Source organism: Cornus florida, unplaced genomic scaffold (assembly GCF_030987335.1).
Source record: "Cornus florida cultivar Cherokee Brave unplaced genomic scaffold, ASM3098733v1 CherokeeBrave_3.0.0_Hap2_Chr10, whole genome shotgun sequence".
Lineage (NCBI taxonomy): Eukaryota > Viridiplantae > Streptophyta > Magnoliopsida > Cornales > Cornaceae > Cornus > Cornus florida.
In genome coordinates, this window is record NW_026775580.1 from 82,654,122 (window position 1) to 82,798,300 (window position 144,179).

Sequence of the window (144,179 nt, forward strand, 5' to 3'; positions counted from 1 at the left end):
TAATTTTTAAAAGGATATTTCTGGTATTTTATTTTTGATTTAATTATTTTTATTATTATTATTATTATTAATTGTTTTCCTTGTTTGTTGTATTAATTATTTAATTGCTAGTATTTTGTTAAATTGTTAATTATTTTGTAAATTGTTAATTATTTAAATTGTGTTAATTATTTAATTGGTTGTTAATGGTTGTTTTTATTTCTTTATTTAAGTCATTGTTATTATAAATTTACGTAAGTTCATGTAGCCGGCACTGTTAAACCTAGGTTGTTCAATGGGCCGAATTGTATAAGGATTAGGGTTTAGAATTTAAAAGTCTATATATATATATGCATATTCTACGTTGGTTTAGGGTTAGAAACATAATCCTAGTTCTCATAGTCACATTGTGAAACAAAGAGAACATACAGAGAGTAATAGTTGTGGTTTTGGGAGAAGTAGAGAGGAGAACTTAAGAGAGTTACAGAGAGGAAGGAAGTTGGGGTTGTGGGTTTCAACTGAGACTAAACCTAGGGTGACGAAGGTGGAACAACAGTAGGAAACCTTGTGGGAAAATTCAGGATACGGCAGTTTAGAGTTTCAAATCTGAAACTCAAAGGCAAGTCACTATTTTATTCTTTCCCTTTAATTCGTGTTCTGTGCATGCCTAGTGGACTCCAGGAATTAATTTAGCACTAAAACAGATTAAGTTGAAGTAATATTAATCTTGGAAGCATGTTGAATCGACTGTTAAATCATTGCATAATTCTGTTGTGTGTAAGATGTTGCTCTATTTAAAAATAAACTGTTTGCGTGAGTTTTAATTTTGCTTAACCTTATGTATTTGGGATTGAATGCATGATGTTAATGGATTCTAGAACTACAATTGAACTCCTAAATAAGCTATAAAAACTGTACAAAGTTTCTGCACTTCGTCGGAGGCGAAGAAGATGCACAGAATAGGGGATATGGCTCTCAATGGAGGAGAGGCGGCTCCACAAGGGGGTGGAGCCGGCTCCACAAGGGTAGAGCCGGCTCCAATAAAGGGTGGAGCCGGCTCCACCAAGGGGAGAGGCGGCTCCACTTTTGGTGGAGGCGGCTCCTCTTTTATTTTTTTTATTTTTCACATTTCTGACTTCCGGTTGGCCTGTAGGAGGGTTTCTGAGTTGTTCTAGGGGCTGTGGATGGTTTATAAAACTGTTCCAAAGATATTAAAAGAATTGGGAAGCATGTTAGTATTAATTTTGAAGCATGAAATAATCTACAGTTAATTAATACACTGCATGTGGAAGGTTGAATTATACTTTGACGTCGCTTACCGTTTCTATAAAGCACTTTGGTTTCTAGCAAAATTTTAAACTGTAGTTCATGGTTCAACTATTGTATAAGATATATGATATATTCTGGAAAAATATAGGTATGCTTAAATGGAAATTAATTGATGTTTAACTATACTATTTGTTGCATCAAGTTATGGTACTGTTTTAAAGGAGTTAGATGCTGTGTTTTCCTCTAACATTTTAAAGGACTAGAATGTGACTTCTAGATCATATACCGGATATATAATTTGATCTTACACTGATTAGATTTGCATGTGTGCTTATTTTGGAGTATAGTTGATTTGCACTTATCACTATTTAGTCAACCGTGTAAACAGGAGGATTGTATGTACCGGTATGGGACGGTGACATACTAGGTATGGACTGGATCAAACCCTAAGTCCTACCTAATTTGGATTAAGGTATGGATTAACCATATAGGTTAAGTTCATTACCTACTTGTGTCATGTCAACAAAATAGTTGGATGACTTAATATGGTTTCAGGATGGATGATTATACATATACTAGACCACTACTCAGATGGATGGTATTTTGTATTAGGAGAAGTACGGACTTTATATATTTATTATATGGTACCATGGTATGAGCTTGAGTCTCAGGACCATGGTTAGGGCGCGTATATCGCCCAGGATGGATAACTGGACATAGGTGTTGTTCCCTGGTAGGTCTAGGAACGCATGACCACGTTATTGTGCGATTTGCATGGTATCTCTACTCAGGCTGAGACAGACCTACTGGACTAGTGAGCGTCCTATAGTGTGTACTATATATATAGATATGGACTACTCTAGATATTGTTGAGTCTTCCTAGGATGTATCTGCATATCGGATTACTGTTTGGATCGTAGTAGAATAGGACTTGCATGTGGGCCTGACCCACTCTTTTATTTTTAAGGTGTTCATCAGTTCCAGGGTTAGAGCTTAGACGTGCAGAGCAGATACAGACATTCATTCCTCCGACTACGTAGGAATCTTTTCTATGTTTACTTTTAGTTTCTATTTCAGTTATTTTAGTTTCAATTGGGTTTTTAAATAATAAGGGGTCCACTAGATGGATTCCCAAGTTGTAACTTATGGAGTTTTGGAGTTGGATTGAACAGATTTCATTAATTATATTTTGAGGATTTCAATTAGTATTCTTCTAGCTTATTGTTATTATTTATTTCATCTTGTATTTTGTATTCGGTTACATATTAATTGTTTGATATTTCCCTCGGGTTTGGGCCTGGGCCTGATCAACTCGTGTCTCGGATCCGAGGGGTATCACAGATGAGCACTGAAAAGTGCGTATTTAAACCCCTTAAGCTTAGGCATTTTAGTACCTTTATCTATCTTACTTTACCGTTTTAGATTAATTTCGTATTATTTCCTTTTTCAGGCACTTATCCCGAAAATAAGCTAACTTAGCCAAATAAGAGTTTAATTGAAGTAATTTTGGGATTAAACAAAGAAATGAGCAAAGTGGAGAAAGAAGGAAGCAAATGAAGCCAAAGGTGGCAAGCAGCAAAAGTTCGATCGATTCAAGTTCAAAGTTCGATCGATCGAATAATGATCGATCTCAGCACTTCAAGATAGATCCAAGCCTTGACCCAAAAGCATAAAGTTCCAAAAGTTCGATCAATCCAACACCATCTTTCGATCGATCGAACACTTTTATCCTTATTCAAATGATTAATCATATCCACAGCTGTACCACCCACTAACCACTTTTGTCCTTTTCCCGTAAATATCTCCCATAAATATCTCAGATTTGTCTTTTTTCCAAAAAGCTCAGCCAGTTGGATCGATTCAGCCTAAATTCAATCGATCTTACTTACTTTCGATCGATCTAAGTTCAAGGTTCGATCGATTGAACTTCCTCCAGTGCGAAAAAGTTAAAATTCCATCTCATTGAAAGTTGTCCTTTATCCAATCATTAGGAAATATTTTGTGCATAACTCCAGCTCATTTTGGGTGTCATTTTGACCTACCTATATAAGGATAAGGATTGCTTTTACATAGGGAGCCAACATTTATTTTTCATATCATCTCTTGGCTAGAGACACCATTGGAGTTCTACATCAACAAGGAGCAAATTTCAACCATGAAATTAGCACTTGAGGGTTGGAGCATCATCACCATGAGTGGCTAGACATCCTCTTGGGGCTAGAGTTAGCCTCAAGCATGTTTTCTATATCTTAATCTTGTGTATTATTGAGGGATTAGTGTTTTAATTGATGTTTTGACACTTTGATATATATAGATCTTGTTCATTCAATGATTTATGTGGTTTAATGCTTTCAATTGGTCATTTCATTCTATCCATATGTCTATGTATGCTAGAGTAGATGTTCATGTGCTTGTCTCTAAATTTTGTGTTATTGATGCATGTCTATGTGTATTGATGCTATAGATTTGGAGATTGTCAAAACATAGTGCTTAAAGGAATGCTTTTGTGATTCTCTTGATGGTTCATGCTTATCTCTTGATGGATTGTGCCTCTCCCTTAGTTTATTTTCATGGTAGTAGTATAGATGTAGTGTAGTTGTAGTGTAGTGTTAAATGGGAGGACAATCTATGCTTATTGTTTGATGATCTAAGCTTTTGAATGCAATTAGCATGTCTCTAATCTTGTGTTGTATTTGGATTGTGAGCTTAATGAAAGGATTAATGACTTGTTTCAATTTATTGTATCTTTCACATGTTGTTTAGACAATATATGTTTCATTGCTTAGATATATTGTGTCTTTCACATGATATTTAGACAATACATACTTAACTAGTCATCCTTGCTTGTTGAATCAACCAAACACACACACACACACACTAATATTGCAACACACCATTTGCCCTCATTAATCACTTGTCAATGATATAGAAATGCATTGCTTGGTGGTGATCTCTAAACCCCAAGATCTCTCTCTCTTACTTATTCTTAAATGCATTCTTTTGCTATTACTTAGTTTAATTTAGTTGCTCTTTAATCAACCAACCAACCAATTGTTTGATCACTCGACCTACTAGCCCTAATTGTGATTCCACGACATTGCTCGATCCTCATAATCCCTTGGGACGATTCCTACTCACTCTTGCTACGTTAGTAGTAGTGTTGGTAGTGGTTTTTTGTGATGACCCTGGTTTTTAGGCCAGCGTGTCCTGTGATGAACCGTAAGGATGATCCGATAACGGATCCGAATGCGAAAGCGAAAACAGAAAACAAGACGCTAAGAAGTCAAAGTGACCTTCCATGAGGTCGTGGAACTCAACAAGAACTGATGCGGAAGCAAAAGATCGAAAAAATGACAAATAAGTCCCCAGGGGCAAAATAGTCATTTTTGAAAACTGTAGATTCGGGTGCCACTGAGCACACCACTGGAAGGACAACGAAAAACTAATCAAGATGGATTCAAGAATCGCATGATTCGGAGTCCGAACGAAGGAGAAATAGTATGACGAAGAAAAAGAGCACTTAAGGCAAAAAGGGTAAACTGGTAATTATCCAGGAAGAACCGGGTGAAACCGAGGACACAACTAGAAAGACAGCGAAAAATTAGTCAAGTTCAAAAAAAAATTCACTTGAATCGGAGTCTGGACGAAGGAGAAAAGCCCAAAAGAAGAGTTGACGTCGCGGCGGCCCGACGAGGGGCCACGACAGCCCCATGCGCACGCCCATTCGCGCGCCCATGCACGCCGTGCGCGCTGGGTGCACCATGGCTAGCAGCAGTAGCCCAAAAGTTGCTATGTGGTTATTTTTCAGAAAAATTCAGAACAGAGGCTGAATTTGGAGGCCTAGATGAATTTTTTTGCAAAAATACAGAGAAGAAACCCCCCTCAAAATTGAGTTTTCTATGTGACTTGAGAGAGAATTAAAAAAAAAATGCAATGTAGAATGCCCGAAATGCCCCTCCATGAAATCTGGTCATGGAGGTCCAAAAAGCTGCTATTTTGAAAACTGAGAACTGAACTTCGTAAGCGATTTCCGATATCAAAACGACATTTTATGGAAAAACACAGAAAAGAAACCCCCCCTAAAATCATGTTTTCTATTCAACCATGTTGAAAAAAGAAAAAAAACCACCGTGAAAAGTCTATAATGCTCCTAGATCAGAATATGCAAAAAAAATGCGAAATGAATTCATAAGAGGCTCAAAACACAACTGATAAGCTTTTGCCCGGAAACGACCATGCACGCAAACGTAACTTACCTATTTGAACGTGCTACAATGGTCCACGACTTAAATATACCACCGATACAAAATCCGACCCCCCAACGGGCAAAAAGGCAAAAATGAAACTTGGAATGAAAACTCGAAATCCAAAAATACAAAATGGGGTGAAATGACAGTTTTGCCCTTGGCCACACTTCATACAAGATTAATAAGACCCTATGAAAAAATGAGAATGGAATTCCCACACCCGATGCAACTATGGTGAAGCAATGACTTGCGATTTTTTAAGATTTTCACAACATTTCATGAAGTTAAAAAGTTGCATAGAATACAATATACATGTCATTGGCCTCCGGCCTCATCTCATACATATCAAATACATTGAAAGGAGTGTACTAAAGTACATATTATATACATGGAATAAAATATATATATTTTGACATATAAGTCTACAAAATGACATTTCATGCTAACATTTGCATGAAATGGAAACTTGAAAGCTACACGACATCCAAGGAATGCTAGGCGTCACGAACCAAGTCTTCGTACCTGAAATATGCCCCAGTATCGTAGGGGTGAGTAACATAAAGCTACTCGTAGGAGATGAGCATGCATCGACCTAGCATTTTACAAATTTATCACCTTAAGGTGAAACATGTTAAAGGGGCTCATGCCACCTAACATCTATGTCCAAGTGAGACTCGGGGAGCATCCAAAGCTACCTTAGAGTCTAAGCAACAAGAATCATGATATACATACGTGTATGAAACGAATCATGGTTGGGATAATCTAAGAACACGACAAGAAGAATGCTTGAGCATAGATTAACATGAATTGCATTTTTAATACAATTGAACTAGGTCTAGAGTAATCCATACAACATGATGAAAGCATATTTGAATACAAGTTAACAAGAATCACATTATCCATGCAATTCAACAATAAAAGAGCATGTTATACAGTGCAACAAGGTTTAAGTTCTCAAAGCCATCAACTTAGAATCTAAAGCACAAAATAACAGTAGTGGTTCATGCCACCTAACATCTATGTTATAAATGAATCAATAGGATCAATCCTAAGCTTTATTAGAACGTCAAAACATGATTTTCAATATCGGTGCAATTTAACCAACATTGGAACTTCCAATACAACGCATAAAGCACAATTTCGCAAAGTTAACATCCTCTAACTTAAAATGGAACGACAAATAAGAAACAACAAGTTACAACATCATCTAGTTATCAACTTGAAAATGAAATGCGAAATCAAACAAAGTGGATACTCGGACGTCACGCCGGATCAGACCGACAACATAGTTACTTTAGGGTTACTAGCCCATGGGTAACCTCCCTATGTGCACACTAGACTATATATAGAGGGACTATCCCCCGTACTAGAACTACGTCCTAGCCATAGTCAAACAACGACATCCCCAAGTTTCCAAAATCAACAAGTTGTGCAACAATACATATATCAACAGGAATATGCAAGATAATCAACTATCTACTAAGCACAACCAAATTTGGAAACCTATACAATACATGCTCTAAATCCACAACTAATATGATATGATGAATGTCAAGTCTTCAGTATGCGATTCGTTACACGTTATGCATGAAAGATGTTAAACACGAAGTGTGCAAATCATTACACAAGGCAACAATATATTCAATAAGGAAAACATATTCTCATGAATACAAACATAACAACTATGTTATCCAATGTTCAAAACATAACCAAATGAATATACAACAAGTCTAAGTTCATGATTTGAATATAGAAACCACTTCTAAAACACAACTAGATCATGGAGCAAATTGATAGAATTTAAATAGATAAACACAATTAAATTGTCTAGATTTCTGATTCAATTTCAATTAACCTCAATTTAATACATGCTAAAGGGCATGGCAAGGTCATCACCTATATCCATTCTAAAACTCAATTAGGTTGTTAGAACAACAAAGTAGAACTTTAATTAAATCATGCTAATTTAAATCCCAAGGTTCTAAAACAACTTCTAAATAGTCCCAAATTAATATATGCTAGTAACAAGTCATGATCAATACAATTATCAAGTTAAAAACTTAATTAAGTTAAGGGGACCATTAAATAGATTTTAATTAATTCTTTTAATTAAAATCCCTAGATTTTCAAACTTAACCAAATGCTCTCAATTTAACATATCTTAGAGAACATGCCAAGGACTAATGAAATATCACATTACAAGTTTATTTCATTCAATTTACGACCATGTGAATTAAACTTTCGCTAAAGTTAAATATAAAATAAAAGTTGCAATTCTCATGCAATTAATCCCAATTTTATATATGTAAACAACTATACCTAAGCTTAATTTTCTAGCATGCCACAATTCAATTCCAAGTTATATATCACAGTGAGAATTAAATCCTAAACATGGAATTTAATTAAATAAAAGGTTTCAAAACCTAACCGAATATTCTAAATCAAATATATGTGAAGCTATATGGCATGTAAATCAAGAATATCAAGTCGGAATTTAAATAGAGTGAATAGTGCACTCGGGGCAAATTAATTAATCAAATTAATTAATAATTACTAATTTTCAAAACACATCCAATTACTTTCAAATTCAACTATGTTGAAGAGCATGCTAAGACCTAATATAATATGCTAACACATATTAATTTCAAGCTAGTTAAGGCCATGTGAATTAATCTTTCACCTAAGATAAATATTAAATAAAATCTTTAATACTTATTCAAATGTTACAATTTTAATACACGACAGTTAGCATATCAAGGGGCAATATAAAATCATGCTACATGTTTAAACCAAGTCATGAGCAACCGGAAAAATTAGATCCCGTACAAGAAAAATAAATAATAAAATCTCTAGATTTTATATTTAACCATGCAAACAAGTAGTATAAGCATCACAAGCATGCTATATAACAAGAATTTAAATCTAGAACATCCCCTACCTCAATTTGAGATGAAAATCTCAAAAGCCATTAAAATGGAACGATTCCGAATCCGACGAAACTACTAGGTTTTGTCGGGGATAACGCCGTGAACATAACCCCCATGAAAGCCCCATCAAAATCATAACTTGACCTCAAAACCAAACTCAAGAAATGGTCAAAACTGAATTCTAATAAGGGGGAAAGGTAAAGCACGGCGAGGGGAACAACAAACGTTAAAGCCGAAGACTTTCCATCAAGGAAAAATGAACCAAAAGAGGAAAGAGAAGATGGCAGCACCCCTTGGGCTACCATGGGAGCTCCAGGTCGTGCATGAAGAGGGGAGAAGATGAAAAATGAAATATCTCACCCCCCTTTTATAGAAATCTCAAAAAGTGCCCCGAACGGGCCCCGCCGGGTCCGAAAAAGTAAAATTTGAGCAGATACGCTCAAATGGCAAAACTTTGTGAACAAAAAAGATTCAAAATGATAAAATATGAACAACGGAAGAAACAACATCAAAAATTAAGTCCCGATCAGAAAGTTATGCCCAAAACAAGTTTGGCAAAAACCGAGGCCAGAAACCCTGAAACTGGAAAACATCGACCAAGAGGAAATTCCAAGAGTACACAACTCGACGAAATGTGAAAATGAATCCCGTACGAGGATCCAGGCTCAAAACAAGACATTTTGCAATAACTTTCATTAATTGCACAATGGTCCCTCCAAAAAGTGAAAACTGCACTTATGGCCCGGAATGAAAATATCTTTCAAAAATATTTTCTTAAAAACCCCTGAAATAAAATATCTTCAAAAGATATTTATGAAAAACACCCCAAGAAAAGAAAATAATTTCAAAGAACTTTGCATCCATGCCCCTATGGACACCGGGAGCAACTAGAGTACTTTCTTGCAAAAGTAAAGATACGTATTTCGTGGAAACCACTCAAGATGAAGGCATATGAAATCAAAAACCAACTCCGAGCATGAGAAGTGAGGTTGTACCAAAAACTGACAAACGGAGATAAGACGAAATAGGGAAAATGACATAATAGGGAAAAGACGAAATAGCGCATAGTGTCCAAAAACGAAAAATGCGAAAATGATTCGGTCCTCAAAGGAAGTTGTCAATTCACATGAAAGAGTCTCAGAAACCAATTCTGAGCACTCGAGATGACACTAAGCGACACGAAACAGAGCTCAGAAAAAAAAATTAAACGAAAAAAATTCATTCGTAAAATTTCAGGAAAAAGGAAAGGAAAGCAAATGACCGGGTTGTTACAACCTACTCTCCTTGAAAGAATTTCGTCCCCGAAATTAGGAACATACCCGAGAGAACAGAATAATGACCGAACAAAAGGTCAAATCAAAGGACAGCTCACAATGCACTGAAGGACAAATCCTGAAGTCTAAAGATCAACTGAAGGAATGCGAAACCATGAACTGAGACAACACCTCATACGAACCGACACGTTAACTTAACGTCAACCACCGAGAGAATCCCAAGACAAAGGAACGTTGAATCACGATGAAAGGAGAGAGTGACAAGGCAGTACGAATAGCAACCAGAACCCGCCCACACTTACTCGTCAGAAAGGTAGCATGACGGTATAAGGCACTAGTCCGTAACATGCCCCAACCAGGTCAACTCTGAGAAACCTATTGATACGGATGACTTCAATGTCGAAAATGATCATTACCAAAAGCACCGCAGGAACCAGGCATCTGCGAGAGTTGGGGTAGCTAATCCCAAAACTCTTACAACAATGACACTGGCACTATTACGCTTAAGGCCTTAGATCTAGAAGCCACAAAGGAAAAGGAAATGAAACGGTGTCTCCCTGGCACACGTCTCACTCCACCAGACAAGGATTGCGATTCTACGCTCACATGAGCCTTACTTGCATCAACAAAACAGACAAGAAGGTTCCCGACATGGGTCCTTACAGAATGAATTTCTCCTATCCAAGGAAGAAACTCGTGAAACAAGAATGCATCCAAGGAATACGACAAATCCTCTGAGACAATGTCAAAACCTGACATAAAGGAAGTAGCTAGCATGCAACATAGCAATGGACTATCTACTAGAGGTGCCACATAAGCAAACAGACATGTTATCAAATCAAAACATGTTATCAAGAGCATATATACACATAAAGTATGCTTAACAAATAATAGATGTCTCAAAACACCTAAGCATGTGAACATGTTATTATACAAGGCATGTTATCAAACAAAGTATGTTATCAAGATATAAATGACACATCAAAGTAAAAAAAACGTGAGCATGATATGCACCCAAAACCCGTCGTCCAAGGTATTCGAACCCGGACGCTCTGATACCACCAGTGACGACCCTAGTTTTTAGGCCAGCGTGTCCTGTGATGAACCGTAAGGATGATCTGGTAACGGATCCGAATGCGGAAGTGAAAACAGAAAACAAGACTCTAAGAAGTCAAAGTGACCTTCCATGAGGTCGTGGAACTCAACAAGAACTGATACGGAAGCAAAAGATCGAAAAAATGACAAATAAGCCCCCAGGGGCAAAATAGTCATTTTTGAAAACTGTAGATTCGGGTGCCACCGAGCACACCGCTGGAAGGAAAACGAAAAACTAATCAAGATAGACTCAAGAATCACATGATTCGGAGTCTGGACGAAGGAGAAACGGCATGACGAAGAAAAACGAGCACTTAAGGTAAAAAGGGTAAACTGGTAATTATCCAGAAAGAATCGGGTGAAACCGAGCACACCGTTGGAAAGACAGCGAAAAATTAGTCAAGTTAAAAAAAAAAAATTCATTTGAATCGAAGTTCGGACGAAGGAGAAAAGCCCAAAAGAAGAGTTGACGTCGCGGTGGCCCGATAAGGGGCCACGACAGCCCCATGCGCACGCCCATGCGCGCGCCCATGCACGCCACGCGCGCTGGGTGCACCATGGCTGGCAGCAGCAACCCAAAAGCTGCTATGCGGTTATTTTTCAGAAAAATCCAGAACAGAGGCTGAATTTGGAGGCCTAGATAAATTCTTTTGCAAAAACACAGAGAAGAAACCCCCCTCAAAATTGAGTTTGCTATACGACATGTGAGAGAATTATAAAAAAACACAATGTAGAATGCCCAAAATGCCCCTCCATGAAATCTAGTCATGGAGGTCCAAAAAGCTGCTATTTTGAAAACTGAGAACTGAACTTCGTAAGCGATTTCCGATATCAAGACGACATTTTATGGAAAACACGGAAAAGAAACCCCCCATAAAATCATGTTTTCTATTCAACCATGTTGAAAAAAGAAAATAAAACCACCGTGAAAAGTCTATAATGCCCCTAGATCAGAATATGCAAAAAAAGTGTGAAATGAATTCACAAGAGGCTCAAAACACAAACGATAAGGTTTTGCCCGGAAACGACTATGCACGCAAACGTAACTTACCTATTTGGACGTGCTACAATGATCCATGACTTAAATATACCACCGATACAAAATCCGACCCCCCAACGGGCAAAAAGGCAAAAATGAAACTTGGAATGAAAACTCAGAATCCAAAAATACAAAACGGGGTCAAATGACCGTTTGGCCCTTGGCCACACTTCATACAAGATTAATAAGACCCTATGAAAGAATGAGAATGGAATTCCCACACCCGATGCAACTATGGTGAAGCAATGACTTGCGATTTTTCAAGATTTTCACAACATTTCATAAAGTTAAAAAGTTGCATAGAATACAATATACATGTCATTGGCCTCTGGCCTCATCTTATACATATCAAATACATTGAAAGGAGTGTACTTAAGTACACATTACATACATGGAATCAAATATATATTTTTTGACATATAAGTCTACAAAATGACATTTCATGCTAACATTTGCATGAAATGGAAACTTGAAAGTTACATGACATCCAAGGAATGCTAGGCATTACGAACCAAGTCTTCGTACCTGAAATATGCCCCAGTATCATAGGGGTGAGTAACATAAAGCTACTCGTAGGAGATGAGCATGCATCGACCTAGCATTTTACAAATTTATCACCTTAAGGTGAAACATGTTAAAGGGGTTCATGCCACCTAACGTCTATGTCCAAGTGAGACTCAGGGAGCATCCTAAGCTACCTTAGAGTCTAAGCAACAAGAATCATGATATACATACATGTATGAAATGAATCATGGTTGGGATAATCTAAGAACACGACAAGAAGAATGCTTGAGCATAGATTAACATGAATTGTATTTTCAATACAATTGAACTAGGTCTAGAGTAATCCATACAACATGACAAAAGCATATTTGAATACAAGTTAACAAGAATCACATTATCCATGTAGTTCAACAATAAAAGAGCATGTTATACAGTGCAACAAGGTTTAAGTTCTCAAAACCATCAACTTAGAATTTAAAGCACAAAATAACAGAAGTGGTTCATGCCACCTAACGTCTATGTTATAAATGAATCAATAGGATCAATCCTAAGCTTTATTAGAACGTCAAAACACGATTTTCAATATCGGTGCAATTTAACCAACATTGGAACTTCCAATACAACGCATAAAGCACAATTTCGCAAAGTTAACATCCTATAACTTAAAATGGAATGACAAATAAGAAACAACAAGTTACAACATCATCTAGTTATCAACTTGAAAATGAAATGCGAAATCAAACAAAGTGGATACTCGGACGTCACGCCGGATCAGACCGACAACATAGTTACTTTAGGGTTACTAGCCCATGGGTAACCTCCCTATGTGCGCACTAGACTATATATAGAGGGACTATCCCCCGTACTAGAACTATGTCCTAGCCATAGTCAAACAACGACATCCCCAAGTTTCCAAAATCAACAAGTTGTGCAACAACACATATATCAACAGGAATATGCAAGATAATCAACTATCTACTAAGCACAACCAAATTTGGAAACCTATACAATACATGCTCTAAATCCACAACTAATATGATATGATGAATGTCGAGTCTTCAGTATGCGATTCGTTACACGCTATGCATGAAAGATGTTAAACACGAAGTGTGCAAATCATTACACAAGGCAACAATATATTCAATAAGGAAAACATATTCTCATGAATACAAACATAGCAACTATATTATCCAATGTTCAAAACATAACCAAATGAATATACAACAAGTCTAAGTCCATGATTTGAATATAGAAACCACTTCTAAAACACAACTAGATCATGGAGCAAATTGATAGAATTTAAATAGATAAACACAATAAAATTGTCTAGATTTCCGATTCTATTTCAATTAACCTCAATTTAATACATAGAATTTCCTCCTGGTTGATGTTTTCTAGTTTCAGGGTTTCTGGCCCCGGTTTTCGCCAAACTTGTTTTTGGCATAACTTTCTGCTTGGGACTCGGTTTTTGACGCCGTTTCTTCCGTTGTTCATATTTTATCATTTTGAATCTTTTTCATTCACAAAGTTTTGCCATTTAAGCACGTCTGCTCAAATTTTACTTTTTCGGACCCGGCGAGGCCCGTTCGGGGCACTTTTTGAGATTTCTATAAAAGGGGGGTGAGATATTTCATTTTTCATTTTCTCCCCTCTTCATGCATGACCTGAAGCTCCCATGGTAGCCCAAGGGGTGCTGCCATCTTCTCTCTCCTCTTTTGGTTCACTTTTCCTTGATGGAAAGTCTTTGGCCTTAACGTTTGTTGTTCCCCTCGCCGTGCTCTACCTTTCCCCCTTATTAGAATTCAGTTTTGACCATTTCTTAAGTTTGGTTTTGAGGTCAAGTTATGATTTTGACGGGGCTTTGATGGGGGTTATGTTCACGGTGTTGTCCCCGACAAAACCTCTCGGTATCATCGAATTCGGAGCACTTTTATTTTGGTGGGCCTTTGGGATTTTCATCTCAAATTGAGGTAGGAGATGTTCTAGGTTTAAATTCTTGTTATATAGCATGGTTGTGATGCTTATACTACTTGTTTGCATGATTAAATATAAAATCTAGAGATTTTATTATTTATTTTTCTTATACGGGATCTAATTTTCCCGGTTGCTCATGACTTGGTTTAAACATGTAGCATGATTTTATATTACCCCTTGATATGCTCATTGTCGTGTATTAAAATTGGAACATTTGAATAAGTATTAAAGATTTTATTTAATATTTATCTTAGGTGAAATATTAATTCACATGGCCTTAACTAGCTTAAAATCAATATGTGTTAGCATACTAAATTAGGCCTTAGCATGCTCTCCAACATAGTTGAATTTGAAAGTGATTGGAGCTGTTTTGAAAATTAGTAATTATTAATTAATTTGATTAATTAATTTGCCGCGAGTGAACTATTCACTCTATTTGAATTCCGACTTGATATTCTTGATTTACATGCCATATAGCTTCACATATATTTGATTTATAATATTCGGTTAGGTTTTGAAACATTTTATTTAATTAAATTCCATGTTTAAGATTTAATCCTCATGGTGATATACAACTTGGAATTGTATTGTGGCATGCTAGAAAATTAAGCTTAGGTATAGTTGTTCACATATATTAAATTGGGATTAATTGCATGAGAATTGCAACTTTTAATTTATATTTAACTTTAGTGAAAGTTTAATTCACATGGTCTTAAATTGAATGAAATAACTTGTAATGTGATATTACATTAGTTCTTGGCAAGCTTTCCAACATAGGTTAATTTGAGAGCATTTGGTTAAGTTTGAAAATCAAGAGATTTTAATTAAAAGAATCAATTAAAATCTATTTTATGGTCCCATTAGCTTAATTAAGATTTTAACTTGATATTTGTATTGGCCATGATTTGTTTACTTGTATATATTAATTGTGGACCATTTGAAGTTGCTTTAGAACCTTGGTAATTAAATTAGCATGATTTAATTAGAGTTCTACTTTATTGTTCCAATAACCTAATTGAGTTTTAGAATGGATATAGGTGATGACCTTGCCATGCCCTTTAACATGTATTAAATTGAGATTAATTGAAATTGAATCGAAAATCTAGAGAATTTAATTGTGTTTATCTATTTAAATTCTATCAATTTGCTCCATGATCTAGTTGTGTTTTAGAAGTGGTTTCTATATTCAAATCATGGACTTAGACTTGTTGTATATTCATTTGGTTATGTTTTGAACATTGGATAACATAGTTGCTATGTTTGTACTCATGAGAATATGTTTTTCTTATTGAATATATTGTTGCCTTGTGTAATGATTTGTACACTTCGTATTTAACGTCATTCATGCATAGCGTGTAACGAATCGCACACTGAAGATTCGACATTCATCACATCATATTAGTTGTGGACTTAGAGCATGTATTGTATAGGTTTCCAAATTTGGTTGTGCTTGGTAGATAGTTGATTATCTTGAATATTCCTGTTGATATATGCGTTGTTGCACAACTTGTTGATTTTGGAAACTTGGGGATGTCGTTGTTTGGCTATGGCTAGGACGCGGTTCTAGTACGGGGGATAGTCCCTCTATATATAGTCTAGTGCGCACATAGGGAGGTTACCCATGGGCTAGTAACCCTAAAGTAACTATGTTGTCGGTCTGATCCGGCGTGACGTTCGAGTATCCACTTTGTTTGATTTCGCATTTCATTTTCAAGTTGATGACTAGGTGATGTTGTAACTTGTTGTTTCTTATTTGTCGTTCCATTTTAAGTTACAGGATGTTGACTTTGCGAAATTATGCTTTATGCGTTGTATTGGAAGTTCCAATGTTGGTTAAATTGCATCGATATTGAAAATCGTGTTTTAACATTCTAATAAAGCTTAGGATTGATCATATTGATTCATTTATAACATAGACGTTAGGTGGCATGAACCACTACTGTTATTTTGTGCTTTAGATTCTAAGTTGATGGCTTTCAGAACTTAAACCTTGTTGCATTGTATAACATGCTCTTTTGTTGTTGAATTGCATGGATAACGTGATTCTTGTTAACTTGTATTCAAATATGCTTTTGTCATGTTGTATGGATTACTCTAGACCTAGTTCAATTGTATTGAAAATGCAATTCATGTTAATCTATGCTCAAGCATTCTTCTTGTCGTGTTCTTTGGATTATCCCAACCATGATTCGTTTCATACACGTATGTATATCATGATTCTTGTTGCTTAGACTCTAAGGTAGCTTAGGATACTCCCCGAGTCTTACTTGGACATAGACGTTAGGTGGCATGAGCCCCTTTAACATGTTTCACCTTAAGGTGATAAATTTGTAAAATGTTAGGTCGATGCATGCTCATCTCCTACGAGTAGCTTTATGTTACTCACCCCTACGATACTGGAGCATATTTCAGGTACGAAGACTTGGTTCGTGAAGCCTAGCATTCCTTGGATGTCGAGTAGCTTTCAAGTTTCCATTTCATGCAAATGTTAGCATGAAATGTCATTTTGTAGACTTATATGTCAAAATATGTTTGTTTGATTCCATGTGTGTAATGTGTACTTAAGTACACTCCTTTCAATATATTTGATATGTATGAGATGAGGCCGGAGGCCAATAACTTGTATATTGTATTTTATGCAACTTTTTAACTTCATGAAATGTTATGAAAAACTTGAAAAATCGCAAGTCATTCCTTCACCACGATTGCATCGGGTGTGGGAATTCCATTTTCATTCTTTTATAGAGTCTTATTAATCTTGTATGAAGTGTGGCCAAGGGTCAAACGGTCATTTGATCCCATTTTGCATTTTTGGATTCCATGTTTTCCATTCCAAGTCCATTTTTGCCTTTTTGCCCGTTGGGGGGTCGGATTTTGCATCGGCTATATTTTTAAACCATGGACCATTGTAGCGCGTCTAAATAAGTAAGTTACATTTGCGTGCATAGTCGTTTCCGGGCAAGACCTCATTGTTTGTGTTTTGAACCTTTCACCTCAGTTTTATTTTCTTCTTTCAACATGGTCGCTTAGAAAACATGATTTTAGGGGGGGATTCTTTTTCGTGTTTTTCCAGAAAATATCGTCTTGGTACCGGAAATCCCTCGTGAAGTTTCAGCTTCCAGTTTTCATTTAGCAGCTTTATGACCCTCATGTTCAGTTCTGATCTAGGGGCATTTTGGGGATTTCACAGTGGGTTTTTTTCGATTCTGCCGGCGCAGCCGGGTAGAAAACTCGATTTTATGTGGGGTTTCTTCTTCGTGTTTTTCCAGAAAAACTCGTCTTGACCTCCGTTTCAAGCCTCAGTTCTGGGCAAATCAAAAAAAAATGTAGCAGCAGCCAAGGGCTGCCACCAGCCATGTCTTTGGGCCCCGGCATGCACGCCGGTGGGCTCACGCATGGTCGCCGTTGATCGGTTGATCAACTATACATCAACCTTCGCAATAGCACGAATCATTGTAAAATAGGGCTATTGGTCGGGTAAGTCGAACCACTGGGACTGCGCTAGTCTTAAGGCAACCTAAGTATCTAGAGTTATTTAAGAATGATAAGGTGTAATAAGGAGTTGTTGATTGGTTTGTCACTAAGCTAGTAATTGAAGTGTGCATAAAACAAGAATGCTAGTAAATGTAAAGGAAGGAGATCTAGGTAGAGAGGGCTAGGGAAGTGAATCCACTACCTATCCATAAGCATGTTAATACATGAGTTACTTGGGGAATAATATATACATAAAACCATGAAATGCAACAACATAAAATTGCTACATTACCTTCAAGAATTTTTATGAAATCAATAGGAAAGAATAACTTATCAAAGTATTGCATGTTTTGGTTACCTAAACTAGGTTGCAACCTTAGACATACTCACTAAGCATAGAGTTATCAAGCCCTTAATCACATAGTAGAAGCACATGACATTAGGAATCAAGAATAATCTATCAAAAGAGAACCCTAAGCTATAGACTATCAAATTTCCCAAGCATCATGCCAATAAAAACATTTCCATAAACTCATCTTCATTGTCACTATGAAAATGGAAGCAAAATAATCATAAGAGGAGACAATCTTAAGACAAGATCTTAAACTCAAAATGATCATTAATAGACATTGAAGCTCTTCACATCAAATAAAGCTCTAGTTCATGGAAAGGTCATATATATACATTACATCCCCAAATGTAAATCAAAAACAAGACATGCTTACAAGAAGGAGTTTCATCACCTCCCTAGAAGGGAGTTAGTTACCCATTGATGCACTAGAGGAAGGAGGAAGCAAAGCCTTGACCTCCATTTTCGAGCTCCCCTCTTCTAGCTCCAAGAACACACCTTTCTTGCTCTCTTCTCTCTCCTCTAATCTTGTAAAATGAAGCTCTCTCCTATTGTGTGGCTTCCCTCTCTTATCTTCTAGAGATAAGGCTCTAGAAACCCCCACCAACCAACATCTCCAACCAACCATTAAAGAGGGAAATTAGAATTGAGGAACCCAAGATGCAAGTGGCTGAAAATGGGCCATTTCCGGATGCAATTCTGCCCTAAGTTCGAGCACTCGAAATAAGGGCTCGAGCACTCGAAATTGGAGCAGAATGCTCCATTCTTGCCTTGCTCCGCCCAAACCTACTTTGGTTAAACAGCCATAACTTTGCGCTCCGAACTCCGAATGATGAACCGTTTGAAGATTTAGAAAGCTAATTCAGAGTTCTAAATATTTCATGTTTTGGTGGAGATCCAATTCTCAAGGATGGTTGGTCGAAAATGAAGATCAAGGCAGAATTTCATTGCTGCCAGGCAGTTCTGCGCACCTCTGGTAACAAGGCCATAACTCTCTGCTCCGAGCTCCGAATGACAAACCGTTTGAAGATTTGGAAAGCTGATTCAGATCCCTAAATCTTTCATGTTATGAGGGAAGTCCAGTTCTCGAGTTTGGAAGGTCAAAATGGCGAGCAAAGTCCAGGTTCTACTGCTGCCAGAATTCAGCATTGGCACCTTTTGTTGCTCAAGATTCCACAAAGCCTTGATTTTGCTCCTTTTTTGGCAAATGGACCTGAAAATATATACATACACACAAATGAAGATAATCTACTTAAATAATCAAACGATGGACTTAACTAATGCAATTTAGGGCGCTTGAATATACAATATTCGGCGCTTATCACACCCCCAAACTTACATTTTGCTAGTCCCTTAGCAAAACTACAATGAAAAACTTAATGAAAAGACAACCATGGGCATGCTACTACAAAAATATCATCCATGGTAAAATGAGATAGATACATAGCTCAAATACAACTTGAAACAGACAAAAACTGGAGATGGAGTCATTGGGAAAACTACCTTGCATATATGAAGCATTGATACAAAAATTGGCTAAATACATTTCCACATACATGCATCAACATCAAAGTCTATATAAATAACTCAATTATCATCTCTTGAATGGAAATCAACTCTAGCTTCAGTGAAAGTGAATTGGATTCTCAACATGCAGCTTTTACTTTCTTTTCCAATTCCAAAGCACAAGTTTTCAAATCATTGAATTCCCCTTTAAATGAGGTTCCTAAGGCATGATTTTATTTACAAGACAACTTTTATTGCTTGTTGACAATTTATTGTAACTCATAAGCGAAACATAGAATGGTTGTGCAATGCTGAAGTCCCTTAAGCTTTCTAACCAACTTATGTAGCAAGCGTTAGGCCAACAACTCCCAAACCAGATGGCTTTAGGGTGTTAAGTGTAGAGACACTCCAAAGAGCTTAATAGCTCAAGTTGGAAAGGCTACGAACTCTAGCAAACCATGTTTATTACCAGTTTATTTTTTGAATGACCGTGCAATGTTTAAGTCCCTTAAGCTTTCTAACCAACCCTTGTAGCAAGCGTTAGGCCAACAACTCCCAAACCAGACGGCTTTAGGGTGCTAAGTGTAGAGACACTCCTAGGGCTTAATAGCTCGAGTTGGAAAGGCTACGAACGTCAACTGGTCATTATTTTCTTTCCTTCTCAGTTTTTTTTTTTTTTTTTTTTTTTTTTTTTTTTGTTAGATTCATGCCAAAAGTATTCATCCATTAGGTTCATCAAATCAGATTAACTAGGCCAAGATCAAGGTCAATCAAGTTGCATGCCTCACAGTTAAGTTTCCAATGTGCATCTGTGCATTGTGAAGCTTAAAAGAGTGTCAAATCCGGCGAGAATCTAATTGAGACATTTATACAGACTAATTTGAATCTACATGATCATTTCAACTCAAATTTTTCTTTATTTTCAAAAATGTCACAATTGCTTCTATACACAAGGTATTAAACATATGCTTCATCTCCAACAGGTTTCAAATTACAATATCATTGCTTAGCAAAAATGCAAAACCAAAAATGCATAAATGCACCCCCAAACTTGAATGTCACATTGTCCTCAATGTGAGAAGACAAGTAAATGAAAATAAGAACAGAGAGGGTTAAAGAACAATAATACCAAGCGGAGTGAGGAAGGCAAAGGTTTCCATCTATGTGAATGTGCAAGTGCTTCCCCCAAACTTGGACATGAAGACCTAGCAAAACACAACTAATATACAAATGTAAAAGCATAGGCTCTTAAGGAAAATCAAAACAGAATTAAAAACACTAACCTGAATTGTAGTGCAAGATAAAAATCCAAACAAAACACAAATGCAGACATTAGCCACAAGTGTAAAATGGATAGCAAAAGAATGCCAAAAGTGTGCCATTTTTTTTTTGAATGGCATGCATGAGGGTGTTGTGGAGGAATTGAGGATGGGGTTGATTGAGTGCGAAGGGTGGTGGGTGGTTAGGGAGTGAAGGTGCCGATAGAGAAATGGTGGCATGTATGGTGGGGTGAGGTGAGGAAGTTTGGTGAGGTTGGTTGGATGGTTGGGAAAAAAAAAGGATGCCGAGAGGGGCATGCATGGGGGTTGCATGGTGTTGGTGTGTGTAGATGCCGAGAGAAAGAAGGCTTGTGTGAGGGTTGGTTGGTGAATGAGAGAGGGGTGAAGTTTGGGGTGGTGGTCGGTTTGGTTGGTGTGTGCATGGTGTTGATGTGAATGGTTGGGATTGTGTTGGGAGGGTGGCCGTGGAAGGCATGCATGGTTGAGGATGATGAGGGGTTGGTGTTGTGTGAGGTGGTTGGTTTCATAGTTGGATGCCTTGGGTGAGAAAGAGATTTCGAGCACTCCAAATGGGATTTCGAGTGCTCGATTTGAAGACAGAGAGTTCGGTATGTTGGGTTACAGTGGGATAGCAGCTGCGAGCACTCGAAGCTTGGCCTTCGAGTGCTCGAATTGGAGACAGTGGTTGCGGGATGTTGGGCTGAAAATTTAGAGCACTCTAAATGGAAGCTAGAGTGCTCTAAATGAAGGCAGTGAGCGTGGGATTGATGGTTCACATTTAGAGTGCTCCAAATAGGAGCTAGAGTGCTCTAAATGAAGGCAGTAGCTTGGGATGAGATTGGTTCACATTTAGAGCACTCTAAAATGGAATTAGAGTGCTCTAAATACAAGCAGCAGCCTCGGAATGATGGTGGAGAAGTTTGGAGCAATCCAAATGGAAGCTAGAGCGCTCCAAACTTGGGCAGTGAGCATGCAAAATTGGTGTGGTAATTTGGAGCAATCTGAATGGGATTTGGAGGGCACGAAATTGGCTCAGTAGGCTAGGGGGTGAGCTCGGCTGTGAGGACTGAAACAAGGAGTGAAAGGGAAAACATGCAAGACAGTGAGCACTATTGCATGCACTTTCATGCATTTTGATGCATTTGCAACATCATTCCAGGAATTTTGCAAGTTGGCGACTTGGAAACAAAAAAATTTTGCATGTCATTCCCATGGAATGGAAGAATTTCTGAAAATTTTCAAATTGTCTCATAATGCTTGAATGAACTGAAGAAAATTTTCAAATTGCATCATCTTTGGAAAATTTCCAGACTTTGAATGAATTTGAAAATTTTGGAATTTTTGAATATCTCTTCAATGCAACATCACACAATTCATGGAAAATTTTTAAAACTTAGCACTTTATCTCTAAAGCATGGAAAAAATTTTAAAATTTGCAAATTCAGTCCATTCCACTGCATGCATGGAAAATTTTTGGAAAAATTGTCGAATTGGTCAACATTTCTAAGGCCTAGATGAAAAATTTTCAAACTTTGCATTTCATCTCCAATGCATGGAAAATTTTGGGGAACCATGATCCAACAATGCGTTGAAAATGAGAGGTTGTGCACATGAGTTGCATGCCAAAGATCCTATGAACTTGCTCGAAAGCGATGGAAATTTCCGGGAATGAAAATTAGAGCTGAGAAGGTCTAAGAGGCCAGTCTAAAATTGCGGAACGCAACTGAAGATCATTTCAGAAAAATCAAATTTTTGGCTTTTCTAAACCATTTCCCAGAAAATTTCAAGGCACGAGCAATTTGAGAAGGTAGGGAAGCTTGGAACATCGAAAGAATTTCTTCCCTTGCTTTGCTAAATTTAATGTCGATAGCTAGACGAACCAGGATCAGGATCCATTGGAGAGATGGATCCTTAACGCTCTGTATGCAACTTGCCTCCTTCATATGGTCTCAAACTTAGATCAATCAATGGTGAGGGATATTGATCCTTCCGAAGAGAAACAAGTTTGGCCTTAGAGGATTTGAGCATCGCTTTTAATCTCACTTCTTTTATTTTCAGATTTAAGCAAAGGTGTTGCTTGTTCGAGATTATGGAGGCTCGTTGAATGTCATTGTTTTGACTAACAATGGTAGGATCATGACCTTCCATATTTGCAATCTCCAAGTCATATACCTCATTGTACTCAAATGGTTTGTTCACAGGTTGAGTATCATGGACAATGATTCTAGATTGGGCTGGAATGATTGGAAGAATTTTCAGCAACTTGTCAACATTCTCCTTACCTTTGTCCGGTGGTTCACCCTCAAAATGTTGAGGTAACTCCGGTGAAGAAATGGAAGGAGATGGACAATCCCACGATAGAGATGGATTTGGTGCTTCCCATAAAGGAGAGGAAAATGGTGATGGAATATCAAGCAAGGAGTTGACTTCCCGAATGGATTTGTCCACACCAAAATCCTCAAAATCAAAAGGGACCAAGCAAGCATGTAGGGGATCCTCCGTTGAAGGAGGTGGGATTGGATTTTGAATGTGTTCATCAGCAATAGTGATTTCAAAACACTCATTGTCATCTGAAGGAAGTTGCACAGCATTGAAGATATTGAGCTTAACATTCATATTCCCAAAAGAGATATCCATCAATCCGGATCTACAGTTAATGGAAGCATTAGCTGTAGCTAGAAAAGGACGTCCGAGAATTATGGGAATGTGTTTTCTTGGATCATGGACTGGTTCCGTATCAAGAACCACGAAGTCTACCGGGAAGTAGAATTTGTCCACTTTTATGATCACATCTTCAATAATTCCCCGTGGTTGCTTAATAGATCGATCAGCAAATTGCAACACTATCGGAGTTGGCTTTAGATCTCCCAAACCAAGTTGTAGGTAAACCGAATATGGAATCAAATTCACACTAGCTCCTAAGTCAAGGAGGGCCCTCTCGATTTTGTTGTCACCAATGACACAAGAGATTGTGGGGGCACCCGGATCCTTATACTTCGGAGGAGTGCTGTGCTGAATGATCGCACTAACATTTTCGGTTAACCTCACTTTCTTTGGTAAATGACTTCTGGAAGTGCGCTTTTGAGTGCACAAATCCTTAAGGAATTTTGCATAGGGAGGAATTTGCTTGATAGCATCCAAGAGAGGAAGATTGATCTTTACTTGCCTAAAGACCTCCCACATGTCTTGAATTTTGCAATTCTTATTCCCAAAATGTGTCGACTCTTGAAGACGTTGAGGGAACGGAGCTTTTGGCTCATAAGTAGTTTCCACATTTGGGGTGACATGCGTGGGACTTCCGTGAATGGTATTTGGACAAGAAGAACTTGGATTTGGACTTGAAGAGCTTGAATTTGGATTTTTCAACGGAGGGTTTTTCTCACTTGCGTCTCCATCAACCTTGTTGTCAACCACTCTACCACTCCGAAGGGTGGTGATAGCTTGAACTTGTTCATGAGTCAGCCCACTCGGAGGAGGGGTTTCATCAATCACATGCATTCCTCTAGGATTTTCAAATGGTTGAGCGGGAAGCTTACCCTTGTCTTTTTGAAGAAGTTGGTTCACTTGGTTAGCTATTTGTCCCATTTGATTTTCGAGCCTAGCTATGGATTGAGTATGGGAGTGAACCATTTGGAGAGTAGGTTGCAAGGATGTCAAGAGATGCTTGTTGGAATCTATGATTTGCTTGTTTAATGATTCCATCATTTGCACATTTAATGATTCCATCATTTGCTTGTTTGCAGCCACTATCTCATCAATTGGATTCACAGGAGGTTGAGTGGAGACATTTGGATTGTATGGAGGTTGGTAGCTTGAAGAGGCTTGGAAAGGCCTACCTTGATATTGAGAAGAGGGTTGATTTTGAGGCCCTTGATTTTGAAGTTGGGAATTTTGTGGGGCTTGTTGCCTCCACGAAAAATTCGGATGGTCTCGCCAACCCGGATTGTAGGTGTTGGAATATGGATTGTTCCCGGGCCGTGAGAACATGGCATTAGCTTGCTCTTGGTTGGGATTGGGAAATTGCTCCGGTGTGGGGCAATCCTCCGAGAGATGAAATGGACTATTACATGAGGCACAAACCGAACTTGCCGAATTTTGAGACAATGAAGGAGGAAGATGTGGTGCCATCAATTGGTAGAATTTATGAGCTATGGCATCCACTTGAGATGATTCCTCCCTTATTGATTTTTGTTGACAAGGATTGGTGTTCTTTGGAGTGGTTGAGGTCGGAGCCCTACGAGAATTGTGTTGAAGTGAATTTTCACTCAAATTCTCAAGTAAGGTCCAAGCCTCATCCGCATTCTTGGACATGAACATCCCACCACAAGAAGAGTCAACCATAAATCTATGGGTGTCGGTCAAACCGGCATAGAAAGCTTGCACTAATTGCCATTTTGGGATCAAATGATGAGGACATTTTCGAAGAAGATCTTGTAGCCTTTCCCAAGTCTCGTGGAGTTGTTCTCCATCAACTTGAGAAAAGCTTAGAATGGAACGCCTCATTTGGTTGGTTTTACTCACCGGATAGTACTTCTTAAGAAATTCTTGTTGCAATTGAGCCCAAGAAGTAATAGAGTTGGGAGCGAGGGAGTTCAACCAATATTTTGCCCTATCCTTTAGGGAGAATGGGAAAAGATGGAGATGAAGTGCATTGTCCGGAAAACCTCTCAACCGGATGGTCGAACAGATTTCAAGGAACTCATCAAGGTGCTTATATGGATCTTCATTATCAAAGCCATGAAATGATGGAAGCATTTGAATGGTACTAGACTTGATCTCATATTGAGCTGCATCGATGTTTGGCATCACTATACAAGAAGGAGAAGCATAGGTGGTAGGAATGAAATGATCTCTAAGAGTCATTGGTTCTACATTAGGAATTTCAGCCCTTTCATTCCCCGGATTTCCTACGTTATCCCCCATTATATTGAATTCAGTTTCAAGGTCCCTTGTAAGAGTGGGTTCCCTAAGGTTCCGTCTAAGAGTTCTTTCAAGAGAATTAATATCAATGGGAGAATCGATTGTGGGTAAGGAAAGTGACCTACGACCGAACATCAACAACAAAGCATATACTCAACAAAGCAATTCATCAACCACAACTCCACATACGATGTTCCCTTTCTCCTCAATTATCAAGACAGAAAATGTAAATGGCCACGACAAGGACCGATGCTTGAACACAAAATATAAACAAGTTAAGAGCCTCGACAAGGGCTTCACAACTAAATTAAACACATACACAATATTCACAATGCGAAACTAGAAGTCAAGAGACTTACCTGGGGTCCTCTAGACTTACAATTTGCTAGCAATCCCACGGCGAGCTCCGAGTCCCTAGAATCTTACAACACAAAGATGATCAAAACATGCAAGGAATATTCACAAGACACAATATTCACAATCAAACTAAAATTAACCCTAAACTTTGGTTGCTAAACCGTTTGCAGTCCCCGGCAACGGCGCCAAAAATTGATCGGTTGATCAACTATACATCAACATTCGCAATAGCACGAATCATTGTAAAATAGGGCTATTGGTCGGGTAAGTCGAACCACTGGGACTGCGCTAGTCTTAAGGCAACCTAAGTATCTAGAGTTATTTAAGAATGATAAGGTGTAATAAGGAGTTGTTGATTGGTTTGTCACTAAGCTAGTAATTGAAGTGTGCATAAAACAAGAATGCTAGTAAATGTAAAGGAAGGAGATCTAGGTAGAGAGGGCTAGGGAAGTGAATCCACTACCTATCCATAAGCATGTTAATACATGAGTTACTTGGGGAATAATATATACATAAAACCATGAAATGCAACAACATAAAATTGCTACATTACCTTCAAGAATTTTTATGAAATCAATAGGAAAGAATAACTTATCAAAGTATTGCATGTTTTGGTTACCTAAACTAGGTTGCAACCTTAGACATACTCACTAAGCATAGAGTTATCAAGCCCTTAATCACATAGTAGAAGCACATGACATTAGGAATCAAGAATAATCTATCAAAAGAGAACCCTAAGCTATAGACTATCAAATTTCCCAAGCATCATGCCAATAAAAACATTTCCATAAACTCATCTTCATTGTCACTATGAAAATGGAAGCAAAATAATCATAAGAGGAGACAATCTTAAGACAAGATCTTAAACTCAAAATGATCATTAATAGACATTGAAGCTCTTCACATCAAATAAAGCTCTAGTTCATGGAAAGGTCATATATATACATTACATCCCCAAATGTAAATCAAAAACAAGACATGCTTACAAGAAGGAGTTTCATCACCTCCCTAGAAGGGAGTTAGTTACCCATTGATGCACTAGAGGAAGGAGGAAGCAAAGCCTTGACCTCCATTTTCGAGCTCCCCTCTTCTAGCTCCAAGAACACACCTTTCTTGCTCTCTTCTCTCTCCTCTAATCTTGTAAAATGAAGCTCTCTCCTATTGTGTGGCTTCCCTCTCTTATCTTCTAGAGATAAGGCTCTAGAAACCCCCACCAACCAACATCTCCAACCAACCATTAAAGAGGGAAATTAGAATTGAGGAACCCAAGATGCAAGTGGCTGAAAATGGGCCATTTCCGGATGCAATTCTGCCCTAAGTTCGAGCACTCGAAATAAGGGCTCGAGCACTCGAAATTGGAGCAGAATGCTCCATTCTTGCCTTGCTCCGCCCAGACCTACTTTGGTTAAACAGCCATAACTTTGCGCTCCGAACTCCGAATGATGAACCATTTGAAGATTTAGAAAGCTAATTCAGAGCTCTAAATATTTTAAGTTTTAGTGGAGATCCAATTCTCAAGGATGGTTGGTCGAAAATGAAGATCAAGGCAGAATTTCATTGCTGCCAGGCAGTTCTGCGCACCTCTGGTAACAAGGCCATAACTCTCTGCTCCGAGCTCCGAATGACAAACCGTTTGAAGATTTGGAAAGCTGATTCAGATCCCTAAATCTTTCATGTTATGAGGGAAGTCCAATTCTCGAGTTTGGAAGGTCAAAATGGCGAGCAAAGTCCAGGTTCTACTGCTGCCAGAATTCAGCATTGGCACCTTTTGTTGCTCAAGATTCCACAAAGCCTTGATTTTGCTCCTTTTTTGGCAAATGGACCTGAAAATATATACATACACACAAATGAAGATAATCTACTTAAATAATCAAACGATGGACTTAACTAATGCAATTTAGGGCGCTTGAATATACAATATTCGGCGCTTATCAGCCGTGTGCGCCATGGCCCCTCGTCGGGCCGCCTCGATGTCAATTCTTCTTTTGGGTTTTTCTCCTTCGTTCGGACTCCGATTCAAGTGAATTTTTTTTTGAACTTGACTAATTTTTTGCTGTCTTTCCAACGGTGTGCTCGGTTGCACCCGGTCTTCTTGGATAATTACCAGTTTACCCTTTTTGATTTAAGTGCTCGTTTTTCTTCGTCATGCCGTTTCTCCTTCGTTTAGACTCCGAATCATGCGATTCTTGAGTCCATCTTGATTAGTTTTTCATTGTCCTTCCAGCGGTGTGCTCGGTGGCACCCGAATCTATAGTTTTTAGAAATGACTATTTTGCCCCTGGGGGCTTATTTGTCATATTTTTGATCTTTTGCTTCCGCATCAGTTCTTGTTGAGTTCCATGACCTCATGGAAGGTCATTTTGACTTCTTAGAGTCTTGTTTTCTGTTTTCGTTTTCGCATTCCGATCCGTTATCGGATCATCCTTACGGTTCATCACAGGACACGCTGGCCTAAAAACCAGGGTCGTCACATTCCAAGAGTACACAACTCGACGAAATGTGAAAATGAATCCCGTACGAGGATCCAAGCTCAAAACAAGACATTTTGCAATAACTTTCATTAATTGCACAATGGCCCCTCCAAAAAGTGAAAACTGCACTTATGGCCCGGAATGAAAATATCTTCCAAAATTTTTTTCTTAAAAACCCCTGAAATAAAATATCTTCAAAAGATATTTACGAAAAACACCCCAAGAAAAGAAAATAATTTCAAAGAACTTTGCATCCATGCCCCTATGGACACCGGGAGCAACCAGAGTACTTTCTTACAAAAGTAAAGATACGTATTTTGTGGAAACCACTCAAGATGAAGGCACGTGAAGTCAAAAACCAACTCCAAGCATGAGAAGTGAGGTTGTGCCAAAAACTGACAAACGGAGATAAGACGAAATAGAGAAAATGACATAATAGGGAAAAGACGAAATAGCGCATAGTGTCCAAAAATGAAAAATGCGAAAATGACTCGGTCCTCAAAGGAAGTTGTCAATTCACATGATCGGGAAAATGACTCGGTCCTCAAAGAAATCAATTCTGAGCACTCAAGATGACACTAAGCGATACGAAACAGAGCTCAGAAAAGAAAATTAAACGAAAAAAATTCATTCGTAAAATTTCAGGAAAAAAGAAAGGAAGGCAAATGATCGGGTTGCTACATTTTTATAAATTTAAACTTGACCTAAAAGGCTTTTCTTGAACCGCACATTCACTACATCCATTTTGGCGTGAGGGAACGGCTTACACACCGTCAGTAAGTGCAAAAAACACCCTTATATTGTAAAAAATGTGCAAATAATACCCCTGTTGTTCAAACTTGACCTCTCTAGTTTCAAAAAGTAGCAAATAAGGGCTTCTGACAAACAAATTTGGCATGTGCCGTGCATGTGACCAAAAGTTGGACTTCAATACCAAAACTACCATTTTGCACACCCAAAATGCCCACAGGGGTTTGTTTGCACCCTTTTAAAAATATAGGGGAGTTTTTGTAAACATGAAAATAATTTTAAAATTTGTTATTCTCTCCTATTTTGTATATATATTACTTATTATATTCATATTTCTCTCTCCTACTTATATTATATCCCTCATTTCTATATATATTACTCATATTTCTATATATATATATATATATATATATATATATTTTTCTTTCTCTACGTTTTTTTTCTTCTTATTTGTATTAATTAATTTTCTTTTTATAAATAATTTATATGTAATAGACATATTATATATATATATATATATATATATATATATATATATATAATACTTATTATATTCATATTTCTATTATTTATCTCCTTCGAGATTTATTTGACACTGGCATCACAATTTTAAAGAAAGGCCAACGGGAGGTGCAGGGCATATATTATAAAAGAAAGCCATGGAGTTGAAGAAGTTTATAGAATTATCATCTACTTCAATAATAGTAATGTTAACAGTCAGTCTCTTCATCTTTAACTTTCAATTTGAAGATGTTATCAAGGTTCCAACCCATCTGTAAAAGAAGCTTTAGTGATTCCATTAATATTCCTTAAGAAACATTGGAGCTCAATAATGCACAGAGCAACTTTAGAAGTTACTGAATTTGCAGTCAGTAAATCTGGCTACGTATTTACACACACAACCCTCTACTAGGAGAAACCTACAAAATCATATGAATTAATTTTATAAGACATATAACACCAATTTTATTCATTTATTTACTTTTTTTTGTGTGATGCTCTATAAATTCTCACTTAAGTGACTAAAATTGTGCAATATGAAATCAACAGAGGATTTGGATGGATTATGGTTACACAGAAGAGTTTGGAAAAAGGTAAATTGTGAGATTTTGAAAAGATTCCGAATTTGCCTTCTTCCACTACGCTTACCCAATTCCCTCACCTCCGCCAAAATTCCGTCGCCACCATCCTCCATTGCTGCTGCCCCACACCTTGTAACTTCTTATTTTTGTTTTGACCCACGAAACCCTCCTCTGAAATTCCTCAATCTCAATGGCCTCACAATTCGAGCTAATCCAAGAAAAACATATCAAAATCTATCTTCTCCAAATACTTTTTCTCAACTCAACACTCACAATCCGAGTAATCCAAGAACAACATATCAAAATCTCAAAATCCAAGGGAAGAATATATATATATATAGATTATTACAAGGGAAGAATTTTTTGAGGATGCGAAAGATCTTGCAGCCTTGTTTGTCTCTACCTTCGATCTTGATGATTTGACCGTGTCTCACTTGGCACTTCTTGAAGGGGGGTCGGCAGTGATGGTTAATGATGCGCCAGTCAATGACAAAGAGGACGATGAGGAGAACGGTGAGGCCAAGGGACAAAGGCAGCTTATGAAAACCCTCATTCGCCATGAACACCGGCGAGTTAAGAGAAAGAGAGAAATTCACCAAAAAAAATTAAAGCTGAGAGAAATAAGAATTCATTACCCACATTACCCAAAACGACGTAGTATTGGTTAATGTCTATTTAGGTAATTTCAACTTCTTCAATTTTTTTATTATTATTGAATAAAGAATATTAGGGGTATTTTCATATTTTTATCTACCCCTCTGACAAAAAGCCCTTATTTGCACTATTTTAAAACTACATGGGTGGTTTTTGAACACTAGGGGTGTTATTTACACATTTTTGAAACTATAGGGGTTTTTTTGCACTTAACCACCACATCTTTGATATCAATCCTCTTATCTGGCAATTCTTCAGAACGCTCCAAGCCCAATTTCATGATAAACAAAAGATGACTTTCTCTGGCTTCAACGTCTCCTCCTCCACTGTCAGCCCCTGATAAATTGACATCCACAACTTTCATTACTTCGCCGGGAAGTGATGCATTCACCCATTGCCCCAAACTCAGTTCTCCACTAAACATCTCATCAGTTGGTTTCTTTCTCGTAAATGTCTCTAACAACATTATTCCATAACTGTATACATCACCTTTTGTAGAAACTCTTCCTTCCGAACCATACTTTGCCAAATATTCATAATTTTAACAAGCAAAACTAAAATTAATAATAATCTTGAACTAGTATAATATCACATGACTAAGCACTGTAATCTGGTGTTGAACTGTTCATTTGAGCTAACGAGATATTGATATAATTAAAATGATATAGAACAATACACCAACCATTAAAAATAACTACCTACTGATTAATTGTGCCCCTGTTTTTGTATTATTTCATACTTGTTAATCTATAAGACTAATACAGAATAAACCCAAAAATTTGAAGGTGAGTTGCCCAATATTAGACATACAAATATACCATTTTTGTAATAGTAGCTAAGTGAAAAAAAAATATCATTACCTGGTGCGATGTAGACGAGGGTGCCTAAAGTCTTGGTATTTGTAGAAGTATAGTTTTCAACTAAAATCTTTGTAATGCCAAAGTCACCCACATGTGCCACCATTTCATCATCTAAGAGGACATTACTGGGCTTCAAATCATAGTGGACAACAGGCTCTGACTGACCATGGTACAGGTATTCCAAGGCTAACGCAACTTCTGAAAGAAATCCAAGTCGTAGTTGTGAGAATATAGCCACTTCTCAAGGCTTCCATTATACATGTACTGCAGAATTAGAGCTCTTAATTCAGGGTTGGAGTAAGTACTGATGACTTTGACAAGATTCCTATGCCGAACAGTTCGCAACACCTTACATTCTACATCAAAACTTTTGAAAGCTCCCACAATGTGTAAATTTAGAACTTTTACAGCAACAATTTCCCCGTCCGCTAGTATACCTTTGTAGACAGAAGAAAAACTTCATATTCCAAGCAATTTTCTTTCACAGAAGTTATCAGTAGCGCGACAAAGTTCCTGATAGGAAATCATTCTAGGCTCCATTGTAGGTGTTAGAGCAACTGAAATTGGATTCTGGTTTTTATTTGCTCGACATTTTCTTGCCACAAAAATAGATAAGAGCAGCAAAGATACAAACAACACTGTTGGAAGAATATACTTGAGCAGAGTTTTTTTCATCCTTGATTTGTTGGCTCTATTACTTGCGCAAAGAGGAACTTGAAAATTTGGCTACCCACAAAGTGCTTCATTTTCAATAAAAGATGTCGTTGTAAAGTTTGCAAAGGCCCTTCTGCTAGGAATCTCCCCTGATAACTTATTGAAAGAAAATTTCAAGTATTTTAGGTGTGAAAGTGCCTCGAGAGATTTTGGAATTGTACTAGACAAATTATTATGGGAGGGATCCATGCCTTCCAAACTTACTAAATCACCAAAGGATTGAGGAATGGGTCGTTGGAATGAAATCCCTGAGAGATTCAGTGAACTTAGACTTTTAAATGTGCCAATAATGCTTGGAATATCACCAGAGATCTGATTCCAAGATATATCCATGCTTTCCATGACATTTGACATTCTCACATCTAAAGGTAGTTGTCCACCTAATGAATTGAGAGACAAATTCATGAACAAGAGATTTTCAAGGTTCCATAAACTTACCGGTATAGGAGATGTCAAAGTGTTGGAGCTTAAATATAGCTTCTGCAGATGATTAAGATTTCCTATGCAGTTTGGGATTGATCCAGAGAGTATATTGCTTTGGAGTGAGATTTCTCTCAAGTTCTGCAAATGACAGAGCTCAATGGGAATGAATCCTTCAATTTCGTTGCCTTCAAGATATAATCTTTGCAGGTTCTCTAATCCTCCAATTGTTGATGGGATAGTTCCGGTGATATTGTTGTTGCTTAATGCCAATAGGTTTAGATTTCTCAAGGAACCTATTCCACTGGGAATGGAGCCCTTTATCTGGTATCCATTTGCAACGAACGTTTGAAGGGAACTTGAAAGGTTGCCAATGACATGTGGTAGGATACCATTCAATGGATTGAACTCCAGAATTAGTCTCTTCAAGAATCTGCAGTTTGTAAGTACGGCAAAAAAACTAAGTTGAAGACCTTCCTGATCGCCTGTTAGTAGATTACTATCAATATGCAAAAATTAGAGGAGTCTTAAGTTGCCTAAACTTATGGGTATTGGTCCAATTAACAGGTTATAGCCCAGATCTACCACACGGAGTTTAGAAGAATTTGACAGATACTGGGGAATGCTTGAGCCAAATTGGTTGTCATTCAAGTATAGTTTTTCAAGATTAGGCAGCTAAAATGCATCACTAGATGGAAGATTCCTTGAAAGAGGGTTGAATGAAAGATAAATTAATTGCAATAAGGAGATGTTGAAAATTTGAGGAGGTATGCCCCCAGTGAGCCTGTTTTCTTCCAACCACAATTCAAGTAAATTTGTAAGAAACCCCAACTCGACAGGAATGTTTCTTTCAATGTTGTTAGCTCCTAACCATAGTTTTTCCAAACCTGAAATGTTTCCCAGTGAAGCAGGAATGAAGCCAGTGAAGTAGTTACTGTGAGGACTTGCATTTTTGCATTTTTATCATTTTCCACACATGGTGGCATTCATGCATTTTATTTTTATTATTAGAAATTATGATTCAAGTTGCAAATGTGTTTAATTTAATTTAATGTTATTTGTTTGTTTCCTAAAGGGCATTATGGACTTTTTGTTTTACAAATGGTATATATGGTATTTGATTATTTTATAAAGGGCAAAGTTGACTTTTATTATTTCAATTGGCATATTTGGCATTTGGTATTTCGTGGAGGGTATTCTAGTCTTTTGTTGTAAGAATGGCCTAGATGAAAATTGGTAAATATGTGAATGGCCTTTTAGTCATTTCATGGGGGCATGCTTTGGCTAGATTTATGCTTGACATGTGGAGGGACACTTGGCTGTATTTTGGGTGTGTGTATGGTGACTATTGTAAGGTGATTAAAATGTTTTTTTTTTTTTTTTTACAAACTAAAACAATCTACAAAACACATTTTTCGTACCTTTGTTTTCCTCTTGAAAGTCATTTCCTTTGCATGCAAATTTGGAGCTATAGTGATGGGATTTTAAGAAGGGTTTGTGAATGAAAAGTGTAGTTGATGTCTTGGGCTTCATTTTGGTATCCACTTTGTGTTACTTTCTTCATTGTTGGGGTCTTACAATCTGCCTTGAAAGAAGTGGGTTTTGGTAGCAAACAAGGAAGAGATTGTTCTTCATTTTTCATCTTGGATAGATTTGATTCATCATTTGGGTTGCTTTAGATTGTTCTTGCAAGGGTTTTTAAGCTTATTTGAGATAGGATTACTTAACTCTCACACCCTTTACCTTTAAGGAATCAATTCTATGTGTGTTTTGTGCTTAAAACATAGGCTGCTCTTTGTTTTTTCACAATTTTGGAATCACAGCAACTTGAAATTCAAAGGATCATATCTTTCTCATTTTAAGTCCAAATTGAGTGGTTTTTGAGTCTAAATTGATTAGCTCAAAACAAGCTTTCCAATGATACCAATTTTAACCTTAGATTCCAACTGTGTAAAAAGTTATGACCCTGTAAACATAGGCTGTCAGGTTCGCGCATTAAATCTGCAGAATTTCCTGAGCATCGACCTGAACTTCAACTGGCCATAACTTTCTCATTTTAAATCCAAATTGAGCAATTTTTGAGTCTAAATTGATTAGCTCAAAACAAGCTTTCCAATTACACTAATTTTAGCTTTAGATTCAAACTAGAGAAAAAGTTATGACCTTGTAAACATAGGCTGCTACTTGAAATTTAGAACACTGGTTGTTATGATATTTCAGAAGTTGGGTACTTGTTTTCTAAATGTTATTAAGCACTATGAAAGTTGTTATATGGCAAATGTGAAATAGAAAGCATGTTTTATTGTGTTCTACAATTGTGCTTAGTTAGACTGTTAAATTAACATGCTTATGTGTGGATTAAAATGCATACCATGATATTGTATATGAACCAAGATTTCCTTATTTACTTCATTACTTGTATATAATATTCTATAAAGGTACATGCATCTCACATGAGCATGGGGATGATGTTGAAATGAAAAAGGAAGTGAAAATGTTTCATTAAATGGTTTTAAAAACCGGATAACAAGGAGGTGCCTTGTATCTGTGAATTTGGAAAAGGGATTTGAATCAATGATTTGAAAACTGGATAAGGAGTTGCCTTGTCTGTGTAGTTAATGGGAATCTAGAGGAGATGTTGGGAGTGGCTCTACGCATAGTTGTGTCACTAGAGCCCCAAATAATCACAAGGAGTGGCCTTGTATCAGGGATAGATGACCAACTCTCTTCTCGTGGTACTGAGGAGCAGCCCTGGGCGGATTACATTAACTTTTTTTGTAATGGAAATGGGATTTTTGGGAAGTGAGAAGTGTCAGTGGCATTAGCATTGGCATTGGCATTGCATGACATTTCATTTTATTATCTCATATTATATTCTATTTTCCCGAGCTTGTATGATCCCATTATCCTTTGTCTGTTCTTTGTCTGGATTCACGGAGGTATTAAGGAGTGTGTTTTAAGTAACTCCTGATGAGCTGTGGTTGTTCATTCCTATTTTATACACATCTTTTCAGGTCATAGCATGGATGGTGTAGAGGGTGTTCCTCATCAGCTGTAGACAGAGTCGGGGCTGGTGTTGTTGTGTTTTGTTCCACATGATAGACTATGTTTTGTTTTATATTTCTTTAGAGTATTCCTGGCATGTAATAAATGTTATTTCAGACTTTAAAACTTTAAAGTTGTAATATGTGCGTCTTACCTATTTACTTTCAGTCTTGGTTTTGTAAAAAGGAAATAGATAGGTGGATATGTGGTTAAGACAGGTTACAGGGATATTAGTGATTGTGAGACTATAATTATTTACGTGTTGTGTTCACAATCCTGACTATGGTCTCGGGGTGTGACAGTTGTGGTATCAGAGCATGGTTCCTATAACCTAGGGACGACGGATAGAGGTCTGTGTACAGCTGTGTGTGTAGGGGTTTGCATTGTTTTATGTGCTTACATGTTTATCTATTATTTGCCTTGCAAGCATGCTTATGTGTATATGTGATTACGTGTTTATCTGATTATGATAAAGCATGCTATATGTTTAAAGGCTTTTATCCATATGAGTCAGTTGGGACTGTAGATAGTGTCATTATTATTGACTTGCATTTCATTGTAGCATGCCGCCTTATAAAAAGAACAGGGCACCAAGAGGCCAAGAGATTGGGCCTGCAGTTGGACGGTCATGGGAAAGTTCTGCATCTCACCCTGTGGTATAGGGAGGTTTTCCACCGCCAGTGATGTCTGCAGGGGAAGATGAGACAAAAAGACGTCTCAAACTTATCTCCACATTTGTCAAACTTATGCCTGTACTGTTTGAGGGTGGGACTGACCCGTTGTTGGTAGATGATTGGTTTGACCAGGTGGAAAAGCATATTGATGCTTTGGCAGTTGAAAATAATTCTGTGAAGATTCTGTTAGCTACCTATAACTTTACTAAGGATGCCAAATTGTGGTGGAAGTCAGTGTCTAACAGAATGGACGTGAATACATTGTCGTGGGATGCTTACAAAGAGTTATTTTACAATAAGTTCTTTCCTCCAACTAAAAGATGGGAGCTGCACAAGGAGTTTATCTCTCTATTTCAGAACAGCTCTATGACAGTGACAGATTACGAGAATAGATTCACTTCTCTTTCTCGTTTTGCTCCAGAGATTGTAAGTAAAGAATCAGATAAAGTCCATAAGTTTGTGGAGGGACTCCATTTTCGGATTAGGAATTTTGTGGCAGCACAGTGCCTACAGACTTATCCTGAGGCTATAGAAAGGGCATTGATTGTTGAAGCTGAACTGAATGATAAAAATCAGACTCGGGATCAGTGGAAGCAAAGACGGGCCAGTAGTTCAGGGTCTGATGGTCAGTCTAGCAAGAGGCAGAGAGGGAGTTCATCTAGGTCTGGAGGACAGCAGTCAGGCCGACCTACTCCTTCGACTTCCGTACCATCAGGAGCAGGTAAGAGTGAGGTCATATGTTTCAGATGTCAACAACCTAGCCATTATGTGTCTGATTGTCTGCAGTCTTTTTTTACGGGAGCTTGCTTTAGATGTGGACAGCAGGGTCATAGGGTTAGAGACTGTCCGAGGAGGACTGGTGGCTCAGGCAGAGGTTCTGGTAGTGGTTGTGGTACACATCAGAGACCATCTCAGTCTGCCACAGTACAGTATGGGTTTAGACCACCATAACCAGCTGTATCTTCACAGGGATCGAGACCAGTTGGGAAGGGTACTCCTTCAGGGACTGGTCAGTAGTCTGGGGTTCAGGCTAGAGGTTCACAGGCTTAGGCATCCTAGGGCTGAGTGTATGCACTTCCTGAGTCCTCTTTGGGACTGCCAGTGGTGAGGGGTATGTTTCCAGTCTTTGGATCTTGGGCTCGCATTTTGTTTGATTCCGGTGCATCTCATTCATTCATTCCATACACATTTGCATTTGCATCGGGATTGGAAGTTAGTTGTTTGGACCGAGCATTGTGTGTTGATATGCCGGTCAGTGGTCCATTGGTTTTGAGTAGAGTGGTGCGGGATTGTGCTATTGTGATTGCTGGGCGGACTTTGGTTTTTGATCTCATCATTCTTGAGATGACAGGGTTTGACGTCATTCTCGGAATGGATTGGTTATCATCATTTCATGCCACGATTGATTACTTCAGTGGTAGAGTTTTGGTGTGTACGCCTGAAGGAGATTGTTTTGTGTTTGTGGGAGATCGTAGTGATTCCTTGTTTTCTGCTTGTTATGGTGTTCGTGGTCGGGACCGCTGTGATTTCTTCTTAGCTAGCATTTTAGCTGAAGAAGATGGTGATGTGGAGACAGTTTATCCGTCAGTCGTTTATGAGTTCTTAGATGTGTTTCCGGATGACTTACCAGATTTACCTCCTAGAAGAGAGGTTGAGTTTGTAATTGACTTGTTGCCTGGTACTACGCCGATTTTTATGGCTCCGTATCGTATGGCACCAGCAGAGATGGAGGAATTAAAGAAGCAGTTGGATGATTTGAGGCTAAAGGGTTTTATTCAGCCTAGTGTTTCACCATGGGGGGCGCCAGTGTTGTTTGCAAATAAAAAGGATGGTTCTATGAGGTTATGCATAGATTATCGAAAATTGAATCATGCAACCATCAAGAACAAGTATCCTTTACCGCGGATTGACGATTTATTTGATCAGTTGAGGGGAGCTATTTGCTTTTCCAAGATTGATCTGAGATCTGGGTACTACCAGTTACGAGTTCGAGATGAGGATATTTCGAAGACAGCTTTTCGTACGTAGTATGGTCATTATGAGTTCATTGTGATGCCTTTTGGGTTGACTAATGCACCAGCGGCATTCATGGATATGATGCATCGTGTCTTTCACATATATCTAGACCAGTTTGTGGTAGTGTTTGTGGATGACATTCTTGTGTATTCACGATCTCGGGAGGATCACGAGATTCATCTGAGGATAGTGTTACAGATGCTAAGGGAGCACCATTTGTATGCCAAATATTCAAAGTGTGAATTTTGGTTACAAGAGGTGAAGTTTTTGGGACATGTTGTTTCGGGCAATGGGGTGTCAGTTGATCTTTTGAAGATAGAAGCAGTTCTAAATTGGGTACGTCCCAAGAATGTGTATGAGATTCAGAGTTTTCTTGGCTTAGCGGGTTATTATCGTAGGTTTGTGAGAGACTTTTCTCACTTAGCCGCTCCTATGACTCGGATGACCCGAAAGGGGATAAGATTTGATTGGATTGAAGCTTGTGAGTCATCTTTTCAGGAGTTGAAGACTAGATTGACTACAGCTCCAGTCTTGGTGATACCTGAACGTGGCTTAGGTTATATTATCTTTTGTGATACTTCACGAGATGGTTTGGGTTGTGTGTTGATGCAGGGTGGCAAGGTAGTGGCTTATGGATCTAGACAGTTGAAGATTCACGAGCTTAACTATCCCACTCATGACTTGGAGTTAGCAGCAGTTGTCTTTGCCTTGAAAAGCTGGAGGCATTATTTGTATAGTGAGAAATTTGAGGTGTTCTCAGATCACAAAAGTCTCAAGTACCTTTTCTCTCAAAAGGACTTGAACAACAGACAGAGGCGATGGGTTGAGTATTTGGAAGACTATAATCTTGATTTGCAGTATCATCCAGGTAAGGCGAATGTGGTAGCAGATGCCTTAAGCCAAAAATCTCGTGGAGTTATGGCTGGGTTAGCCATTCAAAAATGGAAGATGTTAGAGGATTTGGTAGAGATGTGACTGCAGTGTTGTGATGACAGTGTTAGATATGAATCAGCTTTTCTGTTTAGTCTTGTGGTTCCACCTACTCTTGTTACACGGGTGATTGAGTCACAGAGACAGGATTCAGATTTAGCTACCATTCATCAGTTGATTTCAGGTGGGGACACAGTAAAGGACTGGACCTTATATACGGATGGTGGTTTACGGTTCAGAGGTTTGCTTGTGGTTCCTACAGTTTGTCGGGAGGATGTGTTACGGGAGTTTCACACTTCTTGTTTTACTGTGCATCCAGGTGGTACTAAAATGTATCATAATTTGAGACGCCAGTATTGGTGGAATGGGATGAAGGCAAATGTAGCATAGTTTGTTGCTAGATGTCTTACCTGTTAGCAGGTAAAGGCAGAGCATCAGAGACCTGCAGGTTTATTGCAGCCATTGCCAGTAACACAGTGGAAATGGGAGTGTATTGTTATAGATTTTGTGAACGGACTTCCGAGGTCACCGAGAGGGAATGAGTCTATTTAGGTCATTATTGACAGATTGACTAAGACCACTCACTTTTTGCCTGTTAAGGCAATAGATTCTACTGAGGTACTGGGAAGATTATATGTCAGGGAGATCGTCAGATTGCATGGGGTTCCATTGTCTATTGTCTCGGACAAGGATGCCAAGTTCACATTAACGTTCTGGGAAGGGCTTCATGCAACGTTTGGTTCACCGTTGCATTTCAGTACTGCATTCCATCCGTAGACGGACGGCCAGTCGGAGCGTACTATCCAGATCTTGGAAGATATGCTTCGAGCTTGTGTACTTGATTTTGGTGGTAGTTGGGAGGATCATTTACCTCTTGTTGAGTTTGCCTACAACAATAGCTATCAGTCGAGCATTGAGATGGCTCTTTTTGAGGCATTGTATGGTAGGCCTTGTCGTTCTTCTGTTTGTTGGACTGAGGTGGGTGAGATAGGCGCCTTAGGGCCAGATATTGTATTGGAAACCACATAAAATATTAAGTTGATTCAGCAGCGGTTGTTGACTGCTCAAAGCCGACAGAAAAGTTACGCAGATAGACGGAGACGGTCATTATCCTTTGAGGTGGGAGACCACATGTTTCTCAAGATTTTTCCACGAAAAGGATTACTACGGTTTGGAAAGAGTGGCAAGTTGTCACCTCGCTTCATTGGGCCATTTGAGATTTTGGATCGAATGGGCGAGGTTGCTTATAGATTGGCATTGCCACCACAGATGGATAGGGTCCATAATGTATTTCATGTTTCGATGTTGCGGAAGTATGAGCCGGATCCATCACATGTATTGAGTTGGGTTGATGTTGACATTGATGAGGATGTTTCTTACAAGGAGGGACTCGTTCAGATTCTTGACACTCGGGACAAAGTGTTAAGGGGTAAAACGGTGACTCTTATGAAGGTTTTGTGGCGACATCACAGTATTGAGGAGGCTACGTGGGAACGGGAACAAGATCTTCGTTCTGCGTATCTGAGTTTGTTTTCTTCCCCAGGTACGACTTGATTTCAGGGATGAAATCCTTATATGTTAAGGAAACTGTGAGGACTTCCATTTTTGCATTTTTATCATTTTCCACACATGGTGGCATTCATGCATTTTATTTTTATTATTAGAAATTATGATTCAAGTTGCAAATGTGTTTAATTTAATTTAATGTTATTTGTTTGTTTCCTAAAGGGTATTATGGACTTTTTGTTTTACAAATGGTATATATGGTATTTGATTATTTTATAAAGGGCAAAGTTGACTTTTATTATTTCAATTGGCATATTTGGCATTTGGTATTTTGTGGAGGGTATTCTAGTCTTTTGTTGTAAGAATGGCCTAGATGAAAATTGGTAGATATGTGAAAGGCCTTTTAGTCATTTCATGGGGGCATGCTTTGGCTAGATTTATGCTTGACATGTGGAGGGACACTTGGCTGTATTTTGGGTGTGTGTATGGTGACTATTGTAAGGTGATTAAAATGTTTTTTTTTTACAAACTAAAACAATCTGCAGAACACATTTTTCGTACCTTTGTTTTCCTCTTGAAAGTCAATTCATTTGCATGCAAATTTGGAGCTGTAGTGATGGGATTTTAAGAAGGGTTTGTGAATGAAAAGTGTAGTTGATGTCTTGGACTTCATTTTGGTATCCATTTTGTGTTACGTTCTTCATTGTTGGGGTCTTAGAATCTGCCTTGAAAGAAGTGGGTTTTGGTAGCAAACAAAGAAGAGATTGTTCTTCATTTTTCATCTTGGATAGCTTTGATTCATCATTTGGGTTGCTTTAGATTGTTCTTGCAAGGGTTTTCAAGCTTGTTTGAGGTAAGATTACTTAACTCTCACACCCTTTACCTTTAAGGAATCAATTCTATGTGTGTTTTGTGCTTAAAACATAGGCTGCTCTTTGTTTTTTCACAATTTTGGAATCACAGCAACTTGAAATTCAAAGGATCATATCTTTCTCATTTTAAGTCCAAATTGAGTGGTTTTTGAGTCTAAATTGATTAGCTCAAAACAAGCTTTCCAATGATACCAATTTTAGCCTTAGATTCCAACTGTGTAAAAAGTTATGACCCTGTAAACATAGGCTATCAGGTTCGCGCATTAAATCTGCAGAATTTCCTGAGCATCGACCTGAACTTCAACTGGCCATAACTTTCTCATTTTAAATCCAAATTGAGCAAGTTTTGAGTCTAAATTGATTAGCTCAAAACAGGCTTTCCAATTACACTAATTTTAGCTTTAGATTCAAACTAGAGAAAAAGTTATGACCTTGTAAAACATAGGCTGCTACTTGAAAATTAGAACACTGGTTGTTATGATATTTCAGAAGTTGGGTACTTGTTTTCTAAATGTTATTAAGCACTATGGAAGTTGTTATGTGGCAAATGTGAAATAGAAATCATGTTTTATTGTGTTTTACAATTGTGCTTAGTTAGACTGTTAAATTAACATGCTTATGTGTGGATTAAAATGCATACCATGATATTGTATATGAACCAAGATTTTCTTATTAACTTCATTACTTGTATATCATATTCTGTAAATGTACATGCATCTCACATGAGTATGGGGATGATGTTGAAATGAAAAAGGAAGTGAAAATGTTTCATTAAATGGTTTTGAAAACCGGATAACATGGAGGTGCCTTGTATTGTAGATTTGGAAAAGGGATTTGAATCAATGATTTGAAAACCGGATAAGGAGTTGCCTTGTCTGTGTAGTTAATGGGAATCTAGAGGAGATGTAGGGAGTGGCTCTACGCGTAGTTGTGTCACTAGAGCCCCAAATGATCACAAGGAGTGGCCTTGTATCAGGGATAGATGACTAACTCTCTTCTCGTGGTACTGGGGAGCAGCCCTGGGCGGATTACATTAACTTTTTTTGTAATGGAAATGGGATTTTTTGGAAGTGAGAAGTGTCAGTGGCATTAGCATTGGCATTGGCATTGCATGACACTTCATTTTATTATCTCATATTATATTCTGTTTTCCCGAGCTTGTATGATTCCATTACCCTTTGTCTGTTCTTTGTCTGGATTCACGGAGGTATTAAGGAGTGCGTTTTAAGTAACTGCCGCTGAGCTGTGGTTGCTCATTCCTATTTTATACACATCTTTTCAGGTCATGGCATGGATGGTGTGGAGGGTGTTCCTCCTCAGCTGTAGATAGAGTCGGGGCTGGTGTTGTTGTGTTTTGTTCCGCATGATAGATTATGTTTTGTTTTATATTTCTTTAGAGTATTCCTGGCATGTAATAAATGTTATTTCAGACTTTAAAACTTTAATGTTGTAATATGTGCGTCTTACCTATTTACTTTCAGTCTTGGTTTTGTAAAAAGGAAATAGATAGGTGGATGTGTGGTTGAGACGGGTTACAGGGATATTAGTGATTGTGAGACTGTAATTGTTTAGGTGTTGTGTTCACAATCCTGACTACGGTCTAGGGGCGTGACAGTTACCTTCATGATATAAGTTCTTCAATTTTGGCATAATACTGCTCAATTCTTCTGGTATTCTACCATGGATTCTATTGTATTGGAAATGCAATTTTTTAAGCTCCCTACATTGGCTTAATGTAGAAATTGGAAATTGACCACTAAGCTGATTGTAACGAAGATCAAGAAACTCAAGTCTAGGTTTATTGTGGCAAAAATCTTCAGGTAAATGGGGGATACTATTGTCTGGAAGACTAAGATTATATAGAACAGTCATATTACAGATGACAAGAGGAATTGAACCTGTCAATACCATTCCTCCTAGTGACAAGCTTTGCAATGTTGAGATGTTGGAAAGAATGGAAAGGATGGGAAGTACAAGATTGTTTCCACCAAGAAAAAGGGTACAGAGCTTGGGTGAATATCCCAACTCTTCTGGTATGGTGCCACTGAATTTGTTAATTTCTAGAGATAACACTTGAAGACTCTAGCAGTAATATAAACTTGGAGGGATTGCTCCCTCGAGTTTGTTAAAGTCTAATGTGAGTACCTTTAAGCGATGTAAACGGCTGAGCTCATGCGTCAAGTGGCTATGAAAGTTGTTGACACTGAGGTTCAAAAACACAAGGAATGAGAGATTACCAATGTCTGCTGAAATGGTGCCGCTGAGACCCATTTCAGGAAGGTTCAAAGCTGTCACTCTTTGTCTCCGGAAACTGCAAGATACACCATGCCAATTGCAGAAGCTAGTTGCAGTTGTCTAGTTACGATTCAAGATGTCGTTGGGGTCAATAACTTGGGACTTGAAGGCAACAAGGGCTGATTGATCTGTAAAATTGGAGTAACAATTTGCCGGCCACACCATCCATGATTGAATTAAGAGTGCCCAAAAGAGCAAGACTGTGTTAAACATGCTAAAGACATTATCTTTTGCTGAGGCCACTTATGGTTTGATTATAAATTTAAAAATATATATGTTCCATACATAAACCAGGATTCAGAACTGGTAAAAAATACGGAAGTAGTGGAATGGACCAATGTTCAAAATAAATTGAACAGATGGACTATCCCTCCAGTAAGTGCAAAAAGCATTTACAAAATCGGAATGCTTAATTTAACTGATCTATGGACTATCAAGACCATGGAACAGACCATGCAATTAAGCACTAAGGATACAATAATTAAGTTATTGTCTTCTCGTGACCTTCAGAGGCACATGCATAAATATAAGTACGTCCATATAGGTTTAATTCAAATTGCTTTTAAACCTTTAACCTTGTTAGGTATGGATGCTTGTATTCAAGCAACCCTTAGGGATGCTCGATGTCTGAAATTTCACCCTTCCTTGATGGGTGCACTGGAAACCAGTCTATGTCATGGACCGGTTTATTTTAATGTCTATCCTAGTCTGAATTTATCTTTGACAGATAAAAATATCCATGAGGCAGTTAGTCTTAGGGTTCAGACTTATGGGTATGATTACTTACCTGGATCGGAAGTGATAAGTGTTATTTATCGCATCCATTACAAAGTACTTGATACTATGTGTCCCAATGCCATACGAAAGACTCTAAAGGAGTAACAGCGCTATGGGACACCAACATGTACACATCAAATGTTGCCACAAAAGGGATGATTCCTTGGAGTGAGATAACATTTCCTGAACACTGGACGATTTCTAATGCCGTTCCAGCACAGCCAATTGCTAATCATAGCTTAGACTGTGTTATTCAGGACCAAGATGGTGATGTTTTTCTGAATTTCAGAAAATCCATCGATCTATCCAGATCTACATCATCTAAAGGAAGTCATCTTCCTTATCATGTTTCTTGTCCTCCTTCTCGACATTCGATCTCGTCGGATTACCGAAAGGAAGAACTCCCTGAAGCGGTTGGTTCCAAACTCAAGCTGAAAGGAATACAGCAATCTCAGAATCAAATTCCAAGAGGATTCTACGAGAAAGCACCAATAGGTATGTCTCGTCGCCAATTCGGAATTGAATTCAGCCCAACTCCATCTGAAATGGGAATCAGAAATGAATCTGTCAAGGATCAATTTGATGATCCTCCAGACATCAATGACCCTCATGAATATTAGTTTTAATGGATTTTGTCCCTGATAGAATTGCCATTAATACTGAATTTCAACAGGATCAATATAAAGAATTCAGAAATTGGTATTTTAAAGTTTTTGACCAAAATCAATTACAGCTTTTTAAAACCCAATTTTATGAATTTCTACAAGAACGCAAAATGGTTATACCTTTTGTTTCTTAGTTCTACATGACCAATCATTCTCTTGTTAATATAAACATATTGGATGATTTTCTCAAACCATGGACCACATCTGAAGATAAGGTTTTTCACTCTGTCCATCCTCCCAATGAACATCTAATTCTGAAAAGAATTGACCCTGACAGTGGTTTTAAAGTGGAAACCAAGGCTTATAGCCAACCCAGAATAATTGATCCATCCTGTAATGCTACTAAAAAGGACATTTCTCATGTTTACAGGCAGAACAATTATACTAATGTTTGCTTACAAACGATAGGGTCCCAGCTTGGGAGAATTGAAACAGGAATTGACACTGTATTAAATACAATTAATACTAAGTGTATTACTGTTAAAACTTCTCCTCCAGAAGCTTCCTTATCCAAAGCATTGGTGAAACCTGCAATTGAAGTTCAAGGCTTCAATCTGATACATCCTAAGAAGAATGAAGAATTTCTTACTCTTCTTACTCAGAAAATTCAAGGACTCAAAATTCAGACTTTATCCCATGATGAATCTGAAATTGGTTCTGATTCTGAGAATGTGTTACCTCATATTGAGGTATTCCAAAATGATTTTACTCAGATGCCTGAGTTAAACCGAATTGTCTATGATAAGAATATCCACTCTAATACAGCCCCTACTCCGAGTAGATATTATTATCCCAGACCCACACCTCAAGATATCTTGTATGAAGAAGATTATTTTCATACACAGAAATCTTTTCATGGCAAGACCATTTGTGAATGGAACATAGATGGCAAATCTGATTATCAGATTTACGAGGTTATTCATCAAATGTTGATGTATAGCCAAGTTTGTAAAATCAACAACAATACTGACCCAACCATTACTAAGTTTGTCGTTGCTGGTTTTACAGGAATCCTTAAAGGATCATGGGATAATGTTCTCACTGACATTCAGAAAGCTGAAATCTTTTCTGCTACCAAGCTTGTTAAAGATGAAGCTACTCAACAAGCAGGACCTGCTCCTGATGCGGTTTACACCCTCATTACCACTATTATCCAACATTTTGTTGGCCCTGAAGGTGCTAATAGTGAGCGGAGTCGTGAACTTCTACAGAATTTACGATGTCCATCTTTAACTCATTTTCGGTGGTATAAAGATGTCTTCTTGGCAAAAGTTCTCCAACTCAATGATGCAAATCATGAGCATTGGAAGGCAAAATTTGTGGATGGTTTACCAACCTTTTTTGCCGAAAGAATCAGGAAAAAGCTTAGAGATAGGAATAATGGTATCTCTATCCCTTACAGAAACTATACCTATGGTGGACTAGTCAACATTGTAATCCAGGAAGGTCTAGCTCTCTGTAATGATCTGAAATTACAATCCCAGTTAAAATCACAAAGATTAACTGGTCGAAAGGAAGTAGGTGAATTTTGTGATCAATTTGCCTACCAGACTCCCTTATCTTATCCTAAACCTAGGAAAAGAAATAAGGTTGAAAAACCTTATAAAAGGAAGTATTCCAAAAGAAAGAATTATTCAACGGAAAAGGATAATTCTAAACAGTATACTAAGCCTAAAAGGAAATATATTCCTAAAGCAAAGGGTAAAGGAAAACCCAAAGCTGAGGCTAAATGTTTCAAATGTGGACGTATCAGCCACTATGCAAACAAGTGCAGAACTAAGGAAAAACTCAATAGTCTTCATATCGAAGAAGAACTGAGACTTCAATTAAGTAAATTGTTACTTAATACTAGTTCTTCTGAATCAGAATTATCAAGTGATTATGGGGATGTTGTCATGGAATTACAGTCTTCTTCTTCCTCTGAAGCAGAGATTGAAAACCCTAGATGTTCCTGTAATCCCTCGCATGATGATGATTATTATAAGGCAATTGTTGAGATGAATAGGTTAAGCTTAAATGTTTTGACTTCGACTCAACAATCCTTATTGGATCTTATAGATCATATCCAGGATCCTCAAATCAAGATGAAAGTCTTTGAAATAGGTTCTGCTCTAGCACGATCTAATGAGGATACGGATAATCCAGATTTTCTGAGAGCAGAAAATCATTACAGCATGAAAGAAGTTCTAAGCAGATTAGAACACCAAGGACAAAATTCTCGTCCTGCTAATCTCCCTGATCTCAGAATGGAGATTAATCTTTTAAAAGAAGAAATTCGTCAATTAAAGTCTCGTCAGACTAAGATGGATTTGGAAATTACTCTTTTAAAAGCAAAATCTGCAATTCCATCTTCATCATCTAATGATGACGTCCCTCAATCAGAAGGTACTAATTATCTCCAACTCTTGAATCAAGTTACTTACCAAAAATGGTATATCTCTATCAATTTGGTAATTAATCAGGAGTACACAATCACTAATGCAATTGCCTTAGTTGATAGTGGTGCAGACATGAACTGCATACAGGAAGGATTGGTTCCTACTCAATACTTTGAGAAAACCACTCAAGGTCTTACCAGTGCAAGTGGAGGTAAGATGCAGATTAAGTATAAACTTAATCATATTTTCATTTGTAAAGAAGGAGTTTGTTTACCATCTACTTTCTTACTCATCAGGAATATGGCACAACAAGTTATTTTGGGCACCCCCTTTTTAGCTTTGATTATGCCAATTAGGAAAATTGATTCTCATGGAATATGCTCTAATTTACATGGCCAGTCAATTACTTTCCAGTTCTTGACCCCACCAGTAAACAAGCATATCAATGCTCTTAAAGATAACATTATCTTTAAGGAAAAGCAACTGAATTATTTGCAAAATGAGGTATCCTCCTTAGCAATTAATCAAAGATTGGTACAACCCACTGAGCAACAGAAAATTGAGTTACTACGACAAAACTTTCTAAAGGAAATCTGTAGTGAAATTTCTAATGCTTTTTGGGCCAGAAAGAAGCATATTGTTTCTTTACCCTATGAAAAGGGATTTCCCGATCGCATGATTCCTTCTAAAGCTAGTCCTAGCCATATGAAAGCTGACTACTTGGAATTATGTAAAACTGAAATCAGCTCTTTAATGGCTAAAAAGCTTGTCACTACTAGCTACTCCCCCTGGAGTTGCAGAGCTTTTTATGTTAATAAAAATGCTGAAAAAGAACAAGGAATTCCTCACTTGGTTATTGATTATCGGCCACTCAATCTTGCTTTGAGTTGGATCCGGTATCCAATTCCCAATATTAAAGATCTTTTAGATAGGTTACAATATGCTGTAATCTTTTCTAAATTTAATCTTAAATCTGGATATTACCAGGTACAGATTGCAGAAGAAGACAGGTACAAAACAGCTTTTTGTGTACCTTTTGGACAGTATGAATGGACAGTGATGCCATTTGGATTAAAAAATGCCCCTTCAGAATTTCAACATATTTTGAATGACATATTTAATCCTTTTACTGAATTTTCTATTGTTTATATTGATGATATTCTCATATTTTCAAAATCCATAGATCAGCATTATAAACACTTGAAAATTTTCAAAGATGTCATTTACCGTAGTGGTTTAGTGGTTTCTGCTCCTAAACTAAAATTGTTTTTAACTAAGGTCAGATTTCTTGGACATGAAATTTGTGATGGGAAAATTAGAAGTATTAATCGCAGTATTGAGTTTGCTTCTAAATTTCCAGATGAAATTAAGGATAAAACTCAGCTTCAAAGATTTCTGGGTAGCTTGAATTATATTCGAAATCACTACAGAGATCTTGCACAGGACACAGCAATTTTGTACACCAGGTTAAGGAAATCTCCTTCCCCATGGACTTTGGACCACACCAAGGCAGTCCAGAAGATTAAACTCAGAGCCAAACAAATTCCTTGCTTAGCTCTAGCCAATTCTTCATGGTTCAAAATTGTGGAAACAGATGCCTCCAATATTGGATACGGTGGTATTCTTAAACAGAAAAATCCAAACATAGGAACAGAGGAGCTTGTTCGCTTCACTTCAGGAACTTGGAAAAATGCACAATTAAATTATTCAACCATCAAAAAGGAAATTCTTTCTTTGGTTAAATGCATTTATAAATTCCAAGATGATTTAATCAATCAGAAATTCTTGTTACGCATTGATTGTAGTGATGCTAAACAAGTACTGGAAAAAGATGTAAAGAATTTAGTGTCCAAACAGATATTTGCTGGTTGGCAAGCTGATTTATCTGCTTTTGATTTTTCTATTGAATATATTAAAGGCAGTTCTAATTCTTTACCTGATTTTCTAACTCGTGAATTTTTGCAAGGTTCATGAATCCGCCCCCCCATGGGCAGGGCCGGGGTAATACTCCAAAGGCTCGTGGCAAAAACAAGGCTAAGGCCAAAGTGGTTATACCACTCACTAATGATCAATTTCCATACTTGGAACATGTTGCTGATCTGCTCAACACATCTTCTAAAGGAAGCAGCAGTTCCCAGTAAAAACAACAGAAACCAACCATGAAAGAGGTTCTTGAACAAGAAACTCCATGGATACCTAATCAAAGGTATATTCAAACAGTACTGATACTGGATTCTCAAGATGAGCAATGGATGCCAGATCCTTGGGAAGTAAAATCCAGATATTTCCAAACTCAACAATATGCTGCACCGGATGGTCGCCATAGATATATCTATGAAGCCATTCTTATTGAAATTTCCTCTGTGGAGATCAACCACACGAAGCAATTTTCGAATTCCAAAGATAGTCCTCTTACTTATAGTAAAGCTATCTTTAAGAGGCTTATACGGCCTAGTGACTGGGGATTAAATCCCAATTTGCCAAGAAAAATATCCTATGGTCACAGTTATAATTATTGGGATTATATCTCAGCTTGGACATATTCGTTCTTTTATCAAAATCCGAAGCATAAGCATTCTTGGTTCTTCAAGATATACCCTCAATCAGTTAAGGCTGATTTCCCCAACTGGGTTATACCCTGGTGGGCTATATTTGGCCCTGATCTGGATATGTTGCCCGAATCTATCAGCCAATTATACTTACCATGGCAACAATTTCATCCTTAATTACGGGGGCAGGATAATATTCCTATAGGGAAATCCAACCTATTGTTCTTTACTGAATTTGGAATCCCTTGGATTTGGAAATGGGATTTCCAATGTGGTTATACCACTGATAAGTTACCAGTCCTCCAGAGGATCTTCTTTTACCGATGGTGGTCAGGCATGACTCAAGAACCTATCCAAGCCCTCCTCCATCAGATCAGAAAGAAAACACTGGAATACATGGATAAGATTCCAAAGTTAACTATTCCAGAACCCGAAATCTTTAACCCTTTGACCTTGTTAAAGATATGATCAGAAATCAACAACCATTAATTACCGAAGCTGATTTAATGGTTAAATGCATGGATTTTATGAGGACCAAATTTGTTAAATCCTTTGATTCCTCCACTCCTACAGTACGAGATGATGCATCCATGGTGTCAGTCTCTAGCCAGACCAGTCAAGACGGTAATCAGTTTTCCTGTCTAGCCGGTTATGCACAAGATCCCAATGAAGATCTTATTTCTGAAGATGAGCCTACAGTAGCAGACTATTGGGACTCTCTCACCAGTCACTTGATGGACAAGATGAATCCACCCAAAAAGTAAAGATTCCTCTTATCCTGCCGACAGAAGCAGCCAAATAACTTTTCCCCAAAAGTCTTTGGTTCTACAGTATGTCCTTCATCAGATATCTACTTTTTATCCGATAAGGAGACAGAACTTAGTGGTGGGCCGACCGACTGCAATAATATTTCAGCACACGATCCCATGCACTATGCGGACTTCAAAATGATAATTTCAAGTCCATTTTATGTATAAATAGAGGGCAAAGTTTCCCATCAATGTATCTTTCAATTTCCTTTTCTCTCTTTTGTAATATTTCTCTGTATTAGCTTGGAAGTTTAATAAGAAAGTTTTCTGTAAGTCTGTTAAACTCTGGTTTAAATATTGTTATTTAATCTTATATTATTAATCGTTTAGCATCATTATTATCGATCAAATATTTTGTTTTGTTTTGAGGAGGAAGAAGATGGTTGTAACATGGCTGTTAATTATTGTTAATGCTTTAAGGTCTGCATAGTATAAATATTATAATATTATATAGTGAACAGTAAGTTACTATTCTGTCGTCTTTCTGCTTAAGAGAGATTCTATTACTCGTCTGTCAACGATTTACTGGAAACAATACCCTGTGCAGCAATTTAATGCAAAAACGGGTTAAACATTCCAACGCGACTTTTGGACGACCCATAATTGAATCTGGGATAAACATAATTTAGACAGAATAATATTCATATTGTTCATTACATAATTACGATAATAATCATGCTACCAGAACCTAAAAAGCATTAACAATAAGAAATTAAGCTATCATGGCTCATAATTAATTATTTAATTATAATTAAAATTATCCCATTAAGACATTTAATCATGACTTAATGGGTGGTTTGGTTTCTTTGTTTTGCAATTGTGTGTGTGTGTGTGTGTGTGTGTGTGTGTGTGTGTGTGTGTGTGTGTGTGTGTATGTATATTGTTTGCGTCTGAATGGGAGCTAGCAGCCAAAATTAAAAGAATGGAATTGGTGATGATTTTTGGTACGGGTCCCACTAATGAGTTAGTTGATGGGTTGGTTTTATGATTTTTGTCTGAAGGAGATGCACCAACATGAGAGGAAAGAAAGAGAAAATTGTAATAGTGGCGTAGGACCCACTGGAGCATTGTTTGGCCAAAAATCAATTTTGGTCTGGTTGATCACGTGGCTTTGTCCAAAGCTTTGGAGAGATATTTGTGTGGTTTGACTTTGTCCACAATGTATATGCAATTGTATACTCCTTCCGTCCCACATTAGAAGTTTATTTTTAGAAATTAAAGTTTTTAAGGAGACATGCATTTAATGCAGTGTCCTCTTTTAAAATTACCAATTTGTCCCTTCTAATTTAAATATATATAGTTACAAAGTTTGAAATTTTTTAAAAAGATAAAGGACAATGATGAAAATATAGAACTTATTTGTTTTGACTTTTTAAAGAGGACAACTAATTTGGGACATGTAAAAAGAGAATAGTGGACTACTAATATGGGACGGATGAAGTATATGTTATATAATGCATCTGATGGAGATAAGAGTGTGGGCAAGTGGACGAAATTAACGGGATAAAAAAAGGCAAAAAGGAAGATTGAAATTGTAATGATTATCTTTGATATTTGTTGGTGAGTTGTGTGAATGGTGTCGGTGGAATTGCTTTATATAAAGGTGTGTTTGTGCACTGACTTAGAATACTCGGATAAAGAGGAAAGAATTGAGGACACACACACAACCGAGACACACAGTGAAGGTCGAGTGTTAGAATTCATGATTCAGTGATGTGGATTTAAACTTTGCCACTGAAGGTAAAATCGACGAGCGCGCTGTGATACCCCTCGATTATAGAGCCACGGATGATCAAGTCCAAGCACAGATCCGAGGGATACCAAACAATTAAGTATATAAACAAGTATTTGATTACAAAAGAAATAACTAAGAATAAATAAAATAGCAGAAAATAAAACTAAATAATAAATCCTTAAATTAATAAATAATTAATCCTCCAAATGAAATATCCAAAACCTTTAATATTATTACAACTCGGGAATCCATCTAGTGGACCCCTAATGATATCCCAACTGAAATAATTGAAAAGAAATATAATCCAAAACTAAAACATAAAGAGAATCCTACGTAAAATCAGAAGAATGTGTGGACTACCTCTGCTCAGCACGAACAAGCTCTATGTTTGAAATTGACGAACACCTGAAAAATAATAGTGGGCCCAGCCCACGAACAAGTCTTTTTACGACAACCCAAACAGAGACCGGAGACACTATATAACTATAGTTAACCCATGCAATAACTATATGGTTTATAAATACATATACACACTAAAGGAACCTCACTAGACTATAGGGTTGTTTCAACCTGAATAATAGGCAACATGCAAAAACGCACATATAATGGGCATGAATACCTAAACTAACCAGGGCACAATTACACTATATCTAGCTACACATCCCTGGAAATATACACACCCTATTCACTGATCCTGAGGCTCAAGCTCATATCATGACATATGTCTATATATATATATATATATATAATATCCTATCCAATATAAAGTAATCCATTATGTATCATCCAACTTGTTCAGTTGACCAGACACGAATATAAGTAAGACTTAACATTTTAGTTAATCCGTTTCCTTATAAAGTAGATAAGACTTAACTGATAAGTTAATCCATCTCTAAAATGCCACCATCCCATACTGGTGCACTACATCCACACAATTCAATAGTTGATGTAACAATTAAAGAAGTACATCAAATAATGCAGAAATAAACATAATAATATAATATCATGCTATCACAAAATAGGAATGACTTATAATTTATTTAAGCTTCCAACTTCATATATCCTACACAAACTAAATCTTAAACATGTTAATATTTTACTATACAGTCAAATAAGTATTCTCCAAATACAATTTATGCTACACATTTAATCTTAATTACTAGAATAAAATAAAGATAAAATCCATTCATTCATCAAAGAATTCAAATAGCATGCATTGTTATATTTAAGTTTGTATATAATTTATGTAAACTCATACCTAGTCCTTATTTGATATTTAGGACCCCTCAAATTCAATAAAAATTAATTTAACGTTGTTTACAAAACTCCCCTAGGTAAGGCTCGAGCTTTCACCTTAATGGCTAAAGCTTCCTGACCATACCTCGAGCTTTTCTCCAATAGCTCGAGCTTTCGGTCCATGGCTCGAGCTTAACATCAATAACTCGAGCTTTGCTTCTAAGGCTCGAGCACTGTAACGGCGGATCGAGTACTATTACGCGATTCAACCTAGAAACCCTACTATGAATTTATTCTTTACTGTTTAAGGATTCTAAGGCATGTTTTTAGGTTCCATCAATATACAGATATGAAAATACATTATTTAAGACATGTAAAAATCCATAAAGAACCCATATCAAATCCATGAATTTATCAATTCATACAACAAGAACAATCATGAAATATAATTTATGAATCCTATGTTCTAGATCAATTAAATTAGAGATTTCAGTTTTAATTGTTCTTTAAACAATCCTAAAAGTATACAAGAGATATATAATTCACAAATCAAAGGAAAAGTGTAGAACAAGAACTTGTCTTTAGGGATTTGATAAAAACCCTAACCTCATTCTTCCTCTATCTCTTCCTTCTTCTTCCTTCTTTCTTTCTCTCTCTCTCTCTAAAATATATTACGTGATATATTTCCTATCCCCTTTTCCAACCCTATAGCTATATATTTATAAGCTAAATAATAACCCTATTCATTTTCTTAATCCAAGTCAAACTAATAAAGAAAATAATAAAAATTAAAATACTAAAAAGGTAACTAAAATATATGTTACGTATAATCTATGTATATTCTTATTATATAAAATATATAAATATACATCAGACTATTACTAAAGAACTTTCCTTATATATATATATATATATATACATATACATATATATTTATTTATTATATATACATATACAACTATCCATAGATAATTATTCGTACCCATTAAACCCCTTATCCAAGTAGTCCATGGAACCCAATTGGTTGGCCCATTAATACTAACCATTAAAAATAAAAATAAAATAAAACAAAAGAAACATTTAATCTACAATTTATTTCAAATAAACAACACATACAATTTAATTAAACCAACTAAGTCAAATAACATTCAAGCACATAATCAATTAAGTCAAATAACACATTTAGGCAAATAAAATACATAATTAAACAATTCAATTAAACAAGTAAGTAAAGAATAACATAATCAAATAAATAAATAAAATACAACTAAAACATTAGAAAATAAATACCGAGACTATCTTTTTAAAATTAGGGGTATTACACGCGTCGAGATTTACGTTTTAATCGGAGCAAAGTCCCGTTTGGCCACCATTGGATTTCGAAATTTTGGGCACATTTTTGGGGTTTTCTCCTTCTTTGAGGTAGGGGTGTTTAATTCATAATTTTTTGGATTTTAGTAAATTATTCTTGTATACATTGTTATCTAACATGTCTATGTTGTATAAATTCTTACAAAATTGTTTAAATATTGTATACGGAATGTTTAATTATGTGTAAATGGATGTGTGGTGATTCAAACATGTTTATATGGATTAGAATTCATGTTTTATATGTTTGCCATGCTAGATTATTATTAAATGAAAGCATGTTGTATTTTTGTAGGAAATTCTTGTAAAGCTTGCTAGTGGTTTAAGTTGAATTAGTTGTGAAATGTAAAATTGCGGCATGAAGCATCTAAGCACTTCATTGGGAAGAAATGGGAATGATGTTTTGAAAAGAAAAAAAAAAAAGGTTTTGGGAAAGATTTTTGATAAGGGGTTTTGAGAAAACCCGGACGCCGAGGAGGTACCGAGGGTCAATGGTATTAATATAACCTAGAGGGAATTAGGGAAATTACCCTAGCGTGGTTGAGCTATCTGGGCCCCAAATGACACCGCGGAGTTACCAAGGGTCAGGGACAGTAGCCAATCCTTCTCTCGTGTCGCTAGGGAGTCACCTTGGGACGGGTTATATTAACGATTTGAAAAATGGAGAATGGAAGTGATTTTGGAAACGGGGAGCGATATAGCACGGCATATCATTCTATAGCATCAGATTGTCCATTTTGGTCTTGTAATTGTTATATTTTCTCCCGGCATAGTATGATCACGTTCCCTATATTTTTATTCATTATTTGGATTTACGGGGTCACAAAAGATGCGTCTTAGGCACCACCTACTGAGCAATTTGCTCACCCCTTATATTTAACATTTTCAGGTCACGGAAAAGAAGTGGCGGATGACGTTCCACCACAGGCCTAGTATGGATTAGAAGATCATTTTGTTATTTTTGTATCTAAGTCTCACTATTTTTTTTGTAAAACTTAGCATATTGTATTGTGTACTGAGAGTTATGGGCTTTTGTTATTGTAATTATATTCATGGGCTGTAACTTTAATATAAGTTGTCTAAACGTTGTAAGATATGAACTTTTGATCTTAACCATATTTTTGGGACTGTAATTATGATATTTGGATTAAATGGTATATGGTTGTTCCACCATAAGATGAACTATGTTGAAAGGAATGTTGAAATGTAGTATTTGCATTGTGTATTGGGACATGTTAGATAAGTTTTGAAGGTCTAAGAGAGACCATTGCTTTTTATGCATTTAAACAGGTTGTTGTACAATCATTTTTAGTAGAGGTCATGTCGAATTTTTTTATTTTTTATTTTTTTATAATTAGTATCATTTAGAGTTTGTTAAATAATATTATTATTATTATTATTATTATTTTATACTCTTGACTTGACTAAAGTCCAAATCGTTCATTGGCGTGAATTCCGGGGCTGAACTAGTGCGCCATGCCTCCCCAAGAATTTTCAACATTTTTATTTATATCCCAAAAACATGTGTGTGTGTGTATATATATATATATATATTTTTTTTTTTTTTTTCCCTTCTTTTCAAAACACTTACAGTATTACTATATATTAGTCTAAAAAATAAAAAATTTGAAATTCAATTTTACTTGTAATCCTTACCGCGACACAAGGTTACTTCATTTATAAATGCTCCTATATAACAGTCATTATATAATTCAAGAGGGAAAAAGAAAAAAAAAAAAAAAAAATACACTAATGAGTAATGTCTCTTCACAACCTCTTTTGTGAGACATTTTTATAATTCAAGTATATTTGTGTATTGTCCAATTTGATAATAATGTCAGGGTGAATTCAGAATTCTGATCCTCAAGTCCGAGATGGAGACAGATGCACCTTGGTAAGAAACTTCAATAGCACTGTTGTAAAATCCAACAAGGAAAAAACCCAAAAGTCGCTTTCAAAGTAATCGCAATTTCCTTATTTTTCTTTCCTATTAGGAAAATAATTTATGGCAAGTCAAGACTAAAAATGGTGATTAATTTCAATCAGAATAAAATAAAGGCAAAAGAATAAAATAAAACCCATAAGCTATACAATAGTTGCATAATACCTGCCTAAATTATTTTTGAGAGAAAGTTGCTTCCATCAATTATTAAAAACAAGCAAAATACTTTCTTTAAGGCCTTCGGAAACAACTTTCCAATCGGCTAAGTGATACAATTATTAATTTACTCACAATTATTAATTTATTATAAAAAATATAAAATCCATAAATATGAAATACTAATAATATCTTCATATTTTTATTTTATTTTTTTCCTCTTCATTCTCTCTCTACCTCTTCTCATTCACCCACCCGAACCCATTATAGTCGACCATCAACATAGTCATGACCCTCGACGTCATCTACTTGTGCGGCTCCATCGCTGGAGTCTTCTCCGTCCTCCAACATGCCACCTGCCCGGAGAACATTGTCTTCCAATTCCTTGCAGATGGAAAAAAACAAGAACACAAAGAAAGCTTAATTAGAATTGTTGAAAGATCCTGGTGATGGGTGGGAAGTTCCAGTGAACATTAGACTTGTTCTCCCAGATGGAAAACAACAAAAAGAACACACAGAAAGCTTCAAGGAAAAGCCAAGGGGAGGGGACAATGGATAGAGATCGATCCCAGTAGGGCAGTTTGAGATGTCACCAGATAAGGTTGGAGAAATTGAATTCTCTTTGTATGAATATGAAGACGGGAAGTAGAAGAGAGGGCTAACAATTAAAGCTGTTGCCATTCGGCCAAAAATCTGATCGAAATATTATAACATCCCATAATTTTAACCACACTGCAGTTTTCGAAACATGTTATGAATACCCAGAAGAACTAGTGCTTCATAATACAATACGACTGTCCAAAAAAAAAAAAAAAAAAAAAAAAAAAATCTTTAATTTCTTTTACTCTGCTTTCAAACTCAGACTTCACAGCAGCAATATTACAAATTATCCATAGAACAGGAAATTCCTGAAGGAGAATTTACAGTCAAAAACATCACTAATGTTGGAAGTATTGTTGAGGAAGTGGAAGACAATGTTCTCCGGGCAGGTGGCGTGTTGTAGGACGGAGAAGACTCCGGCGATGGAGCCGAGCTGGTGGGTGGCGTCGAGGGTCATGGCTACGTGGATGGTCGACGATTATAGGTTTGGGTGGGTGAAGAGGTGGAGAGAGAGAATGTAGAGGAAGAAAGTAAAATAAAAATATGAGTACACTATTAATATTTCATATTTATGAATTTTATGTCTTTATAATAAATTAATAATTAAGAGTAAATTAATAATTGTATCACTTAACCTGTTGGGAGTGATATCCGATGGCTTAAAGTAGGTATTTTACTTACTTTTAATAAGCGAGGGAAATAAAAGATAGTTCAGAGACATTATGTAATTATTATATAATTTAGTGAGATTTTTCTGCCTAAAATAAAAGAAATAGCATCTTGACTATTTGAATAAACTAATCACTTTCTAAGGCTCAAGAGCTGATTATCCATCTGCAAACTAGATTATAGTGCCTGCAAGCAGAAGAAGACGAAGACCCACTAATTTATAATAATAAAAAATGACGAAGACACACTAATTTATAAATAATAATAATAAAAAAAGACGAAAACCCATTATACGGCAAAAATAATAAATAAATAAATAGAAAATAAGAGTAAAAATGTTCCAAAAACAAAAGATAAGTAGTAGAACATTCCATAGACTCCAGGATCTAATTTCCGGGTACAAAATAGGGGTGGACTAATTGAGCAACTCGATTGTCGCCTAAATGAGAGTAAGGTACTCGAGATGGTAAGATGAGACTGGATTTAAATTTTAGAACCTTAATTTATTTGGACGAAATTTTGGATAAAGAATTTAGTAACCCAAAAAACCTAAAAAATTCAAAATATAAGGATAATTTATAATTTTTATATTTAATATTAAATTATTTATAATATCATCAATCATGGATTTATCACATGGGAATATATTATTGCTATAAGCTTATATTGTGCATAGTTTAGTTGATTTTTGTTACACTATTTAGTGAAGTGAACATAACATTTTACTTATTTTTTAATATTTATTTATTAGTAGGGTACAAAAATTTGGGATGACTTGAGAAACTGAAAAAATTCATAAAACCTTTGCGGTATGGTGTGGGATGAAATGTGATAGGTTTTTTAAAACTTGGGTTTGACGCGGGCAAAGGTGCTAGAACATTGGGTTTGGTGTGGGCTAACCCTTGGCCCACCCACTCACCCAAGTCCCACCCGTAGTACTCTACAAATTATATCTCTATATGTACAAAAAAAAATTCAGGCTCACACTAAGAAGTATTTTAGAAACAAAAATAAATTTCTATGTAGGGCACAAATTAATATTTTACAAATAATATACTGGATATTGTCAACTTTGCAAGCTATGGCTCATAATTTTCATATCGTACATGCATTTTCTTGCAAGAGCACGTGACTATTTATGTGTATATTATATTTTCCGGTAAATGAATTTCGATTAAGTAAGAGCTATGGAAGAGACAACAAACGTCAGAAAAAGGTTAGGACCAGCACAGCGAGCGTAGCACCAAGAGCCCAACAAGGCACAAGCTAAACAAAGAAACATAACAATAAAGCCCACTGGACAAATTCTCCCCACCAAATTGTTTAGGCCTAACATGGTTGCCACATGTAAACAGATGGTCATGAGACTCGGGCCTACTATTGCACAGGACACAAACGTTTGGATAATTGGAGAACATCAGAGGAGGTGCATTTCTCGTTTGACGCCTGTATTTTGATTTTTGAATATCCAATCATATTTAATGGAAGTCACGAAGTGATTCCTAAGACGGTTAGAGGTATATTTCTCGTTTGAAGCCTGTATTTTGATTTTCAAATATCCAATCATATATAATGCAAGGGTGCCTTGTGTCATGAAGTAATTCATAAGACGCTTAGAGTATGAAAGACACGCATGTTGGTTGGCAAAGAGTATAGATTGACCGGGAATAGTTTTCAAGGAAGGGGTGTGCGGGACCATAAGACGATACTTTTTCAAATTTCAGGCAAGTCGACTCGGTTCAGTTCGAAAAACATGTCGCTAGTCGTGGACTTGACTATGAAAAAGGGAGTTGGCCATCCGTGTACAAATTGGTCGGGAGCTGGAGCCATTCTTCTGACGAGGTCAAAGCAGGGCGAAACCAATGAACATATATCCTTGGAAGGGCAGGTTGTGGTGGCTGGTTAGGGCGCTTGCACGAATTGAAGAAATGCTTTAATGCCGCACGGGCCGTGTCGCTGCGCTAAATCTTTAAGCCAATGACAATGGGACTAGAATGAAAGAAGACCTGATCAGGAAAGAAGATGGAATTTAAGCACGTTAACGGTCAACCTTGTGTGTAATTTCAACTGTTATAAATTGGGTATCAGTCCATTTTTTTATTTTATTTTTTTTGTAACCTTTCCATTTTCATTTCATTTCCATGTCCTTGTCCAGTCGACTCAGTAGTCAACAGATATTAACGGACCGTTAAAAAAAATAGTTTAAAATGTGATTAAAACAAAAAAAGAAATAAAATAGATTCATAAAGTTATCGGCCCTTCTCGTCGGGAGGCCTCAGTGGTGCAGAACCGTGAACTACCCGAAAGCCAGGTGATGAACGTTTCATCACCGCTAGAGCTGCAACCAAATTGAAAGGATAGAAGGCTATTACAAGTTACAACAGACACCCAAAACCCCACACAGACCTAGGTTTATATGCACAATGTTGCCAATTTCTGCTATCTTCACTTCTACTCACATCCGCTTCTTCTCCAAACCATTTTCTATCCACCTCCGCAGACTACTCTCAACCCAATCATCACCAATTGAATACACACTCTCTCACCCCATTTACACTATATGGGGCTCCAACACCGGCGTCGGCAAAACCCTTGTTTCCGCCGGCCTTGCCGCCTCCATTCTCTCTCCTCTTTCTCTCTCCTCAACCCCCATCACCAAATTCATCTACCTCAAGCCAGTCCAGACCGGCTTCCCTTCCGATTCCGATTCCTACTTCGTCTACCGTAAATTCTCCGAAATCTTTCTTCACCGGCGTCCCCCATTTACCGTTTTTGCTTCGAATCAAACCCTCAAAGCGTCAACGCCAGCTTCAAAAGCCACATTAGGTGCTGGGTATGGTGTCGAGAGTCTCCAGACCGAAGAGGGTGGAAAATGGGAAAGTGGGTTCAGGGATTTGGGGTTGTATGAAGAGAGAAAGCTACAGAGTGAGGGTGGTGAGGAGGAGGCTGCAGTGGTTTTGGAATTGATTTGTAAGACAATGTATGGGTGGAGAGAGCCGGTTTCGCCTCATTTGGCAGCAGAAAGGGAAGGGGCCATGGTGAGTGATTCAGTGTTGTTGGATACATTGAAACGTTGTTTGGGGATTGGCGTTGAAGGTGAGGGTGGAGAGGATCAGAAGGTGAGTGTTCTGAGTGTGATTGAAACTGCCGGTGGTGTTGCAAGTCCAGGGCCATCGGGTTCACTTCAATGCGACTTGTACCGGTATGTGGTTACTCAATTTGCTAATGTATTTTGTTGTTTATATTGGTCCAACTCTTTTCACCTCATTTATATGAATTTCAGAATTATTCATTTGAATTTTCGGCAAACTGATTACAAAATTGAAAATTTTGGGCTTCCTGAAATCTTTAAGAAGATATTACAAGATCTTGATCAAATGGTATATGTATTGATGATCTCTTTCCCCTCAATTCCCAGCCCATGATCTATTGTTGAAGAATAAGTTAAGTGTCGGAACGCAGTTGTGAAAAGCACACCCTCTGTAACAAAATCAAGGCACTTTAACAGATCTCTGTATGGTAACACTTTAAAACCTTGTGTACTAACTGTGAAAAGTTAGGTAGTTTTTGGTGTTACCTGGAATTCAATTATTAAGATGTAAAAGACCAACTTTACAATCAATCATCGTGTATATTTACGTTATCATGTTGAATTTTTCTTGATGATTAAATAACATTCTTGGCTTAAGTAGTGTTGAAATTCCTCTGGTTTCCTTGAATGTAGTACTCCACCTCTTTATTGTCCCCCAAGACAAAATTTCAGCTACATATCATTAACGCGTGCAATCTATGCATAGATCTCTAGAGTGGTAATATATTTGCTCTAATACAACAATCTAGACCATAGTTATTGATTTTGTCATGTTTCGGCCAGAATGACCCGAACATACTGCTCTGTTAAAAAGAAAGAAAAAGGAGTGCCTCAGTGCATGTTTTGTTTCTTCTGGATTGATCCGGGTTATTTTGGCCGTTTCACCGTCTTTTGGACAATTTGAACTAGTAACCAGTATTTGATTGGTATGTTGTTGCTTTTACTTTTTATGGTTATGTATGTATAAGATTTGGCAATGACTCTAAGCATGGCATAATGTTGAAAAGGCAGATTTACTTTGAGGCTAATTGGATTAGTCTTGGCAAAAAATTCATTGAAAGCGAGCTTTGGAATTCTCTTCATATTAGAACTCTAACCCTCTTTTAGAGAGAGAGAGAAGGTTTCTGAATCCATCTATCCCCTTATTGTTTGGTGAGTTGACTTAATAGACACTTAATGTGAGGATTAACCATGTGATCTACACTTAATAGACCTTTATAACTTTTTGGTTTTTCCCCCCTATTCAATTGGCGTATGAATTGTGATTTATGCTATGCATGTTATAGAACTATGCTTTTATTTTTTTTTTATTTTCATTCAATTTAGGTCTTACTTACACATGTTAGCAGGCCTTTCCGGTTACCTGCTATTCTCGTTGGGGATGGACGGCTAGGTGGTATTTCAGGAACTATTTCAGCTTATGAAAGTTTAAAATTACGAGGATATGACGTAGTTGCTATTGTTTTTGAAGATCGTGGTCTTGTAAATGAGATGCCATTGTTGTCTTATCTACGGAATAGGTAACTATTTCATCTCTCTATATATTTGTACTCTGTTCTTTCTTGATTATATTTAAGAAGTACAAATATGGTTTTACTACCATTTGTTGAGCATATTATGTTGTATTTCATATCTGTCTCTCTTATGCAATTGGTACATTTTTTTTTTTTTTTAAATTTTCATCTTTGATAATTGGAGCATTATTGTCATTGATTCTTTTTAGGGTTCCTATTCTTGTGCTTCCTCCTGTTCCACAAGATATGTCAGACAACCTGATGAAATGGTTTGATGAATCTCAGAATGTTTTTAGTTCTCTTAAGGAAATAATGCTATCAGCATTTGTAGAAAGAATAAAGAGATTACATGATATGCCAAAGAAGGCAAGAGATATTTTCTGGTGGCCATTTACTCAGCACACACTTGTACCTGAAGAAAAGGTTATGGTAATAGATTCACGTTGTGGCGAGCACTTTGCCATTCACAAGGTTCGTGTTGTAACATGTTTGGGTTGCAATACAAGTTTGTATTTTTAATTGGTAAATACTTTTTGTCTGTTTGCAGTAGGATATTTTAGATTATTTTTGGTTAACCAAAAAAAAAAAAATGAAGGTTCAATTGACTGCTGTTTTTTTAGCCATAATGTGTAATATTTTTTGTAATTTTATGCCTTCTTGCAAGGTCTTAAATATTGCTACACAGCATAATTTCTGTCAGATCCCAAGCTAATATTGTGTTTTCCTTTCCAAAAATAGGTCAAGAATCATGATCTCATGACTCAACAATTTGATGCCTGTGCTAGTTGGTGGACGCAGGGACCTGATGCTACTTTACAGGTCTTCATTTGACCTCCAGGCACTTCGTATTTATTCTTGCAACCACAGAGCTCTCTTTATGATTATATCTGGTCAAAAGAATAATCTTTTATTGGTATCTTTCCTGAGATATCTTTTATATTCAATTGCATGAGTCTGGCAAGACCAGTTATGTTCACATTTCTTTTATTATTTCTTTTGTGTTGATAACAGTACGTATTCTATTATACAAGAGGTTTTACGGAAACTCTAGACTCTGCACAATTTCCCCTCTTTTACTTGTGTGTGCGTGGAGAGAGAGAGAGAGAGAGAGAGAGAGAGAGAGACTCTAAGAACACATCCACTGCTGTATGCAGGGAAGCACAATTACTAAATACTCTAAGAACACTTCCCCTGCTGTATGCAGGGAAATCGTTTTAGTTTGTACTTCAATTTTTTTTTATACCGTAGAGCACTTCTTGTTGCACCTCCATTCTTTGAGATTCTTGTATATAGCATGAAATGTATGGTTTCAATCATAATCCATCATGGGACCAGATAGATAATTGGAAAGAGAATTAATTTGCTACATTTAAATGGCCTTTTTGTTGTTAATTTTAATATAACAATAGAGAAATGCCTATCTAAAGCCAAAATAATAATAATAATTATAAAATAATAATAGGGGCAATGGCATCATCATCAATTCCAAGTCAGAACCTCTCAGTTATTGGCTTTCTATTCCTAGATAAAGTTTGTAACGTTCCTTGAGAAAATTGACTCCAAATTTCTCCACTCAGATCAGGAATTTATACAATTCTCTTACAGAAGGAAGTAGAATTTGAAGTGGATTTTTGTAGGTTCCACTTTCAGTTATACTATTAAAGGGAGACTACATATGAAAATGAGGTAGAGGAGATTAAAGTCATTGTTGCTATTTGCTTCTGAAAATGTCTGCAAGGTTTTGTTTACTGTGGTTGTGTTTAGCTGGGTTTCAGATTGAGCTAGCAAGAGATATGGGTTATACTGCTGCAAGATTTGGGCATGTAATGTTTCCTGAGAATGTTTACGAGCCAGCTTTAGAATGTGCAGAACTGTTGCTTGATGGTGTTGGGAAAGGTAAGTTAGTTTTTCATTCTGTCTTTTAGTTTCCATGAGGAAGATTTTTGGGATTGTTCTTTTCCAAAATGTAAATAAATTTTAGTTTGTTAAAGTTATCTCTCTAGATAAATGATTTCAATGTTTGGTCACCTGTTACACACTATTTGCCAAGAATATTGCAGATGATAAGTGTAGAATCCATGAGTTAGGAATTTCTTATCTTCTTGTGTTTTGTGAAGAGCTTCACCTCTATTTCTTTTAGGTTCGTTCTTTGTTTACTTAAATTTCGCTTGATTGCTAATTCAAGAATATTGTAAATACTAAATAATGATTACCTGCATTTTACCTTCCATGTCATACTCTCTCTCTCTCTCTCTCCCGTGTTTGATCTGTTTATTATGATTGAAATTCTTCCAAGGACATGCACTTTAAATCATGTTAGAAATTTACAATATGCTCTTGGTTCATTTGGGGAAATTTAAGTCAATTAAATATCACTTCTTTGCTTTGGCTTGGTGTAATAAATTGGTTTTGCTAAGATTTATCTCCCAATTTGTTAGTATCATCATGAATCAATATGGATTTTTTATTTGAGTACCCAACTTAAATAAAAAAATTAATTACTGGTGTGTAGTCTCAAGTATCACTTGATACATTACATAATGAAGACATGGCATGATTGAATAACTCGTGAATCTAACTAAGGTTATTTGCTCCATTGGCAGTTTGTTTCCTATATTGTTGACAAATATAAAGAAAAATTAGTTGCAATTTTTGTTAATTTGTAGAATTGAGAAGCTACTTCTCTGAAAGTGATTATTCTTTTTTCTCTTCTTGAAGTAATCCGTAGGTTGTGAACTACTGATAAAAGAATTATTTATAGAGAAGTGGAGAAATGGACGACGATGGCTAATACTCAACTCAATTCAACTCAACTCTATCTAATTTCCCTCTTTCTTAACGTAGTATGTATATATTCTTTTACCCATCCTTTATATCTAGTTTAGAATAAAGATTGCAATATGGTCTTACCCATCCTTTATATCTAGTTTAGAATAAAGATTGCAATATGGTCTTAGTGTCTTTTATTACCTTTATAATTTCCTTGTTTGTATACTTGTATTTTCTGGAAAAAAAATATATTTAAGTGTTTTTTGGCCATCTTTTATATCATTCCTTTTTTTTTTTTTTTTTTTACTTTACTAAGTCCGGACATTCTTGTCCCACCGTCAGATAGAGTTCATCCTCTTTTTTGATTATTCAATCAATGATCTTTTTGATATTCTATTAGTACACCAGGTTATCATATCCTTCATTACATTTCATCTTCTTAATTCTATGTTTCTTCTTTTGCTATTATTCTTAAAAAAAAAAATTCGTTTAAAATTCACTACCCAGTTATTTTTACATTTATTCTCCTTTTCTGTTTTCTTGATTGTCCTTTAGTACATACATCTAAACTTGTCAACCTTTGTTGCAATGATAAGCTTTCTCTCAGAATAAGCTTTCTCTCAGAAAAACCTTTTTCTGTATGTTAGATGATTTACTCTTTTAGTTAGAAATTATTAATTTGATTTTTTTTTTAATTCCACTTGTAATTTATTAAATGTTTATCTCTCTTATTAAAGTAGGTAATTTATGCTATCATAAGATCATGTGATACTCAGTCACACTGAAGTTTAGAACAGCATTCCTTGCGTCATTACTATCTCCAAATCTTTGCTCAACATGCACATTTCATACCTCCAAAGCCTTTTCCTACACGACTTTTGCTATAATTGAATTTTCTCCTCTAATATTCCTTTAATTAATTCATCTGTATGCTCTAATATCCTAAGCAAACTTCTTTACCCGCTCTCGTACAAGGTAGTGCAGGAACCCTAACCCACTTTTCACTGCATCTGGGTGTTAGTGAATCACTCCTTCCATGTCTCCAAGCACCTGAGAGTTTATGCAACATGTTGTTTCAGGGAACATTCAAATACTTATCGGAATATTTCAGACTTAATTTTTATAGGGCCCGACAAACATGTTTCACTGGCTGTCAGCTGTCTAACACAACCCTTATCGTTTTTCCAGAGTTGGGACTAGCTGTAAGGACAAGACACTACGTGAGACAGGCAGAGTTCTCACAATGTTAATTGTACATATATATTGTTATCCATATTGGCACTTAAAGAATAGTATCAAATATATAATATCCAAATCTTATTTCTCTTTGTCTCCGTCTCTTCCCTCTCAAATTCCTTGAACTTGATCTATGCATAAGTGCTGCTTATAACAGCGCTACATTTCTGATATTGATTACTATTAAGTCTTATTGATAAAGGTACCTCAAAACATTTTGTTTCCTTGCAGGATGGGCTTCTCGGACATTCTTTTCCGATAATGGATCTACAGCTATTGAAATTGCCCTCAAGATGGCATTTCGCAAATTCTTGTTTGATCATGGAATTCTTGCAGATCTTCTGCATTCCAAAACAGATGAAAAATGTGTTGAGCTCAAGGTGAGCATCGATGAATACATGTTCTCATTCACAATCATACATGTTCTGTGGTAAAATGTGCTTGCTTATAGTAGAAATATATAAAAAGAAGAGAAAAGAGAGAATTGTGTAAAGGCTTGAATGAGATCAATTACCCATTCACAGCTCTAGTATTTATAGATAAAATGAGCACATGCTCATATTACAAGAAAGGAAACTAAATCAAATCATTGCATATTCTATGCTTAGACATATGCGTAAATAAAGTCAAATACATAATTTGTGGCTATCATATCTCACAGATAATATGGTAAATCACATCCCATGATTTGGGCCTATCATATCTCGGCTATTATGGTAAGTTATACCATAAATCGTGGTATCATAAAAACTAACACTCCCCCTCAAGTTGGTGCGTGGATATCTGAAACGCCCAATTTGGACAATGCATTCTCAAACACAATCTTGCTGACGCCCTTTGTAAGAATGTCTGCAAGCTGCTGAGAGCTTGTGACAAATGAAGTGCAAATTTGACTAGAGATGATCTTCTCTCGAGTGAAGTGACGGTCCACCTCTATATGCTTAGTCCTATCACGCTGAACGGGATTTGCTGCTATGCTAATGGCAGACTTCTTGTCGCAGTAGAGTGAGAATGGAAGCGACATTGGAAGGCACAAGTCTGTCATCAAGGTTTTCAGCCAAAGCAACTCACCTACCCCAAGAGCCATAGCCCTATACTCTGCCTCTGCACTAGATCGAGAGACAACATCCTTCTTCTTATTGCGCCAAGTAACCAAGTTACCACCAATAGTGGTACAATAACCTGAAGTAGACCTCCTATCTGAAATTGATCCTGCATAATCAGCATCTGTCCAAGCCTCAACGCGTAAGTGACCATGATTAGCAAACAAAATACCACGGCCTGGACACCCTTTTAAGTAGCGAAGAATCCGAATAGCTGCATCAAGGTGTGGGGCACGAGGAGAGTACATGAATTGACTCACGACACTCACGGCATAAGCAATGTCAGGTCGAGTCATGGATAAATAGATGAGCTTCCCCACAAGTCGTTGATTCTGACCAATATCTGACAACAACTCCCCCTCAGAATCAACCAACCGATGATTCTACTCAATCGGAGTATTAGCAGGACGAGCGCCAAGCTGACCAGAAGCAGAAAGCAAGTCAAGAACATACTTGCGTTGAGAGATGAAAATGCCAGTGTTGGAGCGAGCCACCTCAATGCCCAAGAAGTATCGTAGGGGACCAAGATCCTTAATCTCAAACTGACGGTCAAGATAGCTCCTAACCTCATTAATTCCGGTAGTATCATCGCCGGTAAGAATAATATCATCGACATACACAATGAGAGCAACTGTCTTACCGCCTGAATGACGTAAAAACAAGGTATGATCAGCTGCACTTTGATGGAAACCAAACTTGAGCATAGCAGTGCCAAAGCGATCAGACCAAGCTCGAGGAGACTGCTTGAGGCCATATAGAGAACGACGAAGACGACATACCATACCAGAATGAGCAGGAGAACGAAAGCCCGGAGGAGGAACTATGTACACCTCCTCCTGCAAATCACCATTAAGAAAGGCATTCTTGACATCTAACTGAAATAGAGGCCAAGATCGAATTGCGGCAACGGAAAATAATACACGAATGGTATTCATCTTGGCAACAGGGGCAAAAGTCTCTTGATAATCTATGCCATAAGTCTGAGCATAACCCTTGGCAACCAATCGGGCCTTGTAACGAGCAACTGACCCATCTGGATTATGCTTGACTGTAAACACTCAACGACAACCCACAGCCTTTCGTTCAATAGGAAGCGGGACCATGTCCTAAGTCTGATTTTTCTCAAGTGCTTGTAGTTCTTCTGTCATAGCATCACGCCATTGAGGTTGTGCTAGCGCATCTGCAACACTGGAAGGAACAGGAACCGAGGCAACAAAAACAAGAAAACTCCGATAGGAGGGTGAGAGAGTATAATCAGAAACAAAATTAGAAATAGGGTAAGTACAAGAACGTTTATCCTTTCGAAGAGCAATGGGGTGATCATCAAGCGAAACAATAGCTTGAGAAAGCGAAGCTGGTGCCGAAGGAACAGGGCAGTCGATCGTGGGAGTAGAAGCTTGTACCTGTTGTCTCCGATTATAAACCTGTGAAAAAGGAACAATTCCCCTTGCTGGAGGGGTATCACGAGGAGGAATTATAGAAGAAGAAACAAGTAATGGTAGAGGAGTTGAAGACGGAAGAAGGTGATCATCCATTATATTCAATGGGAACCATTCATTCTAAGAACCAACTGAACCACTATAGTATGGTGTATGCTCAAAGAAAGAAACATCCATGGATATAAACCGCCGACGACTGGGAGGATGGTAACACCTATAACCTTTTTGAGAGTGAGAATAGCCCAACAACACACACTTCAAAGCCTTGGGGTCAAGCTTTGTACGAGTTTGCCCCAACTGCTGAACATAGCACACACACCCGAAGACTTGTGGAGGAATAAAAAATAGAGATGAATTGGGATGTAAGATTGAGAGTGGGGCTGCAAAGTGAAGAATCCTAGAAGGAGTCCTATTAATGATGTAAACAGCGGTAAGAACTGCATCTCCCCAAAATGACTGGGGAACATTCATGCCAATGCAGATTGCTCTGGCTAAGTCAAGGATGTGGCGATTCTTTCTCTCAGAACGACCATTCTGTTGAGGAGTTTTAATATTAGCTAGCTAATGCGCAATCCCAAATTCTGTACATAACCGTTGTACCTCCCCATAAGTGTACTCTGTACCCTGGTCAGATCGGAAATTTTTTAATGGTACGACCAAATTGAGTTTGAACCATTGTCATAAAATTTTAAAAAATAGTGTATACCTCATTTTTTGGTTTTCATAAGATAAACCCAAGTAACACGACTATGATCATCAATGAACAACACGAAATATCGAAATCCAAGGCTAGAAGTAACTGGGCAAGGACCCCACACATCTGAATGAACAAGATCAAAAGGTGTTAAAGCAGATTTATTACTACTAGTAGGATAATTGGAACGAACATGTTTAGCCATATGACATGTTTTACAAGATAAATCTGACACTGCCACGTCACAAAATAAGGAAGGAAATAAATGTTTCAAATAACCAAAAGAAATATGTCCTAAACGCATGTGCCAACGCATAAGCTGGGCTTTATTAGATGAAACAATATTAGAAAATGAAGCTGAATGTGCTTGCGGTGACAAAGGAGCATCCAACAGGTATAAACCGTCCACTTTACGCCCACTGCCAATCGTCCGTTTCGACACCAGATCCTGAAAAATACAATGAGAGGGAAAGAACGTTACACTACAATTTAATTGTTTGGTAACGCTACTAACAAAAATAAGATTTGTAGTCAACTTTGGAACATGAAGTGTATTTGACAAAGTTAATGAAGGAGTAACTGATATGTGACCCTTCCCAGCAATGGAGGATGGAGAGCCATCCGCAATGCGGACCTTGCGTTGGCCAGAGCAGATACTATAAGATTGGAAGAGTGAGGACATACCAGTCATATTGTCTGAAGCACCAAAATCAATGATCCATGGTGTTGAATATGTAGATACGCTATGTGCAGACGCAATAGTACCTGAGTGGGCATAAGTGGAGGTTGGCTGAGATGATGCCTCTATTTGGTTGAAGAATTGCTTGAACTTGTCCAAATCAGCTTGAGTCAAGGTAACTGTGGCAGAAGATGTAGAGGCAGGGTTGTCAGGAGTTGACAACGAGACTAGTTGTGTAACAGAATGTGCAGAGGATTGAGGCTGTTGTTTCTGTTGCGGTGGACGTCCATGTAGAGCATAACAACGAGATTTGATGTGACTAATTTTGCCGCAATGGTCACACCGTCCACGTTGTCGTCCCAGAGGAGGACCGGTGGTAGTGCTCTGAACTGACTGGGATGGTGAAGTTCCTGAAAGGTTGGGAATCCGAACTGCCATAGCAGAACGATCAACAGAAGCAAAACCTGATGGATGAGTCCGGCGCCTCTCATCTGACAACACATAGGAATATGCATCCTCAAGAGTAGGGAATGAAGATAAGCCCAATAAATGAACACGAGCATACTCAAACTCGTCGTTCAACTCGGCAAGAAACTGAAACACTCGATTCTTCTCCACAATTCCTGCATATAAAACTGCATCATCTGGATCCTTTCAAGAGTGGAAGGAATCATAATATGACATCTCCTCCCAAATAGCACAAAGCTTGGCGATGTAACCTGAAACTGTCAAGTCACCCTAAGAAATTCTGGTGATATCTCGCCCCAGCTGGAAAATTCATGCATTATTTTGCCTTTGAAAATAAGTGCGTTGAACTGAATCCCAAATCTGCTTAGCAGTCTTCATAAACATATAACCAATAGCTATGTTTGGTTGCATCGAATTGACTAGCCAAGACATAACCATAGCGTTATCTGCAAACCACTGTGGATATGCCTTCTCTGACTCAGCTGGCTCTTTCTCAGAACCAGTAATATAGCCAATTTTGCCTTTACCACCAATGAACATCTTGGCAGACTGTGCCCAATTCAAATAGTTGGAACCATCCAACTTCACTGTGGTGATTTGAAGTCCTGGTTTTTCTGATGAGTTGGTGGGAAAAATGACACCACCACCCACAGAACGTGAGCGAAGAGAATTAACAGTCGAGGACCCTGAATCTGCCATAATCTGTCACACGACAATAAAAAGAACTCCAAAAACACCACAAATTCTGTTAATAAATCAAAGGGTCTCTTCAGACCATAAACAATGTCTCCTCAGACCATTCCCGAAAAATCCAAATACATACCTTTTTTAAGGAGCGCTGCCCGCTTACATATAGCCAGACAGCCTCCTTCTTAATATTCGGAATCTCTTTGTAAACTAATATTTTTTACCCAAACCCTTCTAGGTATTGGAAACCAACTATCCCAATTTACCCAACCCTAAAAGAGTGAAAAAGAAATTGTAAAACTTAAAAATACTTGTTTTCAATCACAAAACAGCAACACAGAAAAACATGTGTAGGCAACGTCACACGATGTCACAAACAGCCTAAGGTAGCTATCGCACAAGTAGCAAGGCTGTTGAAAGGTGTGGAAAGGTGTTGGCTCTGATACCAAGTAGAAATATATAAAAAGAAGAGAAAAGAGAGAATTGCGTAAAGGCTTGAATGAGATCAATTACCCATTCACAGCTTTAGTATTTATAGATAAAATGAGCACATGCTCATATTACAAGAAAAGAAACTAAATCAAATTATTGCATATTCTATGCATAGACATATGCGTAAATAAAGTCAAATACATGATTTGTGGCTATCATATCTCACAGATAATATGGTAAATCACATCCCATGATTTGGGCCTATCATATCTCGGCTATTATGGTAAGTTATACCATAAATCGTGGTATCATAAATGCTAACACTTATAATGTGAGAAGTTTGTTTGTTTTTTTTTTTTTTTTTTTTTTGAAAAACATACCTCCTTGCTTTAGTGACCACATTCAAAAGCACTTCAGGTTTCTTTAATTCTTCATTAAAGCCTTCGTTGGTCGCTTACAATTAGACTTCTTCAATCCTAAGAACTTAAGATTGGTTACACGGTTCTGTCTTCTCCAGTCAATCCTTTTTCAAGCCTTCGTTGGTCACTTAAAGAAATCAAAAACTGCTTTTAGTTGCTCACTTGTATTACTTTTTTTGTAGTTGTTAGACTGTTACAATTGCCTATCTCTTATTATTTTAGTTGAAGTCATTAGACTTCAAAAATTTTACCAATTCTAATACAATGATAAAGTTTTATTTTTTTTAAAGTAAAACATTTTTTTTGAAAAAAAAAAAAAAAAAAAAAAAAAAAAAAAAAATCAACGAAATGAGTTTTGTTCTAAATCTAGTTATCAACTGTTGGAAGTTCTTCAGCACATCTAGACAATCACCTTGTTGTCGTGGCTCACCAGACTCTGGTGTAGGTTACAGGGGGGACTTGGATAAGAAAAGTTCATCTTCTCCAGTCCATTTCCTCCAGTCGGTTCTTTTTAAACCTTCACATCCTGAATTCCTTGCTCATGTTCTTTTAGTTGAAGTCATTAGACTTTTACGATTTGCTAGTTCTTATTTTTTTAGTTGAAGTCATTACCCTAACAAATTTTGTTTAGTAAGTATGATTTAATGATGAAGTTCTTATTTATTTATTTATTTTTAACTTACTGATATCCTTTCTATATTGCTAATGAGTTTTTGCCAAATTAAGTTATTTACTTGAGTGTTTCAGTACATCAGTACATCTAGATAATCACCTTGTTGCCATCGCTCACCCAGGCCAGGTGCAGATTTTGGGCCACTTATATAGGCAATGATGTGGCCTCGGCATTGCCTCACAAGCAGTTTGATTATGCTAGATGCCACTTATGCAATATGTCCTTTTTGGAGTTCACTACCTTTCTTTTGGCTCTTCTACACTCACCAACCACCTGCCCTGGTGAAGTAGTAGTAGCAGCAAAGTGACAACAAGGCCGATTGATAAGTAACATGATACATTTACTTTAGTAGTTGATTTAATGCATAGTTGAGGCCTAGAAATTTTGTGGTCTTATGAAGCATGGACATGGATGGATATTAAATAATAAGGACACACTGATATGGAAAAAAAGGATATAGATACATGAGGACATGTCATTATATATATGTATCTATTTGTATATATAATTAGAATACAATTGTTTGTCACGATATTGACATATATAGTTCCAAACAATCATATTTTAAGATCTATCATATGCTCATTGTTTTTAACTTACAATTAGAGTTTCATATGAGGAAACTGAGGGTTATGTTGCTACATCTCGACTATGGACCAATTTCAAAATGGTTTGCCATCTTTATATTTCAAATTTTCTGCTGTAAAATAGTCTAAATATGTATAGCCCTTGTTATATTTTTCTTTTCATTATACTTCACTATTATACTAGAAATGTCACAACTCAATGTTTAAGACAGATCAGGCATATGTCTTGAAGAATTTGGGAAGTATCAGATATTTTTTCAAGATTAAAAAAATTATTTTTAAATTATGCATATGCTAATGAATCATCAGACACTATTCATGATTATCGAAGGAGTGTTGGTATCTTATGAGAATATGATGCGCTTGTCGAAGTTTTGTGCTTCATGGGTGTGATCTTATACCAATTGATTATGATTTTCTCAGTATCGTTTCTATTTATTGTCAAGAATCTGATATTAAAAGAGACTCTGGTCCAGATCCTCTATTTGGATGAACTTTCGTTCGGTGAGTTTATTATGCAGAACCCGTGTCTTTGGGCAGTCCTATTATTCTATTCTTCATATTTTTACAAAAAATATGGCTCATAGATGAGAAATGTGCATTGAGTACACCTTTTGGAAATATGGTACACTGGCTTCTTAACTATTTTGATTTCACTTCATTTCACAATTCCAGATGTGAATTTAGAAATTATGCTGCATTATATATATATGTGTGCGTGCGTGCGTGTGTGTGTGTGTGTATTTGTCACTCTGTGATGTACTTTTTATCATGATTCTCTCTTTGTTTATGAGAGTGGAGATACAATGCAAAGAATTCCACAATTGTAAGTACAGTGTGCACATTTTTTATGAAAAATCAAAGTAGTACATTTATTCTTTTCATTGCCTGTACCTAGTTTACCTGTTGCCAGCAAGGCCCACTTTTGTGGGCCTTCTCCCAGAACCTCATTTTTTATTGTTGTGATTGGATAACATGGAGCATAATATCCTTTAATGCTGGTTGACATTAGTAGAATGTGACCTTGCATGTGTTAGGTGGATTGGCTGGTAAACGCAGGTGGGGCTAATCATAGTGATATATTTTTCACCTAATTCAGGTCCTAGCTCTTAGAGGTTCTTATCATGGTGATACTTTGGGTGCTATGGAAGCACAAGCACCGTCATCTTATACAGGCTTTCTCCAGCAACCATGGTAAGGTATTTCTTAACTAAAGTTTCCTACAAAAAAATTCTATTTCACCACTTGGACCTTTAACTTCTGGAGTAATGTTCCTTGGGGCATGTTCTATGTCTTCTATTTTCATGATAGGCCTAAATATGTGTTGTATTCTCATGGTGGTCTTTTGATATATGCAATTCCAATAAAACTAATGAAAACAATTATCAATCGTAAAATAAGTGTAAAACATTTTTAGACCCTTGTAAGGTACTTTAATCTGTGAAGATACTGCTAAATTTGACGGGATTTTTGAGGTCTAAAGTCATTCTTGGAAGGGCTATAAAATATTCCCTTTCTTATTATATGTGTGATATGCTGATGCATTAGAATGTCACTTGCTGGGACATGCAAGGCTGTAAGAATTAATGACGCATATTCCCCCACATATAACTTTTGTGTATTCTCAGTCATCTCTCCTCGCATTTTCATAAGCCGCCTCCCCCTCCTCCCTCCCCTCTAAACTCCAACTGTAGTTTTAAATTTCAGCTCAATTTGTGATTTGCAGATTTTTGGAAACTTTGAATCTTTTTGTGGGATTGAAATATGTCAACCAAAGCAATGTGAAATATTAAATGACAATCAGGGGAAAGGAACTAGAGAACTTTGATGGAATTGGAGCCCTTTGGTTCATAGATTGAAGCATATCCTTATGAGAATTATATTATTCTAAACTGAGAGTCTTGCCATGGTTGATTGACTCCTTTTAGGCCTAGTTTGGTACGCAGGAATGAAATGGAATGATGCTGGGAATGGAATGATCATACTCATTCTATTGTTTGGTTGCAAATATGAAATGATGTAGGAATGAATGATAATCCCAATTCGAAGTGGTGGTGGTGGAAGGCAACAGCGGTGGAGGCGGCAGTGGTGGCGGAGGGCGGTGGGGATGGGCGGAAGGCGGTGGCGGTTGGTTAGAAATTTGATTTTTTAAAGTTTTACATGGGAATGAAATAACTGTGGAATGGATTTTCATTCCATCAATTTAGATGTGGAATGGATTTTCATTCCAAGACAATAATGGTCATTCCCACTTTATATTTCATACCAAACAAAGAATGGTTGGAATGGGCATTCCATTCCTGCATACCAAACTAGGCCTTAGTGTTTTGAGGGGAGATCAGATTTTGCTCTCGATTCTTTTATATATCTTTTTTATGCCCCCTGTGCAAAAAACAGTGCTCCCACTTGCGGAGCTTTACTTTCAAAACAAATAAATACACAAATGAAGAGAAGAAGAAAAAGAAGGAATGGCACAGTGGCAACTATTGTGACAGCACCTGGTGTATTATGCAGAGTGACTTGTTTGCAACTGAACTGAGAAAACATCCTATCATAATTATAAAGAAAGAATCAATTAATAATAATTAGTCTTTTCTATGCTTAAATCCAGTAATTCAAAGAACTTTTAAAATATGAGGTCTTGCATCACATTTCACAACTGTGTTATCTTTTTTCAGTGTTCAAATGATCAAAGTGAGTATTGAGATTGCCGATTTTCATTTTATTTTTCTTTCTTTCTTGGGTGATGTAAATGAACTTTTTCTATTCAAACCTTTTGGGTTCTTCGAATTTTCTGTGGGCTAACTTAGTCAAACATGAACCAGCAACCTTTTAGGTGCATGGAATAGCTGTTTGTATGAAAAGTTGCTAAGTGCTATAATGTTACAAACTCTTGCACTTGGTTTTCTAATGTCCAAATTGTGTTCTATGTGTGAACGTCGACACTTTCCTTTTTTGAATAATGGAAATAGGCTGGATCATGTAGTGATTCATTTCTAATCTTTTACACATTTAGTTGCAGAAATATGGTCACTTTAAGATATAACAAGAAAAATGCACTAGTTTTTCTGAAATAAATAATTGCACATGTAAGAAAAATCCAAATGATATAACTTATGTGCATGTATAAGTATACTACCAAAGTGGTATTGCATTGTTATATTTTGGATAAACTCTTGAGCCACTCAACCTAATGAGATCTTGGCTCTTATAAATGGATGCTTTGTCGCTCTTGCTGTTCCTTTATGATCTAGTTCTAAAAGTTGTCAAAACCTTGACAAATATCTTTTTGAATTGTTTGTTGCTCGATAATTAATTTGAATATTGGCATGCTAATTCATAAAGCTCTTGTTCAGATACACGTAGTATTCATACGTATGTTTGTGTCATATACTTCTGGGACACTGACAATGGGTCTTTGTGCTGGGATTCAGTCATCTTTCATCTTTCTGTAACAACTCTCACCCTATCCAGACACAATATTGTTTACTTTTGGCTCCCCCGGACCAAAGACTTCCGAGGAGGTCACCTATCCCAGTACTACTCCATAGTAAACATGCTTAAGTTTGGAGTTCTGATGGGTTCACGACCATCACGGCTTTAAAGCACGATGTATCATAGAAGGGTGTTGAACCTTACATATAGCACTTCACCTTCCCCAGGCGATGTGGGATCATAACACCCTGTAGCCTGTCATCTTGGTAGCTCGTCCAGTGTCTCGCACCCACCCACAAAAGTCATCACAATCACCCCCCAACTGCAATATTGTTTTGGTATGTAAATTTTCTTTTTTCTTTTGAAATATAAAAAGTAGAATTGTAAAGAAAATGCTACATGTAAGCAGTGTTGTTAAAGGCGCGCCTAGACTCGAGGCTCAGGTTTAGCGCCTATTGTCATCCCAGGCTCACTGATGTTTATTAGGCGCGCGCCTCAGTTGCGCCTCGTCCTATTTGTGAGGTGCGCCTAGGCGCGCCTCACTGATATTTGTTTAAAAAAATACGATTGTTCTATTTCTTAAGCCAAAAAGGGTACTTTTGGCAACTTAAGAAACAAAAAAGAAAGCTTAATCATACGATAGAAGGAACTTTTGTTCAAAAAATAAAAAAATAAGAAAGCCCAAGAGTCAAAGTGTTAACCGAACAATGATAGAATGAGATTGTGAGACGAAGATGAAGCCCTAGTTGCAGAGATGAACGACGAAGCCACGTCAGTTCTTTCTTTTCTTTTTTCTCTCTTCTCCTCTCTTTTTAGCTTTGTTTACATCTCTCTCTTCGTCTAGTTCTCTCATCTGTCTTTTTTTTTTTTTTTGTTAACATATTTATTTCTTTTTGTGCTTTGTTTTGCCATTCAAAAAACACATGTTGCTTTGCCTTTCAAGAAAACAAATTTGTACTCTATTTTATGGTTGTTGGATGCTTGTATAGTTGATGGATTTACTGTTTTATGGTTGTTGAATGCTTGTATAGTTGATGGATTTACTTTTTTATATTTGATATTAATTTTTAGAATATTGATATGACTTGTGAGATATGAATGTTATTATGGTAGTTTAAATTTTCAATTGTGCGCCTCACTTCACTCAGGTGCGCGCCTCGCCGTGCACCTCGCGCCTAGGCTCCAAAGGACCTCTAGCGCCTTGGGCCTTTAATAACAATGCATGTAAGGATCTTCATCCAGTTCTAAATGAGGTTTTAATTACAAGAGGACACTACTATATACATGGAGGTCTATTTTTTGTCCAAGTATATCTGGGACATTGACAGCAATCAACAAGCTTAGATACGGTCATGTTTCACATGTAGATTTTGACATGCATAGATATGTAAAACATTTTTCAAATGTAACGAGTACAATTATAAAGAAAAAGCTTCTGTGAGAATCTTCATCAAAGTTCTAATTAAGTTTTCATCTATAATAGGATTCTACTAGACATGGACATTTAATCATGTATTCTATTATCATGTGTTTATATATTTGATCACGTGTCATTGCTGGAGCATATCCTGTTGCTTTGGAATTTCCTCTGTGGTATGCACGTAGCACATTGATTTTGCCTCGTATTTGTGGCCTTGGAACGTAGGCAGGATGAATCTGTAAAGTTGTTAGGTATAAGTTATTATTTTTACAGCTTTGATTTAGTTTTGCAGAAAGCTTCTTGAATTCAATAGTATGCTAATGTGCATTTTCCTATAGTAATTTTTGTTTTCATAACAACTTGTATGTTTTGATAAATAAAAAATCATTCAGGCTGCAACACATTTGACCTTTCTGGGTATTTACTTCTATTCTTAAACATGAGTTAAGTTCTTGATGGAAGTAAAATTTCATCTAGTTGCATTTATATTCCAAGACTAGCTAGGTCCATGATCTAATTGAAGAACAAGGAGAACAGCTTAGTTGTGATGTTTTAAATTTTGAATCTATGAGGTATTGCAGGTACACGGGAAGAGGTATTTTTCTTGATCCCCCAACAGTTTTTATGTGCAATGGCATTTGGAAGCTTTCCCTACCTGAAACGATGCAATTTGAAAAACTGAAAGCAGAAGATATGTGTGAGTAAAGCATGTTTAACCTCTTCTCTACTGATATTCTCATTGTTAGGTAATTATCTTTGAAATTTATTAACAGGTAGCCTTCTCTAGCAGCCTTCTACTTGCGTGATGAAGTTTTCTGTAAGAGCAGGAACGATTCAAGTCTTGCTGATAGTTATTCCTTACATATAACACAAGAGTTATTGCTACATTCCCGGTCAAGAGGGTTCACTCATGTTGGAGCATTGATTATAGAACCAGGCAAGATTATGATCTTATGTATTTGTTATTACGATTGATCTGGTCAAGCTTTATTTATTCTTTTAAAATTTTGGAATCATTTTGTTTTATGTGAATATGTAGTGTACATTTGATTAATATGTCAGAAAAATTCTTCAGTAATTTATTTATGAAGATTTTCTCATATATATTTCAATTCATCCGTTTTCTCAATTCCAACTTCTAAATTTGAAAAAATGAATGATGAGTTCTCATGTTTCACCTCCATGCTCTATCTGATTTGTGACATACTAGTGGCACATATGCAGAGGAGGATTGGGAGTTTTTAAGCCATCATTTTAGAGTTTCTTGTTACTCGATTTCTTATCTAGGGGTTAGTCCTATGTTTTTTTTTTTTTTTTTTTTTAACCGGACAAATAATAGACAAAAATCTCCAGTTTTGAATCATTGAGCTCTGACATAGAGATAGGCTGAACATATCCCTTATGCGTTTGACATGCACAAAAAGAAAGGAGAAATTTCTCTTTGGAAGTTCTATTAATGATCAAGTGCTAATTCCATGGGTGGATTACAAATATATTACTAATATGTGACCCAGGCTAGCAAAAGTCAGCTGCAGCATGTGCACACAATAGTATGTTGAGAGAGTCCGCTGCAACTCAATTGCAACTCTTGGGATGGCTGTGTACACCCTAGTTTAAAATGGCCTATTTTTTAGGTGCACCTTTATCATTTCTTCTATTTCAGCCCCCCTCCACTTGAAGGAAATTCTTTGTCAAATTTAGGAATTGGAGCCTTTCTTATACCCTTTATCTTCTTCCTAATCCATCTGTCCACATATTGGCAACTCGAGATTCCCTTGATCTTCAACTGATTGAAGATGGGACCAACAATAAGGGCTAAATATTAATTTAGAACTTAAGATCTTAATAAACCACTGAGACAACTCTTTAAGCATGTCAATTGATGAAATTGCATCTTTTGTTTTCCGATCTTTAATATCTTCTCACCTTAGTGACAGCAAGCGGCAACTCTCAATAAGAAACTCTTATCTCCACCATTGCATTTCATTAACTCAATGTGCTGATAGTAAAGATCATTGTCGTCAGCCTTTTCTTCTCTTTTCTCAAATTCTCCATCCTTATAGCCGTCAATGAAACCTCCATCCTTGTAGCTGTCATACTAACCTCAATTTTAGCCTTTTCCCAAATTTTTATTAAATTAGGACCGAGAGATCAAGAGTTTCTAGTCTGTCATGGACTTTTGTCTGGTTACTTGCATATTTTGGTTTACTGCAGAATGTTACTTGGTTGTGGACTGTCAAGTGGGTGTCAACACTCTCTCGTCGAAAACCTTTCTAGTTGCATCTTAACAGTCGTAGTGGGATTGATAGCCTTTGTCATGTTATTAGTTGGCTGTAGCATTCACAGTCCTCTTATAAATCTCTGCAAAATGTTGCGCTTTTGTTTTAGTCTCCAACTAGTAAATGCATGAGGAAGACCTATCACACACTACATTTTATGCTTGAGTGGATTGATTTTATTGTCGGTACTTCAAATACTATCGGAATTATGAACTCTCTCTAGGCTGGCATCAATAACCTGACCCTATTCAAATGTTTCATATTGCCACTACCTTAATCCTGTGTCTCTTTTGTTCCTATGAGAAAGTTGTAGCTGCTCCAAGAAATTGAGTCGATAAACTTTCTTGTGAAGTCTGCTGAATCTTGAATTCCAGATTTTCATGGTCATAGAGGAGTATGCACAGTTCACTTAGGCTCGATCACAGAGGCACAGTGGACTGCACCTTAACACTTCATGCATACAAGTATTTAAATTGTAGACTTAGTCTTCATATCATATTTTGGCAAGTTTTATATTGTGCAACTTGACTTGGGGTGCCTTATAAATACCCTAGAGATGCGTTATTACCCATTTTTTGATATTTTTGTAGTCATACATGCTTCTGGTGGAATGCAAATGATTGATCCGCTTTTCCAACGTGTACTTGTTAAAGAATGCCAGAGTCGAAAAATTCCAGTTATCTTTGATGAGGTTTTTACAGGTTTCTGGCGTCTGGGAGCAGAGGTTGGTTGAACGTAGTAATTCAGTTGCATCTCTTTTTTAACCTTTATCTTTGTAGTCAATTCATAGGGTGTTTATCTGTCTTTCCAGTCTGCTGCAGATCTACTTTGCTGTCAACCAGATATAGCCTGTTATGCAAAGCTGATGACTGGTGGCATTATACCCATGTCTGCCACATTGGCAACAGATGCTGTTTTTGATGCATTTGTTGGAGATTCAAAGGTAATTCACTACTGTCAGTCGCTTTGACTTGAAAGGCACATTCGATTTAAGTTATATTGGGATGCCACCATTACTGATAATTTTCCGTAGCCAGGACTATGTCATTATGTTAGAAGAGATTGACAGTAATTATTTAACAGCACCTCTTGAACAGTAAGCATTGATAGGGGTAATCTGTTTGCATGCCTTACGAATTTTCTTTTGAAAGTAAGAATATGTTTCTGAAATGTAACTTGAAATCTGTGAATTATTTAATAGGTTCTTCAATATATTGGTGTTCACGGTTGGTAGTATACTGTTGGCTGCCATACAACTTATGCAGTTGTTTATCTTTATTCTCACTTATGAATTAACTTATAAAGTTAATAGATACTGATATGTTCAGTGTTGTTAAAGGCGCGCCTAGGCTTGAGGCACAGGTCTAGTGCCTGTTGTCATCCCAGGCGCACTGATGTTTACTAGGCGCGCGCCTCGGTTGCGCCTCGTCCTATATTTCAGGCGTGCCTCACTGTTATTATTATTTTTTTAAATGGTTATTCTTTTTCTTAGGCCAAAAAGGGTACATTTGGCAACTTAATAAACAAATAAGAAAGCCTAAGGGTATGAGAGAAGGAACTTCTGTTCAAAAGAATAAACGAATAAGAAAGCCCAAGAGTCTAAGTTTCAACCGAACATAGAAAGAGTGAGACTATGAGACCAATGACGAAGCCCTAGTGGCAGAGACGAACAACGAAGCCATGCTAGTTCTTTTTTCTTCTTCTTCTTCTCTCTTCTCTCTTCTCTCTTCTCATCTTTGTTTAATTTCTCTCTCTTCGTGTAGTTCTCTTCTGTGTCTTTTTTTGTTTTGGGGGGGGGGGGGGGGGGGCTTTATTTTTTCTCCTTTTTCTTCTTTTAACACTTTCTCTCTCTTCTCATCTACTTCTCTCTCTTCATCTACTTCTTTTGTCTCCACGCCTTTTTTTTTTCGGCTCTTGTTAACAGTTTTTTTTTTTTTGGCTCTGTTTGCCTCTTAAAAATACAAAATCTGTTTATGGTTCTTGAATGCTTATATTGTTGAAGGATTTACTTTTTTATATTTGATATTAAATAAGATTATTGACTTGACTTATGAGATGTGAATATTATATGGTAGCTTAAAACTTCAAGCGCGCGCCTCGCCGTGCACCTAGGCTCCAAAGGACTACTAGTGCCTTTGTGCGCCTTGAGCCTTTAATAACACTGGATATGTTATAACCTGCACAGCCACATTGGTTGCTAATAATTGGTTGTGCACTGGACTGCCTCCTTTTATTTAATCTATAGCGATTCAAGGAGTAAATTTAAAAATGGAAAGTGTGAAAATTGACATGGTACTCTGTTTTCTTGCCTTTTGGACTTTTCCCTGAATTTTTTTTTTTTTTTTTTTTTTCGAGTGTAACCTTAAAAACATTCAATCTTTTCTTCATTTTTGCTTTATCGACTTTGTTTGCATAGGTAGAACTGTAGAAGTATATTTACTTGCAATACGAGGCACAATGTGCTCCTTCGAAAAAACTACCTTTCAATCTGCAGAGAAGTTCGTCCACACTAAAAAGTTATCTGGACTGCCAACCAAAATTTCAGGAGGTCCTTTCCCCTCAAAATTGAGCAATTTTCACATCCTTCTCACGATGTCAATCTCTAAAACATTCCCTACCTGATTGTTTTCTAGGGTTAGGATATTTGTGATCTCTAACTGGAGTCCCAGTTAGTTGTTGCACAAATCGTTCCTAGTGGATGGATTTTTATCACTTCTGCAGACATTGAAGCCTCTACATCAGGTCCCTTGCTAAAGTCTTTTTGTGGATACTCAGGGTGAAAGTGGTCAATTTTTCCTGGCCATGACCATTACCCGGTTGCTTTCTTAATAAGTTTTGCACCTCCTTCACCAGGACCACCACTTGTCGGGTCAGATCTACTAATACCTCATACTTCTGTAGTTCTGTTTATGAGTAAGTTGCTCCCTCCTTGCCATTAAGGCCTTGAAGCAGTTCCCAAGGATTTGAGACCTCACTCCAGAAGGCCGGAAACCCCAGTATTCATAGCAATATTTATGTCAGCTAATGGTGAACAAAAGAAATAGAACTGTGAAAAATGGCACATCTTTTTAAACAGAAAGATTTTGTGACATTGCAGTGTAGAATAGCCTATTAGAACTCTAAAAATAATGTTAGCGCATCTGAAACTGAAGAAACACTGATTTTCATACTTAATAGCATTTTTTTGTCAAAGAGAGAATAGGGACAGTTCCATTAATGTTGCTGGTTTCTCATAATCCAATTACCATCACCCTCTCCTAGTCATACATTATCATTTGATTGTTCTCTAAAAAATTATTTTGCTGTTCCTTTATGCTTGTATCTCAAATCTCGAACTCCAAGCTGCAGTACTTATTCATTGTGATCCTTATACTTTAGTTACGATTGTTTACTGTTATCCGCAACACATTTTCTACGGCATTTTGAGAGGAAAGAATTTTAATTTTATGTGTAAAAATTATTTTTAGAAATTACTCTGACAGGAATTCAGCAATGACAATTTGTTATTTCATGAAATGAGAGTTGGATTGTAACAGGGTTCAAATTCGATTAAAATAATTAGTAATGCTACTATAGATTTATTTTGCATTTTCCTCTATAGATGCTACTATCCTGTCCAGATTGTTGTTTACATTGTCATCATGATTATCATATTCTTATTCAAATTGTCGTTTACATTGTCATCATGATCATCATATTCTTCTTGTTTTTCAATTTCTTAGATCTGATGAGCTCAACTCTGAATTAACCTCAAAATCTTCCCTATTCTTAAGCCTTAGTCTTACCTAGAATTGAATTTTAGATCAACCTCTATACTTCTCATCTTGTGCATAATTTCCCCACTATATTAATTTCCCAGGTTGCCTCCATTCAATTCCTCTGTGATCATTGTGTGAATTGGTTGTCCTAGCGTTATTATTTTTTCTCTAGAAATCTTGTTAATTATCTGTCCCATCAGAAACATAAATAGAAACATATTTGGGCTCAATAAAATATGTTGAAATACTTTAAAGTGTGTTTATCTGACTGACCATGTCGTCATGTCAAAGAAAGGAGGTCGTATCAGTCACTGTGTTGGTTTTTTTTTTCAACGCCTATGTTCTTGTCTACTGACAATTGTGAAAAACTAATTCTTTAGCTTAAAGAGTTTTTCATGATCATGCCTAGTTTCCTGCCTGAATTTACACATGTTTGTGCTAAGAAACACATTGTCTTAATTGTACGAGTAAAACGCTTAACTACTTTTATTCTGGTTTCAGCTCAAGGCCCTTTTACATGGACATTCCTACACTGCCCATGCTATGGGGTGTGCAGCTGCTGTTAAATCCATCAAATGGTTTAAGGACCCTCAAACAAACCTTAATTTAATTTCTGAAGAAATGTTGCTTAGGGAGGTAGGTGGAAACACTTTTTCTGTGGTTTTTTTTTTTCTTGTTTTTTCCCCCCTCTCTATTTTATATTTCTACCTTGTCTGGTGTATCGCTAGTGCTTCGCCTACTTGTATGTATTATAAGTTAATATCCCAGGTCTTGATCTTGTGTAATGTCTGGATGTTAGACATTTAAAAGATGATCTGTTTGTGCATCCTGCAAATAACCTTTTGTGCTTAGGAATGAATAAAAAGGATTTTACTTTTGGATGCCTGCAGCTATGGAATATGGAACTAGTGCAGCAGATCTCATCACTTCCAGTAGTTCAAAGAGTGGTCTCATTAGGAACTCTTTGTGCCCTAGAACTCCAAGCAGAAGGCTGCAATGCTGGGTATAATCTCATTACTATACTTCTATCATTTCTTTAATCTTATGTTGTGTATCATTTTTAATCTTAAGTTGTGGAAAGTATTGTCAATGGGTTACTCGCTAGCACCTTGGGTTTGACAATGTTGCTAGTAATAAGCAGAAGGTCTAATATAAGCTTGTATGCGGGAAAGACAGAGCTTCTATTTCTTCGTGCTATTATATTATGTGTTCTAGTCGTTTGCAACAATATCTTTAGATAATAAGCCAGGGCTTGTTGTAAAGGTTGTTTTCAGGAAAGAAAATTTGAGCATCTCATTGAAATGTGGTTCATGTTCACTTTGTTCTGGATCATACAAACAGTATATATATCCATAATTAGTTTGAATTTAACCTAAAATATATGTCAACTGGATAATACAAAAAATGAAACAAGCAGCCAAAAAATGTCTGGCCATGGAACTTTATGATTAGCTAGAAATGATGGCAACTATTGATTTTGATATCACAAAGACACTGATGGAGGTCAGAAAGGCTGGATAATTTGCAGCTGCATATATATATATATAGATATATATTTTGATCAGTAAAGCAAACACACACACACACACACTTTTACTCACACCCGGGCTCAAACCTCTTCTTTGAGAATGGGGAGGTTATTCCATTGGGCTGCAAGCCCTTTGACGTTATCACGAACAGCATCTGGATATTATTCTAGTTGTAGACACAGCATACCTGCATTAGTAATCTATTGTAAGGGCTGAGACCTGTCCTCTTGATGGCATCGGCATAAATTCCATTATGCGACTTTTACTTTTTAGCACTAGCCAACATATCATTTCATAAAACAAAATATACTAGTGAGAAACTTCATATTACCAACTTTTTAACCCCCAGGGTACCGTCCCCAGTCAACTTGCTTTTGTTTTTTTTCAAGTTGCTGAGATTTCTCCTTCACTGTGTGAAGAGGCCCGTGTTTTGTTCTGCCAGTTACAACTTACAAGTAATGTTTCAAAACGAGCTGAATTTGTGCAGGTATGGATCACTCTATGCAAACTCTCTTATTCAGAATCTCCGTCAAGATGGTATTTACATGAGACCTCTGGGTAATGTCATTTATCTCATGTGTGGGCCTTGTACATCGCCTCAGATCTGCACCCAACTGCTGGAGAAGCTTCACACAGGACTTAATGAGTTCAGCCAAGCTCAGGAGAAATTAGGATCTTATGTATCTTAGGAAGTTTATATATCAGCTCTTAAAACTATTTATGGTTAATTGGTGATTGAAAATTCTGTTATCTTTACTGAGTTTCTGAATGGTTTAGTTGCTCTAAAAGGTTCTCTTAATATTGCGTTACACATTACAAATTATACTAGTGCTGTTCGTTATTAATATCAAAATTATATAATTTGTGATTAAGATTGTCCACCATGCTAATTTTTTCAATTGAAATCAGGGTGCAGAGCAAGAACAGGTTTGTTGATACATTCATTTATTTAAACCAATCCATCTATACAAATCACTGGCATTATTGAATGTAGTGATGATATATATATATATATATATGTATGTATGTATATATATGTTTAATTGTAGACTAGTTATGGATGAAGGAATCAATAACGGAACGGATGGACTGAGACTGAGAGAGGATGTCGTATGTCTTTTGAGTTGGGTGTACTGAATCCCAGAAAACATATTTGGAGGCATCACCGCAAACAGCTGATTCTGAATTGCATAATATTGATGCTTCAACAAGCCCGGTTCCACAACAACCATTGCTAACATCTTCAAAACCTACAGAAAGGTCATAAACAGATCGAAGGTCGCGATTTGAACTTCCTCTGGTGCAGGAATTAATAGAATGATCGTTGGACTTACCAAAATGGCCCTGCCGTTGGATCATGTCACTCAACGGTTTGTATATGTCGATGTAAAGGATGTTGGTGGTGTTGTTTTGCATGGATTTGAGCTTATTTTGGAGAATATTATTGTAATCTCTAGCCACGGATGATAGTGTTTCAACACAACGACGTTGATGAAATGCGTCTCCGGAATAAAGGGTGATGGCTACAGGCAAGCAACCCATCGGAGGTAATCCGGCGACCAAGATTTGCCGAGCTCCCTGCTCCGTCAAATCCTATAAATCCATAAATCATAACTTAGTTAGAATCATGATATTTTTCACTCATATATATATATATATATATATATATATATATATATATATATATATATAGTAAATTCATATAAATATTTTGTTGGAAAAACTTACTAGGCGTTCTTAACTAGAAATTTTGAATGAACAATGCTTGGGTTCATCCCTAGAAGAATGAAGTTCATCCTCTCAGCTATTATGTTCAGGACCCAAGCATTTTCCATTTTGAATTATTCCCAACTTTTTTTTCTTATCCAGTAAATAAAGTAAGAATTTCCAAGTTACTAAATTTTTTATGAAAAAAAAAAAAAAAAAACAAAAACAAAACAAACATATATGTAAGGTATAATTAATTTTAATATAAAAAAGATCTAGATCTGCATTTTGGATATTTAATAGCTCCTTGTTCTAAAATTGGCCAAGTGCATAAAATTTTACTCACTCCATATTTGAATAAGTGTGTTAATTATCCTTCATTCTTATAACATGGTGAGAAATACCCTTTAAACAAAAATCTGACATAAAGTAATGATGTAATACATATTTTGCTCTTTTATTCTCACAAAAAAGTCTAAGAAGGTACGTGTTAACAATCTTATAATATATAAGGGTATTATGTGCACATTTAATCAACTTTTAAGAAATTTTTTTCTTACTTTTTCAAGAAAAACAATAAAAAAATTCTCTCCAAACTCATTTGAGTACAATACGGAGGCATTCACAAGTCTGGGTCCACTCAATTTTTTTTTGTTTAGTAATATATCCTATTAATTTATTCATTTTGATATATATTACCTACAAAATTACATTGCCGTCCCTACTGAAATTATTAAAAAATTAAACTATTTTCCTTCTCACATAATTTTCTGGCTCCTCTCCAAGTACAACGGCCTACAAGCTCAATCGCAAAAGACACGAGCAGCTCTATTACAGTTTCACTCGGGAAAGACGCAGTAGTTTTCCTATATATACACAAAATAACACAAGGGAGCTTCTCTTTTTGTAATCCACTCATTTCTTATATATATATATATATATATATATATATATATATATATTACTTAAATGACAAACTGACTTCTATATGCTTGGTACTTCCAAGCATATAGAAATGGCGCTAGGGGTGAGCAACTAAAATCGTCAATTTGTCAATTCGGTCCAAACCGATTTGATCCTTGTGGTTCGATTCAGTTTTCAAATCTTATGATTCGGTGATGACTTAAAAAAATAATGATCCGTTATTCACGGTTCAATTAATGGATTGGGTTCTAGAAAACCCGATCCGATCCGTTAACCAAACTGATTCCATCCGTGACCTTAATTCTATATTAATATTATATATATATAACTATATATATACACTAACTATATTTCTATATTTTTTTTTATTCATTATTTAATGCTTTAAGTTAATCCTAAATCACCAAAGTCATTAGTCATTTTTAATTATTACTAATTTGAAATTTTAATAGCCATAAAGTGTAATCATATTGGGCTGTTTGAAAAGCCTAATTCGTATTTTAATGGGCTATAAAGTGTAATCATATAGGGCTGTTTGAAAAGTCCAATCTGTAGAAACCGAACCGGTCCGTTATTTCACGGATCGATTTGGTTCAGATTGAAAATCCTCACGGATCGATTCGGTTTCAAATTTCATCAATCCCTAAAAATCGAATTGGATTGAACTTTATCCCCAAACCGGACCGATCCATGATCAACCCTGAGAAATGCTCCCTATATATATATATATATATATATATATATATATAACAAGAACAAATTCAAATGCCATATGTAGCACTCAACCATAAATATACATATATATATATATATATATATATATATATAACATGCATATATATATATATATATATATATTATATGGTTAAAGCATTAATTCAAGCAAGATCAAATGAACAAAAAAATTTGATAGAATGTGGCATTATCATTTGTTTGATGATGACAGTGAACAATAGAAGTTAACAAACCTGCAAGAACTTTTGGATGTGTTGCATCAAAAACTGAGTGTAAGTTGAGACCGAGTAGCTTTTTCGTCGAAATGGTGTACCAAAATAATTGAAAACGAAGTCGTTTGTGCCAGCACTAACAACGAATATAGCCCTCTCCATCAGATTTTTGGTTCTTTTCTTTCCTATAGCCACCTCAACTCTTGATTTATATTCTTTCAAGTATTCCACTTGTTTTGGGATTGGAATGACTTGCTGTACAACGACATATTCAATTCAATTCACAAGTTTATCAGCAACACAGTCAAAATAAAAACAAAATATTATGTTAAATTGTTAATCAATATAAATCATCAAAATCTCTATTTATACTCCTTATTTGAAAAGGTGTGCAAATAACACCCTAATCTTTTTAAATTGTATAAAAATACACCTCAATCATAAATTAGTACTGTAATACCCGTTTTACCCTTTTACTTCTTTCAAAAATGCCCAAGGAGGTATATTTGCTAATAATATTATAGTATAGGGGTGTTATGTACACATTACCTTGTATATATATATATATATATATATTTGAAACTTTTTTCTCTATATATATTTCTAAATTCTTTTTTTTTTTTTTTTCTTGAAACTTAAAGAAATTGTAAAAATAAGGATTTAAATTTTTTGAGATTTCAATTTACTATTTTCTACTATTTTTTTTTTCTTTATTTTTTTTTTTTCGTACCAACACTGTTAAACTAAAAAAAATAAAAAAAACAATATCAGTGTGCACTGGTTTTCGCAGCTTGGAGAAGATTTGTTTTCTTTAGTTTGCACTTTATTTTTATTTTTTATTTTCTATTTTTATCTTTACTTTTCTTTATACTTTTATTTATTTATTTATTTTTATTTTCTATTTTTATCTTGTTCATTGCCAATGTCCTCCAATGGTGTCCTTTTTGGTCATTTTACAAAATTATTTATTTTTATATATTTTATAAAATGGTTCAGTAAGAGTAATTTAGTCAACTTAGGGTTTAAATTTGTTAGAGGGACTTATTTGCACCAGATTTAAACTTTAATGGTATTTTTTGCATGAGAGGAGCATCCTCCAATTAATAGTGCCCTTTTCTATCATTTTTCAAAATTATTTATTTTTATATATTTTATAAAATGGTTAGTAATTTAATCAACTTGGAGTTTAAATTTATGAGAGAAATCTATTTATACCAAATTGAAACTATACGTGTGTTTTTTGTTTAGGAGTATATTCTACACTTGACCCTATCTATATACTTGTGTAAAATCACTTTAAAAATTTCTTCATTACATCTTGCACGATTATCTTAATTTAATTTTATCACTCAAGTTCAGTCCATATATTTTTAAGCCCAGATAACTATAAAATTCTTGGTATGCATTCCCTTAATTCATTATGAGTGCTGCAGAATTCTTTGTTCATATTATAATTTATTTACGTGAAAAAGTTGCAAGTGAACTACGTGCATGCCCCTATTATCCAATTAATTGTTAGGTTGTTTGGTCACTGACAGTATATATGACATTTTTATATATATATATATATATATATATATATATATGGATGTATATGGAGAGAGAGAGACACTTAGTTGTGGTGTAAGAGGGTCGAATCCGGAGGAAGCAGAGGCAAAACTAACTCCAGTCATCAGCTCCTGGAGGGTAAGCGTTGGGTCCAAATATGGTGGCACGAAATCTTTGATGCCCACATATGAAACTGTTCCAAACAAATATATACACCAAATGAATCATAATTTACGATTATGAACTAATAATTGAATACCCATAAATCTAAATTAACTACGATGTTACCAATTTAAACACACCAATAAAATCTGTAACGAGGCGTCCATTAGAAAACCTTCCAGTCGGAATGTGGTTCGGAAAATCTCTGCCATAAGGTGGAAAATTGCTCTTAAATGGAGACATGATGTAGTTATTGTTTCCGGAATCAACTGTCGAGTCTCCGAATATGAAAGCTGCCGGAATTGAATTGTTAATGGGCTTCTGATTATTGGGAATTAGGGTTTGAGCAGCTGAATCAGCTTTTGAGATTAAAATTATCAGCATAGAAAAGAGTGCAGTAATTAGAAAGTGTGTCTGAGCTGAACTCATATTGGCTAGCTCGGAGAAGAAAATAACTTCTTGTGTGTGTGTGTGATGAGAAGGATAAGTTCTCAGTTAGTGGGATAATTTTGATTGGAATTAATGGAACACACATCATTTATAGTAGGAGAAAAGTTTATAATACCCATGTTGTTATGTTCTTACCCTCTCAATTAATGAAACACAGATCTCTTTTTTTTTATTTATTTATTATTATTATTATTATTTCAATTGTCTAACATATTATAAGTGGGATTAAAGTTGACTCACTCAAGTGTCATGCCAAGCGTGTATCGAAGAATTTTTCTTGTTTTTTTTTGGCTGTTGAACGGTACAACGGGTGTAACCGGACGTACCATTTGTCTAATACACATGTTCGCACATGTATGGTATATTATACATGTCAATAATAAACGGTTGAATGCGCCCATTATACAATACAACATGAACAATGAAAATTTTCTCGTTCACTTGAGGGTATTTGGAATCGAATTGCTATCAATTCCTCCCACCATTAGAGTAGATGAATAGGTATTGTAATTTGATCACAACGAAAACATTAAGAGTATAAGTTTTATCCCAATCAAATAAGTTATAACATTGGGTAGACAACCCCAATTGGATGACTTAAAATTTTGAATTGGATGACAAGCGCCGGACTGGTTAGAAGTGGGCTTAGCTTCAACCCGGCAACAACTGCAAGTATTGAGTGGTTTCAGTCATAATTCCATTATAAATATGAAACTGAAGTTTCTCAAACTGACTGACAAAATAAATACTCGAGCAAGATAGACTCCAAAATGAGCCTTTAAAGTAGATGAGAATGGTCCCGTCATTGATCATGGCATTTGAAAGACACTACGCGTAACTGTTTAGACCAGAAATTGTGAATGCTTATCACTTCAGTGCTATCAATTTCAAATTTTTGAAAAGTCCACATATATATATATAATACATACAAACACACACACACACACACGCACATGGCGACTTGAAGTTCTCATCTAACTTCAAATACAACATTAACCTCTTATTTGATTCAGACACACACATGGCGACTTGAAGTTCTCATCTAACTTGAAAAACAACATTAACCTCTTATTTGATTCAAGTCTGAATAACATTGTCAGAGACGGATCCAGGAAGTTGTGGGAGCGGGGCAAAAATAAATTTAGTGTAATTTTTTTGTAATTTTAGAGGGGGTAAAATAAAAACTTTATACTTATGTAATTGAAAATAAGGAAACTTAGTGGTGTATAACAGGACAAAATAAATAAATAAACAAATAAATCAGTGGGGGCAATTGTCCCCATTGAGTGTAATGTGCATCCGTCATTGAACACTGTAACACTTTTGTACGCTAATGTCATGTTCAAAATTTACTTAAAACCCAATCATATCAATTTCAAGATTTTTGAGTAAATCTTGAAAAAAAATGTTTTGTCCATAAAGAAACAAATATTTTGCATTAAAAAACAGTAAAAGCAAAATAGGTATGATAGTTATTTAACACATCCAGGTCAAGGTCAACATTGATAGGGGAGGTCAGTATTATATTTGAAAATATAGGAGAGACCCATATTATTTAAGTAATCTATTGATGAGGTAAGTGTAAGTATCGCTAAAATAAAATAATATATTAAACAAACAAACAAACAAAAAAGAGTCAGAGTATGTGATATTACTATGGGGGTGTCAAAGTTTGACACGACCTGTTAACATGACTCGAACATGACACAAGTTAAACGGGTTTAAATTGACCTTAAACGGATTCGGATTATAAACGAATCGACATGATTAACTAATCGTATGATATTTGGGTTGAGGGTTTAACCCGTGTAATCCATTTATACATGTTTAACTATACTAATAATAAACAAATTTTTATTTAAGTTTCAAAATAACTATTTTAATTTGTGTTTTATACTTTATTATTTAGTAAATTAGAGAGTATTTAGTAATTTGGTTGGATTGAAACTTATATTTTTCTAGTACTTATTGTTTGATTGAGTATTATTAATAATTTAAAAAATATAATGTTTTGTTTTAATAAATAGATCATTAAATAGGTTACATCTGTAACCCTTTAATAAATGGGTTGGATTAGAGTTCAAGTTGCTGACACGATTATTAAAAATGTCTTGTTTGAATTGAATTATTAAATAAAATATTTTTATATTAACACAACACGATTATGATCGACAAATATAAATTGCCACACCTAAATTACTATCAATAAATGTAATTAATGACGAAGGTACAGGAACACTGAAAATTATCCAAGTAAGAATTGTTATTAATATTTTCTTTCTCCTTAATTTTTCAATCCGGCTATCTCTTGATGCAATAATTTATTCTAAGGCAGTGAGCTGCATTGATGACGATGGTCTACGTTTTTGTTTGCTTCCACTCAGTGCTAGTTGGTTCTCTGTTGGTTACGAACCCACAATCATTAATTTTTCAGTCTACCAAATTTAATACCCGTCGAAGCATGTAAAACGATAATTTCGTTGTTTCAAACTTGTTGCAACTTGCAAATTTGCAATATGTCCCATATATATATATATGTGTGTGTATGTATGTGAATTTAAAAATCCAATGTCCTTTCTGTATCTGTTTTAGGGGCCAATCATTACACATCTGTCTCTTCTCCATCCATTTTTTTTTTTTTTTTAAAGAAAAAAAAAAGTAAATTGGATTAACAAAAATCTTAATTTTGAAATTACAAAATTGCTAATCTCAAGATAAGAATATTATTTTAAAAATTAGGGGTGCGGAAGCTTGAAAAATCGGACTTTCTAAGATAACAAGAACAATCAAATTATTATTTAGTGATGTTATTTTTTTTTTATTTTAACATAAAGTTCTTTGTGCACGTAAAATGAAAAATTAGAAAGATTAATTAACACTTGATCTGAAATCTTGTTTGATGGTATATAATTCGGGAATGACCTCATAAACGACATAATTAGAAAATGTTACCAATACGTTTGGGAACCCCAAAAAAATCACACATTGTTGTATAGCCTTAATTAGACTATGGTCCACCAACCCCACTTTTACTTGGGATTCCATAGTCGTATTGATTAAGTTTCAATGCGTCCATAAAAAGTTCAAATTCAATAAGAACTCCTTCAATATTTATTTGCTATTTACGTGAAAGAGGCAAGTTGGAATAACTAATGACGTGACTCATTGATTTTGCATACACGTTTATAAAGAATCATCCACAAATATGAACAAATATATGGGAGTGGATCATTAAGACAATGTCATTAACAATAATATTATTTCTACTCACATGAAATTAATGAGACTTATTTGACTGTTAAATTTCCTATAATTACTCTTTTATTATATCTAGTCATTTGTCATTGGACTTAAATTATTATTATTATTATTATTATTTTTCAATTTTAGTAATGGGCCAGTTCTACATCCAAACTGACTAATCACTTATGAAGTAGGTAGCATAAACACAGATAGCATAAACACAGATACGAGAGTAACTGCATCACACAAGTCTCAAATTCAGAATGCTAATAAAAAAAGGAAATAACAAGATTATCATTTATGAATCAAACACAAACATTTTTATATATTTAAAATTTTTTTCCGGTGCTTCTCAGATCTGTATATTTGCTTTTTTATAGGATTGAAACATAAAATTCATAAATACTCTCTGCTTTGGATATTGGATTAGCAAGAACCTCTGTATCTAATTGATGGATAATGTCTATGACTTTTTCTTTTTTTATTTTTTAATGATTCGTATTGATTCAGGAACTCTCATGCACGAATTTATGCTAAATTGTTTATATACTGTGCTGATGTTAATTTTATGATTTCTTCATACACTCCAACTGCAACAAGATCAGGGGATAAATGACAAGGACTGCACTTAATTTGAAAGATTTGTCTAGTTTTCGTTGTATCTGATATTAATGCTAAGGGTGTGTGGTTAACTGGGTTTAAATAGGAAAAAAGGCTATAACAATTAATCCATATACAATTCACGCAACAGGCCATTAAAAATTCGTATTAACATTCTATATTCATTGAATTATTGCAAACTAACATTTATGGGTTGGAATAACCCCGGTCCCTAGATATTTAATACTCTCTCGTCGTTCAAGTCAAAGTAAAAAAGTATTGTCAAAATTCTATTGAACACCTCAACTAATTTTATTTGAAAAAGAATATAAAATATATCCAAAAATAATGTCTCTGCAACATGACATGTGCAACCGATTAATTTCAACCAGTTGCACTTTAAAACCTTTCAAAAATCTCAAAACAAGGTTGAAAGATTTCCAATGGATTAGATTCTGTCACATGACAGAATCTAGAGAGTTCATAAACCAGGTGGAGAACTTCCAACTTGATCTCTTGACCACAAATCACAAAGCAAATGAAGGTAAAAAAATATATTCACCACCCTCAACCTTGTATGTAGGAATATGCATTAATGTAGGAAAATAATAGAATCTAGCTTAACTTTCTAACTCATCTACACTTCTACCTTAAAAAAAAAAATGTTAGCTAATTCATGACAGGTTCGGGTTGGATTTTGGGTTGCTAAACATGGATGAATCCAAGCCTAGACCAAATTCCAAATAACACTGCCAAAACCCCAATTTTTTTGGATTGGGCTTTGGGTTTGCCCCGCCGAGTTATAGTCTTTGTCATAGGATCAGGTCCTCTCAGAAGTTGTACCCAAAAAAAATATATAAATAATTGGAAAAAAAAAACGGAGAACTCAATAAATGTTACAATGTAATGCACCTTATTTTAACTTTTTTCAAACATTTTATATTAGACACTACTCCCCTACTATAGCTGTGATCGTCTCCTCATCCTAGCTAACTAGTTTGTTCTTGTATAGACACAACATATCTTATATTTTTAATATATTGAATGTTTGAAATTATTCTACTGGGATTGATTCTCAAGAATTAGATATACTTCTTATAATTATTCCCTGCATTCATCGGTGGTGAGTTCTTCTTCGACCACATCGACCATTCGACCTTCTTCGGCTTCAGGTTTCTGATTATCATCTCCAACAATTGTGAGTTCTTTCTACTTTTCCATGAAGGCCCCTCTTTCTCTCTCTACACACATACATGTATATACTTATATCACTTTCTACTTTTCTAGAGACCGATGTGGTGGATTTATTTTTGTTTTGATGGCTATTGTTAGATTTGGTTTAAAGCTTATTTTATTGTTTTGTATATGATGAATTTTTTCTTTTTTTTTTTGGAAGTTTTTAAAAAGAGAACATGGTGATGATGTTGATACCAAAGAAAGAACATGGTGCATGTGGTCCAAAAAATAATATAAAAAAATAAATAAAATTAGTGTTTAGGGACGGTACATGCTGTCCTCAAAATTATATGCATCAGGGACGTTCATAAAAACTGTCCTTAATATATAGAGTATTAGGGACAATCTCTACCGTCCCTAAAATTTATTAGGGACGGTATTATTTGGGACAGTAAATACTGTCCTTAAAAGTCGAGTTTTTTAGTCACAGTCATATTTTACTGTCCCTAAAGCTCTTTTGGCACGCAACAATTAGGGACGGACAGAATTTCTTTTCAAAATCTTGTTTCATTTTATAAACAACATATCAACAACTTCTCCTCCACAATAATCAATCAAAACCTCCACATACGATGATCCCATACTCCCATGCTTTCAACATTTTAAAACAAGAAATAAAAATGGCCTCCACACGGGCTGATGTACCAATAATGTAATAAAGTTCAAGATACACCGCAAAATTGGTCACTTAAAGGTACGTGACCCCCCTAAGTATGAGTATAAAAAGCATTAAAATTGTGCAATCATAAAAGAAGCTTAGTATTTGACCTTTGTTGTAAACTGGAACCATAAAAATTCTGATTCTTCTACTCCTAATGAATTGGTGATAATCAATCCTGTCAGGAAAAAATATTTCAAAAATGTAATGCCAACAAATACATAAAAAATCAAATCGTACGATTAATTTAAGAAATATAATAATAAGTTAATGAATGACTAATTGACCTGAATAATTTTCACATATTTCTTAGGCCATACAACTAAGCTTATGTTAGCATCACGAAGATAAAAATTTCCATTTAGGTTTGCTCGATACAAAGGACAGTTACTGACCAAGATATCATCAAAGAAACCTATAGAAAAATTATTTATATTCGCACATAAAAGAAACCTCCTGCACTCCACTCCCTAGACCTTACCATAATTTATTTATTTACTTTATTTTTTATGGAGTAATATTTGTTTAAGGTAGCTAATATTGCTATAAAAATAGACTAATTAACAAGAGAAAAGGAAAGTTGATAAGAATACAAGTGTCTCCCAAGGCACAAGAAAGCAAAACAGTTCTACATGTTTCATCAATTCACAAGAGTCCGTACATAGTTCTTTAAGGTAGCTGGGTGGAGCAACACATGGCATTTCATGATCCCATATTATAATTCCTAGCTCCTAAGTTTTTAAACTCATTAATCTCGTAATTAATTAACATAAGACTTGATATTTAAACAGGTATTAAAGCTCAAGGAACAGCTCATTAAGGTAGAGAAGGAGATACAAAGGCTACTGGAGCGATCGGATGGGGTTTCAAGCAACAGTCCGAGTTCATCATTCTCAATGGATGCATTGGAGCCCCCTTTTATGAGAATTCGGGATGTAAGGATTGGAAAATGTCTTGTATTTGTTGGTTCTAAGTGAGGTTTGCCTTTTTAATGTCAAATGTTAACCAAAAGGGTTCATGGTTATTCTATCTATATTGGTATCACAAGGGCAATTCAGGGGCATTTCAGTCATTATACTCATGAGTGTGTATGTGTTATACTCTTACTATATGCTGCAATATACCACAGAGGTTATTATCAGGTATATATATACATCACAGCCATTGCAGCAATATATATCCTTGTTAAGGGCAATTATGGTATTTCCTAGTATTTTCATTGTGCAATAAAGGACCCCCTACATTGAGCCACATGAACAGTGGTCCTAGAGTGATAGGATAATAACAGAAAAATGAAGCTCTTAATTGTATATGTATCAGCATTGTACAATGACAATGTAGGCTGCAGAAAAGGTGGTTTGTGTGATACAAGCTAGGGCTGCACTCAGGTTGCTTGGTCTATTCAGTGTATACAATGTCAGATTATATTAGTATCTACAATTGGCCAGTGATGGAGAATACTCATCCACACTAGGGCAACAATTTCTTGATATATATATGCTGTTATAGCAGCAGCAGAAGGGTGTACAAGAGAGAACCTGAAAATAAGCTTTAGAGCTGAGAGTGTGCACTTTTTGAGAGCCAAAAATGAACCTCATGAGCTGAAAATGAAAAGGTCCTCGAAAGCTAATAGTTCAGGATGATTTCAAAGTGATTCTTTGAAGAGTTGTGCTGTGTTTGAGCTCTGGAATCAACATACAAAGGTGCTAATCTAATGAAGACTATAAGGGGCTGTGAAGCTTATTTTATGGTGAAAAATGAGACTGAGAAGGTGAAAATTTGTTGTGGCTATTTCTTAAACTAGAACAAGGGGTGAGCAAGTGTATCTTGGTGGTTTATATCAGCTGAAGTCATTTGGGAACACATATCAAAGCTGGTATAGAATCTCATATCTCAAACCCTCAATTTAACTTGTTTTTCTGGTTTATACTGTTGGAACTGAGTTTATCATGATATAATCTTGTTGTACTATGTTTGTACATCATCTGAGCATGATTATATTGATGATTTGAAGCTGTTGAAGTTGATTATAAACCAGAAAATTGGTTTGTTCTTGTTTTGACCTCATAAACCTCACTAAATAAGGTTTTCAGTTTAAAAAGCCTGCTGAGTGTGTGCTGTGACTGAAATTCAACTGTTTCATTGCTATGTTCTTTATCTGTGTAATGGTAATTTGATATTACATGACTGAGAAAATCAAAAACAAAAGAATGTAGCTGAGAAATCAATTCAATTACAATTAATTATTACATGTAGGAAAAAAAATTATTACATTTTGGTTGGTTCAGATTTATATAAGTCAGGGTTCATGCCAATTGCAATTAATTATTAATGCATTACACCATAAAATTTCGTTGCATCCAGTGACACGAAAATAGATAATCAATTCCACTAAACATAAGTGTGTGATTGCAATAAAAGGATCTTTACCTTCAAGCTCTACCATTGCCTTCTTTATCACAGGCATGAATTTACCTGCAAAAGAAATTGATTTTACAGAAAAAAGTTGGAATTTTTAGTACAAAAATTAACACGAAAGATTCAATTCAACTAACAAAATCGGCCTCAAGATTATGGAATTTCCATTTATATTCTCCCAAAGGAAAATTTCAGGATGGGGGCAAAGACAACTGCAGCTCCACCTATTTTCAGAGAGTTGCTTAATGCTGTTGTTGCGAAGCTAAGCTTATTGTATTTTCGCTCTACCCTCATAATCTCAGTTTCCCATCATACTTATAGATGAGACCACGGAGTGGCGGTAGCTTGTATTGAGGTTGGCACGTAGAAAGAGCAAGCTGCTTTCTTAACGGCATGTTATTTGAAGAGGGTACGGAAAGCAAGAAAAGATGGAGCAGTCATATGTTGAACCGGGGTAGTAATCCAAGACAACTAGCAATCCTTTCACTGTTGTGTATCGCTCACTCCCTCCCTACTAGCATTCTTCCTTTGTCTTCTCTAAAGAAGGGCAAGGTTTGGATGTGCTCTAGATGCCCTTCATAATGCAATTTTTTTTTTTTTTCCCCGCTAAGGATATAAAGAAAATTATATATATATATATATATTATCAATAAAGATTATAGTACAATTATTATCTTTCTTCCACCCTAACAAAATTAAACTGCAAATGGTTATTTTTCCAATTAACTAGCTTTCAGAAATATTGTTCTTCTAAAGTCATATATATTCCAATTAACCTCATCTATTGGTCACATTTTGGTTACATTTCTATCTTACAATGGTCTGACATAATTATTGACCTTTTCTCTACCTTCCCATTTTTCTTAGAAATGCTTTTTTCTATTTTTGATTTCTACATATGAAACTTTTTTAGTAAGTTTTAGTGAATCATTCCCATCTCTAATTTTACAATTCCTTCAACATCTATATAATGCTACAACATCTATATAATGGTATTATGTTCTCTGTTATGCCCCTTCTCATTCAACTTCCTATCATTTATTTTTTCTTATTCATTTTTATTGGCTTCTTCTAGCATGTCGAGTACTCAGACCCATACTCCAAAAGATGCACCTTGTTCCATTCACGTTGTGTCCACCCTGGTGCAATTTTCTATAGACAGATTTGATAGCTATTATAGATAAAAAAAAAAAAAAAAACCACATAACAAGAAAGACATATCAAGAAAAAGCAAATGCATGACCGATTGTAAACTATTACCACCAATTTTCTGTGTAGTATAACATAAACATAAAAATTACGTTCACAATATATAAATACATATCCATGCTAAAAAGACATGTCTAAGTTGGTTAGTAGAGGATTAATGTACCTTAGGACTAATAATTCTCAAATGGTCTTATTTCGAACTTCTTCAAGTTTCTTCAAAATCTCTGTTGGAGTTATGTCCAATTCATCTGCAATTTTTCATTGCAGATCCAGCGGCAATGTTAGGAACTGCTCACACAAATCTCTATCAATCACATCCTACAAAACCATTTCAAAATTTCAGTTTTGTTCCAACATTAATTGGAAAGACCGAGCAGGAAAAAATGAATGCCAAATTTTCTCAACATATTCGAATAATTAAGATGCAGAATTACTAAGATACATGTTGCCACTTAAAAAAATAATAATAATAATAAATAAAACAATAATATGATGCCAGCCCAGGCATTCAATATAATGAACTATTATTAATAGTGGTGGTATCATCATCAGCAGCAGCAGTTCTAAGCACTGGCCAATACCTCTAACTGGAACTGTTTTAGTTCAAGTTTGACATGCTAACACTCAACTAAACACACTGGAAATGTGTCAAATCTTTGAAAAAAATAATTAATAATAATAAACACAGTTGTTTCTTCCTATTTTCTATTGGAAGACTCAAATCTATGTGACCTATGAAGAACAAAAGCTTTTGCAAACGAGCCATTTCCATAGTGTATGGTTGATACTAAAACGTTTGTACAGGTCTCCAACACTACTTCAATGTATCAATACGTTGAGAACATATGTTTTTGATTTTTAATAGTTCTTTAATAATTCAAGACCCAAGTCAAAACATATCTTTAAAATTGATAAGCAGACTTCTTAGTGAATCATTCCCATCTATAATTTTACAATTTATATAATTTGCTTCTAGAGATGTGTGTGAGAATGGGATTATGAAAACACTTTTATCATTGTCATATATAGTGAAGGCTTCACTATTTATTCTTCTTGGGACTTAAGAAACTGAATATTTTATCATAACCATTCCAAATAAATGAATAAAATATATCATTCATTATAAATATTCAACTCAAATTCCATATTCCAACTAAATATTAGTTGCCGCCAACTCAAAATAACATCTAATTTTCAAGTATCATCACTCCGCCATAACAAATGTAGGAAATATACCTCAAAAAAATTAGTCACATCTAAGAACAAATAACAAACTTCATTAACCAAAACCAAAACACAAAATTAAACAAATATTTAAAGGGCAAAACTCATGTGCACCATAAATAACCATTCAGTATGTAAAAAGACTTGTCTAGTACACCAATGTTCATTTAACTAATGTATCTCTATACACCATTGTTGAAAACAGCATCCATGAACCACCAAAACTTAGTTAAAGCACCTCCATGTGTGAAGTCAGCCTGGCACCTATGTAATTTACAAAAAATATTATTCCAAATGTAAATATATACACTCAAACAAAGCAATATTTAGACATGCATAAATAATAAATCTCTTTAATCTAATTAATAAAATAAAATCCCCAGCAAGGCTTAACATAATAGCCAAGAAAAGCTCTCTATTTCATTAAAATCTTAGTTCCTCAAATAAGTACGAATCAACCAACTATATGAAAAGTAGCAAACCATACCACCACCAAAACTAATATTAATTACTCAAATAAGTTTCATTCTTAGCTAAATATTCAAACTTAGCAGGCAGGAATTTTTAAAAAAAGAAATGCCCATAAATACAATCAATATGGAAATATGGACAACATCTATCATTCTTCTTTCACTTTCAAGAATACAAATGAAACTAACTCATGAAATTCAAAATCTACCACAAAATGTTGATCTTCAAGATCAGTTGAGTTGGATATTAAGTGTTGAACTTCTAAATAATTGAGAATTGGGTAGTAAATACAATGTATGCAGGTGGGAGATCAGAGCAGGTGGTAGTAAATGCAATGTATGTAGGTGGAACCTAAAATGTGTTATTTATTGTATATGCATATATTTTTAAAATCTCTAAGTTTTTAGAGCAGATGGGAAAATTCATGAACCTCCACAACATGGATTGTTTTCGCATCGCTCACTGTTAAGCTTCTTTCCATGTTTATATGTCTATATGGTCCAGTGTTGGTCCTGAATCTTTATGGTCATTATCCATAATAAATTTAGGGATATGTTGGAAATAAAATAGCAAGTCCTAATCAGAATTTCTAATTGCTAATGAACTGCATTGCTGAATATGTTTAGAGAGAGAAATTCTTATATGTTGTATAATATTCATGCAGTACTTGTAATATCAAGTCTCTGGGAAGGTAAAGAGAGCATTTCAATTATCACAACTCACATACATTAGGGACTTTGATGAATGTTTGTTTTAATTTTGCCCATGCCAGTAGGGTTTGAAACCCATCTTCTTCTTCTTCTTCTTCTTCTTTTTTTTTTTTTGAATGTTGGTACCTATTTTCTACCTACTTGGATACTCTCAATCTTCTATAGTTCTATTTGATACTTTTGATAATACATAACACATTAGAGAAGGCTATTAGATAGAACATGTGTCCATCTAAGTTGAATACACAAAGAATATCTTTTAATTTTTAAGTTGTACTAAGTAATAGACAACGAATATCTTTAGCAACCAATTGGAATTGAGCATTTTAGGAGTAGATCCAAAACTGCTTGCAAACTCAGAAAATAATAATGAAAATCAGAAATTTTGAAATGGGACAACACTTAATTTCAATAAAGGGAAGAACAAGAATAAAAAGGATAGCAAAATATATTTTTAATGATATCATTAGATCTTTGATTAAATTTTTCTGTCTTCTTTTTTTTTTTTTTTGAATTTATGTTGTACAGAAATTTCATTTATTGATATGATTCTAATATTAAGAAGAAAAGACTGAGAAATGAAAGAAAAACTCCCAAACAGAGTACCAAAAATGTAATTAATGTGAAAACCTTTGGCATCTACCTACATACCATCATAAGAAACAAAGAAATGAAACATGAAAATTAAATAAGATGAAATAATTGTTATTCCAGGTCATCACATCCCCAACCCAACTCCGAACAATCAAACTCCAAAAAACAAGCATATCTATTCCATAGAATTATATAAATGTAGGCAAAAAAAAAAATTTCTTCATAAATACGCAATACAATCAATGTTATGGGAAAATTTATTCCATTATCAATTAAATTGAAATCATCTCATAGGACAGGAAATTCAACAAATTGTATACAAATATAAAAAAATAATGGAAATTTAGGTTTTGACCTGGTGGCGGCTGTGAACGTTGTTGTAGTATGGATAGGGGTGCTAGAGAGGCAATCGTGAAATCCCACCGAGAGAAAGATAGCATTATGAAATATGCCCCAGATCTCTTCGATTCTCCGGCCAAACTGAAACCGCAGTATTTTGAGAGAGATAAAAGAAAAGAAGAGTACTCGAGAGAGAACTAGAATGAGGCAGCGCTTGAAAGTCTTCAATGAGGGTAGAAATACGACAAGTATGCAAATCAAGGCGAACGAAGGTTGTGGTCAGTGGAATCAAGGACTGTGGCGGTCGGCGTATCATATTCTAGGGCTTCTCTTTGCGAAAGGACTGAAGAAAAATTAGGGGGAATTGGTTTTTGTTTTTGTTTTTTCAAGGTTTCCCATGTGAGTAAGGGGGGGTTTTGGTGGGAATAAACATTTTATTCTCTAGGTGGTATAAACAAATAGCTCGCTCAAATAGATCAAATCAAGAATCAATTCACAGACACACACACATATATACAAACATATGTGTATAAAAATGTATACATATAGAGAAAATTTTGTGAAAAAGATTAGACTGATAATGGAAAGGATGAGAGGCAACTATAACAAGGTACGTACCGTCGTCCATGGTGGCTCGATTCAACTTCAATTTTTCGTCGCTGGTTGAAAATCCTAACCTCTTCGCTAGTCGCTGACGGAATGATCGACACCGTCCGGAGTTCAATCAGAGAAAGATGAGTTTAGGAAATCAAGCTTTCTTTCCTCAAGTTACTGCCACCAACACGGTTCGTCCAAAGAAATCGATAGATGAGAGATTCGGGTCTCTCTCTTTCCACACTCTCGTTGAAGCTTCTTTGGGGAAGAAAAACTCTGAAATGGGTTTTTTCTTTTTTTTCTTTTTTTGTCCGCCTATTTACTTTGGCACTTTGGCGGGGGAGTGAAATTTTTTCGGTGGGAAAGTATTTTGGTGGGCTTTTTCCTTGTTTGGCCGGCTATTTTGGTGGAACTTATTTAAGGCGCAAAAAAGGCGCCTTAAGTGTGAAATTTATTCACGGGCTCTTTAATACACCGTAAAAGACTTAAATTCATTTTTTTAAATATATTTTTTAAGTAATTTTATTAGCTGTGCCTATTCAATTTGGTGGGCAGGTGTTATTGCTTATTTCCGGGGGGAAAAAAAATGCCTTAAATGTGAAAGTTTTCAACGAGGAACATTTATACTGTTAAAAGTGTACAAATATACCGTAGATATATCTAAATATTCACGACCTCTTTAATATACCGTAAAAACATTTTTCTACGACGATTTTACTAAATCCTCGTGGAAGCATGTCCTATAACATAACAATTACGAGAATTCTTTTAAAAACTCCGTAAATGATGGTAATCACGAGGCAAAATAAAAAGGCCCCGTAAATACTATGTCGTAAAAGCCCACATTTCTTGTAGTGATTTCTTCTCTCTCTATGCTTCTAAACATTTCATAAAGGGCACTTAGGAAAATGTTGTTGAGCTGAAAACTCCTGATAGTATGATGGTCTTCTATTTCTTATGCCTTTTTGAAGTTAGAGAAATGTTATTGGGCTAAAAAACTAAAAAGAGTGACCAAATTGGTGTAAGGAATTCAAAATGAACTTAAGCTATGTTTTATTGCATTGGTGTACTAAAATTAAAATCGTAGAAAATTATAGTTCAAATTTGGCTCAGTTTTTCTGAATATTAGGTGATCGTTGCAAAAAGGTTGATGTTGCCCATGTGTTGACGCGAGGATGTGCTATTGGAACCGGACATGCTAGTTGAGGTTCAGAGTGCTATGAGTGGGTTGGTGACAAGATGCACTTAGTTTCTCTTGGTGTTCTATAACTAACGATATGTCAGACGAAAAGTTTAAAAGAATTGGGGAGCCAAATGCTCCATTCAATGAATACATTCGCTTGTTTCTCATTTTGTTTAAACTCTTTTAACCTTAAAATTATTATCCGTTATCTATATATTTTCCGTTCTATCTCTGAAAATAATAATAATTAATAATACCAATGTGATTTTTTAACACGATAAACTTGTGGACTTGTTTGGGTCGATACTTGATAGGCAGCCCATAGAAGTTTTGTGGCAGCCTCAATTTTTTTCAAACTCATGGTGCTAAGCTTTGCCACAACTAACATTTTCTTGAGTGCATTCCCGTTAAATAGAAGTGTACTGTTACAAATAATTATTGATTATTTTGTACAATTCCAACAAATAGTATCCAATAAAAATAAAATCTCTCTTTAGTTTAGGGTGTTTATCTAAATGTCAATTAGTAACAAAAATGAATTGGAGTCTCGGTGAATGATTAATTATTTTTTGTAATATTATAAATTTAACATTCTTACATTAAGCTTATAAATAAATTGGGTAATTCATTCACCATCAGTATAATAAAAAAAGTAAAAACTATCCTTTTAAAAAATTAAATTCTCGAAAAGAAACACTAAGTACAGAATTTATTTTGAGATGAGTATATGTTTAATTTGAAAATTAGCTAGTTATGAAGGAGGGAATCGATAACGGAACGTAGGGACTGAAAGATGATGTGGTATGTCTTCTGAGTTGGGAGTACTGAATCCTAGAATGCATATTTGGAGGCATAAACGCAAACAGTTGATCCTGGATTGCATAGAAATGTTGTTTCAAGAAGCCCGGTCCCACAACAGCCATTGGTAACATCTTCAAAACCTACAGAAAGGTCAAACAGATCAACAGTCACGAATTTGAATTCGACTTCGATCCTTTAGTGCAGGAATTAATAGGATGGTCCTCCTATGTACGTACTTACTTACCAAACTGTCTCTGCCGTTGGATCACGTTACACAGCGGTTTGTATGCGTCCAGGTAGAGGATGGTGGTGCCATTGTTTTGCATGGATTTGAGCTTAATTTGGAGCTTCCGATTGAAGTCTCTAGCGATAGATGATAGGGTTTCAACACAACGACGTTGATAAAATGCGTCTCCTGAATAAATGGTGATAGCTAAGGCAAGCAACCCAATATTGGCGGTAATCCGGTCACCGTGATTTTCCAAGCTCCCTGCTCAATCAATTCCTATAAACCTATAAAACACAACTCATTAGAATCATCATACAACAATCATGATTCTTTTTACTCCATCTAAATCCATATAAATTTTTTGTTGGAAACCTACAAGGTGTTCTTCCCTAGAAATTTTGAATTATTTCCAACTTTTTTCTTATCATATGAAATTTAGTATGTAGTTATCTAAATTTATTTATGGAAAAAAATATATGCATGTAATATAGTATAATAAATAATAATAATAAAAAAAAACATGTTTGATCTTGCTTCAGCTCTATATTCTGAATAATTAATAACTCCTGGTTATAAAATACAATGAAACAAAATGATGAGTGGACAAAATTAATTGCAGTTCCAATGGACAAATGTACTAATGTACGGCTAGAAGCTTTTTTTTTTTAAAACCACCTTTTAATTGTATGGTACGAATTTAGGTCACATCAATATTGATTACATATATAACTCTGACCACCAACAGAACCACAATTAGGGCAGCCGGTATAGCAATAGCTATACCGGCTGGCAATGCAAATGTTGATTGCTAGCCACGTCAGCAATTGTGCTGACGTGGCTAATTACAGTAATTGACTAGTAAAAGTTGACCGAATGGTGATAGCTATTTGTTATTTTATTAATTTTTGCACTCAAGATTCATTGTGTTTTTAGGGTAAAGTGCAAAAAACCCCCCTGATCTTTACTCTCTCTTGCAAAAAACCCCCTTGAACTTTTATTTTAAAAGAAAACTCCCTAAACTATTTTAATTTTTGCAAAAAAACCCAAATGACACTGTTCCGTCATCTGATTATCATGTAAATTAGGTTATAATTTCAAAATGCCGGTACTACCCTTATTACTTATGGGATAATTAACGAAACCCCAAATTCACAAATCGCCATTGCCATCCCTGTGGAGGTCTCACCTTGCAACCCCAACTGAAGCGACACACAAAATGATCAGATAGAGTTACCTTCCGAAGAAAAAAAAAAATGATCAGATAGAGTGCGTCAAAACTCCAATGGAAGAAAGAGACCCTCCAACTCCAACTACACATGTACTCCATCTTTCAATTACCACAACAAGACAAGTCACGCCGGTCACGTTCATCTTCTTCACCACTGGTGCCTGAAGTTATTTGATAAATCAATCACCGCACTTGTACCATTCGCGCAACAAACAAACAAACCTCAATCTGAACTACTCCTTCTCCACAATTAAGTTTGTAAAATCCCTTTTATTTGGGTTCTCTTTGTTTTCCAAAACCAAGTATGCATTGAAATGGCTTAACATTATTTTATTGGAACTAACAAATCAACAGTATACAAGATCCATGGCTTCTGTTCAACTATATATATATATATATATATATATATATATATATATATATATATATATATATATATATATTGTGACGGCGGGTTATGAAAAGTTCCCTCCGTTGACTGGTGGTGAGGGAGGCGATATTGCGCCGACAGCGATGAAGATTGCAGAAGGGAGGCGATATTGCGCCGGCAGCGATGGAGATTGCCGAAGGGAGGCGATATTGCGCCGGCAGCGATGAAGATTGCCGATGGGAGGCAATATTGCCCCGGCAGCGATGAAGATTGCCGATGGGAGGCAATATCGCCCCAGCGGCGATGAAGATTGCCGAGGGGAGGCAATATTGCGCCGGCGGCGGTTAAGATTGCCTAAGAGAGAAATTTTGGAGGCAATTGAGGAAACAAATTGGCAATTTTGAAAAATTAGGAAAAAAATTCTCGATCGAAGGTGCAGATGGAAAGTCGACCGTATGTATATATATATATGCGTGTGTGGCTTATATATAGGTGGGTCTGGTACAAGTGTTGGTGTTTGGTGCTAAAGTTAGTAGTGTAATTCTGTATGGAATGAGCGATGGTTTCCAAATTGAGTTTCAGAGTCAACTTCTTAGATTGGAGTCTGTATGGAAGTTGTTTGGCGCTAAAACGGTGAAGGGTAGGTGAAGCTTGTTGATAAGGTGTTTGGTTGTCGCCATATCATTGGTTTTTAAGATTGCTACTTAACAAACGACAATAAACATTCCAAACGGTGTCGGTTGATTTAAGGCCAATTTGGTAATTTAATATTTCCGGTAAGCTCCGGTGCCTATGATTTTAGAATTTGTCCTTAAATTGCAAATTTTGAATAGTTTAGGGAGTATTACTTAGTTCAGGGGGGTTTTGTGTTTTTTGCTGAAAATATAGGGGGGTTTCTTGCACTTTACCCGTGTTTTTATTAACAAAAAGGCAACAAACAAACAGGGGAAGCATTGGGCCCACTTTGGGCTGGCAACCAGGCTGTTTACTGTGGCGATCGAGATTGCTAGCAAAATGTGCTGGCCCACCATTAGCTAGCACCACACCTTCTCTTACTATCGCAATACTGACTCATTTGCTAGCAAAAATCTATCTATACCGTTGCTCTTAAGAAATGTGTATAAATAACAGCAACAAATGCAAATATGGTACTCAACCATAAATAAATATAATAACATATCAAGGGGGGAAAAATGAACCTAGCTAGTCACCCAAAAAAAAAAAAAATTATTGATCACAATGCTTCTTCATCCTCTCTATACATACATACACACGCACATATATATATATATATATATGAGTACATAATATCACATATCTATATATATATTATCTGTAAAGCATTAATTCAACCAAGATCAAATGTGACGATATTATCGTTTGATTGATGGCACTGCACAGTAGCAGGTAACGAACCTGTATGAACTTTTGGAAGTGTTGCATCAAAAACTGACTGTAACTTGAGACACAGTAGCTTTTTCGCCAGACCGGTGTGGCAAAATAATTGATAATGAAGTCGTTTGTTCCAGCACTAACAATGTATATAGCTCTTCCGATCAGATTCTTCGTTCTTTCTTTTCCTATACTGAGCTAAAGTCTTGCTTTATATTCTTTGAAGTATTGGACTAGTTTTTCAATTGGGATGACTTGCTGTACACGGACACATTCAATTCAATTCCCAAGTTAGCAAATAAACAGCGAAAAAGAAAAAATCTGTTAATCAATAGATGAAATAAAATTCAAATGTAATATGACAAATATATTTAGGCAAATGCTGTGTTTTTAATCTTATTTAATCCTTGTGACTTTGATTGCTTTGTTTAATTTGCTCGCTTTTTACCTTCAATTAATTATAAATTATAAGAGCAGTTTATCATTGTCCATCTATAAAACACTTAAAATTTTGAATATAAACACAACTCAACAACACGAGCTATCAGCGGAACTATATCTATATACTTATGTAAAATCAGTACGTTTGAAGAATTATTCATTCAATTCCATAGTTTTTTTTTTAACCTAGATAACTAGTATAAAAATCTTGGCATGCATGCACTTAATTTATTATGAGTGCTAGAAAATCCTATGTTCAAATTAATTTGTTTACCTTGAAAAAGTTACAAGTGAACTACTCCATTCGTCTCAATTTAAGTGTCGCTTATGGAAAGTAGTAATTTTTAAGGAGATATGTGAGATATACTTTGTCTGAAAAATTATTAACTTATCCTTTTGAGTTTGGGATATTCAAATTTAAAATTTTAAACTCAAAGAACATATATAGAAAGATATGAAATATATTGTTTTAAAAAAGAAACTGAACTATTATTTTGAGACAAACAAAAAAGGAAAGTATAATACTTAAGACGGAGGGGGTACTTACCGAAAGTTGCAAGTAAACTACCTGCATGCCCCTATTATCTAATTAATTGTTAGGTTGTTTAATCCACTGACAGTATATATCACATTTTTATAGATAAATTATATGATAGTTATATATATATGTATGTATGTATGTATGTAAATGTAGATAGAGAGACACTTAGTTGTGATGTAAGAGGGTCGAATCCGGAGCCAGCAGAGGCAAAACTAACTCCGGTCATCAGCTCCTGGAGGCTAAGCGTTGGGTCCAAATATGATGGCACGTTATCTTTGATACCAACATATGAAACTGTTCCAAACATATATATATATATATATACCAATGAATGAATCATAATTTAAAATTATGAAGTAATACCTAATAATTTAAACTACAACAATAGCAATTCAAACATACCAATAAAATCTGCAACGAGCCTTCCATTAGTAAACCTTCCAGTTCTTATATTGCTCTAGTGCCCAAGAAACCAAACCCTACCTCAGCCAATGATTTCAGACCTATTTCCTGTTGTAACATAATCTACAAAGCCATATCCAAACTCATCTCCATCAAGCTAGCTCCTTTACTTCCCTTGCTTATTAGTTCTACCCAAACTGCTTTCATTAAAGGTAGACACATGTCTGACAACATCATACTAGCACATGAGCTTCTAAATGGCTATCATAGAATAAACCATTCCCCAAATTGTGCCCTTAAAATTGATTTAAGGAAGGCTTTTGATTCCATTCACTGGTAGTTCATCTTGGACACTCTTTATTTATTCGGTTTCCCAGCTACTTTTATCAATTGGATTAAACAATGTATAACTACACCAGCTTTTTCAATCTCATTGAATGGGGAACTGTTTGATTACTTCAAAGGAAGGAGAGGTATCAGGCAAGGAGATCCTTTCTCCCCCATGTTGTTTGTTATTGCAATAGAAGTATTGTCTCTATGTATTGACAAACACATTGCAAACAATCCAAGATTCAGGTTTTACTGGAGGTGCAAAAGGCTGTCAATCACTCACCTCTCTTTTGCAGATGACATTTTGATGTTCTCTCATGCTAGCGTAGACTCAGTTCAGGTGTTAATGGTAGCTCTATCTTTTTTCTGTAATATTTCTGGAATGCAGCTGAATAGGGACAAATCCAAGGTTTTCTTCTCAAGGGTTGACAATGGTCCAAAAGCAGCAATTTTATCACTTCTTCAATTTGAAGAAGGTTCACTTCCTGTCATGTATCTTGGGCTGCCATTTTCTTCATCCTTAATTAAAGCAAGGGATTGCCAAACTCTCATTGAAAGGATCACAGCAAGAATTGGAAGCTGGACATCAAGATTTTTATCGTATGTAGGAAGGGCTGTTTTGGTTAAATCAGTTCTTTGTTCTATTCAATCATTTTGGTCTCAGGCTTTCATTCTTCCCAAAAAGGTTCTTGAGCAAATCAACCAGCTGCTTAGAAGCTTCTTTTGGTCTGGGGTTGATTTGAAGCATAAGGGAGCAAAGGTGGCTTGGCAAGTTGTGTGCAGACGCAAGTGTAACGGTGGGCTTGGTTTTCCAGATTTGGAGCTGTCTAATAGGGTTGCCAGTCTGAAGCACATTTGGAAAATTTGTTCGAGAAAGGAGAGCCTGTGGGTTGCATGGACACTGGAATGCCTTGTAAAATCAAAGAGCTTTTGGGCGCTTAAAACTTCATGTCTGAGTTCAGGGTTTTGGAGGAAACTTCTAAGACTGAGGACAATGGCAAGAGGTCTACTAAGGCATAGGGTGGGGACAAGGAATGATACTAGCTTATGGTTAGACTACTGGCTACCAAATGGTCCTCTTATACAGCAATTGGGTCTCATTGGTTTGGAAATTCTTCAACTAGATAACAACATCTTAGTTGATAGACTAATTTCCAACAACCAATGGGCTAATCCAGCCACTATTCAGCTTCACCATTTCATCCAATCTAGAAGTTTCATTTCCCAATTACATGAACTGCCCTCCAATCCATATTCAGTCATATGGTTACCGTGTCCAAACAGAAATTTCTCTATGGCTCGCATATTGAAATACTTCAGCCCACAATCACCAATCTTTACCTGGCATAAAGTGGTATGGTGTAAGCATCACATCCCTAAGCATAGTCTCATTCTTTGGCTGGCTGTAGGAAGAAGACTCTACACACTTGATGCCAAACCTGTCATATACAAACACTACACGAACTGGTGCTACCTCTGTGAGTCTGACTGGGAGTCAATTGACCACATTTTCTTTAAGTGTGATTACTCCTCTAACATATGGAAGTTTAATCAAGAAGTGGCTGGGTTCTACATCAGGCCTAACAGCTGGAATGCCATGATCCAATGGTGCTCCACACACTGGTTACCAGTAGATTGCTTAGTACATAAGTTGTTATGGGCAGCTGCAGTGTACTTTATGTGGAGCAAAGATGTATCATATACTATAGTATAATTTATTTAAATATTATTTGTAAATATAATATTTATTATAATAATCTATATATATTTATATAGTTTAATATCAAGAAAATAAAACTATAAAATAAAAGAACCTGTTAAAGTCGAGGCTAGAATTTAATTCTATAGCCTTAAGACAGATACGCCCCGCTACAGTGCTAACGGACTCTTCGGCTTCTATCTCCCAAGATACAACGACTTTTCTTCCTTTGGTAGTAGTACTTCAAATCAATGGAATAGGCGAACCGGCTCGGTGAAGTACTCTCAGACTCGGATTCGGACTCGAAGTGAGTGACTAAGGTTCGAACCCAATTAGTTAGGGTTGAACCCAAACAGAATCCCTAAGGTTTGAACCCAATTGGTTAGGGTCGAACCCAAACAGATTATAAAAGAAAAAGAGGGAGAAATAAATTCAGAAGAGAGAAGATTTTGTTCTGAATTTGGTATATTGAAATGAATCCAAGGAGGGCTATTTATAGGCTTAATGGTGCCTATTCCAAATGGGTGCACCCATATATCGAATGGATGCAACCATTGTGGACCAATGAGACATTAGAAAGCCAAAACTGATTTAGGTTCAAAAGGTGCAACCCTTGGTTCAAACAAAAACTGTTTTATGGTTTTTCATTTGAATTTAAACCCAAAACAGATTAATCCGATCCAGCCCAGCAAGCAAACTTCGGCCATTAATTCAGCCCAGCCCAGCGTGTTCCACCCGCAAGCCCACTTAAATAAGTCCAGTAGATAAATAAAATAAATTTCAACCACACAGGCCTAGTCCAACTTTGTGTAAAAAGGTTAGACCCATTTTACAATTAAGCCCCGCCCCGCCCAAGCCCGGACCGGACCGGGTCGGGTCTGGCGGGCGGCGCGCGCGTGTGTGGTAGTTGGTTCGGATCCAGGCTAGCCTAGGTCCTCCCCCTTTTAAAAACTTGGGTGCCCTTGGGCCCAAACCCAAATCCCATACTAGACATATATATACTCAAGGTTGCTTTGCTACTTTTTCGATGTGGGACAAGCATTTCCCACTTTATTCACACCCATTTAGGCTTTATAAATCACTTACTTTGGAGCCCATTTCTCATTCACCCGGAAACGGATTTGAGAAAATAAATATACCACGTTCATCTCCTCGCAAAGAGGAACGCGCTCGTCAATAGAGTCGCAAAAAATTCTTAGCGGAATCTTTTAAAAATCCTTTCAAAGTTTGCGTTTTCTAATGCCGTTTCCAACAATCCCCCACATGAATGAAAATTTGCGCAGATTACAAAAGAAGAAGATACAGACACTATAGAGAGTACTATTGGAAAGTTACTGCATCGGGATAGGTAGCTTTTGGCCTTGAACATTCCCTAGTGTATTACTATCGGATTTACTGGCTAACCAGTGAATATGATGTCTTGAACTGTTCAGCCGTTTATGTAAACCAAGACAATAGTAAACACACAGTTCCTTCCCGCACAGAGTCGGTTCTCATGGTTGTGTTCATATGGCCCTGAACAACGCCTTGTATTTCATGAGAGCTTTAGAAAACTTAGCCTTAGAAGTTTTCATAGAAACGGCCCCACTTCACACTCATATAGGTGACTTCTTATTAAGAGTATCCTACCATACCCCACTTGAATTTTCAAGGTATAAGAGTCATTAAAAGCATTGCATATCCTACTCATCGCTGTAGGTAACACTGTCTCATCATAGAAATGGGTAGAAGATTAAATCTTCCCAGTGCTTCTAGTGAGCCATTCAGAATTTCTGTTGTCCCTTTGAACCTAGATCTTGGGATCTCCAGTCAACTAGGTTGGGTTTCCATTAAGATGACTCGTTAGCTTTCGGCTTTAATCCCATTCCCCTCGATGAACTATACACTTGCTCTCTTGTCAAACCTTTTGTAAATGGATCCGCTAAATTATCTTTTGACCTGATATAATCTATTGAGATTATCCCACTTGAGAGCAATTGTCTAACGGTATTATGTCGTCGACGTATATGTCGAGACTTACCGTTATACATATTACTTTGTGCCCTTCCAATTGCTGATTGACTATCACAATGTATACATATAGCGGGCACCGGTTTAGGCCAATTTGGAATATCTTCTAAGAAATTACGAAGCCACTCAGCTTCTTCACCAGCTTTATCCAAAGCAATAAATTCAGATTCCATAGTGGATCTGGCAATACAAGTTTGTTTTGAAGATTTCCAAGATATGGCACCTCCTCCAATAGTAAAGACATAGCCACTTGTGGATTTAGAATCCTTTGTATCTGATATCCAATTAGCATCACTGTATCTTTCAAGTACTGCTGGATATCTAGAATAATGTAATCCATAACTTATAGTATATTTTAAATACTTTAGAACCCTGATTATTGCAGTCCAATGGTTCTTTCCTGGATTACTAGTATATCTACTCAATTTATTAACTGAGTATGCTATGTCTGGTCGTGTGCAATTCGTCAAATACATTAAGTTTCCTATAATACGAGAATACTCAAGTTGTGATATGCTAGGACCAGTATTTTTCGATAAATGAAGATTTACATCAACAGGAGTCTTTACAAGACTACTATCCTCTTTATTAAACTTTTCTAATATTTTCTCAATATAGTGAGATTGAGATAATACTAGACCATCTGATGTTCTAGAAATCTTAATTCCTAGTATGACATCAGCTATGCCTAAATCTTTCATATCAAAATTTTTGGTCAACATCTTTTTAGTAGTTTTGATTATAACATCATTACTACCCATTATTAGCATATCATCCACATATAGGCACACAATGACATATCCATTTTGAGTGTTTTTCACATACATACATTTATCACACTCATTAATTTTAAAACCATTTGACAACATCACTTTGTCAAATTTTTCATGCCATTGTTTAGGTGCTTGTTTTAATCCATATAAGGATTTTACAAGTTTGCACACCTTCTTTTCTTTTCCTGGAACTATAAACCCTTTAGGTTGTTCCACATAGATTTCCTCCTCTAATTCACCATTTAAGAAGGCAGTCTTAACATCCATTTGATGTATTTCTAAGTTTTGCAGTGCTGCAATAGCTAGTAACAATCTAATGGATGTTAGTCTTGTGACTGGTGAATATGTATCAAAATAATCCAAGCCTTCTTTTTGCCTGTATCCCTTAGCAACAAGTCGGGCTTTATATTTTTCAATTGAACCATCAGGCTTCATCTTCCTCTTGAAAATCCACTTATACCCTAAAGGTTTAGTACCAGGAGGAAGATCCACCAGCTCCCAAGTATGATTTTGCATGATGGATTCAATTTCACTATTTATGGCTTCTTTCCATAAATTAGCTTCAGGAGAAGACATAACTTCCTTGTAGCTTTGTGGCTCATTCTCCAATATATATGTCAGAAAGTCAGGACCGAATGACTTAGACGTTCTAGCTCTTTTGCTACGTCTAGGTTCTTCCTCATTTTCATCATCTATAGACTCTTGGTCTATATTCTCTTGTATATTGCTATTAGCAGTATCATAATTTCTTTTAAGAGGATTTTTGCATGGAAATATATCCTCAAAGAAATAAGCATTCCTTGACTCAATAATTGTATTGACATGGATATCAAGAATGTCTGATTTATGCACAAGAAAACGATATGCACTACTATTCTGTGCATAGCCTATGAAAATACCATCAAAGGTTTTTGGTCCTATCTTAACTTTCTTAGGAGTAGGAATCGCAACCTTAGCTAAACACCCCCACACTTTTAAGAATTTATAGGAAGGTTTTTGACCTTTCCATAATTCATAAGGTGTCACATTTGATTTCTTTTGAGGTACCTTGTTGAGAACATAATTAGCAGAGAGCAATGCTTCCCCCCACAAATTCTGGGTTAAACTAGAACTTATCAACATAGCATTCATCATTTCTTTTAAGGTACGGTTTTTGCGTTCAGCAACACCATTCTATTGAGGTGAATAAGGAGCGGTAGTTTGGTGAATAATACCATGTTCTGAGCAAATGTCAGCGAATGGTACTTCGTATTCACTACCTCTATCACTTCTAAACATCTTTATCTTTTTTCCAAGTTGATTCTCAACCTCATTCTTGTAATGTTTAAACATTTCCAAGGCTTCATCTTTACTTCTTAACAAGTATACATAACAATATCTTGTGCAGTCATCAATAAAAGTAACAAAATACTTTTTCCCACCTCTAGTTGGCACATATTTAAAGTCACAGATATCACTGTGAATTAATGCTAGAGGTTCAGTACTTCGCTCTATGGAGTGAAATGAGGTTCTAGTCAATTTTGCTTCTACACATGTTTGGCATTTTTGATTTAAATCAATATTAAATTTAGGTATGGATTCCATGTTAATTAATCTACGAATAGTATCATAATTAACATGTCATAACCTACCATGCCATACATCAGATGAGTCAATAATATAAGCAGAAGAAGCACTAGCTTTATTATTATCATTAATAGCTTTGGGTACAACAGTCATTACATTGAACTTAAATAGTCCATTACTTAGATACCCTTTGCCCACATACACCCCATTCTTAGTCAGCACAAACTTATTAGATACAAAGACCAGCTTGAACCCATTCTTGCTTAGTAGTGACCCAGAGACCAAGTTCTTCCTGATGTCTGGTACATGCAGCACATTATTAAGAGTGAGCTCTTTCCCTGAGGTCATTAGTAGCTTGATCTTTCCTTTTCCTTTAACCTTTGCAGTAGAAGAATTCCCCATGTAGAGTTGTTCTTCATTATCTATAGTTTCATAAGTAGTGAACATCCTCTTTTCAGAGCAAACATGACGAGTAGCTCCTGTGTCCACCCACCATTCTCTGTTGTTGCTTACTAGGTTGATTTCAGAAACCACAGCTGAAAGATTTAACTCTGATACATCAGCTGTCAACTTATCTTCTTCAGCTATGTGCACCTCAGTGGTCTTCTTCTTGGGGTTATGATGTGTTTTGCAGCTACGATAATCTTTAGCTCGGTGTCCTAGCTTGCCGCATATGAAACACTTCCCAGTGAACTTCTTGTAGTTTCCTTGGCAAGGACCTTCTCCAGAGTGCTTCCTCTTCTTATTTTTCTGTCCAGCTTCCACTACATTTGCCTTTGACACCATTGAAGAATTTCCAGCTCTCTTTTCAGATGTACGATTATCTTCTTCAATTCTCAGCCTGACAATTAAGTCTTCGAGCCCCATTTCCTTGCGCTTATGCTTCAAGTAATTTTTGAAATCTTTCCAAGTAGGTGGCAGCTTTTCAATGATTGAAGCTACTTGAAAGGATTCACTCAATGTCATCTTCTCAGCATGTATCTCATGTAGGATCAGCTGGAGCTCCTATACTTGGCTCACGACTGTCTTGGAGTCTATCATTTTGAAGTCCAGAAATCGTCCAACTACGAATTTCTTCAAGCCAGCATCCTCTGTTTTATACTTTTTATCTAACGACTCCCAAAGCTCTTTAGCAATATTTATTGGACTGTACACATTATATAAGGTGTTGTCCAATCCATTGAGGATGTAGTTCTTGCATAGGAAGTCTCCATGCTTCCATGTATCAACAGTTCCAAGCTTGGTAATGTCTGTATCACCCTCATCTAACACTGGAGTAGTCTTAGTCAGATACTTGCTTAGATTCAGAGTTGTAAGGTAGAACATCATTTTCTGTTACCACCTTTTAAACTCTATCCCGTTGAATTTTTCGAGCTTCTCCCCATGACTGACGGGAACATTAGGCATGGTAATACTCGTACTTGCCATTATCTGTTATATATTGATATACAGATCACGAGTGAAATTATAATAATTATAACAACAATAATAAATAATTATTACTATAGTATAAAGTTCATCTGTCTTAAGATTGTGGAGCAAAGATGTATCATATACTATAGTATAATTTATTTAAATATTATTTGTAAATATAATATTTATTATAATAATCTATATATATTTATATAGTTTAATATCAAGAAAATAAAACTATAAAATAAAGGAACCTGTTAAAGTCGAGGTTATAATTTAATTCTATAGCCTTAAGACAGATACACCCCGCTACGGTGCTAACGGACTCTTCGGTGTCTATCTCCCAGGATAGAACGACTTTTCTTCCTTTAGTAGTAGCACTTCAAACCAATGGAATAGGCGAACCGGCTCGGTGAAGTACTCTCAGACTCGGATTCGGACTCGAAGTGAGTGACTAAGGTTCAAACCTAATTAGTTAGGGTTGAACCCAAACAGAATCCCTAAGGTTTGAACCCAATTGGTTAGGGTCGAACCCAAACAGATTATAAAAGAAAAAGAGGGAGAAGTAAATTTAGAAGAGAGAAGATTTTGTTCTGAATTTGGTATATTGAAATGAATCCAAGGAGGGCTATTTATAGGCTCAATGGTGCCTATTCTAAATGGGTGCACCCATATTCCGAATGGATGCAACCATTGTGGACCAATGAGACATTAGAAAGCCAAAATTGATTTAGGTTCAAAAGGTGCAACCCTTGGTTCAAACAAAAACTGTTTTATGGTTTTTAATTTGAATTTAAACCCAAAACAGATTAATCCGATCCAGCCCAGCAAACTTCGGCCATTAATTCAGCCCAGCCCAACGTGCTCCACCCGCAAGCTTACTTAAATAAATCCTCCAACTTTGTGTAAAAAGGTTAGACCCATTTTACAATTAAGCCCCGCCCTGCCCAAGCCTGGACCGGGCGGGCGGCGAGCGCGTGGTAGTTGGTTCAGATCCAGGCTAGCCTAGGTCCTCCCCCTTTTAAAAACTTGGGTGCCCTTGGGCCCAAATCCAAATCCCATACTAGACATATATATACTCAAGGTTGCTTTACTACTTTTTCGATGTGGGACAAGCATTTCCCACTTTATTCACACCCATTTAGGCTTTATAAATCACTTACTTTGGAGCCAATTTCTCATTCACCCGGAAACGGATTTGAGAAAATAAATATACCACGTTCATCTTCTCGCAGAGAGGAACGCGCTCGTCAATAGATTCGCAAAAAATTCTTAGCGGAATCTTTTAAAAATCCTTCCAAAGTTTGCGTTTTCTAATGCCGTTTCCAACACTTTATTTGGATGGAAAGAAATGCTAGAGCCTTTAGTAGCCAAGCAACACCCTACCACAACATCACTGCACAAGTGTGTGAGACCCAGACTACCACAACATCTGACATGATGATGATCAACTCTCCCTCTCAACTACAAACTCTCTTTCAGCAGGGATGTTCCACAGCTTGTGGGCAAGCCTTGCTCCTACCTTGACCTATGTTGCTGAGAAGGTTATTGGAATGCTACCGTGAGGACATGGTATTCATTAGTTGCTGCTTTTATTGCTGCTGAAAAGGTTGTAGTTTAATTGGCTAGTATAGCTTTTGAATATTTTGCTTGTAGCAGATCAAAATTTGTATTGGTTGTTTCCTCTTTGTTGTTGGTCTTTGTTGTATCTTCCCCATCTGGGGTCTCACTGTAAATTTTTTTAACTTTTTATACAAGCTTACCTTTAACGGAAAAAAAAAAAAAAAAATGTAGTTATTGCTTCCTGGATCAACTGTAGAGTCTCCGAATGTGAAAGCTGTCGGAATTGATTTGTTAATGGGCTTCTGCAGGTTGTAAGGGTTTGAGCTTTTGAGATTAAAATGATAAGCATAGAAAAGAGTACAAAAATTAGAAAGTGCGTGTGACAAATCATATTGAATAGTTGAAACCAACTCCCAAGCTCGGAGAGAGAGAAAAAAAAATAAAAAAATCTGCTTCTATATCATATGAAATGATCGAGAAGAATAAGCTCTTTCAATTTATAGCTGCCTCTTAATTATTATGAATCAGTTTGTTAGCTAGGTATTGTCATGGGTCACATACTTCTAGCAAATGACAATACGAATAAGCTCGTAAAGCAACATGAGCTCGATTTTTTGTCGGGAAGGACTAGTAGGCTAATAGGAAAATGACACGTGTCATGTTATATATTTTCAGTTTGTTTTAGTTATTGAGACTATTTCAAGGCTAAGGTTTAAAAAGAATACAATCCTCTTCAATGCTGGTGTGAGTGTGATACCACGTCGTATTCCTGGTGCATTACATTTTTTATTTACGATGAAGATCACATCCTGTAAGTTTAAACGGTGTGTGAAGTCCACATCTCTTATGGAGTGATCTACACTCTTGATCACTGAATTATAGAGCATAGGAGAGGATAAATTTAGATTAAAATGACTTTTGGTAATTAACAATATCTTATTTCAAGGCAGAAAAATCTCGAGAAAAGGGTGTACAATTCTTACTTTTCAACAGTTGCTTGATCTTCCTGGTCATTCATATGAAGAATATAAATATTGTTTGATTTAGATTCACGAACTTTGGCAATATGAACACCCATAGAAGTTTTTGAAACCAAACAAGTCGTACAAATGCTAATGGAACAATTACGTCACAACAATTAATATTTTGAGTAATGTTCTTGCGAGGTCTTTCAATCTTTCTCATAAGAAAAATCATAAATTTTCTCTATTTAACTATAGGATGAAGTAATTTTTTTTAGAGGGTTCGATCAAAATAAAACGGAAGGCAAACAGGAAGAATACATAATAGCAGGATTGAAAGATGCACACGGTGAGTGTGTTTTGCGTGTGCGTGCGGAAGAGAGTGGGCAAGGGAATAACGCTTCAGTTTTGAAGATGCACAAAATACAACAAAATACAACGTTTTGATAATTTAAGTTAGGATAAATCACATTAACACCATCTGAGATTTGCCTATTATTCCTATATAGAAGTTAGTTTTTTTTTTTAACAATGACACGCTCTCAAATTTGATAAAATTGACAAAGACATCAAGGCTGCTTCTAACACAAACTAAAATGACCTTATTATCATTTGACTTATGATATGTCCTCATTTTAAAATATTTTTTAATTAAAATAAAAAGACAAATCAAAAGATTATTATAGAACAAAAATACCCTCCACCCACCATCGCTGCCTTCTGGAAAACTTCAAAATCATGTAAATCGATTATATTTGCTGCACTGAGATTTTCATATCACAATGGCCCATTGTTGAAATAGCTAGCAACACTTGCATGATACATTTAAATTAACGTAAGTACTTGATTATATATATTTGACAGGGCTATGCAACTAATTAAGCTAGCTACTTTCTTGGCTCAATTAAATTTGGCCAACTTCTCGACTAATTAATTTACTGTGCTCTCTGCCTTCTGCTTCCTTGTCACCATTATTTTCTCATCAGCAGATGCAGATGATGAGATGAGTGATTGAGTGAGCATGTGACCTTGTTTCATGAACCTCCATATTTTACAGTACACACAAGTCTTAGTATATATATATCTCACACAAATCATGCATTTTAAATTTCAATATTGGTGCAAACAAATAGATAAATAAAATAATTGCAGAAAACTAGTAAGTTAAAGATATCAAAAAGTATCACATTATTCAATCCTGAGTTGCATTACCAAAAAAAATTGAAATAGCTCTAATTCTAAGGAAATTAACAAAATTGTCAATGAACTCAATCTCTAACATAAGCTAGGTTTAGTCAAATGAGTCACATATATTTGAAAAGTTAGAACTGGATTTTCACATATAAAATTGCATAAAAAAATATTTTCAGATTATATTATATTAGCTTTAAAGTAAGAGCTATAATACGTACCAAGGGAAAATAATAATAATATATATACATTTAGGCAATTTTTCAAACAGTTGAAAAGCACTTAAGCATACTAAAAAGGAACAAGAATCCCGAGACACTGGGGGAAACCCAAAGAGGAATCATACTAGGCTAAGAATCCATGATTTTCAAGTGATATTCCACTCAGCAAAGCCTTTTTCTTTTTTTCCTCTTTATATATATGCGTGTGTGTGATGATGTACCCGTGTGTGTAAGTAAACCTCGAACAGACCAAAGTCACCTACTGTTGCCCCAACGTACAGGACATTGAGAGGTAAGAGGGAAGTATTAATTGGATACAAATTTTAAAAAGCAATTATCATGCACTCCCTTCATTCCGAAATAGATAATCGTTTTGGAAATTGTGCATTGTGGTCGGTATTTTTTTTTAGTTAACCCGGGCTGTCCGGGTTGGCATGAACTCTTAAAGACCCTCAACAACCCGATTAATCCTTGAGGACCCGAAAAGGTACCTCTCCATTCAGATTGGGTAAGTTACTGCAACTTTGGGTTTACTAAACTTCAAAATTCGGCTAGTAAATCGCTAGGCCATATTCGAAGTGAATACAAATCTTGTAGTTGGTATTCATTATAGGGCAAAAATAACTTTTCATGAGTTTTAATATTTTACAATGTACATGAATTAAATATTGATGATTTAATTTTATCGTTTTCAGCAGCCTTTTAAAGACTTACTTGGATCAAAATTCTGACACATAGTATATATAGTTGTCCAGTAAAAGTGTCATTGTAATATGCCCTGTACATTAATTGAATAGTGTCATGCCATTTAATATCCCGAACCTAGCTTGGAGATCACACAGAGAAGTCTTTATAGAAGGAGCCGGATCCTAAAACTTTTGCAGACAAAAATAAATACTTCAGCTAGCATCCATAATGAGAAATCAATTATGAATTTATGAGCCTTTTAGGTAGAGGAGAATGGTCACATTGATCATAGCATTAGAACGAGACACTACGCGGAACTTTATAGACCAATAATCGTGAATGCTAATTGCTATCCTCATCACTACTGTCAATGAAGGGATGATGAGATGACTATTTGTCAATCAAATATAGGATAATTAATGTCCAACTAATTACTAACACTTTCGTACTTATTAATGTTGAAAAACTACTATTCATATCGAATGTACTGTTTTCCATTCTCAAGTTGAGTAGGAAAGATGGTTACATGCAAGGACACCAGCTCAGCTTTATCACCCCGAGAATCATGTACAAGTTGCCTTTTTTTTTTTTTTTTTTTTTTAATAAAGACACTCCTATCAAAATTGTCATTCAAATAAGACTTTAGATGGTACAAAAAGATAAAATTATCTCTTAATATTAAAATCCGTTTTATTGTAAAATATCAAACATGTTAAAATATCAAAATTACCCTTAAATTAATGAGTCACAAAATGGAGTCAATTTATTGTACTGAAATTTATTAATTTCTCCAAAGTATTGTAATATTCCAATTGCTATGAAGGTTCATCTGTATGTCTAGTTACTCTCTTGAAAACTTTGTAATTTTTGGCCAAACATATATTTTTAATTATAAAAATTCAACAACAACTATTGTCTTGAATTTTTCACTTTTTAAAATCATGTTTTTAATTTATTTATTTGACAGCTTTCTGGATATTGGATCATTTCCAAAATTTTCAATTTTAAACATCCGTGAATCTACTTTCCAAAACATTTTTGTTTTCTCTGTTTCAATTCCAAATAAATTTTTTATTCACTGTTGTGCAGATTTTTCCTTTAACTCAACACTTGCATCAAACGTTAATGAGGGGTAAATTGGTCAAATTCATTAAGTTGTAAAGTTAAAAGGTTCACTAACCGGTCAAAAGGCAAATTGGTCAATTTCGCATGTGTCACAAGGTGGTTAGAGGCGATTTCTTTGTTGACCTTTGTATATGATTGTTAATATGACAAATCTCAAAAGAGTGTCATTGTACTTTACCCCTCTCTCTCTCTCTCTCTCTCTATATATATATTGTACTTTACCTCTAATAATAATAGAAAAAAAGAGCCGAATTAGTGAGATTTATTGTCAATGAATTTAATTACTGCAATGGTGCTCTTCCATGTGTCCCATAGAGGGGTACCGAAAATATGGGAAAAAGATCTAGTAAGGAATTGTTATTAATATTTTCTTTTTTCTTATTTTTTTAAGTTTGGCTATCTGGTGAAACAATAATTTCTTATAAATGACACAGAAGAGGATCCTAATTCTTTCGCTTACAATTCCTTCATCCGCTGGGCAGCCTTTATGAAAAGGAATTTTTTTTATTTTCTTGTGCAAGTTTATGAAAGGAATTAATAAGTGCATGTGACAGGAAATTCAAGATACATAACCTAAAGAAAGGTAATATTAGTTGGCAATAAATTAAGATAGGCTTGTCAATTTTGGCTTTAATAAAATTTGATAGGGTTGATATAGTTGACTATGTATCTATTTCGGAGATCAAATTGGCAACATTTGTAGCATTAAAAATTGCCAAAGTTTGTCTCGCCGTCAATCATAGATATGTTAATTTCCACATGCCCTATTCATTCTTTTTTCTAGACCAAATTCTAAAGTCATCACCAATTATTTTTAAATGGACATCTTATATTATAGCTGGTCTAATCAAGGGTTGAATGGCTTAAGGGCACAGTAGCGTTTGCAAAAATTTAGAAGGTAAAATTTTGAGACCTCACTTTTAAACCACATTCTTAACTTGAATGTGCACATATTGTGAAGCCGAAAATAAATAATAATAATATAAATAAATACAGCATTCAGAATATAAATAGGCTAATTATTAAATATTATATTGTCTAGGTTTTGTCCCATGTGTGGAATGATTAGGCCTAAAACAGACTGAGAAAAGGCCATTGAGATTTTTAAATTCTAGGGTAAAGTACAACCACACCCCTTGAGCTTTGGCAAAAGGGCACTCAGAAGAAACTTACTTATTTTTTGGACAAAGACACCCCCTGAAAGATCAAAAATGGACAAAGACACCCCTTTACATGAAAAATTGACCAAATTACCCTCATGACAATTTATGCATAAAAAAAAAAATGTTCACTTTTTTTTTTTTGTTATTTACTTTATAAATGTCTCAACTTCTTAAAAATGTAGACGTCTAAAATGATTTTTTGATCCAATACATATATTTCAAATAAATTATATTTTGTTATTACTTCTTTTCTTTTTCTTTTTTATTTTTAAATTAAGATGCTTAATTCTTTCATCTAAAAAAATTAAACCGATCTCTTTTCCTTAAAAATAAAAAATATGGTACCAGTATAACTTTATGCATCTTAAATTATATATCAAATATTATGCATTTCCCAACATAAAAGGGGGAAAAAAATAAAACAAAGGGAAAAAAATAATTAAAAAAAAAAAAAAAAAACATGCATAAAGTTAAGATGCATAAAGTTATATTGGTACCTATTTTCTTTTATGTTGGGAAATGTATAAAATTTGATAAATAATTTAAGATGCATAAAGTTATACTAATACAATATTTTTTATTTTTAAGGAAAAGAGATTGGTTTAATTTTTTTAGATGAAAGAATTAAGCATCTTAATTTAAAAATAAAAAAGAAAAAGAAAAGAAGTAATAACAAAATATAAAATATAATTTTTTTTTCCCTTTGTTTTATTTTTATTATTTTTTCCCTTTGTTTTATTTTTTTTCCCCCCTGTTATGTTGGGAAATGCATAATATTTGATATATAATTTAAGATGCATAAAGTTATACTGGTACCATATTTTTTATTTTAAAGGAAAAGAGATTGGTTTAATTTTTTTAGATAATTTATACTGGTACCATATTTTTTATTTTTAAGGAAAAGAAATTGATTTAATTTTTTTAGCTGAAAGAATTAAGCATCTTAATTTAAAAATAAAAAAGAAAAAGAAAAGAAGTAATAACAAAATATAATTTATTTGAAATATATGCATTGGATTAAAAAATCATTTTAGACGTCTACATTTTTAAGAAGCTGGGACATTTATAAAGTAAAAAAAAAAAAAAACTTAACAATAAAAAGTTTTTTTTATATATTTTTATGCATCAATTGTTCATGAGGGTAGATTTGTCTAATTTATTAAATTGTAAAGTTAAAAAAGTCTCCAAAACGGTCAAAGGGTAATTTGGTCAATTTTTCATGTAAAGGGGTGTCTTTGTCCATTTTTGAATTCTCAGGGGGTGTCTTTGTCCAAAAAAATAGGTAAGTTTTCTCTGTATGTCTTTTTGTCAAACCTCAGGGGGTGTGGTTATACTTTACCTTAAATTCTATATATAGATGGGACATATTCCAACAAGCTTGGAACATCTAATTCGATGGAGTATACCTGTAGAGGTATTAATTTTAGTAGGTATATATCTATATACATATGAGTCTGGAGACTGCCAAATTAATCAGTGTTGTAGGTTCTATACCAACAACAGAAAAACAACTGGCACCAATACCTGAGGGAGCACACAAACCCATACAGCATTGTCATCAATACAGAGTTTGGAGACTGACAAAAATCAATTTGGATGGAAACTGTAACTCAAAGTGCTAAATTATTTTGGGATAAAGGGGGTAGTGTATTTTCGGAAGGAGTCATAATTTTCAGAGTCTAGTTATTTTGGGATGGAGGAATTAGATTTCCGTTATTCAATATTTCGGTCCAATCAAAATATTTCATTTTTGTTCAATAATAAAAAAATAAAAGTGTTTTGATTAGGAGAGGTATTCAATAATAATTATCTCCCTAGTATTCAGTAACTTCGCAATTTTTGCACCATAATTATGAGTCACAATTTTTAAAGTGTCCAATTATTTTGGGACGGAGAAAGTAAATTTCCGTTATTCAATATTTCGGTCCAATCAAAATATTTCATTTTCGTTCGATAATAAAAAAAATGAAAGTGTTTTGATTGGATGAGGTATTCAATAATAATTATTTCTCTAGTATTCAGTAACTTCGCAATTTTTGCACCATAACTATAGATCAATTAGGATTCAATGTGAACCTCAAACTCAATCGAAACAATTGAGAAGAAATCTTAACTTTTTGGATCACAAAATAGCTAGTAATTTTGTTGCTTTTAAGTTTTAACTAGGGGTGCACAAAAGAACTGAAGAACCGTGGAACCGAATCAAATCGAACCAAACCAGGGCAAGAATCAAAAGTTCAAAACCCATATTGGTATATCATTTTAGATTGTTCAAAAAATCAAGACCCATATCTTTCAGTTTCCATCACCCGCTGTTCCAGTTTGGGTTCACCGTTCGCAAGCTTCAGCCTCTGTCTCTCAACTCTCAAGCTTGCCCACTCTCTCTGCAACTGCTAACTTGTATGTATGGGTTTTGTTTTAACTTTTTTTCTAAATCAACTATTCAAGGTCTGTGATTCTTGTTTTGTAATCAAAACCCATATATTTCCTTTTTTCTTTTTCTTTTTTCCATACCAAAATGACCTTTCATATCAAGCCTCGGAAGGAAGAAGGGTGGTCGGAGATTTGCGAAGCTCTGAAGGAAGAAAGACTCACAGTTCCTTGGAACCGAACCGTGAATGCCGGTTCGGTTCGGTCTGGTTCTAGATCTCACGGTTCCGGTTTCTGTTCCAATTTTAAGGAACCGTTGAAATCAGTTCCGGTTTTGATTCCTGACGGAACCGGACCAAACCGAACTGTGTGCACCCCTATTTTAACACAAGTAATGGATCTTCTCATTGGAAAGATTAATTGACACTTGATCTAAAAATCTTGTTTGATAGTAGTTTATAATTTGGGGAGAAGTCAATAGACCTCATTAACAACAGTTACCAATATGTTTGAAAACCAAAAAAGAATCACAAATAAAATAAGACATTGTTGCATGGCTTTAATCCCAAGGTTTCTCGATTGCTACATTTGATTGGATACGCATATTGATTAAGTTTCAATACGGTTTGTAAAATGTTCAAATTCAATGCGATAAGAACTCGTATTAATTTATTTGTGATGGAAAAAAAAAAAAGTATTAATTTATTTATTTAAGAGACAAGTTGTAGCAATAATTATTAAATTTGAGAACACTATTATAAAAAAGTGTTAACAAATATGAACAAATGTATGTGAATAGGATAACCTATTATTTCCTCATCAATTTAGTTCTGTACTTAAATTTATATTTAAACTTAAGGTTTTGTTTCTTAGATGGCATGAAATAACATGATTGACCATCTCAACCAAAGTGCTAGTGGTTGATTTTGGAGTGTTAGGTTTCGACTCTTTGCATCTACTAATTTAATTTCTATCCCCTTTTGTCTTGTAAAAAAAATAAAATAATTATGACCTTTGACATTAAATGTGAGACTGCAACTAATAGATTGATATCTTGTCCATGGCATTGTTAGTAAAAATGTCATTATTTGGTATATCCAATCACTTCTTATTGTTGGAGTAGCAGAGGTCAGGCTTTAAATGCCCGTCTTAAAATATATAATTTTATATTTTATATATATATATTGTAATGACCCATTCATTTTCCTCCCTTTCCTTTTTCTCCATTTTTACGGATTAATTTTTTTCGTTAAAATTTCTCTTCGCGTAACCTCACTCTTCGTGCTCGGAGTTGGTTTTTGACTCCCCGTGCTTTCATTTTAATAGGTTTCCTTGAAAGGCGTAACTTTACTTTTGGAGGAAAGTTCGTCAATCATTTCTTTTTCCTGTAGGGGCGTGGATAAAAAGATTATTTAGAAACATTTTTTATTTTTTGGGGTATTTTTCGTAAATATCTTTTGAAGATATTTTGATTTAGGGGTATCTAAGAAAATATCTTTTGAAAGATATTTTCATTTGGGGTCACTTGCGCAATTATCCTTTTGTGTAGGGGCCTTTGTTCAATTAATGAAAGTTAATTGCTAAGTGTTTCCTTGGGGCTTGAATTCTCGTACATGATTCATTTTCACATTTCATCGAGTCGTGTACTCTTAAATTGTCTTGCGGTCAAACCCTACAGTTTTCGGGTTTTCAGCCCCGGTTAGTGCCAAATTTGTTTGGGGCATATCTCTCTGCTCGGAACTCAGTTTTTGACACCGTTTCCTCCGTTGATCATAGTTTCTCATTTCGGTTCTTTTTCGTTCACAGAGTTTTGCGGTTTGAGTGCGTATGCTCGAATTCTATTTTTCCGGACCTGGCGGAGCCCGTTCGGGACACTTTTAGGGTTTTTTTTATAAATAGGGTGACTTAAAATGAAAAAAATCATATTTTCCTCTCTATCTCTCCCCTCTTTTAGCCGGCATCCATGGTAGCCCAAGGGACTGCCACCTTCTCTCTCCTCTTTTGAGCCTCCTCCCTTGAGTGAAACGCTGTAGTGCCTTAGGCTTTATTGTCCGCCTTGTCGAGGCGTGGAATCCCGTTTTGGCCATTTTTCGAGTTCGGGTTTGAAGCCAAGTTGGAATTTTGGTAGGACTCCCATGGGATTTTATGATCACCTTGTAGTCCCCAACAAAACCCCAGATTTTCGTCGGATTCGAAGCAGTTTCATTTCGGTAGGGATTTGTGATTTCATCACAAAATGAGGTAAAAGATGTCTTAGGTTTATATTTGAGTTGTATTGATTATTTTATAAACTTATACAACTTGTATGCATGCTTTTGTTTAAATCCCAGAATTTAATTTAATTATTTTCTTATATAGGATTTAATTCTAATAGATATATGTAGCTTAGAATTGAATTATGGCATGCTAGGAAATTAGGCATTGATATGTTTGTTAACATATATATATTAAATTGGGAGCATTTGAATAAGAATTGTAAATTTTATTCAATATTTATCTTTTATGAAAGTTTAATTCACATAGTTGAAATAAGTATGAAATCAATTTGTAATGTGATATTAAAATAGGCCTTGGTATGTTCTCTAACCTATGTTAAATTGAAAACATTTGGATAAGTTTATAAATCTAGAGATTTTGAATTAAATGAGTTAATTAAAAATTTAATTAATGGTTCCATTAGTTTGATTGAGCTTTTAACGTGATAATAGTAGTGACTTGGGCTTGTTCACTTGTATATATCAATTTAGAACCACTTGAAGTTGTTTTGCAATCTAGAGATTTAATTACCGTATTTTGATTAAATCCTATTTTGTTGTCTCAATGATCCAATTTAATTTTTGAGTTAGTTTGTGTAGTGACCATACCATGTTGTTTAACATATATAAATTAGGGATCGTTTGGATGAGATTATACTTTTGATTTTGAAATAAAATTGTCATAGCGTGTGACGAATCGTATACTGAAGATTTAACATTGTGATGGTCATTATAGACTTGAACTTTAGGACATGGGTTGTGTGGATTCAACTTTACTTGTGCATGTAAATTGATTCTTAGGCATCATTTGAATTTGTATAAGTTGGTCTAACTTGTTGATTTCCCATAAGTTTTGAACTTATTGTTTTTGGGAGGCTTGTAAGGATCATGTTTATGTGATGGCTAGGGTTTGGCCCTTGTACGGATTTGTGAGTTTCCTAAGTCATATAAAGTGCGCAGCAAGTAGTACCTTGTGGGTTGTAATTACCCAAAATAACTTATACATGTGAGCACTAGGTAGTACTTTGCAAGCTAGTAACCCGGAATAACTTGCTTGGTCTGCAGCCAAAGATCCTAGCTAGTCTTTCCACTATCTGTTTTCGCATTCAATTCCAAGTAGCTAATCATGGACTACTTGTAGCTTGTGAATTTGTGCTTGCCTTGTGTATTTGGATCTTATTTAGTATACTTGCAACTGTATACTTGTTTCGTGTATTTTGATCTTATTTAGTATACTTGCAATTGTATACTTGTTTCGTATATTTTGATCCTATTTAGTATACTTACAACTGTATACTTGTTTCGAGTATTTTGATCTCATTTAGTATACTTGCAACTGTATACTTGTTTCGTGTATTTTTTTATCTCATTTAGTATACTTGGACTAGTGTACTTTTAGTGTACTTGAACTTGTTGACTTACTTCGTGTGTATAGGTTTCATTTAGTATAGTTGTGCCATGTAAACTTGTCTTATGCGCATTTCGTTTAGCTTAGTATACTTCTATTTGTATACTTGATTTATGAGTACTCTATATATATTGTATACTTGTGTATATATGCTAGATATTGCTTATCTCGTTTAACATGACTTAATATATTTGGAAATGTATACTTGTATGTCGTATATCATGTTTTAACCTTGTTTAGTACACTTGAGCATATATATTTGTATGCCGTAATTCATTTCCATTGTATAAGCAGCTTGAGATGATCCTTGAGTCTTATCTTTGGCATAGACGCTAGGTAGCATGATCCCTTTGAATTGTTTCATGTTAATGTAATAACTTTGTAAAAAGTTAGGTCGATACATGCTCATTCCCTACGAGTAACTTTTTTACTCACTCCAAAGTTACCGAATTGTTTTCAGGTACAGATGCCTTGGTTTGGGATGCATAAGATCCTTAGATCGTTTCGATGGATTGAAGTTCTTTGAATTGTATTTTGTTTGCATGCAAGTGTAACATGCTTGAGTTTTACTTTTAAAGTTGTAATTCATAGTTAGGTCAAAAATGTCATTTTTGCCTTGAAACTTGTAATGCGTGCCTAAGCAAACTTTTTGACACTTATTTCATATATATGATATGTGGCCAAGGGCCAAACTTCTTTTGAAATCCATATATATTGAAAAATGTAGAATTTTGTCTTTAATGAGAAAAGTATGAAAAAATTTTGACATGTCATTTTTGCACTGGTGCGTGCATTGTGTATGAAATTCATCCTTTGATATTCATTTATCATGTATGAGGTGTGGCTAATGGCCAAACACCATTTTGTTTTAGATTTTGCAATTTGGTTTTATATATTGCATTTTTGGATTAAAATAGTAAAATCAGAGGCTTTAAGGGTTCATTTTCAAATCGGGTGGTGCGAAGTATGCACGAGCACCTCCACTAGGACCTATTTTATATGCATGATATGTGGCCAAGGGCCAAACGGTCATTTGATTTCATTTAAGTCCGGTTCTCGTATTTTTTGCCTTGGAAGGGCATTTTTCATGCATTGGGGTTTGGGTAGGTTAAATTTTGCATCGGCGATATTTTTAAGCTGTGGATTCTTGTAACACGTCCCAATGAGTTACGTCTGCGTACATGATCGTTTCTAGGAAAAACTCCTTTGTTGGTGAAATGAGCATCCTTTGGACTTATTTTACATTTTTGTTGAAAAATCTAGCTTAAGGGCATTTTGGGGTTTTCTTTCAGGAAATAAATTCCGGTCTTGACTCTGTTACATAGAAAATGTGATTTTAGGGGGAGTTTCTTTATGACATTTTTCCAAAAAATATTATATTGGTCTCGTGAACCCCGCGTCGGGTTTATTTTTCCTTTTTTTACTGCATTTTTTGCAACCTAGTTGGGTTGAACCGGTTCAGAAATTGTTGAACTGGTTCAAGGGTCATTTTTGGTTCAATGTGGGCTCTCTACCAATGTTGAACCGGTTCAAGAATGTTGAACCGATTTAAGTTCTCCAGAACCTCTTTTGCAGGTTCAGCCTTGATCCTCTAACTTCAAACTGTTGTAACTTTTTTGTTTTAATTCCGAATTGGTCCATTCTTGAGTCTAAACTGACTGTGTTGAAGTAAGATTTCCAATGGTATAAATTTCAGTTTTAAATTCTTTTCCTAGTTCTAGATATCCTTGTTTTAGTGAGAGGGTGTCAGATTTGGTTCGAACCGAGATAGGGTTCATTTGGGGTTTCTCTTCCTTTAGCCTTGTAACTTCATGTGAAGTTACCAAATGATGTTTTTAGGTGTTTTTAATCTTATCGGACTTGTTAGAAGTCAAATTCCTTCCTTTTAGGATAAAATGACCATTTTACCCTTGGCCCTTCTCTTTTAGGGTTTTGATACCCTTGTCTCCGTTTTTGCTTCTGTTGAGTCTCGAAACTCCTCGGGAGGCCACTCTTGTGTCTTAAGGATGACGTACATCTCTATATACCTTGTCTTTATTATAGCTTCCGCATTTTGGATCCGTTTCGGGTCATCACAGGATACACTGGGTTTGTAAAATCCAAGATCGTCACACACACACACACATATATATATATATATATATATATATATATATATATATATATATATATATATATCATTATTTCACCATCTTGTTATTAATTATAATATTTTTATTTTATACGAAAAATTTTATATCTTTTATGTTTTTTTTTTTTTTTTTTTTTTTTTTTTTTTTTTTTTTTTAACGTAAATCATTTTATGATTCACTTATTACTATTTGTATAATGTCAATTTTTTTAAAAGAAAAAAGTTAAACAATATTTTAGAATGTATTTATATTATTTTTAAGTAGTGTGGTTAAACATCTAAAATAATTAAATTTAATTTTCTGTTATGGACAAGTACATAGTGTCGGACACATGTTTAGAGAGTGTGTATCCAACATGAACACGACGACATTTTCGTATAAGTGTTCGTGAAAAATCACATAACTTCCCTCTATTATGATTTTCGTCCAAAAAAACCCCACTAAAATTAAAAAACCTTAAAGAAATACTATCAAGTTACCACATACTCATGACCGACCCGTTTATTAGGTTGTAAAATGACAAAATTAATCTTATGATTTAATATTAAATTAAAAACTAATATTTATTATCGTGAAATTACGAAAATACCCATCTTCTTCTTCCTTTTCACTCTCTCTCCAACCTCCATTTTTCCTTATCTCACTCTCTCTCTCTCTCTCTCCTCCCACCATCGTCATTTCCCCCACCAAATCACCCTCTGCCCCAACCCTATTAACCATTCCCTCTTCCTCCTCCCTCCTCCCTCCTCCTCCTCCTCAACCGTTGATCCCAAACAACTCATAGCCCTCCAATCCCTCAACATCCCCACCTCTAAAGACCCCTATATTCAACCCTCCTTCCACAACGCCTCCAAGCCATTCTGCCACCTCCTCCCTCCGCCTCTCCAATTAGTCCGACGATTTCAAAATGCCCATCACCATTTCCTCACTGTTTTGAATTTTTTCGGCCAGTATAGCCCTACGGCAGGGAAGAGAGACCATGGGGAAGAGCACCCTCGGAAATGAAAAGAGGGATTTAAGGATCAGTGAAGGAGACTGATACGATGTCTGTCTCTATTCCTTGTTTTTTCCATTGTAATAATACTACAATCATAAATCCCAAATCCACGGTGTTATCAACGCCATATCCAATTCCAAATCCCAGCTAGATAACATCCCCACCTGCCGACTTAACAACTAAACCCTCATTTTCCTTCACCCACAACAACATTCAGATCCACAACAACATTCAGATAAACTATATATATATATATATATATATATATCTGTAGAGAGAAAATTCTTGTAGAGAGAGAGAAAGATGATGCGATCCTCGTGGTGGTGGGGGTTGTTATCCAATGATGTGGAATCATCCCAGAAAGGTCGTTAATGGCTTTGCAAATGACTTGGCAGCTGAGTCTCCTCCCCAAACGCAAGAATGGTCCTCCCTTAGGGTTGAGGAACCTCAACAATACTTGTTATCTCAACAGCGTCCTTCAGTGCTTAACCTACACCCCTCCCCTCGCCAATTTCTGCCTCAAGAATCAACACTCCTCCTTTTGTAAACGAATTGGGGGTCTTTTCATTTTCGAATTTGACGCCAATGGTGGTGGTGTGAGGAGAGAGAGAAGAAACCGTCCAAGAATGCGTGTATATGTATATTTAGGTAGTTTTAATAGTAAATTATTCATATACATAAATAACAAATTACAAAGAAACCGTCCAAGAATGCTTGTCCGAGTTCATAAGCTTAATCACCAGAGAAGCTTCCGATAAGTGTCAGAGATAAAAGAGGAAGACGGTGAACAATGATGTTATAAAGGGTATTTTTGTAATTTCATAATAAATATTAGTAAAAATTTATTATTAAATCATAAAGTTAATTTGTCATTTCACAACCTAATAAACGAGTTGATTACGGGTCGGTCACGGATATGTGGTAACTTAATTATATTTTTTTAAATAAACGAGTCGATCACGTGTCGGTCACGTAGGAACTTAATAGTATTTATTTAATTCAGGGTTTTTTTTTTTTTTAATTTAAGCGGGGTTTTTTGAACAAAAATGATAGTAGAGGGAGGTTATATAACTTTTTCCCTATTTTTTAGCTCATGAAAACCACAGATTTTGCATCCAAAAGAGCTAGTCCGCCCTTGTAATGGGAAGAAATTACACAATACCTGGAGTACGATACTTCGGGATTTCTCAACCATTGAGATTTATCAATAGATCCCACCACCATATTCAATGGCTAGGAACCCAGCGGTAAGGTACCCGGTATTATAGACTAGCTTTCACGCAAGGAGAAGTGGAGAATCATTACTTCCTTGTGAGGTCCACACTCACTAAATTCAAGATCACTCAGGATTCATATGGGAAGGTCCATCCATACTAACGGACTAGATAAAAGTGTAATGTTACAACTGTTATCCAGAAGTCCAAGTCCATGAAGCCTGGCCGAAGTCCAAAACCTTAAATGGGCTAGGCATTTGGGATCCAATAAAGCTTGAAATTTGAAGCCTCAAAAGTTCGGTCAACATGGTTCATTCTAAACAAACGCACAAAAATATTAAATTTTTTTTTTTTTCTTTCCTACAACTTCCATTTACCATTCGATCCTTGGAATGCTGAATTTGATGGAATTTGAATTTGAATTTGAAAGATTTGGAAACAAGATTTACATTGTTTGGAATTATCGGATTATAAATAGAATTTAAAAATGATGGTTAGATTCAATATGAATTTTAGTCTAATGCAACTAATTGAGATAGTGTATGTCATATGTAGAATAAATCTTACAATACCATAAGAAGAAGGTGTCAAACTTTGCTTCTGTAACACTGAAAAATAATATATAAAATAATATTTGAAACACTGTAGTTATAAAGTTTAATTGAAGAAGAAGGTGAACAATATTTTAGTTTAGTTAGACTACTCTTAATTATCTTATTAAGGTATTTTAATTTAATTAGACTACCCTTAATTTTATTATATTATGAGTTAATTTCTAAAAAACCCCAATACTTTCAAAAAATGATCATTAAACCCTTACCAATTTTAAAAACACCCAATAATATAACAACATTATTATTTTACCCTAATTCTGTCAATTGGGGCCGTTAACCCAGCGCGTGGTTAACAATTGTTTTGCTTAATAAACTTTTGTGACGAAAATACCCCTGGTGTCACATGTGCCAAACAAGTGATATGTATTTAAATGTGTTATACCAAAAATACCCCCACATTACGTCTATATTTATAGAGAGATACAATTTTTGGAATCTGATTGAAAATTTGATGGTGATGGTAGTTGAAGATGACAAATGGGTTAGAGAAAGAGAGGCGAGACAAATGGGTTTATAGAGAAGAAAGGTACAACTTGATGGGTTCCGCTGCTGCCCCGCTTCCTTAGTCATAGTTCAATTCGCGTATACGATGGTGAGTGTCCAATCTTATAGGTTTACTCTACGGCCCGCCGATTCATCGTCGCTGTCGTTTCCTCTTTTCGCTCTGATGGCGTGGGTTTATAACATGGTGAAACAAATATATATATAAGAGAACCGCAATTCTTCATGGTGGGTGGTAGATGAGCGTTAAAAAGTGCGCAACAAAAACCCCTTAAGCTTAGGTATTCTAGGACCTTTATCTATCTTACTTTCCCGTTTTAGACTAATTTTATATTATTGCCCATTTCAGACACTTATCCTAAAAATAAGTTAATTCATCCAAATAAGAGCATTAAGGAAGCTAACTCAAGCTGGATGGAAAAAAGGAGTAAAGTGGAAGCAAAATGAAGCAAAGTGTGGGAATCAGCAAGTTCGATCGATCTTAACATCACTTCGATCTGGACACTTCAAGATGGATCCAAGCCCTTGTCCTTATCCAAAAGATTCCACAATGTTCGATTGATCCAACCATTCTTCGATCGATCGAACATATTTAATCTTATCCACACCTACCACCCCACCTACCACTTTTGTCTCTTTCCCAAAATATCCCAAAATATCTGAGAGATTTGTCTTTATTCAAAAAGGCGTTGCCAAGGATGGATAGATCTCTGCAGCATTCGATGGATTTCAGCACAGTTCGATCGATCTCTACATAATTCGATCGATCGAACCTCCTCAAGTCTGAAAAAAATAAATTCCAGCTCATTAAAAGTTGGTTCATAGTGCAATCATTGCAAGGACCCTAGTGCACGAATCTAGACCATTGGGTATGACACTTGACCTACCTATATAAGGATTTTGAGCCTCTTTTACAAAGGGAGACACATATCTCATATACCATCTCATAGACTTGAAAAAAACATTTTTAGAGAGGAAGAAAAGAGAAGAGGAAAGGCTAGAGACACATCTTTGGGAGTTCTTCTATTCTTCTAGGGTTTCCATCAAGAATGAGTTCATTCCTACCATGGAGATAGCCCTTGAGGGTTGGATGACTACTTCAATGAGTGGCTAAACATCTTCTTAGGGCTAGAGTTAGCCCTAAGCATGATTTTTAGACTCTAATGCTTTGTATTTTGAGGGGATTTGTGTTGTAATCTTGCTTTGACACTTATTTTATATATGAGTCTTATTTATTCAATGATTTATGTGGTTTAATATTACCAATTGATCATTTCATTCTATTCATATGTCTATGTATGCTAGAATAGATGTTCATGTGTTTATCTCTAGTTTTTGTGTTATTGATGCATGTCTATGTGTGTTGATACTATGGATCTAGAGATTGTCAAGGCATAGTGCTTAATAGAATACTATTGTGGTTTATTTAATGGTTCATACTCATGTCTTGATGGATTGTGCCTCTCCCTTAGTTTCTTTAGTTTAATTTTCATGCCCTTAGCTTAGTTGTAGTGTAATTGCCTTAGTTGTTAGATGGGAGGACAATCCATGCTTGTTGTTTGATGTTCCATACTTATGAATGCAAGTAGTATTATTCTCTAACCATGTGATGTGTTTGGATTGTGAGCTTAAAGGAATGATTAATGACTTAGTTTGATGTATTATGATATTCACTAGGTTGCTTAGACAATATATGTTTAATTGGTCATCCATACTTGTTGAAACAATCAATCACACACTCTAAAATTGCAACACACGTGTCCCCTCATTAATTATGCATTGAGTGTCTAGAATGGTGATGTTTAGTGGTGACCTCTAGACCCCAAGACCTCACTCTCTTGTTTTCTCTAAATTTCATTTAATTTGTTAATTCTACATTGAACTTGTTTAGTTTAATTTGTAGTCTACTCAACCAAACACACCATCTCGTGATCATTCAACCTACTAACCCTATACATTGTTTCCATTACACGTACGCCTAAAAATCCCTTGGGACGATCCCTACTCACCTTAACTATCTTTTTAGTTAGAGGTAGTAGTGGCATTAATAAATTTAAAACTTGGCCACACTATTTTATTGCGAATTTGGGTGCAACTAACGGCTTCACACCAAGTTTTTAGCGCCGTTGCCGGAGATTCAAATTGGTAACGCCGTGTTTTAGAAACAAATAGGAATTATTACTTTTTGATCGTGTCTTTACTTTAATTCTCTTTCTTGCTACTTATTGTGTTTGTTCATATTTGATTAGGTGAAATGAGCAAAGGAAGTTGAGTAAAGGAGAATGGAAAGCAAGGAAGCCAAATGAAGCTAAGCAAAAACTAAAAGGAGCTAAAATTTAAAATTTGCAAAACATAGCAAGGCTTGAAACTTAAAAATGAATTGAAATTGCTTAAGGACCCTTTGTGAGATCTTTCTAACTCAATCTCTAGTTAAATCGTCGGCCCGGGTGGTGGCAAATTTTTTAATTCTTAGATAAATCGTGAGCCCACGTGAAGACAATTTACTTTTCTTTGCATGTTGTTCAAGCATGGGAGTATGGGACCAATGTATGTGGAGAATGTTTGTTGATTGATTTGTTGTGGGGGTGAAGTAATTGTTATTTGCTTGTTATTTGTTTAGCTAGTGTATGCATGGTCGTATGTCATTAAATCCTACTCTTGTCCTTCCTAATTTGCATCTTGAATCGGTTGTTCGTAATCCTAGGGGAAGAGGTAGTTCTCATCACTTCATTTTACCAATGGAGGAATTGAATGACGACCATGTGGAGGACTTTGGTCACATAGACCAACAAGGCATCCTCTACCCTAATGTGCATCATGAAAATATTCAAGTACCATTAGGCATGCCTAGACCATTCATCCCACCACAACAATAATGCCAAATTCCAATGGGAATGCCTCGGCAAATTTTTGCTCCACAACCTCCCATTATGCAAGGCAATCAAGGTGTTCGAGTAGCACCGCCGGTTGTGAATCCTCCTATGCTTTAAGAGACCATTATGTGCCTAATGAATACAATGCAGCCATTTGCATTCAATTGCCCTCATTTAGAGCACATCACTATGAGATTAAATCGTAAACCATTCAAATGCTTCCCAACTATCATGGACTTCCAAGTGAAGAACCTTACAAGCATTTAGATAAGTTTCTTGAAATGTGTTCCACCATGAAATACACGGACATGCCGGAAGAGGTTTTAAGACTTAAACTTTTTCCTTTCACCCTTAAAGATAAGGCAAATTATTGGTTCAACAATCTTAGGCCTTTCTTGATAACTTCTTGGGCAGAAATGCAACAAGAGTTCTTAAAGAAGTACTATCCGGTTTCTAAGACCAATGCCATGAGGACTTCCATTAGAGAATTTTCTCAAGGGGATGGGGAAATGTTTCATGAGGCATGTGAAAGATTTAATGATTTGCTTAGAAAATGCCCACATCATGACATACCTAAGTAACAACTAGTTTAATATTTCTTCGAAAGTTTGCCGGATAGTCACAAAGGTATGGTTGATGCATATATGGGCGCTTCTTACCTTGGTAAGCATGAGAATGATGTGTGGCAATTGTATGAAAACATGAGTGAAAATTCAATGCATAGATCTTTATCCTCTAAAAATGGTAGAAATCTAGGTAGAAAGAAGAATGTTAGCTTATATCAAGTTGACAATTCCAATGACATAGCCGCCGAGATGAAATCTTTATCTCAAAGGTTTGATCAATTTTTGATTAACCAAACTTCGGTGAATCAAGTATCTTCCACCCCTAATCATGTTCATCATCGTGCATCCAATGAATCATGTATGACTTGTTCAAGTGTTTTACATTCTACTTCCAATTGTCCCCATGAACATGTGCCAAATGAAAACCATGAGCAAGTCAATGCTACATTTGTCAACCAAGGGAATAATCCCTATGGCACTCATTACAATTCAAGTTGGAAGAACCATCCAAACTTCTCTTGGAAAAGCCAAGGGGAAGGCTCAAACCTCCCTAAGGTGGTTTTCAAAACAAGTATGTTCCACCTCCAATGTAAGGCCAAGGTTCCCAAGGTTTTAGATCATCATCATTTCAATCGCATGGTAATTAATTCTCTAATTCTCATTTTCCTAACCAATCGTCATATTCTCAAGGAAATTCTAGGAATCCCGCTTTTGAGAAAAAAGTGTTGACCGCTCTAGATACTCTAGAGGCGAACACTCAATTGCTTCATTCCCATTCCCAATCTATTGCCAAGCTAGAAACCCAAGTAAGGCAAATAGCTAGTACTTTGAATGCTAGAGAGAAAGGGAAAATGCCTTTGAATGCACCACCACAGAAACAATGTGTTGTGGAGACTCATTCCTCATCGGAAGGTCACACAATCGAATATGTCAATGCGGTGACAACCTTGAGAAATGGGAGAATTATGGACAACCAAGTGAGTATGTCCAATGAAGAGAGTGAACCGGTGCAACTAAAAGTTGACACCCGTCTCGTTTCACATCCTATTCCTCCTTCATTGCATGTGCATGACCCCTTTATGTAAAAAGTAATGGAAAATGATTTGAATAAAGTTTTGAAAGATGATTTGAAAAATTCTTGTGATAGTTTGAAAAATTCTTGTGTTGAAAATTCTTCAAAGAAAAGACCAAAACTAATGAAATCATTGATGTGTTTAGGCAAGTGAAGATCAATTTTCTACTTTTAGATGCAATGAAGCAATTTCCGGCTTATGCTAAATTTTTGAAAGATCTGTGCACCCAAAAAAGGAAGAACAAAAGCCAAGCACCAAGAAAAGTGGTCTTGA

General features: G+C 35.8%; 3 protein-coding genes, 1 long non-coding RNA gene and 1 pseudogene across 14 annotated transcripts; 1 reads left to right on the forward strand and 4 right to left on the reverse strand.

Annotated features, from left to right (window-relative positions):
* Positions 1 to 31,320: 31,320 nt before the first annotated feature.
* LOC132277992 (putative receptor-like protein kinase At3g47110) lies at positions 31,321 to 34,095 on the reverse strand. Its single transcript, XM_059779826.1, has 5 exons — positions 34,017 to 34,095; positions 32,746 to 33,630; positions 32,317 to 32,448; positions 32,012 to 32,209; positions 31,321 to 31,607 (listed from the first exon to the last, which is right to left on the reverse strand). Exons 1-5 carry the CDS (start codon positions 34,093 to 34,095, stop codon positions 31,321 to 31,323), a joined length of 1,581 nt encoding a protein of 526 aa, XP_059635809.1.
* Positions 34,096 to 61,594: 27,499 nt separating this feature from the next.
* LOC132279306 (bifunctional dethiobiotin synthetase/7,8-diamino-pelargonic acid aminotransferase, mitochondrial) lies at positions 61,595 to 88,451 on the forward strand. The gene is made up of 14 exons (XM_059781234.1): positions 61,595 to 62,569; positions 63,808 to 63,978; positions 64,182 to 64,443; positions 64,711 to 64,791; positions 65,748 to 65,868; positions 68,209 to 68,357; positions 76,258 to 76,352; positions 80,595 to 80,710; positions 80,804 to 80,950; positions 82,883 to 83,016; positions 83,104 to 83,235; positions 86,552 to 86,686; positions 86,941 to 87,053; positions 88,067 to 88,451. The coding sequence occupies exons 1-14, from the start codon at positions 61,791 to 61,793 to the stop codon at positions 88,266 to 88,268; spliced, it is 2,637 nt and encodes an 878-aa protein (XP_059637217.1). The 5' UTR covers positions 61,595 to 61,790; the 3' UTR covers positions 88,269 to 88,451.
* Positions 88,452 to 88,477: 26 nt separating this feature from the next.
* Positions 88,478 to 107,095, reverse strand: LOC132279307 (GDSL esterase/lipase At5g45960-like). Of its 11 annotated transcripts, none has more exons than XM_059781241.1 (8): positions 106,638 to 107,095; positions 104,144 to 104,169; positions 102,845 to 102,999; positions 101,485 to 101,529; positions 93,008 to 99,232; positions 92,768 to 92,898; positions 91,179 to 91,412; positions 88,478 to 89,172 (listed from the first exon to the last, which is right to left on the reverse strand). In XM_059781241.1, exons 5-8 carry the CDS (start codon positions 93,294 to 93,296, stop codon positions 88,630 to 88,632), a joined length of 1,197 nt encoding a protein of 398 aa, XP_059637224.1. In that variant the 5' UTR covers positions 93,297 to 99,232; positions 101,485 to 101,529; positions 102,845 to 102,999; positions 104,144 to 104,169; positions 106,638 to 107,095; the 3' UTR covers positions 88,478 to 88,629. The 11 variants fall into 11 exon arrangements, with proteins under 11 accessions (XP_059637224.1, XP_059637225.1, XP_059637226.1 ...); XM_059781242.1 differs by having other exon boundaries at positions 104,096 to 104,169; XM_059781243.1 differs by having other exon boundaries at positions 104,061 to 104,169.
* Positions 107,096 to 111,918: 4,823 nt separating this feature from the next.
* Positions 111,919 to 113,245, reverse strand: LOC132276823 (uncharacterized). Its single transcript, XR_009470930.1, has 3 exons — positions 113,201 to 113,245; positions 112,962 to 113,092; positions 111,919 to 112,074 (listed from the first exon to the last, which is right to left on the reverse strand). It is a non-coding gene; the product is annotated as an uncharacterized LOC132276823 (long non-coding RNA).
* Positions 113,246 to 142,740: 29,495 nt separating this feature from the next.
* LOC132280486 (small nucleolar RNA R71) lies at positions 142,741 to 142,838 on the reverse strand (annotated as a pseudogene).
* Positions 142,839 to 144,179: the final 1,341 nt, after the last annotated feature.

What these genes read in the sequence shown, in the direction of transcription:
- LOC132277992 (XM_059779826.1), bottom strand. Translation starts at nt 34,095, where the DNA reads ATGCAAGTCCTCACAGTAACTACTTCACTGGCTTCATTCCTGCTTCAC. An exon ending in TCAGGTTTGGAAAAACTATG is followed by an intron (nt 33,631 to 34,016) that starts GTTAGGAGCTAA and finishes ATCTACTAACAG; the next exon opens with GCGATCAGGAAGGTCTTCAA. An exon ending in GAATCTTGTCAAAGTCATCA is followed by an intron (nt 32,210 to 32,316) that starts GTACTTACTCCA and finishes GATTTCTTTCAG; the next exon opens with AAGTTGCGTTAGCCTTGGAA.
- LOC132279306 (XM_059781234.1), top strand. Translation starts at nt 61,791, where the DNA reads ATGTTGCCAATTTCTGCTATCTTCACTTCTACTCACATCCGCTTCTTC. An exon ending in GGCTTTCTCCAGCAACCATG is followed by an intron (nt 76,353 to 80,594) that starts GTAAGGTATTTC and finishes GAGGTATTGCAG; the next exon opens with GTACACGGGAAGAGGTATTT. An exon ending in CATTTGTTGGAGATTCAAAG is followed by an intron (nt 83,236 to 86,551) that starts GTAATTCACTAC and finishes TTCTGGTTTCAG; the next exon opens with CTCAAGGCCCTTTTACATGG.
- LOC132279307 (XM_059781237.1), bottom strand. Translation starts at nt 93,296, where the DNA reads ATGAGTTCAGCTCAGACACACTTTCTAATTACTGCACTCTTTTCTATG. An exon ending in CCTCGTTACAGATTTTATTG is followed by an intron (nt 92,899 to 93,007) that starts GTGTGTTTAAAT and finishes TGTTTGGAACAG; the next exon opens with TTTCATATGTGGGCATCAAA. An exon ending in CTCTTACACCACAACTAAGT is followed by an intron (nt 91,413 to 92,767) that starts GTCTCTCTCTCT and finishes GTCGTTGTACAG; the next exon opens with CAAGTCATTCCAATCCCAAA.